Genomic DNA, 144,179 nt, shown 5'->3' on the forward strand with positions numbered 1-144,179 from the left:
CTAGCAAAACATATTAGTTTAAAATTATTTTTTCATGCTGTTTGAAACAAAAATGGCAAGATGAAGATGCAAGTAAGCCAATATAGTTAAGAGTACTTTAAAAGACTGAAATGCAACAGATGATCAAATCAGAGGCCTGACAAATAATAGCCTAATCTAGAAGAAGATGGCAATCAGAAAATAGCTAAATCTTGTGTTAAACTATCATATCTGGAATGATCTTTGAAGGTATATATATTGGAAGATAATTACAATTTGTATTTTATACTGTTTAAAAAATTTAGTGTGATGGATACTAAAGAGATTGCAATTCACCAGGGAAATAGAAGAAAATTTATAAATTTTCTAAACTCAACAATATGAGAATAAATAAACAAACATTCGATGTAACCAACAATAAAAATGACATCCGTTTTTAGTCATATCATCATCACTATCGTTTATTTAATCTCTCAATTTTAAGGAAGAAAAAATCCTATTCACAAAATATTTTCTTATACGGAATTACAATTACTGCTGATAAAAGCACAACAACAAGTCCTGAATGGATAGCTAATATTTCCCTCCCACCGCCATAAGGATAAACTAACACAAAGATCCTTAAATTCCCATACATTAAAAACATATATATGCAGAATTCAAAACACATTTTCTGAAATACAAATCAGAATAGTATTTACACCAGACAGGAAACTGCATAACTGAATCAGGAAGAAACAGCTTTTGTTTTCACAATCTGTAATAATGGCCAGCTGCAATGTGGTTACCTAAGCTTAAGAGGTAAGCACACTTTTTCCTAGTAAAAGAAAAACAAAAAACACCACAGAGAGCATAATGTATCACTGCACTTATGACAATGGGAAATCAAGAAATATCAAAAACCTGTAGAACAAAACCCCAGATAATGCTAATTACTGACCTTATCAGAAAAGCAACAAAACATTACTACTTTCTAACAAATTTGTTTTTAACAGCAGCATTCTCTTGTTAATGGTTCATTCCCGACAATAATGGACGAGACAACTGAACACATAGATAGCATTATAGCTAAACTTGTGTGTGTTTGTATGTCTATATATGCGTTCAGGAACATTGACTCGGTTGTTATGATACATTTTAATAAAAAGATTTAATGACTAAAACCCGAGAATAATAGTAAGGCTTTATTGAAATAAAAACACAACTAGTTTCGGCTTTTGACAGCCTTCTTCAGGTGTCTTCTAAGAATAGGAAACAGTAATAAAAACACTGAAGTTTAAAACTATGAAGCACAGGAAAATTGCACTACATAATTGACATGAAAAAACGTTGTATTTACATTTAAGTTGTTCTTACAAACATGGCATTGTTTGTTGAATGCGTGCTTGCAGACTCTCGCGAATGCCAGTACCGAACAACAGCAGAGTGGTTATCAGGAATGTTGTAGCTCAAATTGTTATTTAGATGTTCACAATTAAGGATGATTTCTCTGGACCCCACAATTTTTCTTTCAAACTCATCATGGCAACGAAAGATGTTTTCGGATCTATCCCAGCAGACTGAATGACCCTGGTGTTCATCATCAGGATTGTTCGAGAAAAGAACATGACTAGACAAGGCACTGGCATGTGTTCTTTTGTAAGAGATGTCTCTCTTGTGTTCCTCCATACATAATTCAATAGATTTATTGAATTACATATCGAAATTGAATTACAGTGGCACGTTTGTAAGAACAACTTAAATGTAAATACAGCGTTTTTTCATGTCAATTATGTAGTGCAATTTTCCTGTGCTTCACAGTTTTAAACTTCAGTGTTTTTATTACTGTTTCCTATTCTTAGACGACACCTGAAGAACTTGTGTTTTTATTTCAATAAAGCCTCACTATTATTCTCGGTTTTAGTCATTAAATCTTTTTATTAAAAAAAAAAAAAAAAATATATATATATATACATATACACAACAGGACTAGAGCCAGCGTTCTCTCTAGCCATGTTCTTTTTTTTTTCTGTTAAGTCAGATGAAGGCCGCCAACACATTGTGGACTGAACACAAACTTCTGATATCCATGTGTGCTATGATGAACTTGAAAGAAAGATTGTCGAATCTAGAGATATTACTTTCCCATATCAACAACAGCCCAAGTTTCAATCTCTGTGATGCACACATTGCCTCTGTTCAATACTGGTCCACTCATAACAGCACATACTCAACTTTTATTTGGAACTCAAGCTTGCATTACTGTTTTCAAAATGTACTACTGTCTTTTGTACTAGTACTGTTAATGCAATTTTTAAGTCTCTGTTATTTTTTGTATATTTCTTTGATTTTGATACCTGAAGAAGTTGATCCATTTAACGAAACTAGTAAACCAGTAGTATCTTTTTAAATAAACCATGTCACCTCTTTATCTCTCAGTATCAGTCATTTAAACTAATTTATAATATTTTCTACAGAGTAAAAATGAACAATCACATTATCAATTTTCCTGATGACGAGGAATTAAATTCACTTATCAAAGAATATCAAAAGAATCTCAGGACCATTAAATTATCCATTAACAGACTTGTGTTTCTCAAAAGATGTAAGTGCAATTCTATCATTCCACGCTTCATTAATTTTAAAGAATCCATAAAAACCACTAAAGCTGAAAGAATTTACCACAGAGCCAAACTGGAACTTTTATCGAAACGCATTTTTGAAACCAAACGTTGCCTTGCCGCTTATTTCTCAAAGAAGTCCTATCTTGAAATCCGTTTATCTCGTTCTCTAGACAGTTCATCTTGGAACTATTTAGCTTAGCACTCTTAAAGCTTCTAAAATCCAGAATTCAAATAAAATTAAGCTAATCAGAAATTTTGATTCTCTTAAATATATGCAAGATCGTCAAACTTCTCGTTTTGACTCTACCTTTTTGAAAAAAGTTATCAATAATTCTTCCCATCAACTGTCTTCGGCAGAAGAAAGTATACTTGCTAAAGGTCTCAATTTTGTCACTGCTCCTACCTCCATACCTAACGAACAACTCTTAACGAAGATAGAAAAGGCGGCATCTTTATTACCAAACAAAGAAGCTAACCTCCTTCGTATGGAAGCCATTTTCACCATAAATCATGCTGGACCACCTCCAAACAACATTTCTTACTCTGAAAGAGCAGCTATTAAGTCTTTAAAAAATAATAATGACATTGTTATTCTACCTGCTGACAAAGGGAATGCGACTGTCATCTTAGACAAATCTGATTACCATAATAAAATTTTGGAACTTTTAAGCAGTGATACTTACTCTGAACTAAATAGTGACCCTAGAATTGAATTGCACAACAGGACTAATAATTTATTAAAATCCACCTCGGAGTTACCAAGAAATATCCGTCTTTCACTTAGGTCACTTCATCCTTTAATCCCACGATTATATGGTCTCCCCAAGATACACAAGACAAATTGCCTGCTCAGACCAATAGTTGAAGGCATACACTCACCTACCTACAACCTTTCTAAATACCTCACAACTTTTTTAAGAAATCTTTCTGGAATTTCCTCATCTCATATTAAAAACTCTGCTGATTTTGTATCAAAAATCAATAACATCAAACTTAAAAAAACAGATTTAATGCTAGTTTCGATATTGTCTCTCTCTTCACAAATGTGCCTGCTCAAGAAGTCCTCAATCTTTTCAAGAATATATCCAAACAACGCTTTGCTTTACTCTCCCATTGCATAAAGTCAGGATACTTCAAATATGACAATAAGATCTACTTACAAAACCCACAGGTCGACCATGGGCAGCCCACTTTCTCCGATTCTCGCAGATATATTTCTTAACGATTTTGAAGAAAAAGCTATTAACTCCTTCCCCCTTAAACCAAAATTTTGGTATCGTTATATAGACGATATATTCCTCATCTGGGAAGACGGTGTCAACAACCTCAATTTATTTTTGGACCACCTAAACAAGTTTCATGAAAAAATCTCTTTTACCTTCGAACTGGAATCCAATGACTGCACCCCTTTCTAGATCTGAAGCTTACCAGATGTTCTAAAAGTATTAAAATCCCAATTTTTAGAAAACCTACTCATACTGACAGATACCTTCATGCTTCTTCCCATCACTACCCTCCGCAAAAATTTGGTATTATTTCCACCTTAGCACACCGGGCCAAATCTTTACTAACAGAAGAAACAGAAATTGAAAATGAACTCCTTTTTCTTAAAAAGACTTTTATTAATAATGGTTTCTCTCCTAATAAGATTGACAAATTTCTTTCTCTCCGTCACTCAACTGCTTCTGAAGATCCCTCTTCCCCCAGAGCCTTTATTTCTTTGCCTTACATCAGCTCTCTTTCACCAAAACTGGCTAAAATTCTCAAGAAATTTAACTTCAGAACTTGCTTCACTACGCTCCCAAAACTTCGCTCCATACTTAGTAAACCTAAAGAGAAACATCTTCCCACTCAGTTTCCAGGAGTCTACAAGATTTTATGTGATTGTGGAAAGCCATACTATGGCCAGACTGCTAAATCCATCCTTTTACGTATGGAAGAACACCATAGAGATATTTCCTACAACAGGACTAGAGCCAGCGCTCTCTCTAGCCACGTTCTTTTTTCTGTTAACTCAGATGAAGGCCACCAACACATTGTGGACTGGACACAAACTTCTAATATCCATATGTGCTATGATGAACTTGAAAGAAAGATAGTTGAATCTAGAGAAATTACCTTAGATTCTTCCCATATCAACAATAGCCTAAGTTTCAATCTCTCTGATGCACGCATTGCCTCTGTTCAATACTGGTCCACTCGTGACAGCACGTAGTCAACTTATTTGGAACTCAAGCTCGCATTACTGTTTTCAAAATGTACTACTGTCTTTTGTACTAGTACTGTTAATGCAATTTTTAAGTCTGTTATTTTTTGTATATTTCTTTCATTGTGATACCTGAAGAAGTTGATCCATTCAACGAAACCAGTAAACTAGTAGTATCTTTTTAAATAAACCATGTCACCTCTTTATCTCCCGGTATCAGTCATTTAAACTAATTTATAATATTTTCTACTGAGTAAAAATGAACAATCACAATATATATATATATATATAAAAGCAAATAACAACAAAAAAAAAAAAAAAAAAAAAACATGGGTTGCACCTTAAAATACACAGCTACCCTACTACAGATATTAAGACCATTATACTAAATAAACACATTCGACTCTCACCATAGCAAACACTGTTATAACAAACATGCTTACTATAACAAACTGCTGAAAAGTTCTGATCGCAGCCTCATTAGCACAATGCTATTCTAAAGAAAATTCATTATAGCAAACTCTTTCCGTGGTCCCTAGAGTTTGCTATAGCAAGCTCCAACTGTAATTACTCAATGAGTCTTTTGGGTCCACTGAGGTCTAACAATGACGATAATCACACTTCAACAGCATAATCTATACAATATTTCATGACTTTCAAAAACTCCTAAGTGACGGACAACTGATAAGGTAAAGTAACTTAAGTGTCAGAAAGGTCCATTCTTATTTTTTTTTCAGAAAAATAAGATTAAACAAGAAATACAAATTAATGAGCAAATATTTTTCATTTTCTGATCTGGATATGTGCATATATATCACATGGCAACATTTAGATTACTGTGGTGCCTAAACTACAGCCTCGTGTTTTTGTCATTTATTATTATATAAGTTATATAGCACATCCAGTATTAATAAAATTTAAAACTGTCTTCTAGAAAAAATTCTGTATATCACTAGTCTGCAATATAGTTCATGATAGTCATATTTTTCCAGTACTACCATTATAAAGTGGTACATAACTCATTTTCTCTGCTGTATGCATTGTATACTGAACAAGAATACTCGTAGTTGCAATATGTACAATAACTAATGTCCATTAATTGGTAATATCCACTGATCTGTTATGTATAATTATAACTATTTTTTTTATTCATAACTTATTTTAATGATATTACAACACACCAAACCAACTAAATTATAAAAAAAGATGTTTATTAATTGGCTTATATTTCATTGGATTTCAAACCAGCATCTTCAGAGCACATTACATGTTACAGTTAACACATGACAATAACTAAGTGAAACAATTCAAAATGTAATATGGATAAAAGATCTAGCCCTAATTTGGTGTCCTCTAATGTAAAAAAGAAGTATTACAGCTATGTAGAAGTTGATCTTAAGATAACAGTCTCCCAAATTTCTGGCAAATTAATGTGACCATCACTTGTTCAGGTTAGGAGAATGATTCATAGCCATGACTGACTCTAAAAATAATCTTTCTGACTTGTAATGACTGCTAAAAAGCAAATTACTTTTCTTTCATCTAATCCTATGTGAAGGGGTACCCAAAGCATAGTCTGCCAGTCCACAATTGCCATAATAATGGTAATGAATGTATTTTTTATGTTTTCTAAGGCAGATGTTATCATATCTTCCTATTTGTCCATAGAGACCAAATCACAGTCACATGGAACTTCAAACACTCCAGAATATGCTAGGGGGAATGGGGAGAGCAGATCAGAGTTGCTAATTTAACATGTGGTTTGAATGTGGTGCAAAGGTTATATTTCATTAGTACTTTGGCTATCTTTTCAGATATACCTTGGAAATAAGGAATAAGAGTTAATAAATATATTTTTTTATCATTTATTTGGTGTGGTGTTGTAATATTGTTAAAATAAGTTATGAATAACGTTTAACACCCAAGCTTGTCTATTAAATTTATTTTTTGTTTAGTTTTGCTATATCTAGCAGATGAAGACGACAAATATGGATAAAATGGCATATTTTTTTATTTAAAAAAAAAGTAATAACTTCTTCAACCATGGTACAGCACTAGTAATTATTCTGTGAAACTCCTAAGTGACTTATTGGAATATATCATTAAAAAAACAAGGGCCTTAGGCGAGTAAATTTTTTGTGTGACAAGTAGGGTTTTATATAATTTGTAAATCCCTGGTAATACAATAGCTGGGACATCCTACCTCAAGCACTGGTGATATTCTTAATTCCCTAAGAGGAAGATGCATCTTCTTCTTAGGGAATTTACTTCATCCTGTGTATCAAATCTCTTCTTAATGGTACTAAGCTGTCAAAATAAAGAAAAATAATTCACTGAGAGTAAGCATCAGCAATGTTATATGAAGAAAATGCAACTCTTAAATTATCATTTAAAACGAGGAGACAAGAAAGGAATGAAATGGTCTGGGATGTGGAGGGGTAGGAGTATTTGAATCTGGAGAGGATTCTGGAATAGGTAATGAGGAAGAGCGGAATGGCTGGGGGGAAAGGCATGGAGGAGTTATATCTAAGAAGTGGTATCAGTAAAACTTGTTATAGACACAGAAATGAACCATTATGTTTGTATACGAATTCTACAAGTATCAGAATAAGGAGAATGAAATCATTGCATTGATTGAGTCTGCTCAGTCAAAAACTGTTGGAATAAGGGAGATGTGGTTGGATGAGGGGGGGAGGGGAATAGAGATGAATGGAAGGGTACAATGTTAATGAAGATAAATGGCAAAAGGGGAGGTAGAGTGCCGTCCATGATAGAAATGGAGTCGTGTCCATGTTAAAGTAGAGATGCAAGGGATAAATAGTGGCAGTGGTTTTGAAGCAATATGGTATGAGGTAGTGGTGGATAGAATGAAATATTTAGTTGGATGTTGCTATAGGCCTGGTAATGTGAATGGCAGTGACAATTAAATGTATAAGCAAATTAGTCAAGCAAAGCAAAGAAAAGGGTGATCATTACGTGTGATTTTAATTATGGTATATAGATTGAGATGACAAGACAGCATCCAGAAGTAAAGAAAATGAATTTCTCAAGTTTTTGATGGATAACTACCTTAAGCAGTAGGTAAGAGAGCACGTGAGAATTGTGAGTCTTGGATTTCATCATCTCATCAGAGGATGTCATTATAAATGAGGTATCAAATCTCCCTCCACTCGGTGAGAATGCCCAAAGCGATTACCTGGGTGGTTGCCAGCCATGTGAGGACTTCTGTGAGGAAAGAATACATGTGGAACTACAAGGCTGGTAATTAAGAAAGTTCAGGAGACAGCTTGCTGCTGTATCATGGAATGAGGAGTTGGGTGAAAAGGAGATTAATGCTGTTTGGGTGCTAATCAAGAAATATCTAGCAGAAGCAATGTGTAAATGTATTTCAAGGATCAGAAGATGAAATAAGGTAGATGTAAAATGGATAAACAGAGAAATAGCATGTAATCTGGAGGAACAAAGCATTATGGAGACAGCAAAAGATGAGTAGTAATAATCAGTTGCATGAGAAGAACAAAGAACAGACAAGGAAGGTGAGTCAGTTTTAAGGTTGCAGTATGAACAGCAGATAATAAAGCTAAAAAAATACTCCTAGGGAGTTCAATATGTAATCAGCAGATGAAAGAATGATTATGGAAGGATAATAATAATTGGTGAAAATGGTAAAAGGATAACCAGGAGGATATAGTTGAGATATTAAATGAGCAGTTCATAAAGGCATTTCATCCTCATGTAGAGTTCGAGTGCAGTGGAAAGGGAGGAGAGACAGTGACTGTGTTCGAGAATGAAGCACTGGCCCTGTCAGATGGACAGATGCTTGACCGTATCTGCGATTAAACACATGACTGTGATATATTAGCTGAATGTGGTAGAATACAACTAGGTTAACATATGACTAAATATTTGCCTGACTGGTGATCCAGCACAAAATTTTTCAGGTCCCAAGTATATAATAAAATTAAACCCAAATAAAATTATGAATTTTTTCTCAGTCTCATTTCAATAGTGGATAATAATCAAATGCTGTTGGAAGATGTGAACTTGACATGCCACTGAAATTTAGTGAACTCTCAACAGAAACAACTTGTGCAATAAGTGTTCTTGAAAACTGTCAGTTTTGTCTTCTGAGACATTATTAATTTCAAAAATAAATGCACAACTTCAGTATTTAAGATGAAATATGGCAATCAAGCTACAATTTCTTCAGAAATAATTGAAAAACAGAAAAAAAAAGGGGGGGGGTGAGATTGCCCTTCTAAATTGAGAGAACTGCTGTTAGGATTATGCCAAAATAGCTAAAGTAGTTAGGTAAGTGTATTATGTTTCTCAACATGTATTCTCTGACTGGTTTGCATTCTGCAGGGAGCAAAAACTGTGGCATGTCACCTCTGCGTGAGACTGGCTAACTTATTTTCACTTAAAAAGTCCTTATAAATGTTCTTTGTATCTCAGTGGGATTCAAACTCAGGTATTTTCAAATTTCTGGTCATATCTCATCTGATGGGAAAACCAAGAAATCCTGAAAAGCCTCAAGTTCCAGGTTTCTAAAATGGTACATAAAAAAAGTCATTCTGTTTCTTAAGAACGTTCTTTTCATTTGAAAAAAAAAAAATTATTCCTCATAATTTTTTTGAAATATTAAAAAGAAAAACATTCATTATACTAGTGTAATATCATATAATATTTTAATATAAATGTCAACATTTTAGGATCTAATAACAATATATAATAACAATATAGTGTTATACTGAATTTCCTTTAGCACAACACTAATGATGAGGAGATAGCTGTGACTTTGTTATAGTGAGTAAATGAATTACACTGGAGTTTACTATAAAGAGAGAGTTGACAATTTCTTTTAAATACCAATATACAGTACATAATCTGCATGTAGATAATCTTTTAAAATATATAACATAACATTTATAATAACCTTAAACATAATGGTTTATCTCTTTTTCTGCTTCTCATAATTACTAAGAACAGTAAGAAAATTTTCATGGAAAGGACAAACCCATCTATGTATGTATGGAAAGAGGACGGGAGGGAAAGAACAAAAAGAAGAAATGTCACTTGAAATTTCTAAAAAAAAATGTTATTAAAGTTTTACATATATAAAACATTTGTTCACTAATAATGATACTAAAATTTAAACTGTTATATAATATTAAATAAAATATTTTGCATATATTATTTTTGCTTTCTCAAATTCAAGAAAAAGACAGATGCCTGCCTTTGCTTTTAAAGATGTGTATGATAATTTGAGATCAAGTTTTAATTTTTGGAGTTCTTTCCAGATAGCATAAAGATGACAAAATTCCATATTTATGAGAATAATTCACTAGGAAATGAAACAAACAAAATGGTTATAGTTTTGTGTATCTGATACTATGAAAGGTAAAGAGAGAGAGAGAGACTTAAGACAATGAATAATCTCAAGAAATCTTAACCCAAATGCAGAGAGTATACACATTATGCATAATGCACAAGAAGATAAACAAAATGATTTTTTTTTAATTTTTGAAAGATGAGAAAACCCAACAGGAACAGTGACCATGGTACACTACATTGTAAACACTATAAACATATCATCTATCCCAGTGAATTTTTATATTGAGCATGGGATGAGGAGATTAATGTCAAATGCTTATAAGATTTACTCTGAATGTATTTACTATTATACGAGATGCTGTCTTGATTAAATTACATGAATGTTCTCAATAGTATCTACATGCAATTACACACAAGCAAGCAAACTCACAAAAGAAAATAAACATAAGATATAGGTATAAAATTTGCTATGTTAGAGTAAGGTTTCTTTATATAGTATAGGACTTTAGTAGTTTGTTATAGTAATGAGGTTAGTAAAAGTTGACTTTGAATACTAGAAAATAAGTGATATTCTTTAGCTACTAATACAGTTCAAGCAGCTGACATAAAGCACAAAAGTATAGTGATCACTCAATTATCCAACCTTCAGATGAGCAAATCTGCAATTAACTCTTGAATATGTCAGTGTGTCAAGGGACTTCTGAGAGAGCACTATATATTCACAGTGTGATGTGGAGACATTGGAGAGGGTCCAGAGGTGAGTGACTAAGGCAATGTTAGGACTTCAGACTGCTGGCTATGGAGAGAATTTGAAGAAATGTGGATTGCAGAGTTTGATGGATAGGATGGAAAAGAAGTGATATGATAGAGACATTTAAGTTAGTGAGAGAATTTTATCAGATTAATCCAGATGATAATATAAAAAGCGTAGAAGGCAAGAGGAGAAAAACTGGAGGTCATCTCTGGAAGTTATGTAAGAGTGTGGCGAAGATGGGTGTGAGGAGTAGATTTTTTACATGGAGAATTGTCAGTGAATGGAATACATTACCAGAACGTGTTGTTAATGCAAGGAGTGTTAAGGATTTTTAAGATTCGATATGATAAATATGTTGTCAGTTGAATGAACCAACCACAATGAGTCTGTTGACTCCATGGAGGGTGCAACAATAATAATAATATATAATTATACCTTAAGTTATCCAACCCTTCAATTATCTGACTGGCAAACTACTTTCCTTCTGTGGTTGGATAACTAAGAAATTACTGTGTCTAAGCTGATTAAGTCTAAGAAGGGGGGGGGTAGAAAAACACTATCTTACAAATTACTCACAAGAAATAATTTAAACTGATTAATTTACCCATTTAACATTAGCATGCCACTTTTCATATTTTTGTTCATACTGTTTAGATGCACTTGACAAATGACTTCTTGAGCTCCATATATATTATGACAATCATGTACACTGCATCATAAAATGCAGCAGTATATTCAGAGGAGAATGCTAAAATGGAATCAAAAATATACACACACAAAAAATATTATTCAATATGTGAATTATCTGAATAAATGCTTCATTTTCACTGTGGAAAAAACTTCAAAATAACAGATAAAAACAACAAGCCATATTAATCTCATACAGAGTACACAATTTAAAAAGTCAGCTGTTAGTGCTCTAGATCAATTAAAAATTGCATCAGTAATTCAGTTGTTGGTGCATTAGATCAACTAAAAATTACATCACCGATTTAGAATTTAATAAAATTCATTATATACACATATATACTAGCAATTACAGCATACACACGATTGGTGAATGTCACCATGCAATATATAGTAACATCTAATAATAATCCAACACTTAAAAAGGAACAGGAGGATTTGTTTAGATTGTAAGGCACATAAAAGGTACATCAAAAACATCACACATACTGACTGATAAGAGAGGACACCAGGAAGACTTTACAACATGCAGTGCATGTGCATATATAAATTTTTTGAATCAAAGTAACTATATACTATGCTTCAGTTTTCATGTAAAAAAAAACAACTGAGTATTCAGTTATTATACTATTATATAGTACAATATAAATTAATAAGTCCTCTATTTATAATTATACATTTTGGTAAATAAAGTAACAAAAAAAGTATAATTTGAAACAACAAATTTCAATGTGCTATTATTTCTTTCACAGAAGTGGAGCAAAAACAAAGTCATATTTTTCAAAATTATGATGACACTTTTGCTAATATATTTAAGCAAACACACCAGTACTGTTAATATTTTACTCCATTACATCAATTTGGAGTGATGCTGTAGGATGTGCTTACATTTAGTATATTTAGCATTTATAAGATGAAATTCATTTCCACAATAAATTATCACTCACAGAAGAAGAAGAAGAATTAATAACTTGTTGACCCAGCTAAAATAAGCTAACTTAAGATGGATGACTGAAAGTTTCCTAATAGACTAGGTTCAAATGCTGACAGGATCTTTTGTTTGCTATACTAGAAACAGCAAAGTTATCTTTTTTTTAATCTTATATTTGATATCAAAACATATCCTCAAAAGGTTGAAAAATAAGTATTTTTTTTATCTGCACTGCAAAATCCAAGACATTTAATGCTAAGGATATAATTATCAAAATGCATTCAAGATTGTCAAACTGTTGAAAAATTAAAAATTACCTAGCACATAGAGATTAACTATTACATCCTATTTAACTACAATATATCAACAATAATTTTGTATAGAGAGCCCAGTTTTAATATAATTTTCTTTTTTCATTGTTCATTTAGAAAGCTTAAGTACAGTAAGTCTCCGATTTACACAGGTTTGAGTTACATGGATTCACACACACACACACACACACACACACACACACACACACACACACACACACACACACACACAGTTGCTGTACTTCTACTTAGACTAGCAACATCCTCTATCAAGCAACACTTTGAACATAACAGATGACTTTCCTAATAACCTGATGCAAGGCTCACAACATCATTGCCATATGTTTGTTTCTACCTTAAGTGTAAGTTCTGTCTTGTTAGTGACCCTACACAGTACTTACTGAAAACAAAATATAAACCATAAATATGTCTGAGAAATATAAAAGTGATGAAAATAAAAATACATATTCACAGTGGTAAGAAGAGGCATGTTATAATTATGGAGACTAAAGTAGATATTAATAAATAATGTGAAAAAAAAAAGGTAATAAGCTTATAGACATTGTGAGCTTATGAAATGAATGAATTGATTGTTAGAACTATTATAAAAGATAAAGTTTGCATTATGTAGCATACAAAAAGTTTATCCAATACAATACACAAGAAAGCCCCATGATACTATTGCATGCTATAAACTGATTTATAAGGTGGGGGAAAAATAAAAGAGCTGCAGTAGCATGAACTGTAAATGTTCACTAGTACCATGTATGTAATACATACAGTTTTACATGTTCATAACGAATATGTAATACTGTTTGTATTAGTTTTCTTACAATTACATATGCTTTTATATTCATATACTAATAGGACACCAAGTAGCATTTCATTTTCTCAAAGTTTTCTTTTCATAAGCAAAACCTGTTAGCTTTAATTATCCTTTGAAACAAACATATCTGTCAAAAATGTATCGTATTTAAGCAGCATTCAAGTTATGTGGATTTTCATCTTACACGAAAACCTTCAGAATGAATTAACTGTGTAAGTCGAGGACTTACTGTATATCATTCTATCTTTGATTTCTGGATCTACCCTTTAAAAGAATTCTCAAATACAAGGGAAATGCAATTTTTTCTTTTCGTTACTACAAGCATACTAAGAGAAATGGATATCAATGATTTTTTTTCAATGCAGAAGACTTTATCAAAAAAATAATCTTCCAACAAATTATAAGAAAACCTGCAGGAACAAACACCATGATATCATTTAGTACCTAATGACTAATGAAAACAATAGTCAGAATTCATTTGTGATATAACTATAACAGATGGATAAATCCTACTAGATCCAAATATGGAATTTTTACTTAGAAATTCAAAATAATATCTAAGCAATAAGGAGATGTTAATTATTAAGGTTACCACATATATAAAATTGCATGAAATCTGATCTAAAAATGAAATTAAAAAAATAGTTGAAGATTTGTAATGTAGGTCGTTTACCCATTCCATTGTCCTGCTATAACAAAAATAAGAAATTTGTCCTGAAAGGAAAATTTTTCTATATTTCCCATCTATATCTGAGCTTTCCCTACCAGATTTTTACTTATTCATCTGGCAAAGAAGGCACTTTTTGGTTATTTCTGCTATGAGCAGTAATAAGCAATGAACTCAAGAAATAAGTAGAAATAGTAGATAACTGAAATATTTAAAAAGAATACAGTTTAAACACACTTCTTATCTCTCTCTCGTTACACACACACATTTTTAAATGTCAGTAAATCAGATTATGTAAAAATAACAGTTGTTGAGATGGCTCATTTCATTTGATATGCAATTCCATTTTTATCACATATTTCAACAGGAGCAAACTGGCACAGAGGAAGTTAATTCAGCAAATTTTACAAATATGAACTTCAGATAAAATAACATTAATAAATGTTATAGATAGCAAACATTAATAAAGCAGCTTTAATAATTACTGACATTAACAGTTTTAAGACAGTATGCAAATTATTAAAAGGATGTCACACAAGTAAGGAAACATTAAATGAAAGGATAACTTGAATAGTGATGATAAGAACATCAGGTCTCAAAACTGAAGGGAAAATTTAAAAAAAAAATCTTTGATGTCAATGCAAAGTACAACAAACAACTGTAATGAAAAAAAATTAAAAAATTAACAGTGTTAGATAAGAGTGAAAGATATCTGCATGATAACTGCAATAAAAAATAATGTTGCTTTAATAGTGATATATAATAAAAGTAATAACTGCAAGCCAAGAAAAAACTAACAATGTTAGATAATACTTCGTCATATCTCACCATGATTTTTTTTTTCTTTCACAAAATGAGAAGGGCAAGAAAAGATAACTATCTCCTCACTTTGCTATACATTATGATAATCAGTTTCATGAATTACTGAATTAAGTGAAAATAGCAAAAACCAGCTGCTTATTAAACTTTATATTTCAGACATTTTCAAGCAATAGTTTCACATACCACATTAATTAGACAAAATTTCAGTATAAAATACAGCGCAAAAAAGTAATGGAATAAAATAAATTTTCATCCTATTAATTAATTACATTTAATCTCAAGTATTACAAATAAAACTTGCTCCATGCTTCTGTGACACCATTATACAATTTCAAATAAATTTATATCAAATGATTTTATGTGTGTGCCTTGTAAGTAATGTTCGAGAGTTTTACTAACCTTTAATAACTACAACTTCGCTAGTTTTTTTTGCATAACTTTTTACATTTTTTACATAAATTTGGCAATTTTTGACAAAAACATAATGGCAAAGACTGATGGCACTTTCATTCAACTTAAAACTTTTTTTTTCTGAGCCCTGTTTATTACCTGCATAAAAAACTGAACCAATATAGCTGCCATAAAGAATTATACTGGTCCCTTTTTTTTTGTCCCCCAGAAATTAAGTTTAAAAAATTGGAGCATTTAATTCTTGAATCGCTTTGTAAGTGATTGATGAATGAAGTCTCATTGCTCAATACTATCGTCATCATCATCATCTGATGAGTAGAATCCCATCAAAACCCCTTTTACGACTATATCAGACAAAGAGCCTGCAAAAATAAATAAAAATAAAAATTAGGCAAGAAGTTTATTTTTAAAAATGTGTTGGGAAAAAAAATAAAATAAAATAATTGATCGTGCCCATTTCCTATTTCTTTTGGATACATATATTAATCAACAGCTGCATGAATTAAAAATACAAACCAACAAACAACCACTGCATGCATGTACATATTGGAACACTCAAATCAGATGAATTATTAGTGAGATATGGATGACAGAAAATGTAGCCCATGCTACCCACCAACCTATTTGTTGGTGGATAGCATGGGCTGTTGAGTGGCCTTCTGTTTTGTGCTATTAGTTTGACTGTTTGGTAGTTTTGTATTGATTTTTGATGTCACTCATGTACTGGATTCTTGGTCTCCCTCTACCAGGTCTTCCCTCCATCATTTCCACAATCAAATTTGTAGTCCAGTCTGATTGTCTTAATAGGGGTCCTATCATATTATTTCATCTTTTTTCTAACATATGTAGTACGTGTCTTTTTTCTTCTGCCCAATAATACTTAATACTTCTTTATTTGTAACTCTTTCTGTTCATGCAATCTTCAGCATTTGGCACCAACATCACATCTCAAATGCTAGAAGTCTTGATTTGTCTTTTTTGGAGAGCCCATGTCTCTGATCCATAGGGGGGTCATACTCCAGAAAAAGCTTTTAATAAAGTGCTTCTTTGTTCTCAACAACATGTTAACATATAATGTTAATAGTATTCTTTTCTTATTAAATGTCTTTTTTGCTTGTGCTATTCTTATTTTCACATGTCTTCCACTTCTCCCATCTGATGTTATTAGGCTTCCTAGTTAGCTAGGTAAGTTCTTTTACTTGCAATAATCTTTTCCCATCTATTGTGACATGTATGATTTGCTTTCTATCCCTGATACATTTCATTACTTTTGTTTTTCGTCTTGCATCTTTTGTGCAAGTGATTCTTGTAGTTCTTTTTCATTTTCTGCTATCAACACTATATCATCTGCAATATCTTATTATATTATAAAGCCTGCAATTGATCTTTATTCCATTACTGGTTTTTTTCTTTGAATTCTTTCAGAACGTCTTCAATACAAGTATTAAAAAGTAATGGCAAGAAACCACACCCCTGTCTAATGCCCTTCCTTATTTTAGCTTCTTTCTCTTGTTTTCCTAAGACTGCAGTTTGATTTTCATATAGCTGATAAATTAGTCTTCTATCATGTAATCTATGTTCAGATTTTTTTTGAGAACTTTGAAACATTATATACCAGTCAATGTTGTCAAAAGCTTGTTCTATATCAATGAACGCTATGAGTATGAGTCTGTTTATTCTAAGTGCATTTTCTATGATCAGTCAGAGAGTTAGTATAGCTTCTCTTGTTCCTCCAATCCTTCTGAAACCAAACTGGTCATCAGGTAAGTGTTCTATTTTTCTTTCAATATGGCAATAGATAATTCCAGTTAGAATTTTAAGACTGTGGGGTAATAGGCTTAACATTCAGTGATCTTTGCATGCTTGTGCTCGGGCTTTATTTGGAATTACTAACATAATGCTTTCTCAAAAGCTATTGGGATTTCTCCAGTTGTGTACATTTGATTGATCATTTTATATAATTTGCATTTTGCTTTGTCACCTAGTGCTTATAAAATTTCTCCTGGGATTTGGTTCCTGGTGCTTTAGACTGTTTCAGTTCTTTAAGAGCCTTATCAAATTTGACTTTAAGAGAAGTAGTCCTTTCTCTACCTGCTTTTCTTCCTCTAAGAATGATTTATCTAATTTCTCTCCTCTATAAAGTTCTTCAGTGTATTGCACCCATCTTCACATTATTAAATCATCTTCAATTAGCACCTTCCATCCTTACTCTTGATCATGCTCAGTGACTTTATCTTTTCACTGAATTGTTTTTGTATATCGTTGTGTGTCCTTTAGTGTTACCTCTACTCATGTTCATATTGATTGCCTTGCATGTTCAATCTATTTTTCTTTGCTTTCTTGGCTTCTCTGTTCACCAAGTTTCTATATTTTCTATACTCCTCTTTGGTTTTTTGCATTTTTGTACTTTCTTCTTGGTGTCATTAGTTCTAATATTTCTCCAGTGATCCATGGCTTATATTGTATTTTTTCTTCTTTTTCAAAGTGTTTTGCTGCAGCTTTATTTCTCTGTTTATTAAAAATTCCCCCTTTTCAATAATTTCTTTGCCATGTGGTCATCTTTGAATTCATTAACTTGTCTGTCTCTTCTCTAAAGTCTTTGCAGGCATTTGTATCATTTTTTTTTTTTTTTAATTTTAGCTATATTCCATTTTTTGTATGGTTTGTTTAATTGTGATTTCTTCAATCATAAATGACTTGTCATGATGACTGAGATATGGTCAGTGTTCACATCTGCTCCAGGATAGCTTTTACATATTTTCAGTGTATTTTATATCGTTCTGTATTGCCTGGTGTAATCTATGTGTATCTTCTTCTTTTTGACTGTTCAAATAGTGTATTTGCTATGGTTAGGTTGTCGCTTTTACAGAATTCAATGATTCTTTCTCCTCTGCCATACTGCTTGCCTAATTCTAATTTGCCAATAATTTTCTCCTCTTCTCCCTCTCAAACAACTGCATTCAAATCTCCTATCAAGTTTTCGTGATCACTTATTTCCAGTAGTACTTCTTCAATCTGTTCGTATACTTCTTTTATTGCCTCATCACTGTATCTTGTTGTTGGCATGTATATCTGTATAAGGACTAGGTCTCTTGGTTCTGCTTGAATCTTAATAAAGATTATTCTTTCATTATATCACCAAATGGTTTGATATTATGTCTTAATTTCTTATTTACCAGGAATCCAACACCTGCTATGTCATTTGGTAAACCTAAGTAGATTATTCTGTAATCTCCACTCCAGAAATCTCCGCTGTTTGGACATCTTACCATCCTAACTCCAAGAATGTCAACGTTAAATTGTCTCATGACATAGTTAGCAGGATAGAATGTGAAGGGTATAGTATTTTCAGGGAGAATAGAGTGAAAAAGATGTGGTAGGGGTATTGTTGATGACAGCTGATGAACTGCAGTCAAAAAAAAAAAGAGTAGTTCAAACTGAAAGTCTGTGAAAATAATGCATTCAAAGCCAACTTAGTATGATATAGAGGCCAATAGGACAAAATATACAGTTGGCTGCTGCTGCTGCTACAGACCTGGAAATGCAAATGATATGACTGGTATATGCATTGGCAAATAAGTTCAATGATTGAACAGAAAGTAATTATTATGGGAACTCAACTAGGGGGAACATAGACTGGAAGGAGAAAAGGACACATGGGAGAAGGTAATGGAATTCATGCAGTTATTAAGGAATAATCACCTAACGCAGCATGTGATGTAAGGTGTTAGGGGTCTGAGAGTGCTAGATCTAGTAACTGCATTAGAGGATTTCTTTGTAACCAAAATGACCATATTACTGCTAACTAGTGAGAGTGATCATGCCGTCTTCACCAGGGACATGACTAAATGTATGGAATTTTCAGTTAAGAAGGGTTATATGTGGAATTACACAGCTGGTAAGTATAACAAACTCAAGAAACTGCTTGGAGGAATGCCATCACATGAGAAACTGCAAGTGTTAGATGTTGACATTGCATGGCAAAGGAGTATTTGAAGGGAGTAATAGCACTGTATACCTTGAGTCAGAAGGATAAATATCAAGTAGGAGTTAAATGGATGAATAGCATTATTAAGCGGGAGCAACCAAAAAAAAAAAAAAAGGTGATCAGACATCAGTAGTACAAAGCAGGTCAGAAGGGTGACCAGTGGGATAAAGAAGGCAAAAGAAAATTAGTTGTATAAGCCAAAAGGTATTCTCAAAGAGTTCTTTTGGTATGGGCAAATAAAATGAAGAATGTTGAAAGTTTATTTTTTACTTGGTTAGACTATAATAAATTTAGTTTAATCCTTTATCCAAGTGTAAGCAAACAAAGCTTGTGCCTGAAAATATCTTCAGGACTGAGGTAAGGTAGTGCAACACCAGGCAACTCCGAGCAAAGGTGGACCAGGCTCTCATCACTCCTTGTCTCAGTATCTCCCATAATGCAAAGCACATATCCTTGCAGACATGTATACTGCTATGCATTAAGGGAAGGGCCACTACCCAGACCGATTTCAACCTTTATTGAGGTCTTGTCAGTGGGAGGCAGACCCAAAAGTGGAGATACTAACATACAAACGTGGTGTTGCATTACCTTACATCAGTCCTGAAGATATTTTCAGGCGCAAACTTTGTTTGCTTACACTTGGATAAAGGATTAAACTAAATTTATTATAGTCTAACCAAGTGAAAAAAAAACTTTCAACATCTTTCTCTAAATCCAGAGTAATTCAATAATAAGGTGGTACATCTGTTGGCAACTCCTATAAGTAAATATGACCTCTCCTATTGCTTCTGCCTCAGTATCTCTGATTTTTGTTTTTTTTCCCCTCGGCAAGAGCATCATTATGGAGTTTGGGTTTGATTACGACGTTTCATGTTATGTTATACAATGTGGTGATAGAAATCATTAGTTTTATTCAATGTGTTGATAGTGAATTGATTATAGTTAATTTTAAATGAAGTTAACAAGTACTGCTGTTCAGTGTGTTGGGTTCGGGAAGGCTATTAATCTGAGAACAACGCAGGTAAGTGAACTGAAATTCACTAGGCCTAACAGCTGCTAGAATCGCCATCGTTGGCACATTTATTTCAGGTTCATAGAGTCGTAAGATTTTCTTGTGTTTACACGTAAATTAATAATGATGAACGTGTTAGATTTGGACGCCCTCACAGATTCTCTTGATGAAGAGTCGGCACTTATCCTTTTAAATAAGCTTTAAAGGAAGTTTAAGCTTAAATGGCCATCAAATATGATAGATCCTGACATCATCATAGATTCTCTAGATAAAGGGCTGGCATTCAGCTTTTTAAAGAAATTTCTTAAGAAGTTCGAGTTTGAATGGCCCGGTTTCCTAAATTTCTATTCTTTACCCGGGACTGACGATGATCAAAATGAAGACACTCCTCAAATGGAGGAAAAACTAAATCTAGTAATCTCTGACTCTACTCACCCAGATCAAGGACAGACGCACGCATGCAAAAAGCGCAAAACTCTTGCCTCGGAGTCAACAATTGATAATGGCATGGATGAAGATGCCCCCAACACAGATTCCTCTACTTCCACTAATGAAAAGGTGCCTCCAGTCATTCTAAGGGAGAAACAGAGATGGACAGCCTTAAGAACCACGTTGGCCAACCTGCAGATTAACTACTCCGCTGCCAAAAATATACAGGAAGACATCAGCCCACTACAGTGACTGATTATAGAAATTTAACCAAGGAGTTGGATGTAAGAGGCATCCAGTATCATACATTCACACTTACCTTGGAGAAAAATTTAAAAGTGGTACTCCGAGGAGTATCAGAAGACATCGAAACAGATGAAATAGCTGCTGACCTCAACATGCAAGATCTGCCTCCCATAAAGGTCAGCAGAATTTACAGATCAAATAAGACCCCTATGCCTCTGGTTTTGGTGGAGATACATAATATCTACAAAAACATATACAACTTGAAGACAATCTGTGGGCTTAAGGTCTCATCAGTCACTTAGGAAGAGAGCCTCTTCTGGGCAGTGTCATAGATGCCAAAAATTTGGCCATGCCCAGAAGTTGTGCAAAGCTCAATACAGATGCTTAAAATGTAGTGAGACCCATGAAACCACCCTGGCTAAGTGTGCTAATTGTGGTGGTCCTCACCCTGCTAATTTCAGAGGGTGCATTTGCCACCCCAAAAACAGGCAAACTGAGTTAATCAGTCAATCCACCTCATTATTAGAAATGAGAGCTCCAGAAACTCAAGTTCATCAGTCTCCCAACAGGATGACAGGTGTTCACCCATCATCAACTGAGCCGTCCAAGAAAATGAACCCTCAACACCAAACAAGAACATATGCCGACGTGGCCTGCCCAAAAAAGACAGTCCAGGACCAGAATATGCCAAACCCACATTCAAATATAACAGCCATCATCACCTCTTCTCTTGAAAATATGTCACAGGATTTCAGTAACTCAAATCCATCACTAAGCACTACAAAAAGATTCTTACAGCAAACAATCCATTTTATCTGCACTCTCCAATGCATAGGAAAAAATTCACACCAGATTCTTTAAAGATTATTGCTTGGAATGCTAACGGTCTCAAAAATAAAATACTAGAAATACAAGAATTCAATGACAGATATAATCCGGATATATTACTAATTAATGAAACTTATTTGAGACCTGCTGACAATCCCAAATTCAAAGGATACCAACTTTACATGAATGATAGGCTTGATTATAGAGGTGGTGGTACAGCTATCCTCATCAAAATTCATATCAACCATCACGCTGTAGCCATCCCTACAACCACTAATCTCGAAGTCACGGGTATCAATGCCATCACTAACTCTGTCGGAAATTTAAAAGTCTATGCTGCTTATAGCCCACCATCAAAAACATTGCTGACCACAGATCTGGATGCCATCCTCGGAGTTAAACTACCAGTTATTATTGCCGGTGATTTAAATGCAAAACATCACGCATGGAGCAGTAGGTCTATAAATAGGAACGGCCGCATTCCTCTTTAACTACTCAAGCTCAAATTGCACAGCTGTGGCTGGCCCCTCAGTGCCAACTCACCACAGTCCGACTAGTTCCTCCGACGTCTTGGATATAGTCGTCCTCCAGAATGTTAACCTGCAGTACACTCTGGAATCACTGAATGAATTATCATCTGACCACAACCCTATTCTGCTCCAAGGGGTTATCAGAGGGGACTTTCCCCATCGCCTCACACCTTCATACCTTGGGAAAAACTATCCAAAATGCTTCCAAACTACATTGACCCCGTTCCCCATATTAATTCCAAGGAAGAAATTGAATCTGCAGTCCATAAACTTACTGATCAAATCAATGCAGCCATAGCATCTATCTCCTCAAATTCAACTGTTTTTAAGCCTAAACGACTATAGTTCGCCCACCGTTTGTAGATCTCTCCTTGGCATTTTGCCAAGAATAGTCGAATCATGCTGAAGGGGAGAAAGAAATGAAGGATGTATGAATTGGTTGCCAACATGCGAAATCACGTGCTTTCTTGTCTGTCGCTATACTGGTACTAGCTTGATTTTTGTTGTTGCTTTTTTGCATTATTTGTTTATTATTAATTTGTATGATGGATCCAGTACAGTCAACAAGTTCTGTTGTTAAACATTTCAGTAACTCTTGCAAAAGAATATTGAATAATGTGCTGACATTCTGCAAAAAAGAATAGTCTCCTTGTTCCCCTTTCTCAAGTCATAAAACGTGCAAGTGCTATTGCAGGCATATCGGGGTCGACTGTTAAAAGAATTCGTAGGGAATCAAAAGGTGAAGGTAAGCCAAAATTTAAATCTCCTAAAAAAAAAGCGCCAGAGTAAAGAAAACCATTGAAACCATAGCTTTGAATGATTTTGATGTAGACGTTATAAGAAGAACTATTCACGAATTTTATGTGGTCAAGAAAAGAGTGCCAACTTTTTTTAAATTGATTCCTGTACTTAAAGAAAAAATTAATTTTCCTTGGAAAAGAGAAACTTTAAGGAAAATACTTCATGAAATCAGATTTTGTTTTAAAAAGTCCCAGAATAAAAGGAAACTTATCATGGAGCGAAGTGACATTGTTTTATCTAGAAAGCAGTATTTGAGAGCAATAAGACGTTTCAGGGAGGAGAAAAGACCGATTGTGTATCTAGATGAAACTTGGATTGATAGTAATTTAACTTCTCGTAGACAGGCTTATACGTTGGTTATGCATTATTAAAACACTTAAGGAATAGAACAACGTAGTTAAGGATATAAATTAAATTAAACTTTAATAAATATTTTCCGATATTTCGGCAATGTCACATTGCCATCTTCTAAAGGAACTTACAAAAAAAGCACGTGCACGTAGGCATTACAAACACAGTAACTGGGAATGAAGAGATGAAGCTATTGTTCTCCTAAAAGTCGTGATGGTGCCCTCTAGCAGGCTAAGTAGGTGTTCTTGGCCGTTGGTCTGCTGAAGGTCTGCTGATGTAAGCCTCCCAAATTTGGGGCAGTCGCATACAACCAAATTTGTTGAGGTTTGGAGAATTTCTTAGGGCTGAGGCTGATTCCATAAATAGTCTTTCGTATTTGTATTTGTTCCAGTGTATTACTGTAGTTTTCTTCCACCGTATTCTGTGGCGTGTATCCAGAGCATGGTCCGCAAGACCAGAATGGCTGTACTTGTGAAACCGGATGTAGTCCTTGTGTTCAGAAATTCTGATATTCGCTGTCCTGCCTGTTTGGCCAAAGTAAGACAGATTACAACTGCAAGGGACCTCATATACACCAGGTAGGTCTAGGGGAAGTGGTTGGTCTTTAGTGGAGTGGATAAGAGATGCCAATTTTCTGTAAGGTTTGTAACAGGAGGTCAGGTCATGCTTTTTTAAGATTTTGGTAATCTTTTCCGAGGTGCCTCGGATGTAGGGAATGGTGATGGATTTAGAGTAATCCTTGTTGTGGAGGGGGGGGGGAATCTGTGGTTTGTAGGTTCTAATATTTTTTGGACTTTTTTTGGGGGGTAGCCATTGGCTGAGAAAGTGTTGAGGATGTGATTTAGTTCAGTGTTTAGGGCCAAGTCGTTTGAACAGATTAGTTTAGCCCTGTTGTATAGTGTTTTCACTACTCCATATTGTTGTGTGTGTGTGGGGGGGGGGATTGTTGGTGAATGTATCTGCCTGTATGGGTGGGTTTTCTGTAAACTGAGAAAACCAAGGTTCCATTAGGCTGGCGGGTGACTAGTGTGTCTAGGAAAGGGAGGCTGTTTTTTTCCTCTTTTTCCAGGGTGAATTTGATTCTGGGGTGTTGGTTGTTTAAGTGTGTTAAGAAGGAGAGAAATGTTTCAGAGCCATGTGGCCAAATAGCAAACACATCATCAACGTAGCGAAGCCATATGGTTGGTTTTTGTGGGGCAGAGGCTAAGGCTTTTTCTTCAAAGGTCTCCATAAAGAAATTGGCCAAGGGTGGGGAGAGTGGTGAACCCATGGTTGTCCCCACTATTTGTTTGTAGAATTTTCCTTGTCAAACGAAATAGCCTGAGTTCATTGTGAACTGAAATAAGGCTGAGATATCAGGAGAAAATTTAGCTTGGATTAGCTCTAGAGTTTCCTTGAGTGAGACATTTGTGAATAAAGAGGAGACCTCAAAGCTGACCATTATGTCATTATGTTGGAGTGTAAGGTTTTCTATGCTGGCTTTGAAATGGGCTGAGTTTTTTATGTATGACGGTGTGTTGCCAGTATAGTGTGTGAGCTCTTTGGCCAAATGTTTAGCTAATTTGTATGTGGAGGAATCGATGCCATCCACTATGGGACGTAATGGCACATTTTCTTTATGTATTTTTGGGAGTCCGTAAATACGGGGGGGGGGGGGGGGTATAGAGTTAAATGGCTTTAATCTGTTGGTAACTTCTACAGGAGAAGTGACTCTCTTATGGAGCCTGTGAAGTTTTCTAATTTGAGAGTTGGTGGGATTGTAATTGATGGGGAGGTAAGTAGCCCGATCTAAGAGAAGAGCATTCAGCTTACCTGTGTAGTCCTTTTGGTTAAGGACTACAGTTGCGTTTCCCTTATCCGCTTTGGTGATAACTATTTCTTTATTATTCTTCATTTCCTGTAGAGCTTTATATTCCTTGTTGGATATGTTGGATTTTGGTGGGACTGCTTTGGAAAGGACACAAGCTACATCCAGTCTCACACTGTTGGCGACTTGATGTGGAAGGTGGCGGATTCCGTGTTCGATCTGGATCATAATATCCTCACTGGGTATTTTTTTGGGAGCAATCGCGAAGTTGTGGCCACGTGACAGCGCGTTGATTGCTTCAGGCTTCAGGGTGACTGAAGAAAGGTTGATTACGGTATTGGTAGCAAGTTTTGGAAGGACGGTAGAGTTCTTTTTTAATTTTTCCATCTGTCGGCCTCGTATTTTTTTAAATTCTTTGTCGGCAGCGGTACATGAGACGTCACGTAAAATCGACCAAAGTTCGCGGTTTAAAGTGCACGAAAGCTCATCTTTGACGGCACGAATAGCTTCGTTAATGTCCGCTAAGAGCGACCGCGTGGCGGTGATTTGTTCGCGTAGCTAGCACGGTTATATATTCGGAGAGCTTTTTGTGACAAGTTTCACAAGTACAGCCATTCTGGTCTTGCGGACCATGCTCTGGATACACGCCACAGAATACGGTGGGAGAAAGCTACAGTAATACACCGGAGCAAATACAAATACGAAAGACTATTTATGGAATCAGCCTCAGTCCTAAGAAATTCTCCAAACCTCAACAAATTTGGTTGTATGCGACTGCCTCAAATTTGGGAGGCTTACATCAGCAGACCTTCAGCCCAATGGCCAAGAACACCTACTTAGCCCGCTAGAGGGCACCATCACGACTTTTAGGAGAACAATAGCTTCATCTCTTCATTCCCAGTTACTGTGTTTGTAGTGCCTACGTGCACGTGCTTTTTTTGTAAGTTCCTTTAGAAGATGGCAATGTGACATTGCCGAAATATCGGAAAATATTTATTAAAGTTTAATTTAATTTATATCCTTAATTACGTTGTTCTATTCCTTAAGTGTTTTAATAAAGTAATTTAACTTATGGAAAATGTTGGCAGTCTAAAGAAGAATGTGGAGTGCTACAAATCGGAAATGCCTCGCGGTGCATAATAATTTTGTGTGCAGGTGGAGAAATGGGTTTTTTACCGAATTCAAACTTACTATACAAAGTCAATTACCATAGGCAAATGAATTCTACAATCTTCGAAAAGTGGGCAGAAGAAAAACTGATTCCAAACCTTCCTAAAAATGCTGTTGTTATAATTGATAACGCTTCACATCATCACTCTATTCGATTAAACAAAGTTCCAAATTGGTCTAATAAGAAGCAAGTTCTTATGGATTGGCTCTCTGTAAATAATATTTCTCATTCCCCAGATATGCAAAAAATTGAATTGCTTAATTTGGTCAAAAGAAACTCGCCCACAACTAAACTATTTAAATTCGACACGATGCTCAAAGAGCATGGATTTCTAGCTTTGAGGCTACCTCCATATCATTGAGATATTAATGCTATTGAGTATGTTTGGGCAGAAGTGAAAAGTTTCATTCGCCATCGCAATAACTGGGGATATTGACATGTCGAAACTTTTTAAGCTTTCAGAACAGGCGATTGAAAGTATTACAGTTCAAAACTGGCGAAAATATTGCTTTCATGTCACCTCATTGGAAAATATGTATTGGGACAGAGACGGAATTATCGAAGAATTATGCGAACCTTTGGTGATCAGTTTAAGTGAAAGTGATGGCGATTCGGACACTGATTCAGATGACTCTGAAGATTAAAAGGATTTGATAATGGTATTTTTTTCCAACCTTTTTTTGCATGGATTTGTTAAAAGAGTCACAACAAGTCATAAATAATTAATCAGTTTAGGACATTAAAGTGTCTCAGTTCTCTCAACTGTAAGTTTAGAATATCTAAGTTCATTTGAAAAAATTTCTGTTTTTCTGTATAATTATTTTTATTTTATAGAAAACTTTCTTAAAAATAAACTTAGTTAAATTTTTGTTTTATGCTATGCCTTTTTTAATTTTGTTAATACTCTACGTACATTTTTCCAACTGTTATACAAGCAAAATAGTTACACTTTAAAAACTACAATGTTCGTAAAAAAAAAGCTAAATTTTCCGACCTGTAATAATAAACAAACACATCCCAGAAGACAGATTGATTACCCTATTATCAGAATGGATTCTTCTTTTTCTGACATGCGCAGAAGTGTCGAGGAACCTCTAATCGGTGGGTGAACTATACCTGAAGATATAATGAACTTAATCAGGGAAAAAAATACCATAACACCAGGGCACTCCAAGACAAAAAATAGCTCAACAAAATGAACAGTGCAGTGAGAGATGCACTTAAAGCCCACAGAAAGAAACTATGGTAAGACAAATTAGCCTCCATATCATCCAGTGATCAAACCATCTGGAAGCTGCTGAGAAACATCAAAAACAAAAACAAATCTCTTCCCCCTCTCAAATCTAATCTGAACATTGTTTACACTGATGCAGAAAAAGCCGAAACTATAGCTAAAAATTTAGAAAAGCAGTGTAGCCCTTCGTACGATAATCTAAATTTCAATCATATTTACAAAGTCCCCCGCCACGTCAGACACGTATTAAAACTGTCTGATACCTGTACCAGCCAACTCACATCTACTTCTCCAGTTGAAATTTATGACATTATAAAGAATTTAAAGAATAAAAAAGCTCCTGGGCTTGATGGCATATCCAACAAAGTTATTAAACTGGTACCCAAAAGGCCATTGTATATCTTACAACAATAATAAATGCTATGTTCAGGTTCAAGTACTTTCCCTCTGCATGGAAGTTGGCAGACGTGGTTCCTATTTATAAGCCTATCAAGGATCCTCAGCAGCCTCAAAGTTATCGTCCCATAAGTCTGATTTCTAATTTGGGCAAAATAGCAGAAAAAGCTATCCTTTCCAGAATTCAACTTTCAGTAAAAAAGTTAAACATCATTCATGCAGAACAGTTTGGTTTTTGCCAGTTTCATAGTACCACTCAACAAATTCACAGACTAATTGAGTTCATTACCACAAGTTACAATTGGCACCAATACACCAGAGCAGTTTTTCTTGACTTAGAAAAGGCATTCGACAAATTATGGCACTTTGGACTACTATACAAGTTGATTTTAGCTGGCATTCCATTAGATCTAGTCCAAATTACAAAAACATTTCTTAGTGGCAGATGAATGCAAGTCAAACTAAATGATATATTATCTACCCAGCAACGAATCTTGGCAGGAGTGCCTGGCACCAATACTTTTCTCGATTTACATGGTGGACATACCGCACAATCCAATGTCATCTATCATTGCCCTATACGCAGACGACACAGCTATACTAGCCAGATCTATTAAGTCGCACCTTGTCACCAAGAAACTGCAAGAAAACCTGCTGAAATTAGAGCACTGGTTCTCTGAATGGAGATCGGAAGTAAACCCTCAGAAGAGTATCACCATTCTCTTCACTAAAAATTCAATATCGCCCAAAGATGACATCTTCCTATTTAATACCAAGATTCCCTGGAAAGCAGAAACCAAATATCTCGGTGTACTGCTAGACCGAAAACTAACCTGCAGTCCACACACAAAAGCCTCATGTACAAAGGCATCAAAAATTATTGCACAGCTTTACCCTCTTATCAATAGGAATAGCAAGCTGGATACCAAAATTAAACTGTTCCTTTATCAGCTAATGATTTGACCTATTATTACTTACGTGTCCCCAGCCTGGAGTCACACCTCAAGTACAAATATCCTCAAACTACATAGAGTGCAAAACAAATGTCTCCGCATGATCTTAAACGCACCACAGTATATCAGAAATGTCCAACTCCACCGGGATACAAATATCCCCTACATCTACTCTTACCTGCAACTTCAGCAGTAAAGTTCTTCTCGGCATCGTCTTCGCATCCAAATGTACTTGTACAGCAAGCAGCAAATTATGACGAAACAGATTTCTCCAAATATAGGAGACCTAAGGCCATCCTAATTCCTAACGAGGATCTATAACTCGCACCCACCTGGGCAGAGCACTTAGCTCATAAACTTTTCCCTACACAGCAACCTTATCAGATAGTAGGGATTATAAAAGCATTTTGCTTTGCCCTTACAGACAGCAACGTCTTGTGTCTTGCCTTAGTATCTCCACATTGGGTCTGCCTCTCACTGACGAGACCTCAATAAAGGTTGAAACCGGTCTGAGTAGTGCCCTTCCCTTAATGCATAGCAGTATACATGTCTGCAAGGAGATGTGCTTTGCATTATGGGAGATACTGAGACAAGGAGTGATAAGAGCTTGGTCCACCTTTGCTCAGAGTTGCCTGGTGTTGCACTACCTTACCTCAGTCCTGAAGATATTTTCAGACGAAAACTTTGTTTGCTTACACTTGGATAAAGGATTAAACTAAATTTATTATAGTCTAACCAAGTGAAAAATAAACTTTCAACATCTTTCTATAATCCACAGTAATTTAATAATAAGGTGGTACACCTGTTGGCAACTCCTATAGATAAATATGACCTCTCCTATTGCTTCTGCCTTAGTATCTCCACGTTTGGGTCTGCCTCCCGCTGACAAAAACTCAATAAAGGTTGAAACCAGTCTGAGTAATGGCCCTTCCCTTAATGCATAGCAGTATACATATCCGCAAGGAGATGTGCTTTGCATTATGGGAGATACTGAGAGAAGGAGTGATGAGATCTTGGTCCACCTTTGCTCGGAGTTGCCTGGTGTTACCTCAGTGCTGAAGATATTTTCAGGCACAAACTTTGTTTGCTTACTCTTGGATAAAGGATTAAACTAAATTTAATATAAAAAGAAGAATGATTATGGTAGAATAATTTTGACAAATGATGATGGCAGGAAGTAACCAAAGTAGACAAAATTGTCAAATTACTAAGTGGTCATTTTATAAAGGCATATCATCCAAACAGAGATATTGCAGAAACAAGACTGATGTGGAAATTGACAGATGAATATCTGTAATATCCTATTATGCATCTGCATAATAGGATATTACAGAACCTCAATGTGAATAGAGATATTGGATTAGATGATATATCAGCTGGAGTGTTACGAGAAGGTGCTAAGGAATTAGCAGTGTCTTTGACTGTATTGTTTAAGTCTCAGCTCTGGGTTGTTCCCAAGGGGTGGAAGGAGGGAGGAAAATAGTTCCATTCCATAAAGGAGGCGCCAAGACTGAAGTAACAAATTATCACTCGATCAGCTTCTCGGGAGTGGTGGTCAAGGTATTGGAGTTAGTTAAAGGAAATCCCAAGAATGAAAAGATAGGAATGAGATACTATATGGGGAAGAAGAGAGACAGAATGGTTTTATAAAGGGTAGGTCATGACTCAGTAAGTTACTTTTTATAATAAAGTGACATCCATTCCATTTAGATGTTCTAACCATTTTTGTTTATATTTACTTATATAGTAGTTAATTGGCTTTGTATTTAGAGATTGTAAAATTTCTTCATTTGTTTTATGGTCTCACTCACTTGGTATATCTGCTGTTTGAATCCATTTTTCATTATTCCTTTTTATGGTTCATGTTCACTTCCATATAATAAAGCTAGTTTAGACAGGATAATACAGCCTACTTCTGGCGTGTTTTTGTATCAATGATTTCTTAAATGTATTGTTTATTATGCCATTTACTTGAACAAAATTTGATATTTTAATGTCTCTATCTTTTTCATCTTCATGTGATGTGACATCCCAGGCATTTGAAAGTATTTACTAGTTCCAATATTTCATTATTGATCACGATTTTACTTAATAGACTTTCTCCTTTGAAAGCCATATTTTTATCTTTACTTCTGATAATCTTCTGATCTAATATAATTTGATCATCTGCAAATAATAGTGTATCTATCTTTATTTGTGTATTTATTTGTATACTGAATGAATTTATGCTGCTTCCAGATTGTTATAATTTTATTTATATATATGTATTAAAAAGTAGAGGTGATAGGGTATATCCTTGCCATACTTATTTTGATATGTCTTTCCATTCTGATATTTGTTCTAATTTGACTACTATTTTATTTCCATTTTCAAGTATTTCTTGAACAGACTATAAGAGCTGGTTTGGTATATTCAAAGTGGGTTAATATTTTAAACCATTTTTGTCTATTAATTTTATCAAAGGATTTTTCATAATTAATAAAGACCATGCGTGTTTCTTTTTGAAATTCTCTTCTCTTTTCAATTAATAATTTTAGAGTGAAAATTGAGTCTATGCAAGAGTGGCCTTTTCGGAATCCATTCTGTTTTTTCTAGTGGTTTGTCTTCTACAATACTGTTCAGTTTCTCTTTTAATATTCCTGCGCATATTTTGAAACCCTGCATTTAGCAGACTAATTTCCCAATAATTATTGCAATAATCTTTATTTCCTTTTTTTTTATAAATTGGGATAATCAGTGCTTTTTTTCCAAGAGAGTGCTTTTTTATCACAGAAACTCAGACCATGTTAAAAAAATTCAAGAAGTCTTTCATTAAATTTTCTCCCTGCATTTTGGTACAGTTCCATGTTTATATTGTCTTCTCCTGGTGTTTTTCGATTTTTCATCTTATTTATTGTATTTTCATCATCTTAATCAATTTCCTGAAAGGATATTCAGGCTACCATGACAACACTACATGATTAAGCTTACAATATTAATAATCTTCTATAACCAATTTTCCTCCAAACTAGTCTATTACTTATCCGTACTTCAATACTATCATATTGTTTATCATATCATTTTGTTCTTCTAAGGCACTTCTGTCTGAATCAAGCCACCTACACTTTGGTCTTCCTCTGAGTCTTTTTCCTGCCATCTTAGCATCAAACACCTGTTTTGTTAACCTTTCCTCTCCCATTCTATTTAAGTTACCATAACAATAATTTGTTATAGATTAGCCCTGCTCGCAAATCCTTGAACGCAAACAATGTCAAGTTCCTTCCTAACGTCTTAATTTTTTTTTTTATGGAAGTTTTTTCCCCATTTGGTTAGACTATAATAATTTAGTTTAATCCTTTATCCAAGTGTAAGCAAACAAAGTTTGCACCTGAAGTATCTTCAAGACTGAGGCAACTCGTGGTAAAGGTGGACAAGCTCTCATCATAGCTCTCATCAAGCTCTCATACTTGTCTTAGTATTTCCCATAATGCAAAGCACACCTCCTTGCAGACATGTATAATGCTATGCATTAAGGGAAGGGCCACTACCCAGACCAGTTTCGACCTTTATTGAAGTCTCGTCAGTGGGAGCCAGACCCAGAGGTGGTGATACTAAGGTGGAAGCAATGCAGAAGTCATATTTACCTATACGAGTTGCCAAAAGGTGTCTCACCTTATTATTAAATTACTCTGGATTTAGAGAAAGATGTTGGAAGTTTTTTTCCACTTCGTTAGACTATAATAAATTTAGCTTAATCTTTTGTGGAAAAAAACTTCTAACATCTTTCTCTAAATCTAAAGTAATTTAATAATAAGGTGGCATACCTTTTGGCAACTCATATAGGTAAATATGACTTCCCCATTATTTCTGCCTTAGTATTACCACCTCTGGGTCTGGCTCCCACTGATGACACTTCGATAAAGGGTCGAAATCGGTCTGGGTAGTGGCCCTTCTCTCAATGAATAGCATTATACATGTCCGCAAGGAGGTATGCTTTGCATTATGGGAGATGCTAAGACAAGTAGTGATGAGAGCTTGGGCCACCTTTACCATGAGTTGTCTCAGTCGCAAACTTTGTTTGCTTACACTTGGATAAAGGATTAAGCTAAATTTATTACTGTCTTCATTTTTAATATGATTCTGCCACTAATGCCATCTGTTCAGCCCCCAATTTTTTTCCAAGAACTCTGAATATCTGTGGTCTCTAATCTTTGATAAAGTGCTTTATTTCTAGGGGTTGCTTAAGAGTCAAAATCAAATAACTGGAAGGAGACCTCCACATCACCTTTAAGGAATGTGGAGATTTGACTGGGGCTTCTGACTTAATGTTCAATCCTCACCTTCATGTGGTGCACTATGTTAGTAGGAACCCACTGGGTACTGAACGAACGAGGATGGGTTGGCAATTTGGGAGCCGACCAAATTGTACTCTATTGGCTTAAACCATAAAATAATTGTATTTCCATGATACAGTAAGTATGTATCATGAAAACAGAGATTACAATGAAAAAGTATTGTATGACTGCTATATTTGTATATTATAATTAATACAGTTCATTAAGTGCTCAATTCAAACTCATACACTACAGTTTTTGACAACAAGATATTTCTAGAGTGCAGTTATGGAAACAAGCTTCTTATTCATTCCGCTGATTCCTTAAGATACACCAAAATTAAGTTTATGATTCCTGTGACAAAGATGAATATAGACAGACATATCCACAAGAAGGAGGTTTATTGATAACTTGAAATTATGTGATTGTTGTAAATTCCACCTTTTGAATTTTGTATCACTGATGATGGACTGTTATATTCATACAGTGCAAGTATTTGGTTGCACTAATCACAATTACAAGCTGCCTGTACTTTAAATTGTAATGTTAGTTTTGAAGTAATTATTCTGTGTGCATTTCTTTTGCATAATAGAAAATCAGTACATTTTTGCAAAAGAATTCCAATGCTCCAGGGAAAGAATTGAGAACAATTAAGCGATAACAATGCAACAAGGCTTTTTCCAGAAATGTGAAACCAGGTCTATGAGTATTCTGTTTTATTTGGTTAGCTGCTGAAACTTTATGAAGTGAGATCATAGCATTTCCAAAGAAACTACAAAAGGATTTTGATTTTTCCAATTTCAAATCTGTGAACTACATAAATTTTGAGTTATGGCTTAATTACCCCCCCCACACACACACACACACCACCACCACCTCTCAGTTCGTGATTTCAGTTGTGGCCACAGCTCATTCTGGGAAGTAATAGCACTACCTTGGCTCCTAGTTATATTGTATTTCAAACTATATGTTTAATTTTAAAGTTCTGGCACATTTGAGATTTATTGGTCTTACCAAAACCAAGCTAAGCAATTTAGTCTCATGTGGTTTATTCATTTTGTTCTTGCAGTTCTTTATTTTAATATCAGTATAATAGATTCTTTTATTATTTACTTCATCAAATTCCTGACATGTACCCTCAAGGGGTGTACAGTATTATTTACTTTAGAGATTTTATTGTTCTTTGGTATTTATAGAGTCCACTGTCAGTATAAGCAAATTCAGAGGAAACAAAGGAATAATTAGTTATAGTGAAAGGTTTACTATATACAGCAAATTTCCGTTAAGCACTGTTGCTGCAGTGCTTTTGAAGAAAACTTTTTTAGCTGTTTATTATAGGGAGCACGTCCACTGTAACAGTGTTTGCTATAGCGAGAGCTGACAGTATACTTTTAACGTGAACAAACTTTTATATTTTATCAATTCTCCATCTTTCACAGCCAACTTGAGAATAACAAGACACAATAATCTAGCATTACATAATCATCATTGCCACAACAATGCATGTCTTTGAGCTGTTCAATGGGCATTACTTATTGGAACTAAACCTAACATTAACAAAACAGCAATTGCAACCTTTTTTGCTAGTCATCAGTCTATTGTCTGTTAATCAAGCATTCTCAAATAGGCCTGTTTGTTTGCTCTGTAGGAAGAAAACTTGAGCTGATAGAAAAAAATCCTTCAGCTAAGATTGGCCCCCTGTCATTAGAGAACTTAAAAATTTCTTCAGACAGGAATTTTTAGATTATTTAATAAAGACTAATTTTAAATGGAACTGGCATGATTTTTTTTTTCTTTTAATCCTACCAAGAATTCCTCTTATAAAACAGAACAATCTACTTCCTTTTTTAATATAAATCTAACTTATGAAAGGTTGTAAACCTATCAGACATTTAGCACTATGGATGGGCTAAGGGTTAGATAGTTTGGTTACCCTGTTCTAGATAGACAGGAAGCCTGAGGTGGCTTGAACAAAAGCATCAATTACGATAATTTTCAAGCCACTTCAGATTTCCAATAGGTGGGATCATGGTTTCTCACTATTGTCTAGTGCCTACAAGAATATCACAAACATTCATAACACATTGTTACCCTACTTAGGTAGTTGGAACATGTAGAAAAAATAGAATTTATTAAAAACCCAATACATTTTGTCCAATGTTATATGACCATCATCAGAGAGAGAGAAAAGAAGATCAGTTAACTACATTCAAAACATGAATCACAATATATGAGTGATTTGTAGCATGTGCTCACTGGCTCATGTTTTGGTCAAAGCTAAGTTGACAGGAAAAAACACTATCAGAGTTAGATCTAGTAAGCACATACAACATGACTCATATACACCTTATGATTCATGTTTCTATGTAGTTAAATGATCTTCTTTATTCTCCCTGAATAAAGAAGACTATCCACTTGGTTACCCAAGTGGATAGTCGAAGTTGTTTGAGAATATAAAATGGATCAATAATAGACTGATGTCTGATGGCTAAAGCAAATTCTTAATCCTTGCTAACAAGTAAATTAAAGTAAGTCAAAGTAATTTGGTTGGCTACCATTACTCAGTTGCTATTACATTAATCAACCTCAAAAAAAAAACTAACTCGGTTTGTCTCAGGTTCGAATACTGTTTCCTACAAAGTTGCCAATATTGTAAAACATTCTTTCTTCTGACATTTCATGAGCTTCAGTAATCAAAAGATATACCAGGATGATGAGCAATCCTTTGCATCTCATTTCACATATCTTTAATGCCCCCCCCCCATCCATAACCGACCATCTTAAGTGAAGGAAGCCATTAAAGGGTAATGTTCCTGAAACCGGAATGCTTAGCAAAGAGAAAACAGCGGTAACAATGACTACACCAAGTTCTCTGTCACCAATTCCAATCTATCACAAATTTAGAGATGCATTCCAATCATGGAATGTGTCTCTAATGTGTTTTGTGGTAAAAAGAAAAGAGGGCTACATCATGAAAGACTATAATGGGAAACTGAAATAAAGTACATCATGAATGACTATAATGGGAAACTGGTAAAGCTACATGAACTTAAAAACACTCCAGTTGGTTAGTTTATGATAATGCCCCTCTGACCTGTTAATACTCATCTTATTGTAGCCAGATTTTATTACTATCAACACAATCTAATTCTCATTTGATGATCCATGTGATTAAATATACACAAACATTGGAAAATCTGAATTAAAATAACCACCCATTAAAGAAGGAATGTGTATATGTGTATATATATATATATATATATATATATATATAGTATTCATTCCTTACTAACTTGTACATGATAAGCTTTATAGTTAGTTTAGAATTTACCTTTTCCTACAGATTCCATATATGAATCAGAAGTAAATGTTAATACTGGCTGATGCACTGATCTGGTCTGTGCCCATGCTTCCCTCTCTATATCTGATGTATCTAATGACCTATAAAAAAATTCATATCATCATCATCATCATCTCCTATATCTCACAAATCACAAATTTAAAATCTTGCTATATGGGCTTGAAAAATATGCTTGTCTGCTTGTGCATGAAGAGTAAGAATTTTTAGTTGACAAGTAAAAAAAAATCAAAGGAGTTTCAGCTTAATTGTCTGTTTTATTTATGTCGATGTCAAGTTTATGGCACATTTTATGTCATAAATATTTTATATTTTACCTTACTTATGGTGCCTATTATGGCATGTTGGTCATTATAACAACTGCATTGTTGATTATTACTGATTCTGTCATAATGAAATACAATTAATATGAGGATAGGATATGCAAGAATCCTAAAGAGTGCTCAGGCATAATGCGAAGGAATCAGCTAACCATTGGTACCATCATAACATTTTTAAGAAATTTTTAAGACAAATTGGGTCATCCTAGGTTAGCAATCAGTGATACCATACTGAAATGGAAGTGCAGGGAGTCAACTTCAAGTGCTACCCACAGTGGATGAACCAAAACACTCACCAAATGTGATAGTAGAGTACTACAAAGGATAATATGTAAAAACTACCATTTGTTGGCCAACACATTGAATGTGGAGTTCCAGGCATCAACTTCCAAGCAGTGTATATACATATGAGGGGGGGAGATCTGGAAAGTTCTGATAAACACATCATCATCATCAAATTCCTGCCATGTACTCTCAAGGGGTGTACAGGATATGATAGTACTACATGACAAATTTACATCATTACTAACTTCCTATCTACAGTTTTCCTCCAGATCAGTCTGTTGATTTGGAGGAAAACTTGTTAAGACTCCAATATTATCAGATCTTATATTTCTGTAGTCTAAGGAACTTTGTACTCTATCAAACCACCTATATTTTGGTCTTCCTCTGGATCTTTTCCTGCCAACTTGGCAGAGAACACTTGTTTTGCCAATCTTTCCTCCCCCATTCTGTTTAAATGACCACCTGAGATTAGCTCTGCTAACGCATTCTTGGATGCTGACAATGTCAAGTTCTTTCCTAATATCCTTGTTTTTAATATGATATTGCCATTGATACCATTTGTTCACACCTCTAATCTTTCTCAGGACTCTCATATCTGCGGTCTCTAGTTTTTGGTCAAGTGTTTTACTTCTGACCCAGCTCTCAGATCCATAAGTTAAAACTGGTTTGAACACAGTCTTGTATACAGCTAATTTAGTGTTCTGATAAACACCTAGAACAAAAATTATATTAAAGCAACTGATGTAACCACAAGAAAGAACATATGAGGATATAAGAATATAACAGCATAAGTTATCTTCATAACTCTGCTACTAGTATCTTTTTTTATTGTGGTTATAGTTATCTCAGTTGCTTTAATATCATTTTGTTCTAAGTGTTCATCAGAACTTTCCAGACTTCCCCTCATATATACAGTATATATATAAAAACGCTGTGTAAAACTAGCTAAACAATGAAAGATGTCCTGAGGTATTCTGAACCAACAAGACAGAATAACGTCCAAGAGGTCAGCAAATGAGCAAAATATTGGTGTTGATTAATGAATGCTGATTCCAAATGATCCCATAAATATTTGATGAGATTCAAATCCAAAGAATTAGGAGGCCAGCAGACCATATGAAATGTTTGGATGTAGTCTTCAAACCATGCTTGTATAATGCACACATTGTGACATAGAGCGTCAACTTGATGGAAGAGTTCAGATCCATCAGGATGCTTAGTGACTGTGACACAAAAGTGTCACTGTTACATGTCCCAGTCAATATACACCTATCAGCTAAAATGACCACTCAACCTGTTTCCATGCCAATTGTGCAGCCTGGTTGGCTGGAAACAGGCTGAGTGGTCATTTTGGCTTATAAGTATATATTGACTAGAACAGTGCTTCCCAAACTTCTGGATGTCAAGGCCTCCCCCCCCCCTTTGCAAAAATTAAAATATTTCACGGTCCCCCCTCGAAAAAAAATCGTAATAGAGAGATATATTATTATAATATTTATTGTATTTATATTCAATACAAAACATACACAGCAAATATTGCAAAAATCAAATGCATGTATTACATTTTTTGCCTCTTACCATTTGGTTCTGAAGACAATGCGGGCTGTTTTGGTAAAATATGAAATACTGTCCTTTTTTTTTGAGTCAGCCACTTATCTATCCTAGGGTTAAAAATTTTTAACGTAGAATAGATCAAATAATATCACCACTTACCGATACTGGCACACCACAGACTGATAACATGAAATTAGTGAATATTACCTGAATAAGGGAATCCCCGGACCAGGAACATTTTTCTCTTTTGTGACTTTTCTCCCTTTACGGTAATTAAGCCTAACGCGAAACAGACAGCAAAGGCAGGTTATTAAAACGTGCATATGATTGGTGCGGTATTAACAAAAGATCGGGCAACCGAAAGGTAAAAGCATAGCTGACAATTGAGTTGAAATGCTAACTCTCTTCAACCAAATTCCATATATGAAACTGCCATAACATTCATTATATATATATATATATTACTTAGTTTTAACACTTTTACGAATTTTAACACGTTCAGTTGAATTTTATTGCTGCCTTGGGAAATCGAACTCACACACATCTAATGTTTGCCCATGCAACATATGGTTTTGTTTCAGTCTATACAGCATAGTTTCTGTATGAGGGGACATGTGATTCATTAATTAGTGTGTTTTTATCCCAGTTGTCTCTAATTGCACTATTTGTTGAGAAATATATTACACAGACTCCTCATACCTTATTCACTGGCATAATAAAAGTACTTGTTTTTATTGCCTCTGCAGTATAGTGGCTGTTAGGGAGGGCATGTTGTTTACCACTGCAAGCGAGTTACTATCTCCCCACATGAACTTGTTTAAGCTTTTTTCATGTGTGAAGTATATGTGAAACTTTTATTGGTAACAGAAAACTAGCTCGGATGACAGTGATAATATAAAACGAGTTTTGATATGTATATAAAGTCAATATCAACAGTCCCTGATTACGAACGCGTGAGGAAAGGAACAAGAAGATTTGGCGCTTCCCTGGAGAGCAATCGAAGTAAATACAATTAACTACTGCTTTGAAATGAAACGTATGAATAAGCAATATTTACTAATATTCATTAAGCACCGAAATACACAGGAAGCAAAGTTTGTGAACCAACACCAATGTGTGAATTTTTCCATTAAAATATAAAAAATAACAAAAAAGAAATAATAAATAATAAAAGTTAAAAACGTTTCTTTAAAAAAAAAAAAAAAAAATCTGCTTAGTCTTAACTAAGCAGAATTTTGGGAAGTGCTGGACTAGAACATGTAACAGTGACACCTTTGTGTCACAGTCACTAAACTTTCAGTATTATAATGACTGGTGATTTTGATCTTATTTTCATATACAATATTTATAACACTGTGCATGAAATATGTAACTTACATATTACACCAATGCTTGAAAATATGTACAGCAGCTAGTACCAGTGCAACATCATTCCTTGTCGTGAATTTAAGTATTCGGCTTTTTAATATATATATATAAAAATATATTTACTATCACAATTTTAAGGAATGCTCATATCAATTTATATCAATGTTAGAATTCTTTTTAACTTTTTTATAGGACTGAATTAAGTTTATTTGTGAAAGTTAATCTTAAGGCACATTTATGTTCAAAAATCATACTATAATAATGTATAACAGTATTTATATATGAACTTTTGTTTACTAATACTGTTCTTAAATTAAGAAATTAAATAAACTTAAAATATGTTGCAATATGCTGTTACAATGTATTTGAATTAGGTCACCTTAATCATACTAATGATTACAAGAAAAACTATTAATTTTTCAGGAAATAACAATGTATACTAAAATATTAATTATTATTATTATTATTTGACACCTCCAGGGAGTCCAAAGACTCATCGAGGGAGGGCACCTACTCTACAACTCTGTCTCCACCACTCAATCCACCAACTGACTTCAACTACACCAATGCCATCTACTGCCGACCACCACCACTGGTATTTCCACAGACAATCACAAACATCCATGCCCATGGTGGGATTCGAGCCCATAGCCTTTTGGCTGGAGAGCAGATACGCTAACCACTCAGTCAACCAGGCTGGCAGACTATAAGACTTTAATTAGAGTATTTTATAATTAATATTTTAGTATATGTTGTTATTTCCTGAAAAATTAATGGTGATAAGTAAGCAACACATAAGCCCATCTACAAGAATTACAAGAAAAACTGCTTTGATATTTATCATATTACTTGTATGTTCATCCTTGAGATGAGATGGGATCATGAAAGTATACGATGAGTAAAGTCAAAGTAAATGATACATATTATAAAAGTACTAAAATTTTTATTCCAATATATGAAACTTGAAACTACATACACTACACTAGAAGATGGAGAAGGACTGGGAAGAGCCAGGAATTTCTGAAGTTGTTTGGGTATTGGTTTCAGCCTTAAGAGTGCCTATCAAGCAATACAGCAACAAAAAAAGTTCTTTTACTTATTAATATATAAAAACATATTTTACTGCATGTATAAAATAAATTATTATTTATGGATTTTTAAAATAAATTAATGTGACTGAAAATTATTATATCTGCATTAAATTATACTGCATTAAATAATTCTTTATGATAATGTAATATACGAGATTATGCAACCGATAGTGCCCTAGTACCAGGAAGGTAGAAAGTTGTTAACCTTGGATATTTTAAGACCCATGGACTGTACTCTTTTGGAAATACATAAGAATGGAACACGGGTTCCACAGGTTTGGAGCTGAATTGTGAAAGGGTAGTGACTATTACCTGAGTCATAACAGATTTAGAGGAACATGGTGGAATTACATGTGAATTAAATTCTGATAAACAGTGACTGTAGAAATATCTGTGAAAAACAGATATGGCAGAAACTAAATATCTATGTGAAAGAGAGCAAGCCTGTGACAGAGAAAGATGGGTTGTTAATCATCATAGCTGCTTTTTCTCTCTCTCTCTCTCTGTACTGAGTCAAGAATTTATGCTGGATTGGTAATTTTCAACCAATCCAACACAACTCTGAAACAACTCATGGTCTAAGATGAATAAGGCTACAAGAACAGTGTATTATTGAATGTGTTCTTGCACCTGCACATGAGACTAACTCACCTTCAGCTGAAAAGTCCATATAAAAGTTCCTCATGTTCTAGGTAGGATTCAAACTCAGGTCTTTCCAACCAAATGGCAAATGTTAGTGTCCTCATGGGTGTAGTCACAAAAACACTAGTTTTTCAGAGGTAAAGTCAAAATAACTAGTTGTTTACATATAAAATGTATTAATTATTTCATGATACTGAGGTAGTGACACTTATGTTTATGCACACAAACAAAAATAGGAGGGAAGGGAGTTGCAAGTTTAGTTATTTAAAGAAAAGAGATCTTCTAGAGATTTGAATACTATCAAAATTTAGGCTGTTTTTTTTTTTTTTTTCAAGAAAATAAGACAGGATTTAGTTTTGTTGTTAGTTTTGAAGTTAAAAAAGTTCACTAAAGAAAGGTTAGCAATCACTAAGACCACATATACAGTATTTGTAAATTCATCTTATGTTTAACAGTATTAAACAACTCATCATAAGAACAAAATAACTAAGATATTTATTAAGATGTTGATATTTCTGCTGGAATTCAAACTAGCATCTTCAAAACAACAGAATACATAGGCATTAAATTAAGTAGTGATGAAAACAAATTAAAGAAAAAAAAATAATGTCTAATTTTTTGGCCTTCTATTAGATAAGGAGAAGAAATTCAGTTGGATTGGATTTGGTAAATTAATGCAGCCATACTTGTTGAGGTTTGGGATAATTCCCTGCTGTTACTGCTGACTTCAAAAAAAAAGTCTCTCCAACTTATGACTTTATTTAGCACTGTGGTTTCTTTCAATCTAATCATGTGCAATAGGGTGCCCAAGCCATGATCTGCAAGCCTTGGCCTGTTGTAATGATGAAAGAACATATTTCTTGTGTTCTGATTTTTTTTTTTTTTTTCAAAAAAATAAGACAGGACTGAGTTTTGTTGTTAGTTTTGAAGTTTAAAAAAGATTCACTAAAGAAAGGTTAGCAATCACTAAGACCATATATACAGTATTTGTGAATTCATCTTATGTTTAACAGTATTAAACACCTCATCATACGAACAAAGTAACTAAGATATTTATTAAGATGCTGATATTTTGCTAGAATTCAAACTAGCATCTTCAGAGCACCATAATACACAGGCACTAAATTAAGTAGTGATGAAAACAAATTAAAAGAAATTAACAGATCATTCTGTCTGTCCAGGCATTACATGCATCTTGGATGTGACAGGACATTTGGTACTGCTGTTTGATGATCAGATGGTTGCTAGTTTGATGTGTAGTTTGAATGTGATATAGAGATTATATTTATTTAGTACTAAATTGCTTTATATGCTAACATACTATATTTTCAGATGTACCTCAGAGGAGACAAAAAAAATACTTTTGCATTTGTCTTGTGTCTTGGGGAGGGAGGGAGGGAGAGAGAGAGAGAGAGAGGAAGAGATGGGACAGATGGAAAAAGTAGCTGAGTTCTGTAGTAAAAGCTGTGCCAGTGGATGTACAAACAGCCTTGGATCTATGAGTTAGTGCTTTGGGGATACTAAATTGTCAGACTAGAAAAATTAACCATGCAGCTTTTAAATGATGCTTTATTTTTCGTTTACAAAAAAAAAAAAAAAGTGGAAGATATAAACAATCAATTTCTTCTAGGAAAGGAAGATAGATGCTTGATTCCATTTCTGTTGCGTGAATCTTCTCTAAAAGAAATCAAAGTATTCCTTGATGACCAGAGTTGAATGTATAATTCAATATTGGTATAACAAGAGATATAGATGTGGATATCACATTTCCTCATACAAGTGAAGCTTCTTTTAATCTAAATAACAGTCTTCTATACTCTCCTAATAAAGCTTAGATATCTTCAATCTAAGATCCAATCCAATCTTCAATAACTCTCCAATTATTGAAGAGTGGCTTGAAAAAGTTCCATGTTTGGTCTCTAGAGTAGGGTTTCTGGACTATGTAAAAATAAATAAGAAATACAAAAAATATATAAAATTGATTTAAAAAAAAATCCTTAGTCCACCCATGGTACAAAATGTACTATAGGTTTGCAAGCAACCTTTCATGGTGGAAGCAACATAATATATATATAAATGGGCCCAGTAAAGTTTTCTTTTATAGGATTCTCACTCTGATAAGTGATTTATAACAGATATGGTTTTAGTTATTTCTTCAGATGTTTTCACATAGAAGGCAACGTTGTTTTCAAGTGACAAAACTGTTGATAAGGTTTTTAGTAGTTTATGCAGTGAAATTTGCTGTTTCTTGATTTCACAGGAAAGTGAATCAAGTTATTGAAGTGAAATGGATGAAGTCAAGATATGTTTTCTTTAGTGTTCCATGATTTGAGATGCAAGAAGAGCTTAACTTATGTTGCTGCCAAATAGGAAGCAAGTTTTGATTCGTATTTCTCCTATGTGAATTCAAGAAGGAATAAAGGTTTCTGTAAGAAACAAAAATTTCAGAAGTTTTGTCCATATAGGATATGGACAAAAATTTTGTCCATATCCTATATGGACAAAAGTTGGCTTATGTAACTGAAGGAAATTTGGTAGCTAGTGTTTTTCATGTCATTTGGAATTGTGATATGAAGAATATATTGGCACTTGCATAGTTAAGTAGTTGATTTGATATTGTATACATTTGTGTTGTTCTATTTGCAAATTAAAGATTTTTATTTTGGTTATAAAGTGTGTGAAGACTCAACCTTTTGATGGGTTTAATGAGTTAAATAAATACTGCTTGGAAAGAAGTCAACAGACATGGGCAAGGTATATCATGCCATGTAATGAGTCACGCATTTGTAGCCAGTATAAACTGAAGGAATACGATGCTCCCAATTCAGTGCAACTGTGTCCAGGTGAAATGGCTGTGAGAAGGGAACTGACACATTTTGAAAGAGATGCATTGTGATAGGATGCCATGTTGCAGGCCTATCTGTTCAGCAAACTGTTAACAGTTTGCTGAACAGATAGTTAACAAACTGATGATGACCTGTAATGGCACAGTTAACAAACTGGGCCATACAGGTCAACAATCAGTGATACCATACTGAGATAGAAGTGCAAGGAGTCAACTGCAAGAACTACCCGCAGTGGACAAACCACCACACTCACCAAATGTGACTGTAGGATGCTACAAAGAATAATATATAAAAACTGCCATTTGTCGACTGACATGTTGAATGCGGAGTTCCAGGCATTGACTGGAACATGAATCTAAATAAAAACATTCAGAACCAAGGCTCACAATATATTGCAGTACTACCATGGGTTTCCATGGTAGGACCATGATATGCAAGCCCCACATTACCCAAACCAACATACAGCGCTGTCTTCAGTGATCAAAACACTGAAGGGAGGAAAGCTGTGTTATGAAGCGATAAATCATACTACACCCTCTACCAAGCAGATGGAAGGTTGTGGATATGGTGGATGCCCGATGAACATCTCTTACCAGAGTGCATAACCCCAACTATGAAATTTGGAGGTGGCAGTGTGATGGTATGGTCCTGTTTTTCCTAGTTTGGCCTTGGACCTCTGTGGTGTATATACACTGAACAAACACTGAACTACAAGAGATGTCTGAACATTCTGGACAATCAGCTGCTGCTGTAACTGCATGATTTGTGGACACGAATGTCACACTGACTGGCCTCCACAAAGTCCTGATGATCTCAATCCTATTGAACATCTATAGGATGGAACTGGAGTGTCAGGTGAGATCAAGGGATGTCTGCCCCACAACAGTCCAGGACCTTATTACATGCCTACAGGCAGAATGGTCCAAAATTCCTGTTGATCACTATCATATGCTTGTGGAAAGTATGCTCCGTAGGATTGCTGCAGTCATCGCAGCAAAAGGAGGTCCTACATCTTATTAAGGCGGGTGCCATGGCTGTTTGTTCCTCACACTATGGTGTCCATTGACTTCTTTTCAAGCATTGTAGGTCAAGTTACATATGAGATATCCTAGGATACAAATCTGTGTGCAAGTTAGATTTGTAGTTTAGTTTCAGTTGTTTTCTTTTTATTTTAAAATTGAGAGTTTCACCACATGAAGTGTGATGGAGTAAAGTAATACATACCCCCCCCAACACACACACACAAAAGCATAAAGATGAATGATGTTGATGAAGTTAATGAGAAGAATGAAAATGAAAATCATTCTTCAAATTCATCCCAAGATGACCTCCAACAAACCCATAAAATTCATTCAACTAGTCAAAATTTGTAAACAATACATAAAACTGTATAAAATGTTTTCACTTGTCTGTAAAGTAAATTATACTTGCTAAGAAATTATATTCTTGTTTAATCCTTTGACTAAGTGTAAGCAAAATATTTGCATGTGAAGTATCTTCTTGACTAGGCTACTTTTATACAGAGAATGTTGACTTCACATCAGCATCCTTTGTATACAAGTGTTCCTAAATGCAAACCACACTTCTTTTTGGTCATGTATATTGCTAAATATTAAGGGAAGGTCACTGCTACACAGACCAATTTTGACCTTTAATGAGGTCTCATCATTGGGAGCTAGACCCAGAAAGATACAAGGTTGAATTAATGCAAAAGTCACATATTTTCCACATACTAGTAACAAAAAGGTGTACCATTTTATTATGAAGTCAATAGCCTCTCATAGGATTAAACATGAATATAAATTATCAAGTATAATTTAATTTAGTACATAAAGCTGTTTAAAACACTGGCATGAAAACAAATATTAAAAAGAGAAAATATCCTTAGTAACAGTGTATCATTTGTGGGAAAGTGCTTGCCAACAGTAGCAAAATGCAAAAATGAAATCCTGCCATGGAAATAGATATTTGTAATTATCTTTGGATGGAAGGTGAACTTCATGTGTTGGTGTAATGAAGACCAAACATAGGACTTTTTTCAAGCTACTTCAGGGATCCAGTAAGTGGGACAGTGGGCTTGAAAAAAGTCCCATGTTTAGTCTCTGGTGTAGAGTTTTCAGATATGTAAAAAGCAAATATCTGTCTTTAAAAATATTTAAAAATTTTTAAATATTTAAAAAAAAATTTTATTAAACATAATGAAAATTGAAAAAAAAAAAAAAAATTTCTATCCAACCCGTGGCATAATTATTCTATTTGTGGCTGTCACCCACAAGAGGTTTTTGTGGGTGGGAGCCACATAAAAAATAAATAATTATACAGAAAAGCCAGTTGATTATTTAAAGCAGAAATTACAAGAACCCAACGTAACTAATTCTGATTCTCATATATCACTTGGGGGGGGGGGGGACACTAAGTATCAAAGCCAGATAATCAACTGGAGCTTCTGACTTAATGTCCAATCCTCACCTTCACATGGTACATCCCATAAGTAGGTATCCACTGGGTACTGAGCAAACAAAGACAGACTGTCAACTGGGGACTTAGCCAACCAAATTGCTCTCTATTGATTTAAACCAGAAACAGGCATGAGATTTCATGCCAGCTGGAACATCATCTGGTTAAACAAAGCCTGAACTGTTTTCATCATGGAACCAAGGAGAACAGTGAAAAGTCAGTTACTGGAACAAACACAACTTCAGAAGAAATTAACAGAACTATCAACATAAGGGGTATTAATGGAAAGGAAACTGAACTTTCAAAACTGAAAAGTACCAAGTAGACATATTGGTGTTATTGAGACAAATGGACTAAAACAAGTGAGAATCTACTAAGTAATAAATACAGGATGTCATATTCAGGAAATAATGATCACTACCAAACACAAAGATAAACTTCTTGTTTAAGCAATTTTAAGTAGAGTTATGAGCAAATTCCAAAAGAAAAATTGGAAAATGAAATTTGTTCTTCCTATGGTCCAACAGAAGGTTCTCCAAAAGAAGAAATAGAAGAATTTTTTGCATCATTAAAGCAGGCAATAACATGGAAGAGGTGATCCTTGTTGAAGATTTAAACAGTAGAAAATAAATCCTACCAGACACAGAAAAATTTTGCAAAAATTTTGAGAAAAGGGCAAAGCTAATAATAATGGTAAGTACCTACTGTATGTCTACTAAAACCATGTTCCAACATAAAGATGTACAAGTTTATTTGGAGAGAAGACAAGAAATAAGAAAAGCCTCATTGACTATGTTATTATTGATAGTGATAATTTCATGATTGTTCAAGGATACAAGAGTTTAAAGAGGATTTGAAATTGGAAGCGATCACCCTTCACAGTATGTGAAGGGTGATCGCTTGTTTTAAAAAAAATTAATTTTTTTATTTTTTTTAAAATAAAAATCGCTTGTTTTAAAAAAAATTTAAAAAGAATGTTTTAAAAAAAATTAAAGTTCAGCAGCTTTTACAGGTGAAGCACAGATTCAACTATACAAACATTATTCAAGAAAAAATGAAATAGTTCAAAAACAAGAACCAAACCTTGGAATCTCAGTGGCAATCTCTGAAGAAAACATTGACTAACTCAGCTAAGGAGGAATGTGAAGAAGTTGTCTGCAAGGAACAGAGAAATAGGAAATCCATGGTGGAAACAAGAAGGTAGAGGCAATTCTGGAAAAAAAGAAAGCATACTGAAAGTTCCTAGTAAATAAGTTAGCAGAATACAGAGAAAAAATGTAAAAGGACAAAGCTATGTGTTAAAGTAGTTAAACAAAAGTTGTGGGATGATTTCATTAAGATAAATATCAGGAAGATGGTATAATGTCCTGGAAGCTATTTGAAAATGCTTAGAAATGGAGGAAAGAGTGTGGTAAAAGGAGTCAAAGATAAAGATATTCTTGATGGCTGAAGTAATTAGAGACAGTTAAATGAAACAAGCAGTGACAGAACAGTAGTAGAAAATATTCAAGAGGAATGCAAACTGGAGTACATATCAATACTTGAGATACAAAAAGCTATCAAAAACCTGAATGTGGAAAGGCAGCTGGAATAGGTGATCTTTGATCAGAAATGCTCAAACATGGAGATATAAAAGTTTTTCAGTGGCTATACTGCATAATTCAGAAGGATGAAATCCAGATGACTGGAGTAGAGCTTTCATAGTTTCCATGTGAAACTAAATGTGAAAATTACAGAGGATTTCTCTAATACATGTTTCAGGTAAGATTTATGTTGAGAAGAGGCCAAAAAAAATTGTGGAAGAGAAACTTGACAAAGAGCAAGCTGGGTTAGAGAAATAGAAGTCAAAATCAGATTTTCACTTAACAATAAATAGTTGAGAAATCGTGAGAATATAACAAGGTGTCATTTACATCATATAATTGTACTATAATTATATGATGTAAATAAGGTAGAACTTAAGGAAATACAGGAAGATGGTTTGATGTAAAATCAGGCATAAGACAAGGGTGCACAGTATCTCTGTTCTTGTTCATCATCTGTATGGATCATAATATGAAAGCAGTGGAATTAAAACCTGATATTTAAATAAGCAATATCAAGATAACTCTTTTCTTTATGTAGATGATGTTGTATTCTAAATAAATCCAGGGCTTCCAGGATTCTCTGACTAAATTAAATAATTGCTGTAATAACATTTTGGCATGAAAATCAGTAACAAAAAAGACCAAAACCATAAAAATAGATATGAACATAGAAAACTTCTAATCTCATCTCACTTTCCTTCTTTTACTTTGAGGTGTCAAGGGTTTATTAATCATCGGAACCTCAAACCGTTCACAGGATAAGGTGGTCAGCCCTACGTCTCAGTGTATCCTATGTCCATAATGTTGAGTTCAAGGCCAGTTTGCCTGCTTTGCGGGATGAAAAACCCCAGGATAAACTGGGGGAAAAAATCTTAACTGGCTAACTTGGCTATGGCTGAGGAAGATCCTTCAGCCTCCCCCATCACTGTGAATCGAACCTAGGACACTCCTTCCCCAGGCATATGGTTGCAAAGCGCACGGCCACTAGGCTAACCGCACAGACGAAAACTTCTAATATATTCTCAATATAGAACCAACAAAACAAGTAAAATATTCAGCTATTTAGGCAAAGTTTTTAGTAACAATGACAAATTAAATCTAAAAATAGACAGTAAAATAAAAAAGCTGGTATGCTGGGGAGCCAGTTGAATAAATTTATATGGAATAAGAGAGAAATTAGCCAAAATACTAAACTAGCTGTGTACAAGACAGTGTTCAAACTAGTTTTAAGTTATGGATCTGCAAGTTAGGGTTAGGTTACAAATAAAGCACTTAATCAAAGACTATCGACCTCAGATATGAGAGTGCTGAGAAAAATGAGGGGAGTAAACAGATGGCATCAATTTCAGAATCATATTAAAAATGAAGATATTAGGTTTACATTGTTAGAATTCAAGAATTTTCCTATATACAGGTTGACCAACCAACCAACCTCTTGAGTGTCAACAAATAATAAGACTATTTGGAGAAAAATTACTGATATGCAATTAGTAATGATATAAACTTATCATGCAGTATCATATATACCCCGTTGAGAGTACATATGAAGAAAGTTATGATGTTGATACATCACTCAAAAATTTGATTTTTCCCATGTGCAAAAGCTATTATCAGGTGAAAGTGTAAGGAATTTGTATTGTATTGATTATATCTTTCTCCAATAACAGTATCTTGTAAAATCTGTGATATATCTGACGATTCTGAATCCATTATGATGGAAAGGATGTTTAAAAAACAAGTGCATTTTATGCTTTGTAATTAATTAGATAAGACTGCAAATGTTTCTGATCTAGACATCATAATTGTATTTGCATGTTACTTGAATGAAGTGGAGGAAAATCTGTTTTGTCATCCTTTATCAGTGTACAGCTAGTAAAGACATTTTTAATTTCACTGAACATGGAAACATGGAACTTGAAGTTGGTTTCTAGAGCAGGGTTTCCAGACTATGTAAAAAATATATAAAATTAATTTTAAAAAATAATAGCAATAATCCTTAGACCACCCACAGTATAAATGTACTATAGGTTTACAAAAAACCTTTTGTGGATGGAAGCAACACATAAAAAAAAACAAACCAATTCATAATTTTGTGGATGGAAGCAACATATAAAAAAAAACAAACCAATTCATAAGAAAGATTCCGGTATTGCGACCACATGTTTATTAAGATAAATAAAAATAAACAAACCCGACAAGTTTCGTATGTTGTTTGACTTACATCTTCAGGGGTTAAAGGTAACTAAAAGTTTAAACACAAGAAATGAGATGGCAAAATAGTCCATTCTATGATGTTATGGCCTTCTAACTGTTCATTAAATTAAAAAATTCGAATTCAGAATCTATGCATGCTAAGTTTGAACAATGCTGGATGTTGTCACGTTCTGTTGTTCACGTTCACACTGTCCGAGGTTTGACTTAGGTATATTTTTTATCAATGCTGACCAAACTTGGTGTAGAATTAGGCCCTGGTTTTTGCTGCATTGTGTTGGAATTCAAGCATATTAGCAGCTTCTTTAAACTTCCTTGTGAAACAGTTTTTTTCAATATAAGGCGTTTGTTTTATGCCAGAGTACATTATGGCCGGTGGAAGTTGTGTGGGATGCTAGGCCTGATTTGTGTTCTCTCCTTTTTTGCACGTCTTTTTGGTGTTCATTCATACAACTTCCCCTGATCTTCCCGTCTGGCCTACATAGCAGATGCCACAGAAACAATGAATTTTATATACACCTGGTTTTTTAAAAGGGTGATGTAGAGGTTTTGGGGGATGTAGAAATCTTGATATTTTTTTTTTCCAGTGGAAGAAAAGCAACTTTAATGTTATGTTTGCTTCGTAATTTGGCCAATTTGTCTGTAACATTCTTGATGTATGGTAGCATGATTGCGTTCTTGAAATCTTGCTTTTGTGAGATTCTTGTAGGAGGTGTTGAGGATTTTCTTGATCATCTTAGGTTCAAAACCATTTTTTCTGAGGATCTGTGTTAAATAATGTAATTCTTCATTTCTCTTTTTTCTTGTGCTGGAAATATTGTAAGCTCAATCTCTCAAGGATTTTATTAAACTTATTTTTTGCCTCGGGTGGTGGTGTGAGGCCGCATTAAGAAATCTTCCTGTGTTGGTGGGTTTTCTATAAATGGAGAAAGATGATCTATTATCTTTTTCATTGATTTCTATTAGGATATTAAAAAGAGGAAGTTTTTTTATGTTCTTCTTGTTCCAAAGTGAATTTTATGTTGTTGTTGTTGTGTAGATTATTAAGATAATCTTTAAAAGCAGTGAGTTCCTCTGTTGTTCCTGGCCATATGATAAAAATATCATCTACATAACGAAGCCAAATTTTCGGTTTTTTATGATAGTGGTTTAATGCATTATTTTCAAAATTTTCCACATAGGTTAGCTAAAGCTGGAGAGAGGGGGGGGGAGCCACTGCCAGTTCTTTTTGTTCCAAAAAATTTGTTTTGATACATGAAAAACGTATTTTTTATGCAATGTTTATATAGTTCTACAATGTCTGGTGGAAAAAAGTCTTCAAGGAGATTCACTATTTCGTTTCTGGGAACATTTGTAAAGAGGCTACTACATTCAAACTTGCCAAGCTGTCTGAAGGTTCTATGTATATATCCTTTACCTTCTCAATAAAATGTGCACTGTTCTTAATGAATGATGTTGTTGTTCCTATCTGTTGTAAAATCATGTTAGTGAGGTGTTTTGCAAGATTTGAGGTCGGAGAGTCTCTTCCATGCAGTCTCTAGTCTTCGGTCAAGTGTTTTATTTCTAACCCAGCTCTCAGATCCATAAGTTAAAATTGGTTTGAAGACTCTTTTGTATATGGCTAATTTAGTGTTTTGACTAATTTCTCTTTTATTTCATATAAATTTATTCAGTTGACTTCCTACCATACCAGCTTTGTTGATTCTGTTGTCTATTTCCATATTTAATTTACCATTTTCACTAAAAATTGTGATTAAATAGCTGAAATGTTTTACTTGTTCTACAGGTTCTCCATTCACAATGCAGATGATGTTTTCAAGTTATGCCTATTTTAATTGTCTTTGTCTTGTTATTGCTGACCTTCAAACCAAATCTATTACAACAGTTATTCAATTTAGTCAGGGAATCTTGCAGACTTCTACCGGATTTATTTAGAAGTATACCATCATCCGCATAAAGTAAAGAAAAATGAAAATCTGATCCTGCCAACCTCTATTTGGCCTGAATCTAGCTTGTTTCTTTACCAAGCTTCCTTTCTACAATCCTTCTCAACTGTTTCTCACGTATACTTGCATAAACCTTACCAGGAACACTCAGTAGGGAAATACTTTCATACCTTTGTAATTCTCACATTCAATTTTATTTCCCTTATTATGTATGGATACTATGAGAGCTCTGCTCCAATCATCTGGAATTCATCCCACCATCCAGGCCTTCTGAACTATGCAGTGCAGCCACCGTAAGATTTTTTTAAAGATTTTTTACCTCCATACTTGAGTATTTCTGGTCGAATACCATCTACTCCTCTTGCCTTTCCACATTTCAGGCTTTTGAATGGCTTTTTCTACTTCAAGTATGGATATGTATTCTTGATTGCATGCCTGTTGAGTGTCACTGATTGTTTAATTTAGCAATTTTTCGAAGTAATTACTCCATACATCAAGGATATCTTTTTCTCCAGTTTTCATGTCATTTATCATCTCTAATTCCTTTTACAGCACTCTTTCCTCCATTTCTGAGTTTTTTCAATAACCTCCAAAATATCTTGCCACCATCCTAATATTTATTTTCTATGTTCTTACCAAAGTTTTCCCATTACTTTTGTTTAGTTAGCTTTGCACAGTGTTTAGCACCGTGTTAATATGACTTATTTGTCATCTTGTGCTCTTAGAGAATACAGAGACAAATGTACGAAAGTAAGAGACAAAATGTAAGGAACTTTTGATATGCTTTCTTCTTCTTTTCTTTCACTGCCTCTTTAACTTCTTGTGTCCACCATGGAGTTCTGATTTTACTATCCTTGCAGACAACCTCACCACATGCCTCTCTGGCTGAATCAATCAATGTTTTCTTCAGGATTTGCCACTGGATTTCCAAGGTTTGGCTCCTGTTTTCAAACTCTTTCATTTTTTGTTGAATAATGTATGTGTTAACAGTTCACATCTGAGAGTTGATCAACTATTATTTGCTTTAAAACTTTCTTACATGTTCTTTTTTCAATATGAAATTTAATTTTATCCTGCTCAAGACTAAATGGTGATCACTTCCAATTTCAAATCCTCTGTACACTCTAGTTTACTGCTAGGTGAGAAAACATCCCTATCAACAATAACATAGTGAATGAGACTTTTCTTATTCCTTGCCTCCTCTCTCCATGTGAATTTGTGCACAATTTTATGTGGAACATTTGTGTTGGTAATACCTAGTCCATGTCCTGAGCAGAAATCCAACAGGTATTTGTCATTATTAATAGCTTTGCTCTTTCCTCCAAATTTTCCCTTCGGAGTATTTCATAGGCACAAATAAGTATCATTATCCAGTTTCCCATTCTGATGTTTGCCCAAGCTTTTAGTGTTGAATACTATAGCTACTCCTCTTCCCTGATTGTTACTGCCTGAATATACCATTTCGTATTTATTACTCACAAAGATCTCACCAGTTTTTGTCTTTTTTGTTTCAGTCACTCCTATATGTCGATCGCACTTATCCAATTCCTCAGCTAGCCCCATTTCTTTACCAATCAAAATAACTAAATACTGTTCAAAATAGTTAAATTTATAAAATTCAGGCTAACAAATTCCAGACTGTTCACTTCTTTATGTAAAGAAATGGACAGCAGGTATGTATCCTATTCAACACAGATATCAGATGAAGTCACATGACAAAGCAACTGCACATATATATTAATTAAGATGAAAATTAATTGTTTTTTCAATCCTTTCCTTTAGTGTTACACAGTGATCAGCATTCATTTTGGTAAATTATGGAGACTACAATCATACTAGGAATAACTAATTTCCCAACGTTTCAACCTTCATATTAAAGTCATCAAGTGGAGTATATATATATATATATACACACACAAACAATAAAACCCCAAAGTTACGCAGTAGGTAGGACCAACAAAAAGTGCATAAGTCAAATTCGCGTAACTTGGGGTATAATTTTGCATGTAATTTATATATACAAAAATACAATTGGGACCAAAGGCTTACAAAAACACCTATATTTTTTAAGAAATATAATCATAATTGTAGTTCTTCGTACATAAAAAAAAGAAAGTTATTTCGATGTCGATGGTTTCATAAAATCTAATAGATTCGTCTGACGGCATAACGTCTTTTTCTTGTCACGCAAAATTTCTTCACAGCAAGCTAATGATTTTTTTATTCCTTGCCTTGTGGCTACAATTCGTTCCTCGTTAGAATCTATGTCCTCCAAAATCTGTAAACCTTTCTTTTATGATTGTTCTTACTGTGGATTCCTGTAGATCGAACTTCTTTGCTAGCTCACAAATTTTCATTCTGCCTTCAAAATCCTTAATAATGTTGAATTTTGTTTCCAAAGTCAATGTTTTTCTTTTCTTGTTAGCAGTAGAAGAATTGGACTTGCTTCTTTTGGATGACATTATTATTTTTTATGTGATAAAATTTTTATCAAGAACATAACATTAAACAATTGCAAGGTTTGTAGACTATAAAAATCGTGTATGAATGGAGACCGCGTGAAACACATCAGTGCTTGTTCACAGCATGTGCGACACTGGCGAATGCGGCCGGCGCCTGAAAGATATGACTAGTGGTGAGGCGTGAAGCGGGATGGGAATACATACATATAAGAAACCACGTAACTCTGGATTCACGTAAGTCTGGGTATGACTGTATATGAAGACCACATATATATATATATATACACAGTCGGGTCTCTTTTTATGCGGTAGATACGTTCCACAGAAAACCGCATATAAAAAAATCGTACAAAAAAGACCTAACTTACGTTTAAAAATTAGAGATACACATTCCATGCTTTTCTAAAACTGCATAAAACCGAAGCAATGAATTAAAATAAACCTAAAATCACATTAAAAAGTTTATAAAAATTCAGGAAAATAAGAATGCCTAAGTTTGTTTTAAAGCTTTATTCATTTAATTTTATTGAAAGGTAAAATTTTTTTTTACATTTTTTCATCAGAATTATCGTTGCTATTAGACAATATTCGGCAACGTTTGCGAACTGATGCAAAATCACATCACCAGAAAAGATAGTCAGCGCATCACATCTGTATGGTAAAGGCAATAGTTCTTCACAAACAGAATTAGCTTCACCCTCCTTCTGTGCTGATTTTTTTCTTCTGACAATGTAATCAGTGATTAAACTTTGCGATGATGATTTTACTAATTTTTTATACAGCTCGCGATATCCAGACATACAGTTCTTCAGCTCACATTGGAATTTAAAGGCTCATTCAGAATTTGTGTCATTAACAAGAAAATGATTTTCCAATTTACTGCACACTTCAAGATCTTCTCGAATTATATTTGCAGTGAAGGTTAGAGGTTTTTCTTCTGCTTCACTATCGTTTTCTGGATCTTTGAAGATATCTAAAGTTAATCGATATCCAATAATATCATTGTCACTTAAGGCATTATCCATAAGCGATTCGTCTACGTCATTCTAATTTCCTGTGCCAAAGTAATGATTTCAGCTGATAATGTAGATGTTTGCATGGTTGCGCTGTTTGCAACACATCCAGGCCAAGCTGCTTTCCAGCAGGCATTTAAAGTTTGTGATCTTATTTCAGTAATAGCAGATGCAACATGATTTAAGCAGTCCAAAACAGAAAATTTTTTCCAAATGTCAGTTACTGTTAATGATTCATTTTCTAGTTTATCCAATATAAATTGAAAAGTGTGCTTAACGTAACATTTTTTAAAAGTAGCAATTATGCCTTGATCTAATGGCTGAATAATGCTTGTTGTACTGAGTTGAAAAAACAATACCAGCACATTTGGATGTTCTAAATGCGGATGACTTGGTGCATTGTCAACAATTAATAAAACTTTAAAATCAAGAGCTTTTTGCTTCATATATGTTTCTACTTCTGGTACAAAGCAATTATTGAACCATTCAGTAAATACAGCAGTTGTTACCCAGGCCTTTGTATTAGCCATCCAATGTACCGGTAGCTGTTTTAGATCTTTGTCTTTTAGAGCACGTGGTCTTAGAGATCGATTTACTAGGATGGGTTTCAACATTCGATTTTCTGATGCATTGCTACAAAGTAACAATGCTACTCAATCATTGCTTGCTTTAAACCCACTTGCTTTTTTCTCAGACTTTGCGATGTAAGTTCGACTAGGCATTTCTTCCAAAACAATCCTGATTCGTCAGTGTTAAACACTTGATCGGGACAATATCCACCATCTTCAATAATTCTGGCTAACTTCTCTTGACAATATTTGGCTGCTTCTTCATCTGCTGCTGCAACCTCGCCTGTAATCTTCACGTTATGAAGTGAATTCCTTTTTAAAAACCAGGTTAACCATTCTTTGCTAGCCAAAAATTCTTTATCAGCCTGGGAAGCAGAAGTAGACAGCTCCAATTGCTTCATCTGTTCATAAAACCCGAAGAGTTTTTCGTTTAATTAAATAACCACTTATAGGATTCTTCTTTGAGTTAATTCTTCAATCCAAATTATGAGCGCTCATTCCGTTTTTTCTAATAAAGCATCTCTTGAGTACGATGATAATTTGGCACTTAGTTTTGTGCCAGAAATGACAGATTTTCTTATTGCGGCTTCATTCTTTTTAATTGCTCTTATAATAGATTCACCTAAATTAAAATGTTTACCAATCGCAATAGATCCTTCTCCTTTTCTAAGCGATCTAAAATTGCAATTTTCATTTCCAAAGAAATTGCTTTTCTTTGGTGCTTTTTTTTCTCCATTGAGCCAAATTAAATCTTTAAAATAAAAATGAGCAACATTTAGACTTTCGATAATGAAAAGACAAACACTTACTCACATACAAAATTAAACTTCACGGACACTCACTGCTTACACATAACTCACGTTACGCCAGAATGTGCTGCAAAGCATTGTTCATTATTTACAACGGTGGGCTTCATGCTGTTTATACCAAATGCAACCTTAGCCATTAGCATGGTGCAGCAGGAAATGGGACTCAACACTCCAGATGCCCATCTTCCATCATATATGTATATGTTTATAATTATTAACTGACTTAAACACCGAGAAAAAATACAAGAGATTTAATAAGGTTTCACTACTAGTTTCATCGGAAATGCAGACTTCGTCAGGTGAATACAGTATCATGGAGAAAACAACATCTTAAAAATATCAATATTCTACTTTAGACACAACTACTACTTGTTCTAAACTATTACGAGTTTAGAACAAGTAGTAGTTGAGTTTAAAATCGAGTCCGAGAGTTAGTTCTGGCATGAAGCACTGTGCGTGTGAATGATATCATGAGTGCGCCAAAACTGGATTACAGCGCTATGTGAATCTGAATCAGGCAGGCTGTAACTGAGATTGCTGTTTAGATAGGTAGGGTCGAGAGCTATTTCTTTGGATTCCAAGATACATCTTTCTAATTCATCGGAGCATTTATGGATGTTTGAAGTTGAGTTCCAGTCTATTTGATGATTGGCCAAGAATAAAACATGCTGGATAGGGCACTAGCACGGACTCTGTTATAAGAAATGTCACTTTGGTGTTCTTCTAGGCGGAGAGAGAGAGATGGACTTTTCTGTATGGCCATAATATGGTTTGCCGTAACTGCAAATGATTTTGTATACTCCTGGGAACTGAAGAAGGTTGTGTTTTACTTTAGGTTGACTGAGGTAAGATCAAAGTTTTGGAAAGGTGTAGAAATATGTTTTAACATTAGATTTCTTCAGGATTTTCGCAGTTTAGGAGAAAGAGAACTTATATACAGTAAGGAGATGTAGACTGTTGGGTTTGAGTTATCTTCATTACTACGTTTTTCCACACTAGCTCATCGGGCGAGATCCTTGTTGTCAGAAGATGAACTTCAACAAGAACTTAGTTACATCAAAAGGACTTTCTTAAATATCTATAATCATCTAAGTGTACGTAATCAACATAGCTCATCGTGTGACATTTCCCCATTACTGTCAAACGATTACGTACTCATCCTATGTACATAAGCTGATTACGTACATAGGATGAGTGTGCCCCTTTATAGTAGCTGCACACAATGTTGATATCGTGTGTTACTTTGTTATCACACCAAATAAAGTTACAAATTTCCAAAGGCCATAGTTAAGGAATTAACATACAATGCTTACAGAAAACTATGCAAAGAGATCTTTCAGTCCACCCTAAACTGCGATGCAACTCTCACAACATCATACCATGCTTAGCACCAAGAGATTCAGGAGTTCTTGAAACAAACTGGCTCACTCCTCCTCCAGAACAAGGATAAGGCCTTGTTTGTTTTCTAGAGGGGAACTGCTAGTAGCAACGCATCTCCCTATTGTGTCCCAAACATGTTTTACGGAGTTGAGATCTGGAGAGTGTAATGGCCACTTGATTTGATTAATATCCTCGGTCCCCAGAAGTATCTCCACTGCTCGTGTACAATGTGATGTGGCATTGTCATCCACAAAAATGAATTCTTTGCCTACAGCACCAAACAATCGAACATGACATTCAAGAACTTTGTTGCAATATCATTTGCCAGTCACAGTCCCTTTTTCTAGCATTTGTAGCTTAGTGTGTCCATTAAGCATAATGCATTCCCACACCATGATCCCTCATCACCGCTGTATTTATTCCTTTCAATAACATTCTCAAAATGATAAGTAGTAACCACTTTCAAGTTTAGAATCAGAGGAAAAACTAAAACTACACTTTCATCTGTAAAGAGCAAATTACAGCCCATTGGTGTCTTGTCCAAATTGCATAGATACAACACCACTGAAAACATGCTCTACAATGAGCTGTGGATAAAGGTTAGCAGACTACAGCCTTCAGGTGTATAGACCTACTTGTCACAGACGTCTTGCCACAGTTTGTCAAGATATCTGCAATCCTTTGCTTGAATGGAGCCGACTTGCAAGCAGACCTACCATGGTGCATCAATCACATTTTGCAATTATCATAATCATCATCATCATACGTATCAAGGATTTAGGCCTAGTATGGCCTGTTCCGGCCTTAGAAGTCATCGTTGAATCGTTTGAGAGGACGTCCTGGTTTTCTTTTTCCTAATGGCTTGTACTTTAAGGCTTGTTTTGGTAATCTTTCTGTTTTCAATCTTTGAACGTGTTCCATCCATTTATGTTTATATTTTTTAATTTTTTCAATTACTGGTTCTTGGTTTAATTCTTTCATAATATCTTCGTTTCTTTTGTGGTCAAATAGGGTATACTTTGCAGTTTTTCTCATAAATTTCATTTCTGCTGTTGTTAATCTTTGTTTGTCTTTTTGTTTTATTGTCCAGATTTCGCTTCCATACATTAAGACCGGTAGGGCTAATGTATTGTATACTTTTAGTCTGGTTTGTTTTTGAACTAGGTTTGGTTTAAATATAGAGTTAATTACTCCTGTTATTTTTAAATATTTTGCAATTTTTATGTTTATATCTTTTTCATTTTCATAAGTGATCATACATCCTAGGTAGTTAAATGAATTCACCTGTTCTGAGATCTTGTTATCTAATACTATTTTAGTTCTTGCTGGATCTTGTCCTTTAAAGGCCATTGTTTTTGATTTTTCCGTTGATATTATCATACCATAATCTTTGGATATCTCATTTAGATTTAAAATAGCTTTCTGTAAGTTATCTTCAGAATTTGTAATTATTATTTGGTCGTCTGCAAAGAGGAGAGTGTTTAAGTTAACTGTAGGTGAAAGTTTAATTCCTTGATGATTGATGATTTTTGGTTATAATTTTGCAATTATAACCAAAAATTTCTCTTCGTGCTCCATGGTACAGCAAGGGCAATCTCTTAGCAAATGTGTGGAACACATTTCATTGGTTTGAAATGCTGTACAGAGCCTGGATACAATGTTTTGTGAGATTCCAACCTCTCTGGCAATATCAGTAATTCTGTGGCCTTCAAGCTTTCCAATAATTCTTCCCTGTGTGAAATCATATGTGATCTCTTTGAGATGTTACAAGACATCCAAGTTTGAAACTTTATTCCTTTACAAAAAGAGCTTTCTTCAAACACAATTCGTTTTAGCACAGCCTTTTATCCTGTTGAGTGCTACCACGTGACCCCTTTGCAAGTAATTTGAAAATTTCAATGTGTATCTGATTTCTATTCAAAATCATCTGTTATAGAAATTGTCACAAGCTGATTCATCTGAATTTGCTATTGTAATCTTTGGGAATAGTGTTCGTCCTTAGGTTTTTGGACATCGGTGTACATATGCCATAGATTAATATGAAATTTTGATTACTTAAAAAAAAAGTTATATGCCAAATTTAAGCTCACATCTGAATTTAGTATGTCACTTGTGTGCTTCTGCTTCAATCCAAGACAAAAAGTTTCAATCTGTTGTTCTGTGTTTTCACCATACAGGCCTCTAAATCAGTACACACACACTATAAATATTCTATATATAAATGCATAACAAACTGGAAATAAAATAAAAAAAAAAATGCAATGTAAAACAAATATATACTGCTATCAGGCTCATAATTAAGAAATTATTAGTGATTTTACATTAAATGTATATAGAATAAGCATAGCATGCACATGCACACACACACAAAGTTACCTGGATGTAGTTTTCTAAAGCTTGACGTCTCTGTTCAAGGATTTTAGGATTTAAATTTCTGACCCGTTTTGGAGGAAAGTCGGGAGTGCATAGTTGTTTCTTAAGCTACAAAGGTAATTTTAATTTGAGGAATTATATGTTTTGTATAATTTTGCAACTTTTGATGTTATTACTTTTTTTTTTGAAACATTTTTATACACATTTTGAGAAATTTAGGATAAATAATAAATACTCCAATTTAATAAGGCATCATCATCACAAATGAATCATATCATGATAATCCTAAATGATCATCAGTAATTCTTAATTTTTTACAACATTTTAGGAATAATGAGTAAAAAATATATGTAAAACATATTTTAAAACAAATTATTATTATTATTATTAATTTTTTTAATAAATGGAACTAGAGTTTAGACATAGATGCTGGCTCTCTTCGGTAGAGTAAAAACAATACTGGCAGGTTGATGATGTTTATGTGTTTAATTATATAAGTTATTCTTTATTTACCAGCCTGGTTAGCACCTCCATTTCCAACCAGCTGGTTGGGATTAGAATGATTGGGTTACAACTGGGTATGCCATTATGTGTTGGATGAAATTCATTAGAACACAAGACTACCTCTCTACTTATTAGAGGCCTGAAGTGGATTGTTTGGTCTAACAAAGCAATTTACACATTATTTAATACTTAGCATATCGTCATACTAATGGACTACAGGTTTATAACCTTTCAGTGTCAAACTCATACAAAAAAAATTAGTATGATGGGTAGTCTACCTCTAATTAAGTAGTTGTACTTTTAAGCATTTAATGAAATTTATTTTCTGATTCAAATGCATTCTTACTTGTTGGTTTAATAATGTTTATTCAGAGTTATACTGTTAAGGTTCTACACATTTTACAATATTAATATTGTTATTATTACTATTGTACAAGCACCTCCATGGAGTCCAGAGACTTATAAGAGATCCAAACTATCCACACAGTATACTCCTGCATATACTAATTTTTGGCAACTGTCCATTAGCCATCTTCATATCCATATTACCAGTTTTATATCCATCCCTGTTTGTTCCAATATGCCTAAGAGAGTTCCATGAGTATCCTATCAAGCACTTGCAAAATTCAGCAGTATCATCGTGTAGCTATTCCCTTCATGCAACTCAGCTGTTACCTATTATAAAAAGTTAGTAAATTACTAAGGCATGATCGACCCTTCACAAAGCCATGCTGCCTCCCCACATAGATTCTTATCCACCCATTCCTGAATTCTGTCTTTGACTAACTTTTCCAATATATAATCCCAAACTAGTGACTGGTCTATAATTTTCTAGAACAGTCTTAGTCTCTGTTATGCAAAGGAATTATTTTGCCCTCCTTCCACTCCCTTGGGGCTTTATTGGAGCACAAAAGTTAAACAGTCTAGTCAGAGGCACTGCCAGTTCCTTTGCACAATCTTGTAAAAATTATGTTGATATTGTATCTAATTCCACAGCCATATTTACTTTAAGATTCTGCAATATCCTAAGTACATCCAATTAATCAATCTATTCTCATCCAACTAAGGATATGTCAAAGTAATATCCTTAGTTGGATGATAAACTCCTGCAAAGTGATGTTACCTTGCCACCATCAGCACTCATTTAAGTTATCCTTCCATAGCCATTTTTCTTTTAAATTGTCACATAGCAAAAGAAATTTTTTCTCTGGAATTTTTTTCTTTTCTACTAGCTTCTCATAATCTGAGTTTGCCTTTTTTGCCAATATCTACTTTAAGAAAACAATGTGTTTGCTTAAGACAAACATACATTTTTTTCTTAAATCTCAATACCTCAATCTATCACACACAGCCATAAAAAACAAAACCAAACAAAAAATTAAATTAACTAAATTGTTAACTAAAATTTGAAAAAATTAGTTGTCATGCTAGCGCCAAGTCCCTTCCAACACTATGGTGATGGAATGGGGTGTGAGACTGGTGATCTGGTCATAGGACCAGAAGACACCATAATGGCTAGATCTGAACTCATTGTACTAATTTTCTGATGCATGTTTTCAACATCATACCTGCCTATAGCAGCAAATAACATTATATTTTGTCCTTTTGGCCCTCTGTCTCATACCAGATTTCCTCAAATGAACAGTCACCTCTGCCACACACACATATTCCACTGTATTAATATTTTACTAATATAAATATTAAATATTAAAAAGTATTAGAGACAGAGGACATCACATCCCTGTCTTACTGCTTGGTTTATACACTGTTTTTCGTTTATTTTTTCATTTTTATTTCATTATTTTTATATATACAGTAAACCCTCGATTTAACGGACAAAATTTCCAGTCCGTATGTCACATGTGAAAATTAACACCCTGTTAATTTTATCATCATCATCATCAAATTCCTGACATGTACCCTCAAGAGGTGTACAGGATATGATAGTACTACATGAAAAATTTACATCATTACTAACTTCCTATCTACAATTTTCCTCCAAATCAATCTGTTACTTGTCAAGACATTATCAGATCTTATATTTCTATCGTCTAAGGCACTTCGTACCATATCAATCCACCTATATCTTGGTATTTCTCTGGGTCGCTTTCCTGCCAGCCTGGCAGAGAACACTTGTTTTGCTAATCTTTCCTCACCCATTCTATTTAAGTGACCATACCACCTGAGATTAGCTCTGCTAATGCATTCCTGGATGCTGACAATGTCAAATTCTTTCCTAATATCCTCGTTTTTAATATGATATTGCCATTGATGCCATCTGTTCACGGCTCTAATCTTTCTCAGGACTCTCATATCTGCAGTCTCTAGTCTTCGGTCAAGTGTTTTACTTCTGACCCAGCTCTCAGATTCATAAGTTAAAACTGGTTTGAACCCTGTCTTGTATACAGCTAATTTAGTGTTCCGACTAATTTCTCCTTTATTCCATATGAATTTATTCAATTGACTTCCTACCATACCAGCTTTGTTGATTCTGTTGTCTATTTATATATTTAATTTACCATCTTCACTAAAAATAGTGCCTAAGTAGTTAAAATGTTTTACTTGTTCAACAGTTCCCCGTTCACAACACAGTTGACATTTTCAACAATTCTACCTATTTTCATTGTCTTTGTCTTTTTAATGCTGACCTTCATACCATATCTATTACAACAGTTATTCAATTTAGTTAAGGAATCTTGCAAACTTGTAGCGGATTTATTTAGAAGTATAACATCGTTCGCATAAAGCAAAGAGCTGAAATTAACATCTCCAATTCTGATATAATGTTTAATACCACTTTCCTTCATAATGTAATCCAAATAGATAATGAATAACAGAGGGGATAATGTACATCCTTGTCTCACACCAGATTTAACATTAAACCATCTTCCTGTACTCCCTTCAATTCTAACTGCTGACTTACAACTCAAATAAAGACTAATTATTGCTTGATATAATGTCCCATTGACACCATATAACTATAGCGTATTGAATAGCTTCTCTCTCTTGGCACCTTGTCATATGCCTTTACCAGATCGACAAAACTTAAATATAGATCTATGTTATATTCCCATGCTTTCTCAACTATTTGTCGTAAAGTGAAGATCTGATCCTGACAGTCTCTATTTGGCCCGAATCTAGCTTGTTCTTCACCAAGCTTTTCTTCCACAATTCTTCTCAACCGTTTCTCAAGTATACTTGCATAGATCTTGTCAGGAACACTCAGTAGTTCTGTAATTCTTCTCATACCTCTGTAATACCTAATAATACCTCTGTAATTCTCACATTCAGTTTTATTTCACTTTATTTATATGGGTACTATGAGAGCTCTACTCCAATCATCGGGAATTCATCCCTCTGTCCAGGCTTTCTGAACTATGCAGTGCAGCTACTGTAAGACTTTTATACCACCATACTTCAGCATTTCTGGTCAAATATCATCTACTCCAGCTGCCTTTCCACATTTAAAGCCTTTGATGGCTTTTTCTACTTCAAGTATGGATATGTATTCCTGACTGTATGACTGTTAAGTGTTTTTTACCACTGTGCTATCACTGCATGTTTCATTTAGCAATTTTTCAAAGTACTTCCTCCATACTTCAAGGATATCTTTTTCTCCTGTTTTCATGTCACCTTTATCATCTCTAACTCCTTTTACAGCACTCTTTCCTCCATTTCTAAGCTTCAACAACCTCCAGAATATTTTACCACCTTCTTGATATTTATTTTCTATGTTCTTGCCAAAGTCCTCCCATGACTTTTGTTTAGTTAGTTTTACACAGTGTTTCGCTTTCTTACATTTGTCTCTGTATTCTCTAAGAGCAAAAGCTGACTTATTTGCCAGGAACTTTTGATATGCTTTCTTCTTTTCCTTCACTGCCTCTTTAACTTCCTGTGTCCACTATGGAGTTCTGATTTTTCTATCCTTGCAGACTACCTCACCACATGCCTCTCTGGCTGAATCAATCAAGGTTTCCTTCAAGGCTTGCCAATGAATCTCCAAGGTTTGGTTTCTGTTCTCAAACTCTTTCATTTTTTCTTCAACAGCATTGTGTATTTTAGTCTACAGTTCACATCTGAAAGCTGCTCAACTTTTATTCGCTTTAAAACTTTCTTACATGTTCTTTTTTCAATATGAAATTCAATTTTATCCTGCTCAAGACTAAATAGTGATCACTTCCAATTTCAAATCCTCTGTACACTCTGGTGTCCTGCATCAGGGAGAAAACATCACTATCAACACATAGTCATTGAGACTTTTCTTATTCCTTGCCTCTTCTCTCCATGTGAATTTGTGCACATTTTTATGTTGGAACAAGGTGTTAGTAATAACCAGTCCATGTCCTGAGCAGAAATTCAACAGGTGTTTGCCATTATTATTAGCTTTGCTCTTTTCACCAAATTTCCCAAAATGTATGTCTGACAATCATTTCCTACTTTAACTTTAACGATCTTTAACTCTGGTGATGTTGAGTTGGGGTGTGCTTTCAGATTAGTTCCAGTAGCTGACTTTTCGCTGTTCACACTGGTTCCCTGGCAAAAACAACGGGGGCCTTGTTTAACTGGGCGACGCCCCAGCCAGCATGAAATTTTGTCATGTTGTACCATCATTTTGTATATTGGTTTAACACAATAAGAATACAATTTGGTCGGCTAAATCCCAAATTGCCAGCCCATCATCGTTCGTTCAGTATCCAGGTAGATACCCAACAGGGTGCACCACGAGAAGATGAGGTTTGGACATTAGGTCAAAAGCCCTGGTCAGTTTTCCGCATTCCTTTAAAGCTATGTGGAGGTCTCTCAGTTATACAGCTTTGACCTTTATTTAAAATGCTTTTAATCAAAATTTGCTTATAATTAAATTAGCAGGTTATTTTTTGTTATTAATTTCCTGTTATTTTTAACAAATTTTGCCAAATAGGCCATCATATGTTGGAAAAATACTGTAGTAATTTAGCCGACATAAATGAGTCACCGCTCATAAAACATGTTCGGCGAATGATTAGGATGTGATCACATCAATCACACTGTAATTGATTCTTTTGTTGCATAGCATGACTTTCTACGACAGTTTTATTGCACATATTTTTGTAATTTTAGGAAGTTAATTATAAAAAACAGCAGAATTCAAAAGTTAAAAAAAAAACTTAATAGTTTTTTTCAAAGCAGAATTACCTAAACCAAGCGCCTTAACATTGAACATTCACTTCACGTTAATTTATCTAAAAGTGTATGTAAAACATTTTTTCTGTTATTACAGTGCTATTATTACTAATATTGATAAAATTGCAGTATAATGTTACAGCTATTTTAATTTTAAAAAATTTGCGATTTAACGGACACCCCTTAGCCCCTTTAGTCCGTTAAATCGTGGGTTTACTGTATTCAATATTGCATATACTAAATATTAGGTTTATTTATTCTTTGTAATATATCAAACAGCATATATTATCTTTTGACTTTGTCAAATGCTTTTTCATAATCTATAAAGAAAAAAGATGAGCTTCTAAATTAAATTCTCTTCTAAGTAGTTTTAAAGAAAAAGCTGCATCCATTGTAGAGTGTCCTTTTCTAAATCCATTTTGACATTCTAATAATATTTTCACTGTATATTTTCAATTTTTTATTAAGTATTCTTCTATATATTTTGTAGCATGTATTCAATAAACTAATACCTCTATAACTAGCAGGCTTTCTTTTATCCTCTTTTTTTAAAATATAGGCATTACTCTATACTTGTATTCCGTTCTATTGGTATCTGTCCATTTGTATATATTTTATTTAAAAATTTTAATCTCTGAGGAAATTTGTACAGTTTGAAGTTTATTCCATCTTCTCCTGCCGATTTACTATTTTTTATTTTACTTAGGTTATCCTTTAATTCTTTCATTGTTATTATATCATTTAAAGCATTTTGTAAGTTTTTGGTATAATTTTTTTTACTAGTATTATCTGTCTAAAGAACTGTAAAGTAATCCATGAATTTTTTAAAATCTATTGTGCAATTTACAATTCAGTTTCTTTTATTGAAAACTATGATGGCAAATTATTGAATATGAAGGCTGCATAAAAGGAATGGTTGTGAGATTTTAGATGTGAATCTGAGGAAAGAATGGATTTACATAACAGTAAATCCACAGTTTCGCCAAAATGCTGCACTTTAGCAGCAGTGGAAATTATTTATTGGAATGAGACTTAATGCAGAGTCGAAAAAACTAGATCACAATGGGAGGAATGGTGAGAATCTATGCCTAACACTGCAAATGTGTTAATGATATGAATGTGCTTAATCATGAAGATGATTATGATGAAAGGATGATTGTGTATGGTTCAGACTTATTTAGTATGTGCAAGGATGTCAGCATAAGAGATCTGCAAGTAGTCCACTGGGGTTATGCAGACTACAGACGTGAGTATCCCAAAAAAGTCTGGAGGTAACTTTTATGTCAATACACAAATGCCAAGAGTATTAGGAACAATGGGGGTAGAGTTTGTTGCTTTGATGAATATATTGTAGCCTCAGATAAGACCTGGCTCTCAGAGGCAGACATACATACTGTCATTGAGTGTAAAGGGAGCAGTACTTTTAGGAGAAACAAACAAAATAGGAGAGGAGGGGTGTGCTTCTAATGATACTGGATGATTTGAGCACAGTCAGGGCAGAGTGCAATGTTAATAACATAGCTGCAATATTAATAACAACTTCCATACAGCAATGAGTTTGAAGTTATCTAGTGTGAGGTGGAATCTAATAAGATGAAATAGATGAAGTGTTGTTACAGACCTAGTGGGTTGGTTGCTGGTGATGAAATGCATTGCCAAATAAACCTGCTAGGTACTAAAGAAGCAATCATCATGAGTGACTGTAATTATTTAAATATTGATTAACCAAGGAGGAAATAAAAATCTTTCTTACAAGAATGAAACTGAATTTGAGCTGTTGTGAGACAATTTCCTCAGGCAGTATGTGACATAGAAGAAACCTGAGGTCAAGGAGTGTGTAGATCTAACTATAGTATAATGAGAGGGGGACAAGGTTTCAATTAAAGAGGGAGGATCTTTTTCCTCTCTGATTAGTGTCAGTGATCATGATCCAATGACCTGGAAAGCAGCTAAGTTTATGGATGTTACATTCAGAAAACATTACATACCAAACTATAATGCAGGAATTAACAAAGTGAGGAGAATACTAGGTTCACTCCTATGGTATTAGTTAGTGAGTTACTAGATAGAAATTCATTTTAAAAATTTTATGGAATCTACAACCGTGTTAAAAAACTTTTTTTTTTTATCCCGATGTTTCGATCTTCACATCAAGATCATCATCTGGAGCGTACATAAGTATACAGAACAAGCTGAGTTACATCATTAACTGTAAGCTAGAAAAACGATGATTTGATCACATGTTATTCTACTGACGTGACCTCTGGTGGAAAAAAAAAATTATATATAAAAAAAAAATAAAAAAAAAATAATAAAAAAAAATAATAAATAAATAAATTTTTACATCAAGCTAAATTCTATTTTTACAATGACAGGGATAAACATTCTTTTAGATGGTTTTCTTTCAGAAACAATTGGTGTCCTATTTTTAGTATTACAATTCTTAATACAAAACCTCCTGCAAAATTAAAAAACTTACTCGACTCATCCAAAGACCCACTCCCTCCACTAGCTCACCCTGGAGTATACCGGATCTATTGTACTTGCAACATACCATATATAGGAGAAACAGGACGCACTATTCCTATTAGACAAAAAGAACATAAACGACACATTAAATATGGTGAAGCTGGCCTTTCTGATCATGCCCTGAATACCTTACACAGAATTGACTGGAAAACCACCAGCTGTCTACATCACACTAGAACATGGTATGAATGGAAATTAAAGGAAGCCTGTGAGATTATCAGCAACCACCCCAATCTGAACAACAATGATGGTTTAAAAATCCCAAACATTTGGAAGGTATATATTTGACCTTCCTCACCAAGAACCACTATAAACAGGACTGTAGAAAATCCAGTATTGTAAATCAAAAATAAGAATTGTAATAGTAAAAATAGGACACCAATTGTTTCTGAAAGAAAACCATCTAAAAGAATGTTTATCCCTGTCATTGTAAAAATAGAATTTAGCTTGATGTAAAAATTTATTTATTTATTATTTTTTTTTTTTTATATTTTATTTTTTTCACCAGAGGTCACGTCAGTAGAATAACATGTGATCAAATCATCGTTTCTCTAGCTTACAGTTAATGATGTAACTCAGCTTGTTCTGTATGCTTATGTATGCTCCAGATGATGATCTTGATGTGAAGATCGAAACGTCGGGATAATAAAAAAAGTTTTTTTAACACGGTTGTAAATTCCATAAAATTTTTAAAATGAATGCTGATCACTGTGTAACCCTAAAAGAAAGGAATACTAGATAGAAATATTATCAGCAGTACATGGGAAACATTAAACTTGGAAGAGTGGCACATGGGAAATGTGAGTCTCCAAGACTTATGGTCACCAGTGATGTAGCCAAGAGATCAGTCTTTGGTGTCTACTGTCATTCAATTTTTACATTAATAGCACTAGGAAGGATTTGACAGGAGACATACAGCTATTTGCTGATGATGCAAGGATAGAGTAATCAAGTATGCAACTGAATTATAAAAAATGATTTGAATAGGCTGGAATTGTAGGTATATGAAAATAGTTATCAGTTCAATGCTACTAAATGCTATGTAAAGTTATGCAATTTGGTGTGATGCAAGTAAATGCAGAAGACGAACATTACTATGTTAAGCAAGAAACTTTGAGTCAGAGGAGGTCAAAAGCAGGCAATTCTAAATTTGGAATTCTCTGGAAGGCAATGTCAGAGCACAGGCATAAGCAAAAAATCGTCAAGCATCTAATTTGGGGAATAATGGTGAACTATGGTTGATGTAGCTGTAATATGGGTTTCTGTTAAGAAAAGAAGGTCTGATTTAGATGAGTGTAAGCAGTGATGCATGCTGGCAATGTTGGAATTAATGCCACAGATGCATAAAGTGGATGTGGAAATGATTTTTTTTTTGGTAGAGATTCTGGTATGTTTGGAATATTGTGCTTGGTTTGATTTATTTAAGTGAACTGGTTGTCGGGGAAGATTTATTTTGATAGCAGTGTTGCATTCTTTGTCTCTTTCATTTTTGGTTTATTGTTAGATGAAAGGAAAGAGTAGGGACATGCAGTGGGAGGAAATAGACTCGTGAAAATGACACCCATACAGAGAGCAACCAGTCTCCTTGCCATTCTGTGACCTAGACAGTGCATTTCACTATTCTGACTCCCTCTCCAGGCATGACCTGGTAGAGTCTGTGGTAGCAGGATTATAACCAGTTGACCAAAGCCTCGCAACTTGTAACTGACAGGTTCAGGCATGTATAATATCTGGTGGCCAACCTACATTACCACCATTTTAACTAATGTACCCTAGAAATGGAAGAAGTTCTAGGTCTCTAAGTATGTTAGACATGCCCTTAAAGGGTATTACTCACAATGCATTGAGTAATGCATTGTGAGTAATGGGATGGAGGGACAGAGACCGGAACTCCTGCTCTGGAGGCCAAACATAGCCTTTGTCATTTCAGGCCCCCCAATAAGTAGAAATGGTTTGCATTTAGAGATGGCGAGCACAGTTAATGTGAATGAATTCAAGAAAATATATAATAGCTGGTGTGGATGATATGTGGCCTCCCGTGATGAATCCCTGACTCCCTGGAGGTCTCTGGTAATAATAATAATAATATTATCTACTCCCACTGCATCACATAACATCAGATTTCTGATGGCGTTTTATTTTATCTCAAGTATTGATATGTCCCTGGTGACTACATTTCTCTTGCATATTTTCTACAACTGTTCTGACAATCTCATTTAGCAATCTTTCAAAGTGATTAATTCAGACATCCACATATTTTATCTTCAGTTTTATATATATGTATATCACCTTTATCATCTTCAATTCATTTCTTGTTCAGTACTCTTTCCATCATTTCCAAACCTTCCACCCCCTCTGAGAAAATTTCTTTCAGCAACAGCTGCCAGCATATTCATATTTATCAAAAGAGATTTTTCAGAAGGCAGAATATTTATGAAGAAAACAGACTACTTCCAAAAATGCTGAAAAATTCCTTTTCCTACATCATAATTTATTGCAAATTCATTTTGATTATTTTTTTTTTTTTATTTTTTTTAAAATCAGCTAACGCCTTTTTATTCCCGTATATACGGGAGTAGGCGAGGCCATTTAGCCCTATCTAACTTTTGGAGACTGAGTGGGCAGTTCAATCTCCACTGGTACCCAATCAGAGACAGATGGCCCAAGGCTATCACTAATTAAGCGGTACGCAGTGAAGAGAGACGGCTCAAATGTGCCACCATCTCGTGGTCTCTAACCCTAACACAATATATTTAATGTCTGAAATAATGTGGGTTCTACGGTCGATTTTCTTGAGTTTACAGGACGAAAAACCCGAGTTTCCGGGAGGAAAAACCTGCTTGCCCGTGCCAGAGATCGACTAACTCGGGAACCGGTCGAAAAAAGGCTTAGAAAAATTTCCTCTAGTCTCCGACTAGACTCGAAACCAAAACTTCCTTCGTGCGGCCTAGCGCGGTGGTGTGCAAACGCCACATCCACTGAGCTACACAGGCTCCCATTTTGATTATTAAATCCATAATTATTTTTTTATATTTCATAATTTTAAATAAAAGTTCTGTTTATATTTTTATTTCATTATTTGAGGAAATAAGCGCAATATTTTTCAATATTTTTATGCAGTACTGTTTTTTAAATAAATGTTCCTATAAAATTAAATGGCAGTTTTATTGTATTGAAATGGAGGATATTATAGATTCATCTATATTATATATCCAAAATGTGGAAAGTAACTTAAAAGTTTTGGAAATTTACTAGAAAGCTTATGAGAACATAACCTCTGTTAGTGTACTGATTAAGTTTCACTTCCCCAACAACTGCTTTGAGCTGTTAGTTCCCATCAGAGACCAAACTTCAAATCGACCAAATTCAAAAACTTCGGAACTACAAGCAGAATTAAAGAGGGAAAAAAACTCTCATTTAATACCGTAGCAGAACTATGTAAGAAAGTTAAATTAATCATAAGTGAACTCTTGGCAGGTGCATAATAAAATATTAAAGTATAGAGCAGAGAGACTTAGATTTGTCATAAGCAAGATATTGAAACAGAGGCCAAATATTATATAAAACTTAATAAATTATTAAGTTAATAAAACTTAATAACTTTATAGCAAAAGATTTCTATATTTGGCTTTATAGTCAAATGTAGATAGAAAGTTAAGTTTCTTATTACATTTCTAAGTTTTGAAAATTTACTAAAGAGCTTATGAGAAGATTATATTCTCAAGCTCTCTATTAAATGCTCAACACTTTTAGGTTTCTTTCTATATCTGGCTAAAACATATGGATCCATATGTTATAGCCATATATTAGCATGGATCCATAACATCCTCCATTTCAATATCGCACTTATGCCAAATTGAAGCCCCTCGACTCTACACTTTAATATTTGACAATTATTACATTTAGGGAAAGCAAAAATTTTATTTTCTCTTATTATCAAAGAAGAGCCTAAAAAGATTCATTTTAGCAATGTAAAATAAACAGAAATAGGAGATGGAATGACTTTTAATGGGATTATATTGATCAAGTGCATATAATAAACAACTATGTTATACCAACTAGTTTCACCAACTAAGGCTGTTGGCATCTTCAGGGTACATAACTAATGTAAGGCACTAAAAAGTTTAATAGTTTGGCTTTTTTACATTTTATATATTTTAGTGCCTTACATTAGTTATGTACCCTGAAGATGCCAACAGCCTTAGTTGGTGAAACTAGTTAGTATAACATAGTTGTTTATTATATGCACTTGATCATACTAATTTCATAGCCAAATATATATATATATATAAAGAAACTTGGAAAGTTTCAAATAAAGACTACAAAGCTTATGAGAATACAATCCTCAGTATCAGAGTTGTATTAGCATGTACTTCCCAACTTGAACAGCACATAAACCTTTAATCTATCAGTAGTAAATCATTTGTAGCTTTCAGCACATACAAACCACATGTATAACGATGCTGGCATGCCGAACACCCAACAGAAATGCTGCCATTCCTCGCTCGAAATCCACCTTCAGGCTGGTGATGCTGAGGTGTCATTTCTTACAGGCTACTTTCAGGCTCCGACCACAATTTGAAGTCCAACAGATTCAGATCAGGATGACTTCCAGATGGCCAATCAGATGGTGATATGTGGTCAGGCACATTCGCTTCTAGCCACTGTTGTGTAGTCCTCGCCTTGTGTGCAGGAGAAGGCCTGTTGAAAGGTCCACTTCCCACTGTGAAACAAGATTGTTCAGGGGCCATACCACAGGTTCCAGCAGTGTCTTGAAGGGGTCAAAACCTCTGCCAAAGAAGTTTTGCCCTTCTTGAGTGTTCTCAAAGAAATAGAACTTGGATACCCCTAATATGTCACCCCCCCCCCAACACACACACCACAAACTATCACTGGTGCAGGGTGAAGACCTCTCTGAATCCTGGGGCTACAGCACTGGTCATGTGACCATTCAGGGCATATACTGAATCAATTTTGGCAGTTAAATGACTCTTCAATGGTGAAAATCTTCTCATCTGTGAAGAGGATATCTCTATGTCTGTTGTTTGCTTACCACGGGAGAAGTGCTTTTGATTTTACCACCCTCTGCCACATAAGTTGTGGTATTAGGAAGTGTCCAGTAGAATGACAATAGGCTCTCATCCCAGGTCATCAGTTAGTTAGTACACATGACATTGTTCTCTGCAAAACATTCATCTCTTGCAACATCACTTTCTGCATTCTCACAGGGGCAGAGGCATGCCTTCAAAGCCCTCACAAGCTGTTGTGCCCTAACATTGCATGGTTGACCTGTTCTTTGCGGTCAGATACATCTTCTGTAACGTTATAACTGAACTGCATAGCACTTATGAAGTGCTATACAGCTACATGGTTCTCATAATCTCTCCACTTCGTGTTAACCCGTACAGCTAGACAACTCTCTCGCTCTCTACTGATAAACATATGAATGTTGGCTGAGCACAGTGCCACTAACAGAACCAGGCATGTGCAATTCTGTGGGCAGTACTGGGGGTGTGTGTGGCAGTTGTAATAGTATTTATGGCAAGACTGTATATATATATATATATATATATATATATATATATATATATATATATATATATATATATATATATATATATATATATATATATATATATATATACAACTATGAAATATCAACTGAGCTGTTTATTTTACAATGCCGAAATGAAGACTTTTTGACTCTTCTTTGATAATTAGTCACATGCACTGACCACTGTTCACTTATGAAAAATACAACTCTCTGAAAGGATTGCTCTGGTAATGAATGAGAGCTTGCCATTTTAAAGCCTCTGCCTGATCTGATAAAACCAAGAGTTCATAACAGCTGTCAGACCAGCGAAACTATAATCAAAAGCACTAATAAAGGGTGAATATAAGGACACCTGGACAGTGTTCATGTCTTTTAAGTAGTGCAAGCTAAGGAAACTCCAAAGCCGAGGACTGTATTCTCATAAACTCTCTGGTCAATTTTCTCTTTCAATGAAATAATAATCACTTTTTTAATTCTTGCATTTTATTTGGCTATGTGGTTAGGTGAAGGTTTAATCTTTCTTCAGTCCACAGCTTAGCTAAATATTCAGCCAAAACATACCGAATAAAATTTTATAAATAAATATTTTAAACAAAAAAACATACACCCATTTTATTCATTTTTAATGAGTGTATTGCAAAGTGCATGACATTACATTGACCACATTAAACTGGCAGCCTGCTTTTTTCAAACTCTCAGTCTATTTAAATCATCCTGCAGGATCTCTAACATCACCTTCGTTTACTATCAATCTTCCCAGTTTTCCATCATCAGCAAACAACAGAATATTTCTCATCAGATCATTTCCTATATCACTGATGTACAAATTGAACAACAGAGGACCAAGCCAAGTACTGAGCCCTGAGGTACACCACTAGTCACTTGTCTTCTCCTGGACTCAACTACTCCACATAAACCATTCTTTGATATCTTGTCCATCAGCCACCCTCAAATCCAAATTGCTAGCTTCAGATCCATTTCCATTTGCTCTAATTTATGCAACAGAGTTCCATGTGGAATCCTGTCAAATGCCTCTGCAAAGTCCAGCAGTCTCATGAAGTAGGCATTTCCTTTATCCAACTCCACTGTTACTTTATTATAAAAAAGTAAATTACTAAAGCAAGAACTACCCTTCACAGAACCATGTCACCCTATATAAAGTATCATATTTCTGTCCATTCAGTCCTGAATTCTTTCTTTTGCCAACTTCTCCAATACCTTAACCACCACTCTTGAGATTACTGACTGACTTTTAATTTGCTGCTTCTGTCTTGGAGCCTCCTTTATGCAGAGAAGATACCAATTCCCTTGCACATTCTCGTAATACACAGCTGATATGCCATCTAAACCCATGGCCATATTCAGGTTCTGCAATATCATGAACACTTCCAATTCATCTGTCAATGTGACATTTGGCACTGCAATATTCCACCTAAATAGAACATTTTTGCAAAATTTTCATTCTTTTCTTTCAGGACTTCTGCTAAGTTCCTTGCTGGGAAATTTAGCTTTGATTTCTTCTTTTCCATGATTGAATCTTTTATTTCCTGAATCCATTCATGGAGTTCAATTTTTCTATCCATGCAGACAACTTCAACACATACCACACTGGCTGAATCAATCAATGTTTCCCGAGTCTCTGCCAATTTTTAAACATTTTTAAAAAATAATATTTGTATAGTAGAGTCTACAGTTCACCTCTAAAAGCCACTTAACTTTAATTCTTTTTTAAAACTTTTTTTGCATATTTTTCCTTTTTAATATACGTAATATTAATTTTTATCCTGCTCAAAACCAAATGGTGATTAGTTCCTGTTTCAAATCTATTAATGACCAGTCCATGTACCAAACAGGAAGCCAACAGAAAGTTACTTTTAATATTAGCTTTGCTCTTTTCTCTAAATTTTCCAAAACATTTCTATATGTCTGATAACCATTTCCTGTTCCTGCTCTTTAGATATCCAATAGGACCAACTTTTCCTTTGTCAAATGGCTTCTCAATTGACTCAAACTTTTTTCTATTTTTTTGTTAGTAGAACGTTCTGTGGGACCACAGACATTAATAAGTCTCATTGTTCATTTCCCAGTTTTGATGTTTTCCCACTACCCTTCAAGATTAGATATTATCTTTGTGCTAAGTTTCAAATATTATAGCTACTTCTTCCTTTCTCTGATCATTATTGCCTGAATATAAAGTCTTTTAATTATAATTTAGAATAATCTCACCTATTTTTTGTCTTCTTTGTTTTTGGTAACACTGATTATGCTGACATGCTTCTTTTCCAATTCTTCTGCCAAATCCACTTCTTTTTCTTACTTCTTACACTGATAGTGCCTATCTTGACTGCTGATGCTGGGTTGGTTTCTTCTAGTAGCTGACTTTTCACTACTATTTAATATGATTCTGCCCACAAAAGGTTTAATCGTAAGCCTATAGTACATTTACACCATGGATAAACTAAGATTATTTTATTAGATTGATTTTATATCACTTTTTGTATTTTTGACATAGTCAAGAAACCTTGCTTCAGAGACCAAACATGGAACTTTTCAAGCCACTTCAGGCCTCCAATAAGTGGTGTGGTGGTCTTACACCAGGTGATGAAATTCGTCTACTGCCTAAAGACAATCATAACATCCATGCCCACAGAATTTTGAATCCACAGCCTATTGGTTGGAGAGTGGATACACTTACCACTCAGCCAGCTAACCAGGTCAGCAATTGCCACTGTTCCCTGATGAAAACAGAATGGGCCTCCTTGTTTAACCAGGTTGTTGTTGTCTTGTCCTTTGAAGAGTCTTAGATGTTTCCGTGTGCTCCTCGAACTGCTTTGGCTATGTCGATGATTTTGTTTGTATAGAGCTGTTGTTCAGGATTAGGATCAATTTCTTGCAAGGCTGCTGTAATTGCTGGACAGGTAAAGATGTGAGTGGGTGTCAGTTCAGCATTGGGGCAGTTGTTGCAGTTTTTGTATATTCTCGTATCATCTGTATTGATCTTCATTCCTCTATAATGTCCTGTTCGTAGTCTTGTTATCGTAGTTTGTAGTAAGTTCATAGTCTTGCTATCATGGTGGTGGTCTTTCTGTCAGCATTGATTTCGGGAATTTGATGTTGTATCACTGATTTCAGGGGAATTAGTCTAACTTTTGCTAGTGCGTTAGCATCAGCAAGAGTTATCATGTGAGTTTCTTGTTCGAGTTCTCTGACTTCTTTTGCTAATTTATCAGCTGCTTCATTGTAATCAATGCCTACATGAGCAGGAATCCATTGTAAAATGCAACTTTTTCCTAAACACTTTAGTTGATTTACGAGTTTATGGGTGTCTTGTGTGAGCTTGGTATTGCCTCCATAGCTGATCTTGAGTCACTGTAAATTATAATTCCCTCGGATTGTTGAAATGGTCATCATTTTAAGTAGGCTTCGAGTGTGTTACTTATTGCGTAAAGTTAGCTGGTAAAATTGAAAGCGATTCTCCCAGATCCAACTTTTATTGAAAGTTTTCCACCTTTCGGGAGTAGAAGAACACTAGCACCCCCATTAATCATACTGGTGTCTGACGATCCATTTGGAGGATGAAAGAAGGTTGATAGTATTTAGGCCTTTTTCTTTGAGCATTTCTTTTGATTTTTTTTTTTTGTATAGAGTTTGGTAAGGTTTAGATTTATGGGAGGTATTTGAAGGTAAAGGATTGGAAAATAGGGATTCTTTGTTTATGAGGGCATTTAGCTGATCAAGACCTATTTCCTTCCTGAATGATATAATCACGTAATCACAAGAAAGATATTTATTTAACCAAATATTTCGGTCTGGAAATAGCAGACCATCGTCGGTGGTATTACAAGAACAGTTTAAAAAATATACAAGCTAGAATACTAACAATAGATCGTTGAAATTAGAACATGCCGCGTGATGTTATATCACTAAGTATGAAACGAAATATTTTGAAGTAGAAACATGATTGAATTTGCTATTAAAAAAAAAAAAAAAAAAAAAAAAAAAAAAAAAATTAATGAGTAATCTTGATTAGGCTTTCCCAGATTTTTGATATAGATATGCAGTCATTACGATTCAGGTTGGGATGATGCAGCAAGGCCTCCACGCTTTCCTTGAACAAACGTTCGAACCTATAACGGGATCTATGTAAGAGGCGCGTTTTGGACCAAAGGATGCTGTGGTCGGTTTCAATCCCGTGTTGAGCCAAACCAGACTTTTCAGGTTTATTGTGAAGAATGGATGATTGATGTTCTTGGATTCTTTTTTCAAGAGAACGTCCAGTCTGTCCAAAGTAAGAGAGATCACAGTTGCAAGGAATTTGATAAACTCCAGGAAGAGATAAAGTTGAGCGTTTGTCTTTAGGAGAAGGAAAATGAGAAGACAATTTGTTAATAGGAGAATACGTAGCTGTTAAATCATATTTCTTCAAAATTCTTGCGATAGGTTCTGAAATACCGGAGATATAAGGAATAGGTACTCGACGTATTGAATCTTTGTTGTTTTGTGGAGGATTATAAGATGTAAGAAGACGTTGAATACTTTTTTCAGAAAAGCCATTGAGTTTCATGTGTTGCTGGATAGTAGAAAGTTCTTTCTGTAGATAATCAAAAGTAGAACAATTAGTTTTGGCTCTTTTGATGAGACATTTTATAATTCCTGTTTTATGACATGGATGATGGGCTGATTCTTTCAGAATATAACGACCTGTGAATGTTGGTTTCCTGTATACTGTAGTTGTAAGAATATTTGAAGATGATCGGATGAGGAGAACGTCTAAAAAAGATAACTGGTTGTTTTCTTCTAATTTAGACGTTCTCCTCATCCGATCATCTTCAAATATTCTTACAACTACAGTATACAGGAAACCAACATTCACAGGTCGTTATATTCTGAAAGAATCAGCCCATCATCCATGTCATAAAACAGGAATTATAAAATGTCTCATCAAAAGAGCCAAAACTAATTGTTCTACTTTTGATTATCTACAGAAAGAACTTTCTACTATCCAGCAACACATGAAACTCAATGGCTTTTCTGAAAAAAGTATTCAACGTCTTCTTACATCTTATAATCCTCCACAAAACAACAAAGATTCAATACGTCGAGTACCTATTCCTTATATCTCCGGTATTTCAGAACCTATCGCAAGAATTTTGAAGAAATATGATTTAACAGCTACGTATTCTCCTATTAACAAATTGTCTTCTCATTTTCCTTCTCCTAAAGACAAACGCTCAACTTTATCTCTTCCTGGAGTTTATCAAATTCCTTGCAACTGTGATCTCTCTTACTTTGGACAGACTGGACGTTCTCTTGAAAAAAGAATCCAAGAACATCAATCATCCATTCTTCACAATAAACCTGAAAAGTCTGGTTTGGCTCAACACGGGATTGAAACTGACCACAGCATCCTTTGGTCCAAAACGCGCCTCTTACATAGATCCCGTTATAGGTTCGAACGTTTGTTCAAGGAAAGCGTGGAGGCCTTGCTGCATCATCCCAACCTGAATCGTAATGACTGCATATCTATATCAAAAATCTGGGAAAGCCTAATCAAGATTACTCATTAATTTTTTTTTTTTTTTTTTTTTTTTTTTTTTTTTTAATAGCAAATTCAATCATGTTTCTACTTCAAAATATTTCGTTTCATACTTAGTGATATAACATCACGTGGCATGTTCTAATTTCAACGATCTATTGTTAGTATTCTAGCTTGTATATTTTTTAAACTGTTCTTGTAATACCACCGACGATGGTCTGCTATTTCCAGACCGAAATATTTGGTTAAATAAATATCTTTCTTGTGATTACGTGATTATATCATTCAGTCTTATGTCGCAAGTATCCTTAAAACAACTATTTCCTTCCTGATAGTGTCATCATATTGTAAAGTTGATGATCTGTGAAGTCTGCATTTTTGATTCCAATGTTCATAAGTTTTTAGGGAGATATGATCGCTTTGGTAGCTTCTGATATTATTTATGAATTTTATGGTGGCAAATTTTCGTCTGTCCTCCAGCAGGTCAAGCCCACATTCCTGTTGGGCTCTGATGTTTTTAGTGGATGAGACTGCACCAATGATAATCTTGGATGCTTTTGCTTGTATTTTGTCTAATTTTTCCTTTACTGATGAGGCTGAAGGTGACCAGATAGGTGCTGCATATTCCATTATTGGTCTTATTAGTGTAGTGTAAATAGTTTTGAGGATTTTTGGCTTTGCACCCCAATTTGTTCCACAAAGCCTTTTCAGTATATTTAATTTTTTTAGAGCTCTGTTGGAAGTGTTAGAGATGTGTTGTGCAAAACATAATTCCTGATCAAGTGTAATACCAAGATATTTTGGATTTGTGACTTTTTCAATTACCTTGTTGTTGATCATGACTTTGGAATTGTAGGAATGTCTATTTTTCCAGTCTGTACTAAAGGTGCTTAGTTTTGTTTTGTCTGGGTTGATTTTGAGTTTAAGTTCATCTGACCATTTTTCTAATCCTCTCATGGATTTGTTTAGAATCTCCTCTGATTCTTTGATTTTAGCACTAGTGTGCCAGATGGCTATATCATCTGCATAGCAAGCTACTTTTGTGTCTTCTGTAAGGTAGGGATGAATGTTATTGACATAAAAGGAATAGTAAGGGACTGAGTACTGAGCCCTGGGGAACACCAGCCCAGGTTCTCTGCTCTCTTGATATTGCTGCATTGATTCTGACTTTGATCTTCCTTCCTCTAATGAAATCAGCAATCCAGATTAGAGCATTTCCTCTAATTCCAATATCATGTACTGTTAGTATTAATTTTTTGATCCAAACACGATCAAAAGCAGCAGTCATATCAAGGAATAACAGTTGTCTTTTTTGTTTGTTTTTCCTGAAATGAATCTATTATTGTTTGGCAGAAGTGGAATAATTGATCTGTTGTCGAATGACGGGCTCTATAGGCAGTTTGGTAGTAGTTAATTTTCTTATTTTTTGTCAGCCAGTGCATGAGCCTGGAGTGTATGATTCCTTCAGTAATTTTACAGTGTATGCTAGTTAATGCGATAGGTCTATAGCTTTGACATTCTACAGCATTTTTGTCATGTTTCAGGATGGGTACAATAACTGATCTTTTGGAAGTTTGCCTGTTCGCCAAGAGGTATTGAGAATGTCAAGAAGTTATTCTTTGGCATTTTTGCCAAGGTGTTTGACCATATGACCAAAGATAAGATCATTACCAGGAGATTTATTAGGTGCAGTTTTCTCAATTGATGAATTTAGTTCACTTAGTGTAAATTCTTCAGAGAAGATGTCATTAGTTTGGTATTTTCTTGATTGTTTTAGTATTTTACTTGTGAGTTTATTGAGGGTCTTATCCTCTCTGTTATACTGAAGTTTGGAGTTGTTTGAATAGGTTTTTCCAGTGTGTTTTCTGTTGGTTCTCTTTTTTGATATTGTTGTCTAGGATTCTAATAATGTTCCAGTGTTGGCTGTCTTTTCTTGGATCCAGATTACTGCAAAGCTCTGCCCATTTCATTTGTTTGCACTTCCAAATTTCTTGCTCTATTTTGTGTGTTATGTCCATTAATTTCTTTCTGTATTCATCAGTTTTATTAATTCTGAATTGTTTGTTGATATTGTCTCTTTCTGTAATCATTGAATCAATACTGTGATCTTTCCAGTATGGTATCCAGGTATTTTTCATTTGCCTCTTAGTATTGTTGCTTTGGCAGCTTCACTGATGTGTGAAGTAAGGATTTGTAATTTTCTGTCAAGGTTTCCAGAAACAGGTTCATCTTAACAGAGGCTCTCCAAGATTTGAGTAAATCCTGTCCAGTCGGCTTTTCTGAAGATCCATGTCCTTTTGATTTGCTGTTCTTGATCAATCTTGAAGTTTAGTGTTGTTATTATGGGTCTGTGGTCACTGATGGGATTTCCTAAAATTTTCCATTGTGTACATGATGCAATGCTATAATTAATAGCTGTGATGTCAATAGCAGATTCAGTTCCCGTAGTTTTAGAGAGATAGGTGCTCTGTCCATTATTAATTGTTGTGAGTTCCAAATCTGTAAAGAGGTCTTCCAATTGTTGACTTTTATGGTCTAAATTGGGGGAGCCCCACATTGGGCTTTTTGCATTTAGGTCACCAAGTATAATGGTTGTATTATCAGTTGAAGATTCGCTTAGCTTTTCAATGATGTCTATATCAATATTTGTATTACCACGGTGGTAGACGTTTGTGATTGAAATAAAATGGTTTGGTAGGTGTATTTCAACAGCTTGAGCTTCCGTCGAACTGTTATTATTTAAATATTGATTTAGAGTGATTTCTTTGAATTTGATTTCTGGGGTCTTCAAAAGGATAGCAAGCCTGCCACCTGCTCTTTCCAGGTGATGCCTTAGTTAGCACATGACATTTCATTTATTGTACCATATAGAATACAATTTAGTCAGCTAAATCCAAAATTGCTAGCTCATCCTTGTTTCTTCAATATCTAGGTTGTTAAGAATATGCTTACTAAAAGATTATTGAAGCATTTGATCTGTAAGATTATAATTACAAGAGTAAATACAATGAATTATCTGAAGTTTAATGGAGGTCTGGGGACTGAATCATTAAACTTTAATATTCTTAGTTCACTTGTTCCTAAAATTGCATGTGAATTATGTAGATCCTATTTCACATCATAGTAGAAAAATACTACAACATGTATATTCTCCACATATGCATGCAATTAGTAAGATGCTAGTGTTTCTACCCTAGGCACTTCGAAGTGTCCAGAATAAAAATACTTTGCTTGGAACTTTTTAGTAGTTTGTTACAGTGAATAGATCTGTTATGGTGTTTGCTATAGTAAAAGTAGACTCATGTGATTATGCTGACTGATAGTTTCCTTGTTTTATGTAGGTATTTCAGCCTTAAGCAAAATAGTTATTAGAGGCGCATGTGGAATATAACAATCTCTAAATGATTCATTTGTGCAATTTCTATTAAAACAGTATACATTTTCTAGCCACTTACCTGTTTGTGGAGATTGTGGAAGGCACGATAGCGCTTTTCAAGTTTATGACATTTTCCTGAAGACAAAAATACTTCAATTTGGTATACCTGCAAAAAATTACCAAATGTGCATATTTACATAAAAAACTGAATTAATATTATGCATTGCAAAAGATCTAATTTGACTGTCAGTCATATCATTCCCTAAATTCATTTAATGTCATGACTTCTCAAATCTCCTAACGTAAAAAAATCTATGTCTCATTTCCTTGAACAACACATATGTATTCAATTTACTATGGATAGTTCTTCATCATCCTCTTCTTATTATTCATCCTCATTCCTTCTAATTATTCTATGAAAAATTTCCTGTCTCTTCTATGTTAATCAGATCCCCTCTCTTCCCCTTCTTCTTGTAAGTTTCAATATACACATTTTTATGTAATTCCCACAATGAAAGGTTGTAAACCTATAGCATGTTAGTAGGCTAAGGTTTTATTTTTTAATATTTTTTATTAATTTATATTATTTTATATAATCTACAAACACTGCTCTAGAGATCAAAATGGTACTTTGAGCCATTCTGGCCTCCAGTAAGTAGAGTGGTGGTCTTACACTGGATGATGAAATCATTTCCCACTTGAAGACATTCACAAACACCCATGTTCAGAGCATATGAACCTGCAATATGCTGGCTAGTAGGAGAGCAGCTTCACTCTCTATTTAGCCAAGCAGGTCAAGCATATCATGCATATTCCATCAATTTATCCATGCTGCGAACACTTCATAATCTAGATATTGTTTAGTTACTCACTTCTGGATCTTCTTTGCTTTCCTCTCTTTCCTGCCCATCCCCATTAGAAAATTAGAAACCAACTTAGTACACAACAGCACAGAAGTATCTTTTTACAGTACACCACTCTACCGTATTAGAGTGTGTGTGTGTGAGAGAGACAATACAATTAAATGCTCTTCCCACTTCTTTCTTACTTACTAATTAACATAACTGAACTGACAGAAATCATATATGAATCACGTGTTAACCTGGATGGCCAAGTACATAGTGTCTCTGCTCACTAACCAACAGACTGTGGGTTTGAATCCCATTATAGACATGGAATATTGAATGCTTTAAGGTAAAAGCCTCAAGTTGGCTTGAAAACAGGTTCACATGCAGTCTTAAGAGCATGGTGCAATGCACCACAAGTTTAAAACTTTTAGTCTGTAATGATGCTGCAAAGAATTTGTTAATTATTGTATCTATTCCTATTCCATCTTCCCCTTCATGTTAGGCTCAATGGCCTATTATGACCAAACAAACTGGCTTCTCAGAAACATAATACTGCTTACTATAAGGCAGTTAATACCATTTGCATTATCTGCTATGGGAGCCTCTGTAGCTCAGTCGGTATAGACTTTTCGAACCCAGGTCGAATCGAACCCTTTGGTCGATTCGACCTGGGTTCGATTCCTGTCCAAGATGATCTTGGACAGGAATTGAACCAATTGAACCAAGATCATTGAGGAACCCTTATTTGCTCTCTTTCAACTAAAGGTGAGTTAGCCAGTCTCATACTGAGGTAGGCAGTTTTTTTGACCTGGAAACTTGGGTTGTTTTTGTCCCCTAAAACAGCCAAACCATCCCCTGAACACAAACATCTACAGACATTAAATAAAAATAAATAAAATTTAAAAAAATGCCAGGCTCAGCAACAAGCTGTTTGGGGTTGCTTAAAAAAAAAGTTGCATTATGTAATAGCGGCCCCTGCACCTGTGGGATAAAAGCACTGGAAAGAAGAAGAAGATTATCTACTATGGCTGTAAATTGCCTGTTAGGCTGGTGAATCTGTTTTACAGGATGAAAAACTGCGTTTCTGAGAGAAAATCCCTTCTACCTCCATATAAGACTAGCTCTAACTCGTGTTCAGTTGTAAAGCCCTGATAAAGGTTCTCCATATCCTGGATGGGATCTGAACCCAGATCTTTCCAATCAAAGGGCATTGTCTATACCGAATGAGCTAGAGGCTTTTTTTTATGGCAATCCCTGATTAGTGCACATTAGTGCAAGTAAGATAAAATGAGAACAATATGAATATTAATTTCCAGTAGGCAAGGCGGTGATCACAATCTGCTCCATTTGCAAAAATCCATTGTGCAGCAAGCAAGACTGGTAGGTCAAAGTGAAGACTTTATCCATCTGGTCACATGATAAAAATTATCTAGTGATAAGTTTTGTCTTCATTCATTTTTGGCTCTTTCATTTCAAGCATTACTTTTACCAAAGAATGACAAATTATTCTATATAAATCATAAATCTGCCTAAGCACAGATTGCCTGTTCTCACATATAGGCATTAAAATATCCTAATAATAATAGCTCCATAAAAATTCTTCATTCTATGAAAGAGAAATTAAACTGATCAGTGGCCTATTGCTCACTGGTTCACTTCACTATCTTTTGGTTGATAGCCAAATCAGCTAAAAGATAGCAAAGTTAATTTCTTACTCAACAAACTGATCGGTTGGAATGACAACAATATCAAAAAAGCTGAAGACCCATTTCAGAAGAACTCTACATTTCTATGGCCTACTAAAAATCCATAAAGGAGTCCCACTCAGATCCATAACTGACTGCATAGACACCTCCACCTATTGTCTAACCAAATTTCTAGCTCATCTTTTAAGTTCCTGTGCAAGCCACACATGAGCCTCTATGAAAAATTCATCAGAGTTTCTGCCAAAAAGAAAAACCCTAACCCTTCAGCCCACAGACATCCAGTCCTTATTCAGTGTTCCTCTGGCTGACACTCTCCAACTGTTATCAGAGGAGTTTCCTCTAGAAATATTCAAACCATTGGACTTTGTCATGCACTCAGACTATTTCATCTGCAGAAACCAATTCTACAAACAGATACAAGAACCATTATGGGAAGCACTTTGTCACCTGCACTTGTTAATTTCTACTTGGAGCATCTTGAAGATTCTTTCTCTTTAATACAACCTCAACCTTACTTCTGGGTGTGCTATGTGCATGATGTTCCCCACGGCCAGATTCAGAAGCATCTCTACCAACTTTCTTAACCATGCATCAACTTCACCATGGAAAAAGAAAAGGAAGAAAGATTAGCCTTCCTGGTCATCTTCCTTTTCCATGCCCCATCCGGAATATTACATATACCATCTAGAATACTGTTAACTGTAAACCTACCTTCACAGGCTGCTACATACAACAAGATTCAACCTATCATCCATTTCAAAAGATGGGCATCTACCAATCCTTGCTCAATACAGCACATGCTATCTGTTCCAATTCCCAAGCTCTCCAACATGAACTGAACACCATCAAATGCATCATACTACAGAATGGCTCCACCTCAAGGAAGTTTAAATGCATCTTGGATACATACAAGTCTAACCCCAAGAACCCTGAACTTGTATGCTGTCACTATCCCATACATTGCAGGCACCTTGGAGACAACCAAAGATCCTGAAAAGATGCAGTTTAGTTCCTACATTCTTCCTTATCAACAAAATCTTCTGGTTACTATCTATGAAAGATAAATGGCTCCCTTTCTTCCTCCCTGCTGTTTACTAGGTTTAGTGTGAATGTCTCTGCTTATACTTTGGACAAACAGGATGTTTGTTCAAAAAAAAAAAAAATGAGTGTAAGAATACCTATCTTATATCAACAGCAATAAAGCTGAAAAACTTGGCCTTGCTTTTGTTGTGTCGCTTTCTTACATTTACAACTATTTTCAACCTTTGTGCTATATCTCCGTAATAAACTCTATTGGGTAACACATGGTACCTCTGAGGGACAATGGAATTTCCTCGAGATCGAGGCAGTACCAGAGTATCAGAGTGTCCGAGATTTACCCCTCGTAAAACGCCAAGAAATTTATTTGTTTCGCTGTGCCACTTAGCATTATTAGATTATTAATATTAACAACCAAGAGGTAATCTCAGGACAGTACTTAATGATACCTATCAACTCTGCAGATGTGGCCAAAATATACCCTTTTCTAATATCCCGCATAGGTTCGCATTAATATTTTATAAGAGGTGCATTGGATTCCAGAAATTACAGAAAGTCTTTGTTAGAATCAAAAGCAAGGTTTATTAATTTTCAAAAGTAGATACACTTAATATCATTAATTCAAATCCCATCTTAAGGGAGATCCATACAAAGCATAAAAACATTCAAACACTACTATTATACTTATAGCATATTATGTAGCAGCTATCTAAAGTAAGAACTATATTAACACTCTCTAATGCATTATCTATGTATTATTATCACAGTTATTCCAAAACTCCATAGCTCTGTCAGACTACTCAAGATAACATTCATATCTTTCACAATCTCTTTATAATTTGTCAATTCTTCACTCTAAACATATCCTTAATTTCATTCAATATAAAAGCGAACTTTAACACATCGACAGACAATAAGAATAAATTCAATATCCTTCTAAAGTGATAGCAATACAACCTTATCCTATATCATTAATGTTCCCTTTTATAACATATTAACATGGCACAAATCTTTCATTCATATTCAGTGAAACACAAACAAAGTCTTCCCCTATGATTCTTTGTTACATCATAGGTTCACAGGAATCTGGCCTTCTGCGGACAGCCGGACTTGCTTTTTTCCGCGGAGATACTGCCACCGAGACCCACGACTGCCTTAATCGGAATCCCTCCGGTACGGAGGCACTGGCACCCTTCGCCACCACGAGAAGGGAACACACAGGAGATCCAAGAACAAAAAAAAACTTCTTTCAGGGTCGCATGACCCTTATATTTCCCTCTTTTCTTCTCGGCATTTCTCGCCCTATTCGATGTCCAGCGAACTCTCACGTGCTATTACGTCACAGCGTCCATTCTCTCCCCCGCTATCGCACGTACGCTGACGTCATGTTGTTTGCTTGGGGCAAACAACATGACATCGGTATTTTATGTCTGTAGAAGTGCGTGGGGTGCTTAAGGTTCAAAGCTATATAACTGAGAGGAGACCACCACATAGCCTTGAAAGGAATGCGGAGAATTGACCAGGGCTTCTGACCTAATGTTCAATCATCACCTTCTCGTGATGCACTCTGTTAGGTATCTACCTGGATACTGAATGGACGAGGATGGGCTAGCAATTTGGGATTTAGCTGACCAAATTGTATTCTTATTGGCTTAAACCAAAATTTCAAATGATGGTACAACATGACAGAATTTCATGCCGGCTAGGATGTCGCCCAGTTAAGTGAAGTTATATCTTATTAGGAAATCATTTTCCCCAGAATCAACTTTATGTGTGGGAAAGAACTTCTAGGCAGAACCAAAAACTCATGCCAAACACACAGATTGAATTCAGGTAAGTACACCTTTAAGTTTACTGACTTGGTCGCGTGAATTGTTGAGGCTGTAATTCCAGATATTCTCACAGACTTCCTGAGATACAAAACTTCTCCTTTTACATAAGGCTCCAATATTCTAAAATAATCCCCTGAAATGATGGAGGTCTGAGAACTATTGTCTATCAGAGCCTTACAATATTTCGCACAGACTCTTCCCTCTACTATCATTTCATATGATTGCCCTTTACGTCTTTGACCTCTGTTCCAAGTCCTATTCACGTATACATGGGACTTAGGTTCCTCCTTGTAACCTTTGTTGGAGTACCTCTTACTGCTGAAACAATTGCGGGCAAGGTGACCAATCTCGTCACAATTGTAACATCAGGGTGGTTCTCTTCTTTCATTCTGATCACTGGTCCTTCTTAGATTTGATGGATGTTCAGAGATGTCCTGTAAGGCCACTGTTGTCAGTTTCTGCATGACTGAGTCCAGTTGATCAAGCAGAGGCTTTTGTAACTTCTCAACCTCTTCGCGAATCAGCTTTGTAGTTCCTTCATTCGTGTTGCGGAATGGTTCTGGGGCTCTCATGGATATTGCTCCCAGTTATTTCATTACTTCGTCTAGTGTTTCTATAACAGGTTGCTGGAGACGTTCTACTTCCTGTTTAATCATAGATCTGACATTACATAATTCAGGAATGGTTTCTGTTAATCGATTGATTGCTTCAACACCATTTCCCTCACTTCCCCTTTTATTCTTGGACTTATCCTTCCTCTCCCTACTTTCTTTCTCCTGTTCTTGTTGTTTAATTGAGTTGCGATCTTCCTCAATGATGTTAACAAGGCCAGCAGTCCAAGTGGGGTCTTTCCTCATTCGAGACGTTCAGGGTACTTGCCACAGTTAACAATCTGTTCTGAAAATCAGACACACTTTCTCTGTCCTTTTGAGAACATCTCTGGAACTTCCACAAGTTAGGCCCCAAACTTCTCAATTTAGAGAATTGAGAGATTAGGACTTCCTTAAATTTAGAATATTCCAGAGTCTCTTTTAGAACAGGGGAGGAGTATAGGAAGGTTTTGGCCTTCCCTACCAGCTTACTGCAGAGTAGCACCAGTAGCTGAAAGTCTGTCCATCCTCCAGCCATTCTTAGCTCTTCAATATAGCAAAAGAACGCTATGATGTCGTCCGTTTCTTCCCCCAAAAATTGCGGGAACACCTGTTGTGGATTTATACACCTAAAGAACTCTGTATTGTTCATTCCTGAACTACTAGTAGGAGTGGACATGCTTATACCTGAGTTTACAATGTACTATACTAGGAAATATTCAAATTACTCAAATTTTAACCTCTGCTCTTCAAATGCCCGGTCAGAATCCGAAACCTATTCACTGTAAACTGTCTAAGATTTTCAATTCACATCCTATCGGCTGCGCATTTGTTATAACGTGTCGTAGTAGTAGTAGGTAATATTTTTACTTAATATGGCTTAACTCCTTTACTTAACTATCTCTTGAATAATTTTGTCCTATCTCAGCAGCGCCTATAATGTGTCTGTCTTTGTCTTACTATTATATACTTCAGTCCTTTAGATTATCATGTGCGCGAGTCTGATCTACAAAGGGATTGTCTGAAGGTTAAGCCAACGCCTTGGTAACAAAGCTTCTGAAGTTAACTTCTCTTAAGGTTCCGGGAAAATTTTTTTGTTCTGTTGCACCACCCAGAATCCTTAGATTGGAAAAACTTCTCAGTCAAGAAGTGAACCTTCAGATATGCACGTGGTTAATCTAATATATTTCTATACTAATTTATCAATACCTTCTATAATCAACCATGTTTGCAGTCGTGGTCTTAATTAACAATTATCTCCTGCTTAGATCCGAATTTATTAGAATAATTTATGAGTGGTGCATCGGATTCTTAGACACAGGCAACCATATTAATAAGAGCAAAAGGTTTATTTAACATAATGATCATCATACAGAATAAAGAACCTTCAAATATCAGTGTACTACTAGATTACAAAGTAAAATTAATGAATATACATCACACAGTAATTAATACTACAAAAACATTATGTTCAAAGATTCAAAGCTCGCATTCTTAGATTATAAAACCAATAATGATTTCTAGGTGTTAATCAAGCAGTCTGGATATCTCTACAGCTCTTAAACATGGCTAGCAATCAACACAAGTACAATTATAATACATAGTACATATTGCTCACTGACTATGATCAAAATATCACAGTTCTGTCTTAATTTTAGATAGTCTCAAAACTTTATGACGGTCTATGATCCTTAAGTTACAATTACCTTCCTCTCGCACATTACTTGATTAAAGGTTTACTATACCGAACTCGAGGATTCCTCATGCTTGTCCTTTCGATTCTTGGATTCCTGCCAAACATTTTCTTCCCTCTATGTTAAGGCTAAAATTCCTGTCAACTTAGGTTGGTCCTCATGGAGTCTGCATACCAATCATCTATGTCTAGAATATTCTTAGCACGAGGCAATTCTGCATCCATAAGGCATGCTACCTGGCCACTATCTTTTCCGGGAGTTGTCCATTTCTTCGAGAATCCTCTATTTATTCATTTTAGGGCTTGGAATCTGCGATCCCTCTAATCATGACCCGACACCTCCGACTTTTGCCATTGAGAGAGAAAAGAGACTCCAGACAAAAAGCTCCTTTTGGGGGGGGGGGTTCCAGCCCTTTTATATCAACTCCTACTGGAACTCCTTGTAACCCTAAATTTTCACCCAACACGTTATTCCTTTGCATTCATGGGTCTTGCCTTTTCATAGCGTCCTCCCCAAAAACTTAGGTCGCCACGTGCCGTATGCACGCATGACTGCTTGAGGCAACTTACTAATCTGGTATCTTGCCCACGTACTTTGACCTTATAATCTCAGTTGGTTATATGCAATTTACACAGTAATTCTTTTATATCAAATCTAACAGAAAATACGTATATACTAAATTCATTGTCTAACATACAATTTAGTAAGTATTTTACACGGGAATATTCACAAGTTTTACACTAATTACGGTATCCAATATTTGTCAGGCTATATACAACTTATACTAAAATACAAGCATATCCTTTTCAAGGGTTTTAACTTGTCAAATTATGAATGAAATATTGCTTAGTGAATTGTATTCATTCACAATTTAACAGTGATGTGGGCAAATATAAGAAGGGGGGAACTGGACAATGCGACTTATTTGTGTCTATGGTCCCATAGAAGGTTCTACTATGGTAGAAGTAGAGGAATTTTTTGAGACTTTAGAGAAAGCAACTGACACAATGAAAAAGGAAAAGTTGGTCCTTGTTGGGGATCTAAATAGCAAAGTAGGAAATGATCGTCAGACATACAAAAATATTTTGAGAAAATAGCAAAGCTAATAATAATAATGGCAAATACCTGTTGGATTTCTGCTCAGGACATGGAGTGGTTATTACTAACACAATTTTCCACATAAAAATGTGCATGAATTAACATGGAGAGAAGAGGCAAGGAATAAGAAAAGTCTCATTGACTAGGTTACTGTTGATAGTGATGTTTTCCCACTGGTGCAGGACATCAGAGTGTACAGAGGATTTGAAATTGGAAGTGATCACCATTTAGTCTTGAGCAGGATAAAATTGAATTTCATATTGCAAAGAAGAACATTCAAGAAATTTTTAAAGAGAATAAAAGTTGAGCAGCTCTCAGATGTGAACTGTAGTTTAAAATACACAAATATTATTGAAGAAAAAATGAAGGAGTTTGAGAACAGCAACCACACCTTGGAGATTCAGTGGCAAGCCCTGAAGAAAACACTGATTGATTCAGCCAGAGAGGCATGTGGTGAGGTTATGTGCAAGGATAGATAAATCAGAACTCCATGGTGGACAAGGAAGTTAAACAAGCAGTGAAGAAAAAGAATTAAGCATATCAAAAGTTCTTGGCAAATAAGTCAGCTTGTGCTCTTGGAGAACATCATCATCATCATCATCATCAAATTCCTGCCATGTACCCTCAAGGGGTGTACAGGATATGACAGTACTACATGAAAAAATTACATCATTACTAACTTCCTATCTACAATTTTCCTCCAAATCAGTCTGTTACTTGTCAAGACTCCAACATTATCAGATCTTATATTTCTATCGTCTAAGGCACTTTGTACCGTATCAATCCACCTATATCTTGGTCTTCCTCTGGGTCATTTTCCTGCCAACCTGGCAGAGAACACTTGTTTTGCTAATCTTTCCTCTCCCATTCTATTTAAGTGACCATACCATCTGAGATTAACTCTGCTAACGCATTCCTGGATGCTGACAATGTCAAGTTCTTTCCTAATATCCTCATTTTTAATATGATATTGCCATTGATGCCATCTGTTCATGCCTCTAATCTTTCTCAGGACTCTCATATCTGCGGTCTCTAGTCTTTGGTCAAGTGTTTTACTTCTGACCCAGCTCTCAGATCCATAAGTTAAAATTGGTTTGAACACAGTCTTGTATACAGCTAATTTAGTGTTCCGACTAATTTCTTTCTTATTCCATATGAATTTATTCAATTGACTTCCCACCATACCAGCTTTGCTGATTCTGTTGTCTATTTCTATATTTAGTTTACCATCTTCAGTAAAAATTGTGCCTAAGTAGCTGAAATGTTTTACTTGTTCCACAGGTTCTCCATTCACAACACAGTTGACATTTTCAATGATTCTGACTATTTTCATTGTCTTTGTCTTTTTATTGCTGACCTTCATACCATATCTATTACAACAGCTATTCAATTTAGTCAGAGAATCTTGCAGACTTGTAGCGGATTTATTTAGAAGTATAACATCATCCGCATAAAGCAAAGAGCTGACATTAACATTTCCAATTTTGATATCAGGTTTAATACCACATTCCTTCATAATGTGATCCATATAGATAATGAATAACAGAGGGGATAATGTACATCCTTGTCTCACACCAGATTTAACATTAAACCATCTTCCTGTACTTCCTTCAATTCTAACTGCTGACTCACAACTCAAATAAAGACTAAGTATTGCTTGATATAATGACCCATTGACACCATATAACTGCAGCGTATTGAATAGCTTCTCTCTTGGCACCTTGTCATATGCCTTTTCCAAATCGACAAAACTTAAATACAGATCTTTGTTATATTCCCAATGCTTTCTCGACTATTTGTCGTAAAGTGAAGATCTGATCCTGACAGCCTCTATTTGGCCTGAATCCAGCTTGTTCTTCACCAAGCTTTTCTTCCACAATTCTTCTCAACCGTTTCTCAAGTATACTTGCATAGATCTTGCCAGGAACACTCAGTAGGGAAATACCTCTGTAATTCTCACATTCAGTTTTATTTCCCTTTTTATATATGGGTACTATGAGAGCTCTACTCCAATCATCGGGAATTCGTCCCTCTGTCCAGGCTTTCTGAACTATGCAGTGCAGCCACTGTAAGACTCTTATACCACCATACTTCAGCATTTCTGGTCGAATATCATCTACTCCTGCTGCCTTTCCACATTTCAAGCCTTTGATGGCTTGAAATGTGGAAAGGCATTCTTGGAGAACATACAGAGTCAAATGTAAGAAAGTTAAACACTGTGTAAAACTGGCTAAACAAAAGTCACGGGAGGACTTTAGAAAACATAGAAAATAAATATCAAGAAGGTAGCAACATATTCTGAAAGTTGTTGAAGAAGCTCAGAAATGGAGGAAAGATGCTGTAAAAGGAATTAGAGATGATAAAGGTGAAATGAAAACAGGAGAAAAACATATCCTTTAAGTATGGAGTAATTACTTTAATAAACTGCTAAATGAAACAAGCAGTGATGACAGCACAGTGGTAAAAAACACTGACCAGGCATGCAGTCAGGAATACATATCCATACTTGAAGTAGAAAAAGTTATCAAAAGCCTGAAATGTGGAAAGGCAGCAGGAGTAGATGATATTCAACCAGAAATGCTCAAGTATGGAGGTATAAAAGTCATACAGTGGCTGCACTGCATAGTTCAGAGGGCCTGGACAGAGGGGACGAATTCCAGATGATTGGAGTAGAACTCTCATAGTACCCATATATATAAAAAGGGAAATAAAACTGAATGTGAGAATTACAGAGGCATTTCATTACTGAGTTTTCTGGTAAGATATATACAAGTACTTACTTGTATATATCTTACCAGACAGTGATACATACTTGAGATCCATCACCATCACTATACATACTTGAGAAATGGTAGAAGCTGCTCAACGTGAATTATTTTCAAAACTTTCTTAAATACTGTTCTTTTCATTGTGATATCCATTTTTATCCTGCATAGTACTAAGTAATGGTCACTTCCAATTTGAAATCCTCTGTACACTCTTGTATCCTGAAGGAGCCTTATGATATCACTATCAACAATGACGTAGTCAATGAGGCTTTTTTATTTCTTGTGTCTTCTCTCCATGTGAACGTTTGCACATCGTTATGTTCAAACATGGTGTTAGTAATGACTAGTCCATGTCCTGAGCAGAAGCCCAGCAAATACCTATCATCATTATTATTAGCTTAGCTCTTTTCTCCAAATTATCCCAAAATGTTCCTACATGCCTGCTCTACTGTTCAGGTCTCCAACGAGGACCACTTTTTCTACTTTATTTATGGCAGTTGCTATTCGATTATGCAAAAAACTCCTCCACATCTTCCTTAGAACCATCTGTGGGACAAGAGGTACAAATGAGTTTTATTGTCAATTTTCCCATTTTGACATTTGCCCACATAACTCTACTTGAAACTGCTTTCCAATCAAGAAGTTTATCTTCATGTTCAGCGTTGAATGCTATTGCTACTCCTACCTTTCCTTGATCATTATTGACTGAAAATAGCATCCTATATTTATTATTTAGTAATATCTCACCCGTTTTTTTGTCTTCTTTGTCTCAGTAATGCCAATTATGTCCAACTGGTACTTTTTTAATACATCTACAAGTTTGATATCCTTTCCATTAATACTCCTTATATTGAAGATTCCTACCTTCAGTTCTTCTGATGTTGGGTTTATTCTTCTTTTTCTAGATGTTGAGTTGGTGCTTATTCCAGAAGCTGACTTTTCACGGTTTGCCCTGGTTCCCTGAAAAAAACAGTGGGGCCTTTTTTAACCAAGTGCTGCCCCAGGCAGCATGAAATCTCATCATGTACCATCATATGCATTTGTGGTTTAAGTCAATAAAAAGTACAATTTGATCGGCTATGTCCCAAACTGCCAGTCCATCGTCTTTCTTTCAGTACCAAGCAGACACCTACTAATAACACATTTTTGTGGCAGAAGAAACCATGGTACTTCATGCACATAAAAAGCCTAGGAAATGCCATGTGCATGTCTTCAAACATCTCATGTGAAGAGAAGAAAAGGACAAAGTTGCACAGGTATCTATGCACACATAGGCATCATATCTGTGTACTTCCTATTTAAAAAAATATCATACAATGGCTAAATTTTGAAAATATGATGGAGGTAATGCAGAATGTGCTGTATTGTATAAAAATACAGTCATACCCCGAAGTTACACGGTAGGTGGGACCAACAAAAAGCGCATACGTTGAATTCGCATAACTAGTGGTATAATTTTGCTTTTTTTTTTTTTTTTTTTTTTTTTTTTTTTAATTATTTCGGGCAACTCCAGGGAGTCCTTAGACTCATCAAGGGAGGCCCTAAACATCATGTCCACACAACTGTACGACATTCTCACAGCATCTATCATGCCTTGCCTTGAACTTGCTCACCGTCATAGCACCCACAACAGACTCTGGCAGCTTATTCCACTCATTTACCATTCTAAAAGTAAAGAACCCAGCTCTAACACCCCTGCTAACCACACTCTTGCCCAGCTTCCATAGGTGTCCCCTAGTTCTCCCACCACCAGTCCTGATCTCAAAAATATCCTCTGAATTAATCCTATAGAATCCCTTTAGCAATTTGAATGTCTCAATCATATCTCCCCTTTTCCACCTATCAACTAGTTTCTGCAACCCACAAATCTTCAACCTGTTCTCATATGGTTCATTCCATAGACCTGCTATCATCTTAGTCACTCGCCTCTGGATCCTCTCCACCTCCTCACCATCAAGAAGGAACCGAGGTGAATAGTCGAGATGAGGTCTTATCAAGGCTCGGTACAGAGGTACAATAACTTGCTTGTCTCTGCTCGTCAAGGTATTTTTCAACAACCAAGTGAGTTGATGAGCTGATTTAGCTACTTTTGCAATGTGCCCTCTAAACTTCTTCTCCCTATCCACCAATGCTCCCAAGTCCCTGGCCTCATCAATCTCTTGGAGTACAGTTCCATCAATGTGGTATACTGCTGCTAATCTTTTCACCCCAAAATGCATAACCTTACATTTTGCCACATTAAATTGACATCCATTCTCCTTTGCCCAGAACTCCAATCTATCTAAATCATCCTGCAAGACTTTGACATCTTCTGCATTCACTATCGCCCTACCCAACTTTGAATCATCAGCGAACAAATGAACTGTTCCACTTAGATCCTTCCCTATATCGTTAATGAACAGATTAAACAGCAGTGGTCCAAGAATAGAACCCTGCGGCACACCACTAGTCACAGGCCATCTTTTGGACTCTACTCTTGAATAAACTACTCTTTGATATCTCTCCATCAACCACCCACCTATCCATCTCACCAACCCTATATCCATTCCCATATGTTGTAGTTTACGGATTAGAATTCCATGTGGTATCCTGTCAAACGGCTTTGCCAGGTCCAGCAGTATCAGTGTAAACCCATTTCCCTTATCCAGTTCAGCCGTCACCTTGTTATAAAACTTGAGCAAGTTACTGAGGCATGATCTACCCTTCACAAAGCCATGCTGTCCCCTGTACAGTATCTCATTTTCATCAATCCATTCTTGTATTTTTCCCTTGACTACTTTCTCCAAGACCTTGACAACGACTGCTGATATGCTGATCGGTCGGTAATTTGCAACCGTAGTCTTGGATCCTCCTTTATGCAGGGAAACTATTTTCCCCCTCTTTCCACACCTTCGGGACTAAACCAGACCCAAGACTCAGATTAAACAACATGGTCAAGAGCACTGATAATTCCTTAGCCGCTTCACGCAAGACCCGTGCCGGTATACCATCCAATCCCACAGATGTATTCACATTAAGGTTCTGTAATAGACTATTCACCTCCACTTCATTCATCACAATTCCCATATAAACTAATGGTTCCTTCATTTTTTCAATGTCACCACCTGGATGATATACTTTTGTATATCATAAAAGTGCGCACTCAGTAACTCCACTATATCGATTGATTCAGTGACCTCCTTACCTCGTCATTCCTTAAAATCATTTTGCCGTGTACAGTTTTTTCCTTGCTTTCAGCATATTGAAAGAATTGTTTGGGATTCTCTTTTGTTTGCATAGCTAGTTTCCTTTCATAATCTGCTTTTGCTTTTTTTTACCACACTCGTTACCCTTCAGGCCTGCACTTTATACCGTTCATGTGCCTGCAGGTCACCTCTTTCTTTAAATTCCCTCCACAGTTGTTTCTTTTTTTTGCAGCTCAAGTTTAATGGTGTTATTCATCTATTTAACCCCTACTTGTTTTACTATTTGGACCCTAGGTATACAATCAGTCATAACCTCCTGTAAATGCTCCTTGACCACTTCCCATGCTCTATCAACGTCCAGCCCTTGCAGTTGTACATGCCATGGCACTGATCCAAGCAATCTCCTAAGCTTGTCATACTTGCCAGCATGGTAATTCCACATATATCGTGTCTTAATCGAAAATTCCACACCTTTAACCACCTCCCAGGTCACGACCTTATGATCACTCTCACCAATAGGTGGCTGGTTGGTTTCTAGTTTATTTGGTACAAAAACTACAAAGGTCATACTGTACCATACTAAAGGTTATAAGCATTTACAGAAAAATAATTTCATAAAGCAGCATCTCTAGGTAAACAGAACTGCTGCAAAGGGCACAGCAACACACAAGATCAGAGGTTATTACAGTAGTGCAAAAATTGTTAACAATATAAGTTAATACATAAAATATGAAACACTAAGCCAAGGAACACAGTATCTACATATATGTAAAATTATAATAGATGCCTTTATAGCAGTACAAAAATAGGCAAAAAGGGATTATTATACAATATGCATGTATGAAAATTAAATTTAGTAATGCAGTAGAAACAGAATTTAGAATACATATAAACAGAATTACTAGAAAGTACACAAATACGTAAGATGTCCTACAGCATTACATGAGTATTCGAAAAATAAAGCAATAAATAAGATGCATACACAAAATGCATGTTAAGTGATACAATATCTACATATAAACAAAATTACTGCAGAGGTTTCAGCAGTACATAAATAGATAATTATAGGTTAACATATGTATATACAAAACAAGTCAAGGAAAGCAGTGTCTACATCTAGGAAGATTACAACAAACATTATTATACTAATAAAAGGAATTATTATATACAGCATTGATGCATAAAATTTAAGTTTAGCATTATGGTATTTACATATTAACAAAATTACAGCAGAGTGATACAAATATATAAGATCAAGGCCTATGATAATACATAATTGGTCAGATATATTACAAATAAAAGATAAAAGTTAAGTTAAGCAAAAACGTATTTACATATAAACAAATTTATGGTCAAATGTGTTTGTACAAATTAATTCTTTCTAAAAAATGAAAAACATCATACAATTTGCCTGCGTCTGCTAGCATTTCCCTGAGTGTATATGGCTTGGTTAGATAGGTGAAAATTTCATTCCTCTCTCGTGTAAATTTTTGACAATCTACCAGAATATGATGAATAGTAAGATGTGTGTTGCATTTTTCACATATGGGAGGGTCATCAGCTCTCAGTAAATGAGAATGCGTAAGGTGACTGTGACCTATGCGGAGCCTAGCAAGGACAACCTCCTCCCTTCTCTTTGTACGTTGACTAGAAAGCCAATGTTTAATTTCAGGTTTAATGTTATATAATTTGTTTGTTGATGTTTCTTGCCATGTTAACTCCCACTGAGCAATTAGCTTTGATCTTATAAGTTGTCTGTAGTCTGTATATGGAACTGTCAGATAGTATGTGGAGAAGGTATGAGCTGATTTAGCAGCTGCATCTGCAGCCTCATTTCCTTTGATTCCGATGTGGCTGGGAATCCAGCAGAACTGGATTCCCAGCCACATCGAAACTAAGGACATAGAAATTAAGGATTTTCATTTTGTGAAGCAGGTGTAGCACTTCATAAAGTACTGGATGAGGATCATACATAGGAGAAGAGATCTACTATGTATAATCTATGTATGAGCTCTTATGTATGAGCTCTTTACAAGCTAAGAGATAGGTTGTAAAGAGCTCAATGAGTCTGTATAAATTATACACCTTTGGTAGCAGTTTTCTTTTATATGCACAAGTGCAAGCTGAATGGCATGCAACTCATCTGTATAATTACTGCAGTCAGGTGGGATCCGATTTGAAATAATAATGTCAGGAAACACAGCAGCACAGCCAACAGAGATGTTAGTTCTTGAACCATCAGTATAGATGGGTAAGAAATCAACGTGTGCTGCTCTGTGTGCATTAAACGATTGCAGGTAGATGGATGATGGGTATAAGATTTCTGTAGCTGACAAAGTGAGAGGTTGCAAGATGGTGTGCAAACCTGCCATGGAGGGATGTTGTTATGTTTAGTGTAGCTAATGTTGTCAACATTTATACTAACAGCTTGCATAGTTTCTTTAATATGCATACCAAAAGGATGTATAGCAGTTTGATGTGTGTGATGTTGAGCTTCCCAACGCAGAGAGAAGATACTATTCCATGTAGGGTGATCGGGGAGAGATTTTATTTTTAGGGCGTAATTAAGAGACAACTGTTTTCTTCGAAGTGATAGAGCCGGTTCATTTGCTTCTACATAGAGACTTGGAGTGGGTGAGGTGCGAAAGGCACCAGTAGCTATCCGTATACCCTGATGACGGATGGAATCCAACCATCGTATGTTACTCTGTCTTGCCGAACCATAGACTTGGGACCCATAATCCAGCTTTGAACGTATAAGTGCACGATAAAGATGGAGCAATGAAGCTCGATCAGCATCCCACCCAGTAGAGGATAGAGTGCGAAGGAGGTTCAAAGTTCTTTTGCACTTTTCTCTTAATTGACGAATGTGTGCTAGAAATGCGAGTTTTCTGTCAAAAACGAGTTGCAAGAACTTGGTTTCTGTAGTTACTGGAATAACAGTAGGTCCCATTCTCAGTTCAGGATCTGGGTGATGAGTGCGTTTTCGACAGAAGTGTACACAGGCACTTTTTTCTGTTGAAAACTTAAACCCATTATTAAGAGCCCACAGAGAGACATGATCAATTGCTTGTTGAAGTTGTCTTTCAATTACTCTCATGTTACGTGAGTGACAGTATATTGTGAAGTCATGAACATACAGAGCATTGTCTACAGTGGGAGGAAGCTTTTCAATGATTGAGTTAATTTTAATAGCAAAAAGGGTTACACTTAAGACAGAGCCTTGGGGAACACCTTGTTCTTGAAGATATGGTTGAGATAGCATACTTCCCACTCTGACTTGGAAAGTTCGCCCGGACAGAAAGTTTTTAATAAATATAGGGAGGTGTCCTTTGAGACCTAAGTTATAGAGGTCTTTTAATATGCCATATCTCCAGGTTGTGTCATAAGCTTTTTCCATGTCAAAAAAGACAGAGACAAGATGTCTCGCTTCAGAAATGCATCTCTTATACATGTTTCTAACCAAAATAAATGATCTAAAGTTGATCAATGTCTACAGAAACCACATTGTGTATTGGAAAGAAGACTGTTGCTTTCTAAATACCAGAGAAGTCTGGCATTAACCATTTTCTCTAGTATCTTACAAAGACAGCTGGTCAGAGCAATGGGTCGATAATTATTTGCTTGTGTTGGATCTTTTCCTGGTTTTGGGATAGCAATGACAATTGACTTATGCCAAGAATTTGGAAACCCTTCCTCTGCAAGTATTCTATTGTATAATAAGAGAAGAAGATCCATAGAAGATGATGGTAGATGTTTTATCATTTCATAATGGATGTCATCAGGTCCTACTGCACTAGTGTGAGATTGTAGGAGAGTTCTTTTTAGTTCCTCCTTGACAAATGGCTGATTATATGGTTGAAGAATGTTGGTAGAAAAATTAAGCCTTTCTTTCTCTTGCTGCTCTTTCAGCATTAAAAATTCTGGAGAATATGAAGCTGTTGCTGAGATTTTAGCAAAAGTTTCTCCTAAAGTATCTGCAATAGCTTTGGGATCAGCAAGAACATTTCCATTATAGTCCAAGGTGGACAAACAATGTGTATTATATCTGCCTTTCATTTTCCGGATTTTATCCCATACAATTTTTGGACTGGTCATTTGATTAATTGATGTAGTAAATTGGATCCATGATTGTTTTTGACTCTGACGTCTTACAAAACGTGCTCTGGCTCGAGCATGCGTGAAAGTTATTAAATTTGATGTGGTGGGGTATCTACGAAATATGCTCCATGCTCTGTGTTGATCTTTTTTGGCTGCCTGACATTCTGGGTTCCACCAAAGCTTTGGATAGACTGGAAATCGAGATGATGTTTTTGGGATGGAGGTTGTTGCTGCCTGGACAATGCATTCTGTTATATATTTTACAGCTTCATTGATAGGTGTTTGACTGATGGCATCAGCATTAAATTTTGCAAGATGAGAGAAAGTGTTCCAGTCAGCCTGGTCCATTTTCCATATAGGTATCCGTGTGGGTGAACATGGTTCCTGTGAAGACATTGTACAAAGAACAGGAAAGTAATCACTTCCATATATGTTCTCTTCAACGTCCCACATGAGCAGTGGAAGAATGGAAGGGGAACAGATTGTAAGATCAATTGCAGAATATGAGCGGGTAGGCATATGGAAGAAAGTATTGAGTTTATTATTTAGAAGGGAAAGGTTATTATTATCAAGAATTTTTTCAATGCTTCGACCTCGTCTATTAGTGTTGGCACTACCCCATAGAGTATTGTGACCGTTAAAGTCACCCATCAAAAGTATGGGTTCAGGCAGTTGCGAGATAAGGTTATCAAGATCAATTTCATTTAGCTCAGCATTTGGTGGTAAATAAATTGAACATACTGTAATAAGGAATCCCACAGAGAAGTGAATCGCTACCACTTCTAGAGGAGTATTAAGTTGGACCTGATGGAAAGGAGTATGACTGCCCACTAGGATAGCTACTCCTCATTGAGCAGGACCATCTCCAGTTCTATCCTTACGTACAACAGTGAAATTCCTAAAGATACGGTCCTCATTGGGTCTTAAGTAAGTTTCCTGTAGACAGAAACAGAAAGGTTTGTGTTTCTGCAACAACATCTTGATATCATTAATATTCTGGCGGATCCCACGACAGTTCCATTGTAAAAATTTTCCTATTGTTTTGATTTTATTGACGTCTGGTTTTCGAGAGGTTGAGGGCTTACCTTTGTCAGATTTATCCACTGTTTTTGGGAAGTATGGACGGCCAGTGTCCATCTCTTCCTCTGGTAGAGTGTTCAAAACATCAAATTTGTTAGGGTCAGTTGGTATGCTTAATTTGCTTTCAGTGGGTATTGAGGTATCCATTTTTTCTGTGCAAGTGTCTGGTGGTTTATCTTTGAGTGAAGTCTCCACCATAATTTTTTTGACAGATGAGTTTTCAATGAATGGGATGATTTTTGAAGTTGTCTTTGGAGTAAGGCCATAGATCTTGTGATTAATGTGTTCAACAGAGAAGCACTTACGATCGTAAAGTTCAGATATGGTGAAATTATCAAATGGTGGAATAGACATACATGTTTGAGTTGCTGTTTGCACTTTTTTAATTGTTACTTTTTCCAGCATAAGAGGATTGTAGAACAGGTGTAATGGTGGCTAGCTTTCTTTTTGCATCTTGATATGTTATGTTTTGTTCTGTTTTTATTTTTTGTATCTCTTTTTCATCTTTCCATTTCTGACATGCACGAGAGTATGCTGGATGATCTCCCTGACAGTTGACACATTTAGCTTTTTTTTCACAGCAAGATTTATTTTCATGTTCTTTACTACCACATCAAGCACAGGTAATAGAACAACGACAGGCAGTTTGGGCATGTCCATATCTTTGACATTTAAAGCATCTCAGCAGGTTAGGGATATATATTCTAACAGGACAGCTGAGATACCCTGCTTTTACAGATGTTGGAGGTCTAGGTGTATCGAAAGTAAGGATGATGTTCTTGGTTGGGACCAGGCAACCATCCCTGCGTATCAGGATGAGTCTCACACCCATAACCCCTTGTTCTTTAAGCTCTGAACATATCTCCTCATTAGGAACCTCAAGGAGATCCCATTCTGATATCACTCCTCTACTGGAGTTGAGTGTTCTGTGAGGTGTTACTGCAATTTGTATTCCACCCATTGTTGTTGCTCTCAGTAGTTTCTCGGAATGTTGTTTGCACATTGTTTCCACGAGGATATCACCAGAACGTAATTTCTTGACAGTTTTGGGAGATCCTGCCAGTCCTTCTAAACCTTTTTGGATAAAGAAGGGTGACATTTTCCCAATTGGTTTTTCACCTGTTGCATGAATGATTAAAAAGGTTGGTACATTTTTGTTAGTATCCGATATCTTTTGTTTCTTACTTCTGTTTCCATAGGCTGTGTCTATATTATCAGTACTTGGTTGGGACTTTGTTAGGGGTCCCTGAAACATTTGAGGATGAAGAATTCATATTTTAAGGAATTTTAATTTGGCGCCAAAGCTCCCCACCCACCACGGAGCCACACATGGACGCCCACTACCCGGCAAGCAAAGAATGCGCTGAGGAGTGGAATGCCAGGGCTACCCTGGACGCTATACCGGCAAGCAGGTCTAGTATCCCGACCCCGGACCATGGGGTGAGAGACTTACTGCAACACCGTTGACCCTTGCAGGCAAGCCCACTAGCCGATTGATCCTGGCTGGGCCATCCAGGACCACCTGTCTTGCCGAAGTAGGGGCCAAAGTAATGCAAGACTACCAGGATCCCTCTTTCCGGATGTCCACGGGTCGCACTGCACGGCAAACACGGCAGCAGGGCGTTGGATCCCAGTGATGGTGGTCTGGAAAAAGGATAGTGAAAAAGACTCAGGAGAAGTAGAGCAAAGAATATGGGAAGAAAAGCAAAGAAAAAGAGGAAGAATGAAAAGGGCCAGTACCATCACTGGGAGGTCTCCTCCACCACGAACAGGTGCCCCACATGGAGGGGCCTATAGGTGGCAACATGGTCATATTTATTACAGTCAAATTCTGAGATGCTATTACCAGGTCAAGCACTCTCACACCCCTAGTATTTTCAATTACATGCTGTCTCAGATAGTTATCCCTTAATAATTGAATAAAATCCATTTTTTCCTTCCTCACATGTGTCCTCTCCTCCTTCCAATCAATGTTACCATAGTTGAAATCCCCCATAATAATTACCGTCCTTCCACATATTTCATCAATTTGTTTATGCATACTATCTCCACCATCTATTCCATCACCTGGTCTATAGCAGCACCCAACTGTATATTTTATTCTGCCAGTCTCAATCTCACACCAAATAGCCTCAAATGAGCTCCTTTCACTATCCTGCGATACAACTTCAATTCTCATTGGCTGCAGTTCATCAGCTTTCATCAATAACACCCTCCCCCCCATTTTATTCTCTCTGTCCCTCCTAAACACACTATAACCTACACATTCTATCCCACTAAATATATCATCTTCCGTCAGCCATGTTTCACTAATGCCAATAACCTGTGGCCAAGAAGAGCCAATCAAGGCCAAAAATTCTTCCTTCTTGTTCTTAATACTCCTAGCATTAGTATACATGAAATGCGGTGATCCCTTTGTCCCACCCCTATCTTGATGCGTTATTCAAAATGTCCCATTCTCATTTTTTGTCCTTAGTGCTGGCTCAGGTATATATATTCTTACACTCAACTGTCTCACTGATGTCTGCATATCCACTCCCCCACCTCCTTGGTAGTTCTAGTTTCCCTGGTTCTGCACATCCATTTTCACTTCATTCAGCAACACTTTTTCCAGTTTCCGCACACCAAGTCCATTCAAATGCAGGCCATCTATCTTGTATAAGTCCTTTCGCCCATCAAACTCATTCCACACGTCCACGAATTCCACACCACACCGTCTGCATAACCTGCGCATAATGTCATTTGCGATTATGGCCCTCCTTCTAAACTCCTCTCTGTCATACCGCGGCAACAGACTCACCATTCTAACTCTGTCACTCTTTTCTTTCGCTACCTTTAACAATACTTTCAAGTCCTCTCTCATAAAAAATTTATCACCTTTCAATTCATTCGTACCCGCCACAATTATTAATTCTTTCACCCTCTGTTTTTGCACTCTAATACTCTCACTTACATCCTTAAATTTCGCACCCGGTAAGTACGATTTAGTTACACTCCCATCTATCACTCCTTTTAATAACGAGTCACCATACAACACTCTTTCCTTCATTTCAGAAACTCTCCCACTCTTACGCAGTTTATTTACGTTAGCCGAATCACTCTGGAAAGAGCTTTGCAGGTGCTCTAATTGCAGCTGCGCATTTTGTATCACTGCGCACAACCTAGCGATCTCACTTCCTACAAATAATTCCTCATTTTTTTTATCATTCAAACCATTTTCTCTTTTTGTATAGTTGCTTTCACTCTTTCTTAGATCACTGCTCTCATTGCCATCTTGTACATCGCAATTCTCTATCAAGCCACTATTTTCACTCACATTCTGGCTTTCTTCAACCATAACTGTCTCACAACCTGACACATACTTCAACTCCTCACTTTGCTTACACTTTCTGCACATTCTCCCACCACTACCACTTTCAATCCAAACTTCAGCCTCATTCGGGAATGCATACATCCCACACACATCACATTGGACAAACTCTCTCACATTATAGTTTTTGGACACCATTATCTTACGTCGCATTGGTGCTATATTCAAATCTATGAAACGTATCGTTAAATACTAAATTAAATAACGGAATTCACACCAAAATCACACAGACACAACAATCTACCAAAATTAGACAATTTTGTTATGATTTTAACCTATATTCTAATTTTCACTCAAAATTATACTTAGCTTTCGGGAGCTCTCTGCTTTGTATATATAAATTACATGCATGTAATTTATATATATATATAAATATATATATATATAAATTTGTATATATAAATTACATGCATGTAATTTATATATACAAATATACAAAATATTAGTTAATTGGGACCAAAGGTTTACAAAAACACCTATATTTTTTAATAAATATAATCATAATTGTAGTTTTTCGTACATAAAAAAAGAAAGTTATTTCGATGTCGATGGTTTCATAAATCTAATAGATTCGTCTGACGGCATAATGTTTTTTTTCTTCTCACGCAAAATTTCTTCATAGCAAGCTAATGATTTTTTTATTCCTTGCCTTGTGGCTACAATTCGTTCCTCGTTAGAATCTATGTCCTCCAAAATCTGTAACCCTTTCTTTTATGATTGTTATTACTGTGGACTCCTGTAGATCGAACTTCTTTGCTAACTCACAAATTTTCATTCTGCCTTCAAAATCCTTAATAATGTTGAGTTTTGTTTCCAAAGTCAATGTTTTTCTTTTCTTGCTAGCTGTAGAAGAATCGGACTTGCTTATTTTGGATGACATTATTATTTTTTATGTGATAAAATTTTTATCAAGAACATCACATTAAACAATCGCAAGGTTTGTAGACTATAAAAATCGTGTATGAATGGAGACCGCACGAAACATGTCAGTGCTTGTTCACAACATATGTGCACTGCCGAATGCAGTAGGTGCAGGAAAGATACGACTAGTGGTGAGGCGTGAAGCGGGACGGGAATACATACATATAAGAAACCGCATAACTTCGGATTCGCATAAGTCGGGGTATGACTGTAACGAGCAACATTTTAAATAAAATGCCACAATTTTGCTGATTAACTTTGAATTGAAAACAAACAGCCTAAATTTTTGCATGTTATTTTTTAATTTAAATTATAAAACAAAATCTAAAAATAAGTCAACAAAGAGAGTTTGGCTGAATTCTGTTTTTTCAGAAATGAAAACTTAAGAATAAAGTTGCATTATTGTCAACAAATATATAAGAAAAATACTCACAGTATACTGTCTGCTATGATCATTTTGTACTTGACGATAACTTGGTATAAAGGCACGATACATTGCGATTATTGGAAGAAATTTTTAAAATAATTCATAGCCATGTAAGTGTCAAGCTTCCTATAATATAAAAATTCTTCAATAAAAATTTTGATAATAATTATAATTTCTTTTGAAATTTAAAATAAAACAAAATTACAAAGTTAAATCAATTCCCAAATGGAATGTCTAAAATGCTTTCTTTGTTTATTTTTAAATGATTTCCTTTCCAATGGAATCCTAATTCAAAACAATGAGTGGTAGTAATGACTGTTTGAAGCAAAAATGTTCATAACAATCCATACATCCATGTGGATGAAATATATCAATCATCTTAAATTTCATATCCATGTTATTTCAATGGGGTATCAATAGTGTTGCAATTTTAATGCACTGAAAATTGCAACTGCAATTTTTCAACCTTGACATGTATTCAAACCAAGACTAGTTGGATGGTTGAAGCAAACGAATATTTAGGCTGCTGGTTTTAAAACTCATCTTTAAATTTAATGGAATACAATCAGTACAATAAAATAATTAAACTGGGCTTAATAGTTCCTATAGTTCCCAAACAATGTTTGTGATAAAGACATCATCTTGGATACAATATAAAAATTGTGTGTTATAAAAATAACACACACACAAACAGTAAGTGGAAGATGTTACACTAGAGGCCTAAACAGGGGCACCTTCTATGGATGATGATAGCTAGCCTTGACTGTTTGGGTGGGAAGTCTATGAGTTACTGTTTCCCAAACCTTGGGAAGTTTCATACAACCATATTTACTTAGATTTTATTGTTTCGAGTCTGTGTTTGCTGCAAATGAAGCAGAGTAGTGTTTACCATTTGATTCTGTGTCCAAGACATGGTCAGCTAGATTTGATTGACCACAATTGTGGAAGCAGATATATGTGTTCTTCAAGGTGAACATTAACAGGCCTCTCAGTTTGTCCATAATGCAACAAGTTGCAAGAACAAGGACTTTGTACATGTCTAGAACAGAGAGAGAGGAAGGAAGAGCAGATTATGGCAGCTAGTTTTCACATCAGGTTTGAAAGAAGTACAGAGATAAGATTTCTTTAAAATTCTGCCTTTTTTTCTGAGCTACTCCTACATATAAGGAATAGTAATACTATTGCACTACTGCAATCTGTATATTGAAAGAGGTGAGAGATGCAGGGAGGAGCAAATATGATGTTAATTTTTTTGACACTGCAGGCATTGGATAGGAAAGTGTGATAAATAATGGAGAGTTCATCTGTGAGAGAAGTCTGGTTGGAACAGAGATTGATGGCTGTGTTAACTAATGTTTGTTTTAAAATACTACACTAGTGTCCAAAAAGCTAGGACGAACTACATTTTTAAACGTATATGAAAAAAAATTTCATGACTACAGCCAATTGTAGACATAAATTTATTGCCAGCATACTAATAAATTATATTACACAAAAAATGTGTTATAAATTTCATACAAACAAAATTGCAATACGTTTTTGGCAAAAGTTACAAATTTCCTAAGGACGTAGTTAATGAATTATTCCATACTTGAAATGTCTCTCCACATAGTTTTCTGCGAGCTATGTGGAGAGACATTTCAAGTATGGAATACGTCCCACCCAAACTGCAATGCAGCTCTCACAACATCATACTATGCTTAGCACCAAGTGATTCAAGCGTTCTTGAGGCAAACTGGCCTACTCCATCTTCAGAGCAAGGATAAGGCCTTGTTTGTTTTCTGGAGGGGGCTTTCAAACAGCAATGCGTCTCCCTATTGCATCTTAATGTTCTATGGGGTTGAGATTTGGGGAGTTTGCTGGCCACTCAATTCGATAAATATCCCTGGTCTCCAGAAATATCTTCACTGCTCATGGCAATATGGTGTGGCATTGTCATCCATAAAAATGAATTCTTTGCCTACAGCACCATGGAACAATCGAATATGATGTTGAAGAACTTCGTTGCAATATTGTTCACCGCTCTTAGTCCCTTCTTCCAGCATCTGTAGCTCGGTGCATCCATTAAGCATAATGCTTCCCAATACCGTGACCTCAGCACTATTATATCTATCCCGTTCAAGATTATACTCACGATGGTAAGCAGTACCACTTTCACACCAGATCAAATGTCCTCTAGAATCGGAAGAAAACACTAAAATGACTCTCATCTATAAAGAGCATTAACCCATTGGTGTCTTATCCAATTTTTCTGGATACAACACTATTGGAGACATGATCTATGATGAGCTGTGGATAAAGGGATGCATACTACATGCCTTCAGACGTATAGGCCTACTTGCTGCAGACATCTTGCCACTTTGTTAAGCTATTTGCATAACTGTGCTTGCATGGAGCCATCTTGCAAACTGCCTGCCATGGTGCATCAATTGAGTTTTGCTGTTATAACCAAAAATCTGTCTTCATGCTCCAAGGTTGAATGACCTCTTAACAAGCATCTGGAACACATTCCATTTGTTTGAACGTTGTCCAGAGCCTGGATACAACGCTAGTCAGATTCCAAACTCTCTTTCAATTGCAGTAATTCTGCAGCCTTTTTCAAGCTTTTCAACAATTCTTCTCCACATTAAATCATCTAGATGATGTGTTTGAGACATTACAAGACATTCAAATTTGCAAGACATTCCTTTAAGAAAATAACTTTCTTCAAACACAATTTGCTTGGTGCAGCCTTTTGTCTTTTATCCTGTGGCGTGTTACCGCATGATCCTTTTGCATGCAATTTGAAAATTTGAATGTGTACCTACTTTCTATTCAAAATTATCAGTTATACAAATTGGCACAAGCTGATTCAGATGAATCAGCTTGTGCTAATTAAAGTTATTCCAACTAATTAAAATTATTCCTAATTGTAGTGAGTCTATATAGATTAATGGAATCCTGCCATTAATGTATACATTGATAGGCTATAACCTGACGGCTCATTTTTTGGCAAAGCCATGTTATGTCTTTATTTTCTAGCTGATGATAACATATTTTGATACATGCATTATGTGTGCTTGAAAATGTTTGTATACTAACAAAACTGATTAATCTTTAAACATAATATTGTAATATACATTTCCCCTTCAACAAATCACTATGTTAATTTATATAAAATTAGACCTAAACCACTGACAACAATGGTAATGCAAAACTTGTATATTTCATTTATGCCTTTCTTAAGGACAGTCAAAACTCCTTTTTCCAGACCTTAAAATTTCTTCCTGGGACACTTGCAACTAATTCTTATTATAATAGGGATTAAATGGTTTGAGATTAAGCCAACAAAGGTGATTTTAACCTCATAACATCGATGATGTTGTATGCAAAAATTATTAGGTTTGATATTACTTTATCATCATCATCATCAAATCCCTGATATGTACCCTTAAGAGGACGTATAAGATGCTATGAAAATACTACACAATTAAAGATCTTGCTAATCTTCAAGTATATCACTTGCCAGTACTCCAATGTCATCAGATCTTAGATTTCAGTCTTCTAGAACACTTCTAAAACTATTCAAATACTATCCATCAGTCATATATAAGTCCTTCCACTTAGGTCAATCCACTCAGATCTTGGGATTCCTGCCATCAAACATCTTGTTTTGTAAATCTTCTTTGATTGTTTAAATGACCATACAACCTTAGATCAGTTCTGCTCACATTCCTGAATGCTAACAATGTCAAGTTACTTCCTGTCTTCATTTTTAATATGATTTTTCCATTAATGGCAACTGTTTACTCCTGGCACAGCATGGGGGGAGAATGAAAGCAAAAATGAATGGGAAAAGTATAGAGAGAGAGAGAAAATGGCAGTAAAAAAAAATAATAAAATAAAAAAGGTATTGTGTGGACAGTCCATGATTAGAGGTGTACTTAATGAGAATGTAAAGAAAAGCATGTTTCCTACATGTAAAGAACAGGATGTAAGTAAAGATGTGAGTTTGCAGAAGGGAGAAATGAAAGAGTTGATTATGCAGTAAGGATTTCATGCAGTTTATAAAAGCATGGAGTGAAATGAATGGATAAAAGGACTTGTATATGACTGATGGACTGTATATTTGAATGCTTTTAAAGTTAGGTTAGAGAAAACACTGTTCAGTGAGAGATTGGAAGTGCAATTCAGGAAACTACAGATGTTTGAAGATAGTAAAGCATGTGTCTAGTTGCCACACTGGAACAAATAAGTGTGAGTACAGAAGGAGATGACTTTTGAGGCAATCTGGCATGAGAGAGAGGCCAATAGCAATCCAATTGTTGGCTTGCTATTGGCTGCAGGCCAGAGGAAGATGTGGATACCATGCATTGGCAGATTAGCACGAGTGCAGGCTGAGCATTATCATGGGGGACTTCAATTATGCCAATATAGACTGAAAGGAGGAAAAAGGCACATAGTAAGATATAAATGGAATTTATACAGTTACTAAGGGGATAAATTACCTCAAACAGTGAGACAGAGGGGACCAGGGGGTTTGAGAGTGTTGGATTTGACAATAGTGTCAGAACATCTATCCATAACCACAGTAGCAACTCTATCTCTGAATGGGGTAAAGTGACCATGCAGTCTTGTTCTGGGAGGTTACTCACTCAACATGTGAAATTCTCAGTTGAAAAAGGGTTTATGTGGAACTACAAAGCTAATGATTATGACAAATTTAGGAGGCGGCTTGAAGTAGATGCAGTGACATAAAAAAACTACAAGAAAGGAATGTCAGCAGTGCGTGGGAAGTCATCAGGATTGTTTGAGAGAGGCAGTATCAGACCACATACTCAGGATCAGGAGGAAAACCAAGCAGGGATTAAATGGATGAGTAGAAATATAAAGCAGGACCTGCAAAAAAAAGAAATGAAACAGTTGATTTGATTTAATGTTCACACTGATGGAGGAATATAAAGCAAAAAAGATGATCAAGCATGTGCTCATGAGTGTTAAAGAGTGCATGCAAGAAGGGTTACTAGTATGGTAAGGAAGGCTAGATCAGATTATGAGAAAAAATTAGCTAAGCAGGCCAAATTAAATTCAAGAGTTTTTTTTTTTCTATGTAGAAAGTTGAATACAGAGGCTAATGACTACACATCACTTGCCTTAGTATCCCACAATGCAAAGCACATATGCTTATGGACATTTATAATGCTATGCATTATGGGAAGGAGTACCTCTCCAAAAACTCGTGCAATCCCTCAGATTACCCAAAGGATCATTTAACTCAGCAGTAGTTCCATTCAGTGGCAGGCTCACCCTGCCACCGAGAAGAACCCCCACCAGTGGCTCTGCCCAATGGCAGGCTCACTCCACCACTGAGCAGAGCCACTGATATCTCAGGGAAAGCAACCACTTTAGCAGAAAGGCACATCAGTGAGAGCTAGACCCAGAAGTAATACCAAGGTTGAAGTATGCAGAAGACATATTTCCATATACAAGTTGCCAAACAATATCTTACCATATTACTAAAATACTCTGGATTAGAGATGTATGCTGAAAGTTTTTCCACTTGGTTATAGCATAAATTAAAGATACCAAGAAATATATTGTGATGTGAAGTCATTAGCTTCTATATATGAGTTGCCCAGTCCTGAAATTACTTCAGGTGCAAACTTTGTTTGCTTACACTTGGACAAAGGATTAATCCAAGCATATAACTTCTTAGTATCTTTAATTTATAGTATAACCAAGTGGAAAAACTTTCAACGTCTTTAATCCAGAATATTTTGGTAATAAGATGTGACACCTTTTGGCTACTCATATATGGAAATATGACTTCTGCATTACTTCAACCTTGGTGTCATTTCTAGGTGTGGCTCCCACTGATGAGACCTCAATAAAGGCTGAAACTGATCTGAGAGTGACCCTTCCCATAATGTATAGCATTATACATGTCCATAAGGATGATATGTGCTTTGCATTATGGGATACTAAGGCAAATGATGTGAAATCATTAGCTTCTATATACGAGTTGCCCCAGTCCTGAAATTATGAGATACTAAGGCAAGTGATGTGGAGTCATTAGCTTCTATATACAATTATTGTTATTAATTGTGTTTGCTTACACTTGGATAAAGGATTAAACCAAGAATATAATTTCTTGGTATCTTTAATTTATAGTATAACCAAGTGGAAAAACTTCAAACATCTATCTATAATCCAGAGTATTTTCAGAATACAACCATTGGCATCCCCATGTTGCCTTAGCATGCACTACTTAAAAGACATGGGTGCTATCCAAGCATCCATATATTTGCCTTTTATTAGTGCATTTTGATTATTGTGGTTCCCTGTAAGTTCTGCGTGTACACACACTGGCCAAAATGGGAATGCACATGTCTAGTAATTGCATGCACAAAATTTTTGCTTTCAGAATTTCTAATTTATAGTCGATAATTTCTGAATGTATTATAAAATTTATGAATTATACAATAAATCATACCTGGAAGTTATTTTATTTAGTAATTTCTCTAATCTAATATTATGCTAGGATGCTTAAGGGTCAAAGCTGTATAACTGAGAGGAGATCTCCATGTTCCACATAGCCTTTAAGGGAATGCGGACAACCAACTAATGCTTCTGACCTAATGTCTAATCTTCACATTCTCGTGGTGTACCCTGTTAGGTATCTACTGGATATTGAACGAACGATGATGGGCTGGCAATTTGGGATTTAGCCGACCAAACTGTATTCTTTTTGGCTTAAATCACAAATAAAATGATGGTACAACAGAACAGAATTTCATGCTGGCTGGGCCATCGCCCGGTTAAACAAGGGCCTCTGTTGTTTCCGCCAGGGAACCGAAAAGTCACCTACTGGAACAAATCCTGAAGCACACCCCAACTCAACATCACCAGAGTTCAAGATCAGTACTATCAATATAAGAAGCCTGAATGGCAAGGAAATGGAGCTAGCTGAGGAATTAGATAAGTACCAGATCGACATAATAGGGGTGACTGAAACAAAAAAGACAAAAACTCGTGAGATCTTTCTGAGCAATAAATACAAAATGTTATATTCAGGCAATGACGATCAAGGAAAAGGATTAGCATTCAACACTAAATACAAGGCTAGTCTTCTTGAATGGCAAGCAATATCAAGTAGAGTGATATGAGCAATATAAGAATGGGGAACTGAACAATGAGACTTATCTGTGCCTATGCTCCCACAGAAGGTTCAACTATGGTAGAAGTGGAGGAATTTTTTGAGGCTTTAGAGAAAAGCAACTGACACAATGAAAAAGGATATAAATTGTTGGGGATCTAAATAGCAGAGTAGAAAATGATTGTCTGACATACAAAAATATTTTCCACAAATTTGAAGAAAAGAGCAAAGCTAACAATAATCGTAAATGCCTGTTGGATTTCTGCTCAGGACATGGACTGGTTATTATTAACACTATGTTCCAACATAAAAATGTACACAAATTCACATGGAGAGAAGAGACAAGGAATAAGAAAAGTCATTAACTGTTATTGTTGATAGTGACGTTTTCTCACGGGTGCAGGACACTACACTGTACAGAGGATTTGAAATTGGAAGTGATCACCATTTAGTCTTGAGCAGGATAAAATTGAATTTCATATTGAAAATAATAACATGTAAGAAAGTTTTAAAATGAATAAAACTTGAGCAGCTCTCAGATGTGAACTGTAGACAAAAATGCACAAACATTGTTCATTGAAAGAGTTTGAGAACAGGAACCAAACCTTGGAGGTTCAGTGGCAAATCCAGAAGAAAATATTGATTCAGCCAGAGAGGTATGTGGTGACGTCTGCAAGGACAGAAAAATCGGAACTCCATAGTGGACACAGGCAGTTAAAGAGTCAGCGAAAGAAAAGAAGAAAGCATATCAAAAGTTCCTGGCAAATAAGTCAGCTTGTGCTCTTAGAGAATACAGAGACAAATGTAAGAAAGCTACACACTGTGTAAAACTAGCTAAACAAAAGTTTGGCTAGAACCAAAGATGTTCTTAGCAAAGATGACTTTGGTAAGAACATACAAAATAAATATCAAAGAGGTGCCAAAATATTCTAGAGGCTGTTAGAAAAAAAACAGAAATGAAGGAAAGAGTGCTGTAAAAGGAATTAGAGATGATAAAGGTGTCATGAAAACTGGTGAAAAAGATATCCTTGATGTATTAAGTAATTACTTCGAAAAATTGCTAAACAAAACAATCAGTGGCAACACAGTAGTAAAAAAACACTCAACAGGCATGCAATCAGGAATACATATCCATACATGAAGTAGAAAAAGCCATCAAAAGCCTGACATGTGGAAAGGCAGCAGGAGTAGATGATATTCAACCAGAAATGCTCAAGTATGGAGGTATAAAAGTCTTACACTGGCTGCACTGCATAGTTCAGAAAGTCTGGACAGAGGAACAAATTTCAGATGATTGGAACAGAGCTCTCATAGCACCTATATATAAAAAGGGAAATAAAACTGAATGTGAGAATTATAGAGGTATTTCCCCACTGAGTGTTCCTGGAAAGATTTATGCAAGTATACTTAAGAAACAGTTGAGAAGTGTTGTGGAAGGGAAGCTTGGTGAGGAACAAGCTGGATTCAGGCCAAATAGAGGCTGCGAGGATCAAATTTTCACTTTACAACAAATAGTTGAGAAGTCATGGGAATATAACAGGGATCTGTATTTAAGTTTTGTAGATCTGGAAAATGCATATGACAAGATGACAAGTAGTGTTCTATTCAAAACACTACAGTTGTATGGTATCAATGGAGCATTGTTAGATTGTGATAGAGTGGAAATTTATGAATTCCTATCTTATCACAGTCTAACATGCTTTTCCAAACAAGAGAATGAGATAAATACAGTAAATTGCCTCTAAGTGTAGAATAAGTATTATGTATATGTAAATCAAGTGTGTTCTGTTATGAAAAGATTAAATAAGTATGTATTTTGTGCCATTCACGAATGTGGTTAATTCAATATTGAAAGTGTAAAACATTAGCAGAGCATTATGAAATATGTATAAAAGAATTATAAAATGTAAGCACAAATTCAACAGTTGGGGGGGGGGGGGGGGGGAGTCAAGTCCAAAGGTTACAGAGTCGTAACGCGAGGAAGAGGCTCGCCCCAAGCAAACAACGTGACATCAGCGTATGTGCAATAGCGGGAGAGAGATATGGATGCTGTGACGTAGCAACACGTGTGAGTTGGCTGGACATCGAAAAGGGCGAGAATCGCCGAGAAGAATAGCGGAAATATAAGGGTCATGCGACCCTGTAACAAGGCTTTTTTTCCCTGGATTTCCTGTGTGTTCGTCCCTCGAGGTGGCGGAGGGTGACGGTGCCTCGATGTCGGACGGCTCCCGATAGGCAGCTACGGTCTTGGCGGCCGTATTCGCCGCGAAAAGAAACAAGTCTGGCTGTCCACAGAAGGCCAGTTTCCTGTGAACCTATAAAGCACTAAAGAACCGAAAAGGGAAGATAAGTAGACTTTGTTTGTGTTACTCTGAATAGGAATGAAAGATTTGTGTCACGTTAATATGTTATAGAGGAAGAACATTAATGATCTAGGATAGGATTGTATTGCTAGGACTTTAGAAGAATACTGATTTTACCTTACTATCTGTCGTTGTGTTTAAGTTTCGCTTTTATATTGAATGAAGTTAAGGATATGTTAGAGTAAAGAATTGGCATAATATAAAGAGATTGTGAAAGATATGAATGTTATCTTGCATAGTCTGACAGAGCTACGGAGTTTTAGATTGATTGTGATAATAGTACATGATTAATGCATTAGCGAAGGTTAATATAATTCTTACTTTAGGAAGCTACTGTATAATATTTTATAAGTGTAATAGTAGTGTTTGAATTTTATATACCTTGTCTGAAACTCCCTTAAGATGGGATTTAATTTAGTGTTATTATGTGTAACAACCTTTGAGTATAATAAACCTTGCTTTTGATTCTAACAATGATTTCTGGAATCCGATGCACCGCTTATAAAATATTAATGCGAACCTATGCGGGATATTTGAAAAGGGTATATTTTGGCCACGTCTGCAGAGTTGATAGGTATCATTAAGTACTGTCCAGAGATTACCTCTTGGTTGTTAATGTTTAATAATCTAATAGCGCTAAGTGGCACAGCGAAACAAATAAATTTCTTGGCGTCTTACGAGAGGTAAATCTTAGACACTCTGATACTCTGGTACTGCCTCTATCTCGAGGAAATTCCATTGTCCCTCAGAGGTACCACGTGCTGCCTGATAGTGTATTACGGAGATAAAGCAACAAAGGTTTAAAAGGTTTAAAATAAGTGTGAAATAAAATAAATAAAATAAATGCCGCAGCCGGTAGGATAGTTATAATAAGGAAGAAAAAATTACAACATAAATGGCGCAGCCGATAAGGTTAATATAGAAGAAGGTTTAGGTTAGAAAGGAAGAATAAAATACAACCATTGTACAATAAAAAAAACCAAGAATTGGATACAACAGCATTATATCAATCAATACTTAGTCTTTATAGCAATACTTAGTCTTTATTTGAGTTATAAATCACCAGTTAGAATTGAAAGGTGATTAGCCCCTCTGTTATTTATTATCTATATGGATCACATTATGAAGGAAAGTGTATTAAACTGGATATCAAAATTGGAGATGTTAATCTGTGCTGTTTACTTTATGCAGGTGATTTATACTTCTAAATAAATCCGGTACAAGTCTGCAAGATTCCCTGGTTAAATTGAATAACTGTTGTAACAGATTTGGTATGAAGGTCAGCAATAACAAGACAATGTAAATAGGCAGAAGCATTGAAAATATCAACTGCATTGTGAATTGAGAACTTATGTAGAACAAGTAAAACATTTGCTACTTAGGCACGATTTTTAGTGAAAATGGTAAATTAAATATGGAAATATACAACAGAATCAATAAAATGGTATGGTAAGAAGTCAATTGAATAAATTTATATGGAATAAAAGCGAAATTTATATGGAATAAAAGTGTTCAAACCAATTTTAACTTATTAATCCGAGAGCTGGGCTAGAAATAAAACACTTGACCAAAGACTACACCACAGATATCAGAGTCCTGAGAAAAATTAGAGGCATGAATAGATGGCATCAGTCACAATATCACAGTAAAAATGAGGATATTAGGAAAGAACTTCTTAACTTTGTTATCATCCAGGAATGTGTCAGCAGAGCTAATCTCAGGTGGTATGTCATTTAAACAGAATGGGAGAGGAAAGATTAGTAAGTGTTCTCTGCCAGGTTGGCAGGAAAAAGACCAAGAGAAAACACCAAGTATAGGTGAATTGATACAGTAAAAAGTGCCTTAGAAGATAAAATTTATAAGATCTGATAATGTTGGAGTCTTGACATGTAACAGATTGATTTGGAGGAAAATTGTAGATAGGAAGTTAGTAATGATATAAGTTTTTCATGTAGTACCATCATATCGTGTACACCACTTGAGGATACATATCAGGAATTTGTTGATAATGATGATATTACTCTAACCAATTCCAACTTAATATACCCTAATTAGTTACTTTTAGTGTGCCCTGCAGCTAAACTGACACTGATGTTAGCAAGTTGCAGCAGCTTATTTGTTGAGAGTGTATACTATCTAGTAGTACAGTCACTTGAACTCTTGTCAACAGTGATAAATTTTTATAGGTACAGAGATTAAAGTAAATTAATTTAGGGTTTGTGGCTTCTGACTTTTGGTATTGTCAGCAAAAGCTACCACACATATTGGGTTTGTGTGGTAGCACAAATAAATTTCATTCACCAATTCCTAATTTTGAAATCTGCCCACATAACTCTACTTAAAATTGCCTACCAATCAAGAAGTTTATTTTCGTGTCTGATGTTGAATACTGTACCTATTCCTTCCTTTCCCTGATCATTATTTCCCAAATATAACATCCTATATTTATTTTTTAAGAATCTCAACTGTTTTAGCTGTCTTTGTCTCGGTAACACTAATTATGTCCATGTGGTAGTTGTCCTGTCCTTCTGTCATTCAACTTCTTTACTATTGGTAGATTATGTTGAAGGTGCCTATCTTCATTTCTGCTGAAGTTGGGTTTGTGCCAGTAGCTGACTTTTCACTACTCACTCATTTCTCAAGGTTCTCTGATGAATATTGGTTTAACTGAGTGACACACAAGTCAGTATGAGAATTCACTGCATGTATCATTGTGCTTGTTTCTGGTTTAAGTCAATAGAGCATAATTTGATCAGCAAAGTCACAAATTTCTGGTCTTTGGGTACCTATTAATGGGGCACACTACATGAAGGTGAGGACTGGACAATATGTCAGAAACACCAATCAGTTCTCTGCCTTAAAGGTTATATGCAAGTTTCCTCCTAGTTATCTAACTTTGACCCTTAACTGACCCCCAAGATTATGTTATTATGGGGGGGTTTGAAAAGTTCTGATAAACACCTAGAACACAAACGATATTAAAGCAGCTGATATAACCACAAGAAAGAACATATCTTGAAACCCTTTAACCCCATGCTTTATCAAATTGTAATAATTTGTTCTTTTTCTTTTAGGATATATAAGAAGAAATGCTTTAATATCATTTTTGTTCCAGGTGTTTATCAAAACTTTTCATCCCACACCTTGTATAATAATGATATAATAATAATATAATATAATAAATATAATAATAATAATAATGATACAGTAATATACAAATAATTAACAGTAAAAAGTCCTTTTTCAAGTCCTAATTTTTTTTTTGGGGGGGGGTTGCTATTATTCCTTATAAGAGAATCCATATAATGCTGTGTTACTCACATATGCACCTCCTGTAAGCCATTCTTGCAGGAGTGATGCACCTCCTGCAAGTGTGTTACTGTGGGTGTGATTAAAATCTTAATTGCGCTCTCGGACTGGTGACAATTTCTTTGAAATCAGAATATAGGATAAGTAAGTCATCTAAATACCTTAACCAAAACACATCTCCATTTAATGACATTAAAATAACAAAAAATGTAATTTAATTTGTTTCAAAAGTTTGGCTTATAATGAAACCATTCTGTAATATACATTCATATATATCAATTAACAAAGGTTGCTGGTGTTATAAACAATTGGCAAGTAACATACTTTTTCATACTTTCTCTGCTGTTCTCATACTTTGTTTTTTGGTTTTTTTTTAAGGAATACACATGGTTGTTGTACACTATACCCTCACCCAAGTTACAAAATTTGTACTTGTCTATTAACTAAGAAAATTACATTAAGGGAGAAAAAAAAACATGTAAACCTATTTTTAAAGAAATTTTTACGAAACCAATATACTACAGACGAGTCTCCACTGAAATCGAAACAAAAATTGATGCAAATACAAAAGTCTAGGGCACTACGCCTACTCCCTTTAGGAATAAAAGCGTTAACAAATTTATTTTAATTTTTTATATAAAAAACTGGAGCGAAAAAAGTTCAAGGGATTTTTTAAAATCTCAATTCCCTTATTCATATCTTTCTGTCACACGACATCGACTGTTTTCATTGGATAAACACGCTGAAAATTAATCAGCTCATATATTTCCTAATGACTGCCTGTATATCAAATTTGGTATACATGCTAATCTCTCTTTTTTGTGTGTGTATTATTCGTCTGCTTTAATTATTACTTCGAAGTTTTCAAAAGTAAAGTTATTCAAATAATCATAATACCAAATATTCCCACATTGATATCATACCTGTGTAAATGCTATTTAGAGACACAAGTGACATCTCTCGGTACGTTGCAATACTGCGATTTTTTAAAGCAATTCCGATGTTAGTAAAAATCAAAAAAAAAAAAAAAAATCAGCTAACGCCTTTTTATTCCCATATACGGGAGTAGGCGAGGCCATTTCTTCTAAACGGCTTTTATCCTCAAATGGAGCAGGCAGTGTTCATATAGACCATCAACCTTTCAGACAGTGCGGGCCGCATTCAAAATTTCAATGAAGCCCGCGGGCCACTAAACTATACTGTGGTATTTAGAATTGTAAGATGCTTTCCAGATTCACAAGGAACGCTGTGCATTTGATACTTTACATAAAATCCTATAAAAATAAACAAACTCAGTTTTAAGACCATAGGTAGGAGTCGAGTTCATAATAAGTAAATACAATCAATACTTGAAAAAATATAATTTAATGAAGAAATCATTCATTTTTTACAATGTCAATGGGAAACTTGAAAGTGCTTTTTCTTGACCAGCTTGTCGATGTTGGCATCAATGTTAGAATCCGCTATGCGCAGAGTATTCTCGAGATGTTGCTCCGTAATCTGAGTTCTTCTCTTGGGCTTCACATGCTTCATTCTGGAGAACTGCTCACTTAAATATGTGCTTCCTAACAAAGCGCACATCTTCAAAGCATGCCGGCGAAGATTACGTAATGTGTCCTCAGAAATGTAGTCTTTGTAAAATGTAAGCAAGGGCACATTGAATAATATTTTTTTCTCAAATAAGAGTTGTTTTGAAGTTCAAGCAGCTCCATTCGTATTGAGTCTGGCATTTCGGCAGCATTGACACTGAATGGCATTGAAAATAAATCTAAAGAAAACTATTGGTTATGAAAATCACTAAATCTCTCTTCGAACTCACTTCGCAACACGGCTAATTTTGTAGCGTATTCAAAAGAGATGAACAGTTGGACTCAGCGAGAAACTGAAAATGAGTTAACTCTTTTTTTGCAAATTGTGCCTCCCAAAGTTTGAGCTTGGCCACAAAAGCTTTGATGTGATCAAACAGAGTGTGCACCAGTTGATCTTTGGATTGTAGCCGCGTATTTAGGTCATTCATATGCAACGAGATGACGGTCACAAAGGCAAAGTCTGTCATCTACTTCGGATCGTTAAATTTCGCAATCAGATTCTCCTTGGTTTGCATGAACTGCTGTATTTCGCTCCTTAAGTCAAAGACTCTTTTAAGAACCTTCCCTCTGCTCAACCAATGCACATCACTATAATAAACCACATCGCCGTGATCCGCTTCGCACTCCTGGGTAAAAACTCTTGGAATTGACGATGATTCAATCCTCTTGCCCTAATAATATTGACGACAGTCACAATAACTTTCATGACATTCTCAAATCCAATAGTTTTCGCGCACAAATTCTCCTGGTGAATTAAACAGTGGTAATGGACAAAATCTAGTCCATTTTAGTCAATTTCCTTCTAGTTCCGGTTCTTTCCGTAGCAACGCAACAAACCCTTCATTCTTTCCGACCATAGCAGGGGCACCATCAGTTACCACATCCTCGAGGTTGGTTAAGCTGAGATCGAAACGCTGGAGAGTTTTCTTGTCAGCTTCAAGAATATCAATGCTTTTCGTCGTTCCCTTCATAGGTACGAGTGCTAGTAGTTCTTCTGTCATTCAATTTTTGATCAACAATTGCGGACAAAGATAGCCAGTTGTGCTGTATCCTTCACATCTGTGCTCTCATCTAAAGCAAGTAAATATGACGTAAATTCGGACGACCGTTTTTTTAAAGTTCCTTCAATGTCATTGGCAAGTTCTTCGACATGTCGTGCTACAGTTACCCCTAGAGAAACTCCGTTTTTTAAACACTTCCTTATTATTTTGGCACAGAATATCCCCAGCTGCGATGAGGCATTCTTTCACAAACTCGTTGTCCAAGAAGGCTTTTGATTTTTTAGCAATTTTTTCAGCTATTACATAACTTACTTTGACGCAAGCTTCGCTCTCATCCCGCTGCCTTTTAAACATACCCTGCTGGCATTTTAAATGAATTTGGAGACAGTTCACTTCCTTTGTCCACACAAAGCCATCCTTGAAGGTGATCGAAATTGGACGAATGTTTTGTTTCATAGCGCCGTTTTATATTGTATTCTTTTGATATTGACACTGAATCACGACAAATTAAACACACTGGTTTATCGTCGATCACCACAAAAAAGTACAAATTGATCCACTTTTCATTAAAAACACGACAAGAATCACTTGATTTATGCTTTTTACTAGTAGACGGCATAGTGATGGAAGGTGAACCCAAAAAATTATCCAAAATGGCCGTGTAACAGTTATTATCCTCTAAATATGTCTCACACTAATGAAAGAAGCCTGGCAATATAAAACCGCAATAGGCTATGGCTGACATGACGAACTTGCGTGCGCATATACACGAATATCACACTGTTCACGACTGATTGACTGACTGTAGATGAGATCCTCCTGTATTTATATGAAAATAACGAAGTATCGAGAACCTTCGAGATATATCTAGAAGGCACTAGACAGCGCACTCGAACCAACTATTGCTTCAGTCATCTACCTGCGAAGTTAGTACTAGGTACTTAAGTACTGCTTGGCGCTGGTAGATGGCTGAAGAAGAATGTCTATTTAATATTTATTTTTATAGGATTTTATGTAAAGTATCAAATGTATCACCTAACACCTTTTTATTCCCATGTAGGGAGTAGGCGAGGCCGTTTAGTTCTATCTGACTTTTGGAGACTGAGTAGGCAGTTCAGTCTCCCCTGGCAGCCAATCAGAGATAGCTCACCCAAGGCTATCACTAATTAAACGGCACGCAATTAAGAGAGACCATTCAACAAGTGCCGCCATCTTGTGGTCCTAACCTTAACACGATATTTCCTAACATAATATATTTAATGTCTGAAATAATGTGGGTTTTACGGTCGATTTTCTTGAGTTTACAGGACGAAAAATCCGAGTTTCCTGAAGAAAAAAACCCGCTTGCTCGTGCCAGAGAACGACTAACTCGGGAACCAGTAGAAAAAAGGCTTGAAAAAATTTCCTCTAGTCGACGACTAGGTTCGAAACAAAGTCTTCCATCGTGCGATCAAGTGCCGTGGTGTGCAAACCCCATATCCATTGAGCTACACAGGCTCTTGCTGATCAAATGCACCGCTCTCCTTGTGAATCTGGAAAGCATCTTACAATTTTAATACCGCAGTATAGCTTAGTGGCCCGGGGGCTTCATTGAAATTTCTAATGCGGCTCGCACTGTCTGAAAGGGTGAAGACCCCTGGCATAGAGGAAGCTTTGGCAGAAACACGAGTCTATGCACTACACTGGTTTCTAAAACTGAAGGAACAATAGAAAAATCACGATGCTCGAAAGAAAAAGGGAAAATATCTGAAAGGCAGGTACATTAAGTGAAAAGTGACACTGAGTTTGGTTATCAAATATACAAATGAGTGACGTTTTCGACGATAAATGCAAATGAGGCACGTTATAAAAGTTGGCGTTTTGGGATAGTTTTTCATTTGGTATCTGAAGTGAGAAAAAGGCATTTCGTGATAGCAAAATTCTTGCCTATGTCTGCCAGTCTTGCGCAAGTATCCAGATGGTCGCATGCGAATCGTTCCGTAGTTCTCAGAGTATAGAACAAATCCCAGCAGGCATAATTATCCCGGAGATACAGCAAAGGAAGGCCAGACGATACAACCTTAGTGGGTGACCGACATCTCCGAACGTCAGTTGGATAAAAGAAGAGCGCTACTCTGAAACAGGTATAATCTGACTAGGGTTGGGTACAGGAACTTTGGTATCAGCTATAAATGTGAGCAGAAGGCTTCAAAGATGGTCTGTATGCAAGACGCCTGCATGCCCCTATTCCCACATCACAGGGGAGAACGCGTTTGAAATGTGCCAAGCTCCATGTCAACTAAACTTATGACCAATTGAGATCAGTATTCTATCTAATGATAAATCCAGATCTACAAAACGATTACAGGGGAGCTCTGATCAAAAAAAAACCAGGGACACGTTATTATCTCTAATATCAGTGAAAGAGACATTATGGTGTAGATAGTGTGTTGGTCTGGGGAGGAATCTGAAAACCAGCCTGTATGCGCTTCTTGGCAGATCCATGAACACTGCAACTTATAAAGACGAGGTCTTGAAACCCAACGTTCATCCGTATGCGGGTGTACATATGATAATGCTCGTTCTTACCGAGCCAAGTTCGTATACCAATGTCTTCAAGAAGAGGCTGTAAGTTATATGGACTGGCCAGTCAGGTCTCCTGACCTTAATTCTATTGAGCATATCCGGGATGCTCTAAGTTGATACGTTGCTCTTTAAACTTCGTCCTTTCCAAAACCCTCAGAGATTTAGGAGAGAGCTTTGAAGGAGTAATGGTTGTTATTACCACCTGAACTCCTGGACATCATTATATATAGTATGTAGCATCGTTGTGATGCTATATAGCTGTGAAGGGTAATCACATTCCTTATTGAAACACTTTGACAATTGCATGTTGAATTCTTGTTTTTGACCATTGTCTTCATGCAGACATTTGTTACTCCATCAAAGTATTTCTTTGTGTTTTTGGGCATTTCCTTCACAACTCGTATCATACCTTTTCATAGAATGAAAGATTCATCTTACAGTTTTTGAGTTATAGTGATTTTCTCTTTGTTCCTTTTATAATATTTGATTGGACAATGTATATCCATTATTAATAAATGATTTTTCTCTGCTTTTCAGAGTTTTCTTTTAATGTTGTTGTTGTTGTTGTGGTATAACTCCTCAAAGTGGAAACGTCTATTAATAAGCTACTTTCTGTTGTATTATTTCAGACTACTTGGTCGGTTTATTTGCAATCCATACAATTAAGGCAAAGAAAATTTTTTTCTATTTTAATTGTAACTTTTGTAATATATTACTAGTATCAATTTTTATAATTGTGATTTTTTTCATAATAAGAGTTAATTTCTTCTAGTACGAAGATGACATATTTATAACACCTTGACATCGGGGAAATTTGATCGTAATTGAATCCAGTGTTGTTTAAGAACTGATAAATAGTACCACATCAAACCCTCTTAAGCAATTCTTCTGTGTGATTTGATTGTTGCAAATCTATAAAATGTTTATTTTCTGATAGCTGATTTGTGTGCCTGGACCGTAATTTAGTCAAATATTTGTGGGGACATTATAGTTGTCTTTATGTACTAATCAATAACATTGTGGTCATCTAATCAGAATTGTTGCTCTTCCATAACTGTTGTTGGAAAAGAAATGAGAAATAACCATATGAGATTTTGAATCCAGCTTGCATTGCCTGATTCAATTTGGTAGTGGTCTTTGGAAGGACAGTCCGTTCTGTAGTTCTTCTTCTCGAGTATTCTGCAATTGAGCACGTTCTTCTTTTAACGGCAGAAACTTTCCTTCCACTCTCTTCTGTTCTGAGCCTTCTCTTTCAAGGTTGTGTACCTGTCTCCATTCATTATGTCATCTAGCATTGTTTTCCTTACTCTTCCTCTGGGTCTTTTTCCTTCTATTTTTCCTTCGATGGTATCTCTGATGATTCCATTCCCTCTCAGAACATGTCTGATACAGTTTCCCTTGTTTCTTTTTATCCTCCTTAACAGATTTATTTCTTATTCTACTCTTTTTAAAACCTCTTCATTCGTTATCTCTCCATTTGATTTTTTCCATCCTTCTCCAAATCCACATCTCAAAGCTTTCCAAAATCTTAATCTCTTCTTTCTTCAATATCCAAGTTTCAGCTGCATAGAAGGACACTCCACACATAACATTTTATTAGTCTTTTCTTTAGGTTTCTATACTTTTTACTTCTGAATAAATTCCATTTTCTATTAAAGGCATGTCTTCCCATCGCTATTCTTGCTTTTATGTCACTTTTACATCTTCCATCACTGCTAATAACACTTCCTAAATATTTAAATGTCTTTACTTGATTCAATTTTTCCCCATTTATTCTGATATCCATATTTGCCTCTTTCCTTGCTATTTTCATTACCTTTGTTTTTCTGATGTTAATTTTCATTCCATAATTGATGCAGGATTCCAGTAATCTGTTCAATAGATGTTGTAGTGCTGTTTCAGTATTTGATAGTAATGCCTTGTCATCTGTGTATCTTATTGCAAATATCTGTCTACCTCTAATCTTTATTCCTTCTTCCGAATTCTCCGGTGCTTCTTTTAACATTGCTTCGGAATACATGTTATACAAAATTGGTGATATCCAATTTTGATATCACCAAGAGAACAGCCTTGTCTTACTCCTCATTCAATGATACCTGATTCTGTTGTACCATATATGTTTCTCACAATGGCAGTTTGTCCCATATATAGTGAAATAATTAGTCTTCTGTATTTTCAATCTATATCAATCTTTTCCATTACTTCCGCCATGTTATCCCATTTTACAAAGTCAAAAGCTTTTTTTCAAAATCTATATAACAGATATTAACTTCTTTATTCACTTCCAGACTTCTTTCACTTACTATTCTTAACAGTCCAATCGCATCTCTTGTTTCTCTACCCTTCTTGAAACCAAACTGATCTTCTCCAAGAAAATCTTCCACTTTAGATGCAATGCTTCGTGTTAAGATTCTCATAAGTATTTTTGATATATGGGAAATGAGGCTTATTGTTCTAAAATCCTTGCAGCTCACTGTATTACTTTTCTTTGGTATAGGTATAAATATTAAGGTCATAAAATCTTTTGGTAATTCTCCTTTGTTATAAATTAAATCTATTATTTTGGTTATTTCTTCAGTTCCTTTCTTCTGAAGTTATTTCAGGAATTCTGCAGGTATTTCATCTATTCCTTCTGCCTTTTCACATTTTAGTTCCTTAATGGCCATTTCTACTTCTGTCTTCAAAATCTCTGGGCCTAGATCATCTTCATTTACCATCTTTATATGTTCTAATGGCAACTCATTTGGTCTATTTTCCTTGTCATATAGGATCTTCAATGTATTCCTTCCATCTCATTAGGATTTTATCTTCTTCAGTTATGATTTCTCCATTCTTATTTTCTATGCCTCTAGCTCGAATCCCATTTCTCTTGTGATTCTTGCTTTTTCATATAAAAGATCATACCTTCCCACTCTCTCATAATTTTCCATTTCTGTAGTTCTATTGTTGTGCATATGCGAGCGTATGAAATCACGCGTACGTCAGTACCTAATGGCAGAACTATGCGAGTCAGGTAGACTATAACTAAGATTGCTGTTGATATGAGACGTGTCTAGGGAAATTTCTTTGGATTCAACTATGCGCCGTTCCACTTCATGGTAAAAATATAAACGTTCGATGTTGCATCCAAATCTACTCCGTGTTGGCGGCCTTCATCGTTCGTGTTCACTGAAAATAAGACTTGACTTGACAGTGCGCTTACTCTGACTCTATTATATCAAATGTCTCTCTGATGTTCCTCTAGCCATAAGAGGAGGATTGACTTCTCAGTCTGGCCATAGTATGGCCTCCCACAATCACATATTGTGGGAGGCCATACTATGTATACGTCCATCTATATAAGATGATGGATACTTCGTATCCATCTTCTTATATACGCCAGGGAACTGAAGATGGTTATGAGCCTGTTTTGGATGGCTTAGAACTGACCTTAGTTTTGGAAGAGTTGAAAAATACGTTTTTATATTAAATTTCTTCAAAATTCTTCCTAGTTTCCGGGAGAGCGAGCTGATGTAAGGTAAAGAAATATACCCCTTGGGGTTGTTAGGGATCTCTATATTGTTTCGAGGGCGCTAGTATAGTTACCTCTTAATGTTTTTGGAAGAGTATCCATTATTTAAGAAAGTTCTTTCTAGATATGTTAGTTCGTATTTTAGAACTTTTAACCACCTTACCGGCCATTATGGATCAAATACGCATCATAGGATGCGTATTTGATCCATAATGGCCGGTAAGGTGGTTAAAAGTATCCATCATTCATAGGATGTAGGAAAGTATCCTATGAATGAATACTTTCCTACATCCTATGAATGGATCAAAGTATCCATCATAGGATGCATATCCATCATAGGATACGCTTCGTATCCATCATATATTTCAATGTAATGTCAATGGTATTACAATTTTAATATGCACTTCGCATCCATGGTAACTTGGACGTATATATACGTCCGGGCCGGTAGCGTTTAAGAAAGAAATTTCTTAAATAATGACTGTTCCAGAAACATTAAGTGATCAGACCTTAGTCCACCTTTACCACGAGTTGCCTCAGATCTGAAAATATTTCAGGCGCAAACTTAGCACACTTGCTTGTTTGCTTACTTAGGAAAATATGATTAAAACCAAGTTTATGAAATTTCTTGGTATCTTTAACGTATAGTATACCCAAGGTAAAAAACTTCCTACATACCCAAAGTAAAAACTTTCTACATATATACATAATGTTAGACGGATCGTTATATTCAAATCCAGACGGCGCAACTAATCCAGGCGAACCACAAGTATGTTTATCGCCTTTTTTAATGTGTAAACTACAATTTTCACTTGACTATAAACCAGTGGCGGCCCGTACATAAGCACTGCGACACTGCAGCACCCTCAAGGTAAAAATGAAAATTTTAAATTTTGTTTGTGTTTATAAATAATAACAATGCTTACAACATTATATAAATGCAATACAACATATTAAAGGTTATAGCTATGTTTCGACAGTGATTGAATAGAATATATGCTTCCGCGCGTATATTTTGTATACAAAACTTTTATTATTGGTGCGTGGTGAGGGTGAACTATTTTTTGCAAATCTTATTTTATTCTGTTAAAATAACATATAATTATTTATTTATTATAGATACAAGGCAAATTATGACGAATGTCACTGTTGAAAATATGAAAAGAATTATATATTTTTTCAATTATCGTTACACGAAACAAATACACTGCGATCTAACGCAGTGTGAGAATTATTGCGTTTGGTGAAATGCAGCCATTCCCGCCGATAATCTTTTGCGCTTGTGATTGCATGTTACAATTATTGTATTATTCCGACACTGCTTGGTTGGGCAGTGTATCATATGCTTCCGCGTTATTTTTTTGAGATACGAAACTTTTATTATTGGTGTTTGTTTGTGGTGAGGGTGAAATATTTTTAATAAAGCAATTTTTTAATATGTAAATTTATTTATCAATAAATTGGTTATTAATAAATAGATTAGGAAAAAATAATTTTTTAGTTTTTTATTTTAATTTTGTATATGCAGCAATTAAAATTTTCACCGGCCGCCACTGCTATAAACCGAATACTGGTTTGTTTGATGACTGTACTTTGCACATCTGTTTCTCATTTGATAAGCATTACACTATATATTTCGACAAAACTTCTAGAAATTGTACTCCTACAACTCTAAAATCTGACCTCCAAACTCTTATTTAGTGGAATTCTTCTTGTTATCCAATCCTATCTTATCTCTAGAGAATTAAGATTATCACTCGGTCCCTGCGTCCCCTCCTTCCTCGCATGTATGGGATTCTAAAAATAAGCCAAGCAAACACCTCACTAAGACCTATTGAAGATGGAATTGACTTCCCTATTTATAGGTTATCCAGATATCTGGCAAAATTATTAAAAGCTTTTACAGGTTTTTTTCTAATTCCTACATTAAGAATTCCGAACACTATGCTTTATTTCTATGATTAAAGATATACCGGATGATTACAAAATAGCGTCAAGTGTTCAGAGCCCTCTAGCGACTAATGTATTGGACGAAACACACCAATATTTGGTAGACGTACACAGTGGAACATGGGGATTCGATTTAACGGAAAAAAAATATCAAAAGTCGCCAATAGGGGAAATTTTGGCGCTTCCAAATTAATTTTAGTAGGTGTCACTAATGAATGACTAAATGGCAAATGAAAGACAGCACACATCAATTTCATGCCGTTTATTGTTAATTACAAATGAGGTTCAATAATACCACCATTTTGATGTTCCAGGAACTTCATACGGTGACGACATTTTCCACAGTGGCTCGCAACATAACAGAATTGATTTGTCTCACGTGTAACGTTATTCGATCTTTCAAAGTTGGAAATATCGGGTACATGTTCTTGATACACAATGCTTTTTAAGAAATCCCCACAGCCAAAAGTCACAAGGATTGAGATCAGGCGATCTCCGTGGCCATGGCGTGGGAAATCCACGACTAATGATTCTTCTGTCAGAGAAATGTTGTCGCAAAACACGCTGTACCTGAAGTTCGATGTGGGGTGGTGCACCGTCCTGCATGAAGATGGTCGAATCGAGACATCTTCTTTGCTGCAGTTGTGGAACCACAAAGTTCTGTAGCATATTGACATACCTATTAGTATTGATGGAACAGGTCACTGGTCCATTTTGGCGATTTTCCTCGTAAAAGTATGGACCGATGATAAAAGATGCCGTAAATCCGCACCACACTGACTTTGGGAAAGTAGATAGGCATCTCTAGACACATGTGCGGATTAGTTGCAGCCCAAATGCGACAGTTGCGTGTGTTAATATCGCCGTTCAAATAAAAGTGCGCTTCGTCACTCCATAAAATCTGCCACGGCCATGCATCATCCACTTCCATGCGCGCTAAGAATCTCAAAGATAAGTCGATTCGTGTGGTCGCATCATCAGGGTGCAATTCTTGAACATGACTGATTTTATAGGGGTAAAACTTCAACATCTGATGTAGGATTTTCCACACCGTTGTGTATGCGATATCCGTTTGCCGGGATATTGCTCGTGCACTGCTGGTACCCTGCACATTCATCATCTCCTGTTCCACAATAACAGTTGCAACTTGTTCAACTTGTTGGTGATTGATTGGTTTGCGTCCCCTGCCTACCTGCACTGCTAGAGTTCCAGTAGTTTCAAATCGCCGAATCAGTTTTCGTAAGTTTGTTACGCTAATCGGTGCTTTTCGTAAATTTTTCATAAGCCGAAAATCACGAAGACAAGCACTGGCATTATTGTTCCGCTGATAATAGAGTTTGACTAACAAAGCATGCTCACGTAAGGTAAGAGGCATCGAAAAGCAGTTCGTTTACGAATGATGAGAAATCTTTTATTGCATGATCGCTCACAAAAAACGCGATAATGCAAATTAACGCATTTTACTCGGTAAACAGCGCCAAAATTTCTCCTGTTGGCGACTTTTGGTACTTTTTTTTTTTCCCGTTAAATCAAATCCTCATATTCCACTGTGTACGTCTACCGAATATTGGTGTGTTTCGTCCAATACATTACTCGCTAGTGGGCTCTGAACACTTGAACACCTGAACACTTGACGTTATTTTATAATCACCCGGTACATTTACAAAAAGACGAAATCTTAGGCAAAACTGACGTACTTCTCTATTTATTAATGTACCCACAGAAGAAGTATTAGTTCTTTTATAAGACAAATTATCTAAAAAAAACTGTTGACAATGTTATAAAAAAAAACAGACAAAAAAAAACAGAATATTTCAATAACTTCCGATAGGCATGCTCCTTATAGATGAAAATTGTTATCTCGCTGATATTATTCCGACCTGGTTGACCAAAGGGATAGAGTCTAGATTCTCCAATCCCACTTGGCCATGAATTCAAATCTCACTGTAGCATTAATGTTTGCGAATATCTTGAGATAGAAAATGATTTTTATAGCCTGATATGAGACCATCATTCTGTTCACTGATTGGAAGCATGTAATCCCTTAAAAATTGTCTTAGGAGCTATATCTCGAAATATTTAATTCGTAGCTTCACGATACTAATGTGCTATAGATTTACAACTATTCGTGGACGTGATTCACATAAAAAAAAAATAATAATAAATAAATAAAACAAATTAAAGACCAATGTATTGATCTGGGTAACATTGCCCTGGAGCTCAACAGGAATAATGTACATAGAATTTTATTATCATTTTAACAATAGAAAAATTGTTCGAGGTGGCAACACCTAATGCGCACTTGCTTACTGTTGAGAAATGCCTACTTTGCACAACACAAGATGCTCGTTAAACACACCAGTCTTACTATTATTAAACCAACTTTAGCCCATCTAGGGTGATAACGATATAAATTAGACGAATTATAATATTTTGTTTACTGTCAGCTGAAATTAATGCAATGTTACATAAAAGTTGGCCGAGATTTTAAAATTCATCTATTATATATAAACGAATCGATTTTGATGCTTTGCTATTAGCAGACGAACTAAACCCAATTTGTTTCTGCGATATTAATTTATCGTACAGTAATTCACAAAATACATAATTTAAACTATTGTATTTTGTAGTTCTTCACTGAATAATAGTAAGGGACATAAACATTTAGTATTGAGGACAATTCAGGCTCTAATGCAAGGATTGTGATTAGTGAAACGGAATTTCGTTTCTCTCTCTCTCTCTTTATAAGTGTGTTTCGTCATGTACGGATGCCTACTTCAGCCCCTCCCGTTCTCTGTTCTCGACCTTTCTAATGATGTAGTCAAGTCTTTGTGACTGATCGCTTACGATGAATGACTTAAGTTTACCAGAGGAACATAGTTGCTCTCAATCTATGGCTCACTATCTAATGCCAGGTTTCTATTGTGAAGTTTCAGTTCAATTCATTTTGCGTTCAGCTATGATTTTTAAAGCATGTATGTTCGTGTGGTAGTCCTGTACTGGTTTTCATTTAAAAAAAGCAAAAAAAAAAAACAGTGAGGATTATATAGTTTTCTGAAGACGTACTATCCTCCAACGTAACAAAGATGTGGATAGGAAAGAAAATTTTATACAAATACACCGAGTTTATTTTAAAATATTCTTAGCTAAATTTATTTCTGTTTTTGTAATGTCCATAATACAGAATTCGTTGAGTAAAGTAATTATATGCTGATAATTATATAACGGTAATTATAATCAGTGGCGGCTCATGGCTTGAAATCGTGGGGGTACTGCAACTTTCGAAATATACATACACACTGTAAGTATAAGGTATACGTGTTTGTATAAGGTATACGTGTTTGGATAAAATATCAAAATTATGGTAAAAATTAAAAAAAAAAAATTAAACATGAATAAATATTGTTTATTATCGACAAAATTATACAGTTTAGTATAATTCAAAATTACTTAAAATTACTATAACAAATGTTATGTCTTTAATTGTAATGTCCAAATACTTAAAGAGACAGAGTAAACACGATAAACACTACGAACTACTACTGGCGCAAGCTGCATATAAACACAGTGGAACTGCGCCACGGACAGTGCCGCATTACGCTAATAGCTCGCATCTCACTATGACGTTCATATGCTTGCGCGCGTAGCAATATGACACTGTGGTAAACACAGTGCCGCTAGCGTCCTTCACCCTCCTAAGTGCTACAAGATGGATTTTTATTATATATATATATATATATATATATATATATTAATCCGTGCTGTGTTGAAGTGTATATATATATATATATATATATATATATATATATATATATATATATATATATATATATATATATATATATATATATATATATATATATATATATATATATATATATATATACTTCGACACAGCACGGATATCTTTGATCTATATTTATTTTCTATGATGTGATTATAATGTGCATCAAACTAATATGCTTCGAATGGATTTTTATAATATGCTAGTTCGGTGTATCGTCATCATTCAGCTCTATATAAGAAGGAGCTACGTGTTCAATCAGATTTATATTACATTGAGATGGCAAATCCATTATAGTCACATTTTTCTCTAGCCCAGTTGTTCCTAAACGTAGGGTACGCGTACCCCCAAGGGCACATGAAAGTCTTAAGGAGTACGCAACGAGGCATTTTTTTTTTTTATTTTGATTACCTTTTATTAACTTTTATATATTTGTCCATATTTTCATAGATAGTTTGCATGTCTACTGTATAATTAATTAATTTTTCAATAAATTAAACGTCTAAAGGATGTTTTTAGACAAAATTGTCTCTTGGCATGTATGGACTGACTTCCGTTAGTGTTTTTTTTTTTTTTTTTTTTTTTTCCCCGCCGATGAACACTATGAAAACCATGCATTTGAAACGTAGTGCTTGCATTAAAAGCTTAAATTCAAATAGTTCGAACCAAGGCGGTAAATTTCATTCGAATTATTTCATTAGAAACTTCTTTTCTAATTTTGAAATTTTAAATTTCATAATTTTTGTTTATATTGTATGTATATTGAATTATTATACCGAAATGTATTTATTATTACTACGATAAAGAGCCAAGAGGCTATTTTTCCAGCGGCGTAAATTAAGTTAAGGGGATAATAAATCCCCCATTAATTTAAAGCCGGATACGAAACTCGAAGATCGAAATCTATCGAAGTCTAATCTAAGAGTTTCATGCCGTAGAACTATCGGCGAGTTCAAGTGTAAGTCAACACCTGGGTAGTACAACACCTAGGGAGGGGGGGGGGGATGTTGTAATGGGGGATTTATTATCCCCTTAACTTAAAATCGAAATGTATTTAATAATTAAAAATGCTTCACGCGTTTGCAAATAATAACGTAAATGTTATAAAATAAATACCTTTATAACTGTAGCCATGTACTGAAAATTTTCTTCTCTATTAATCCCATAAACCTCTTTAAGTAAGATATGATATGTCTCCATCATATCCCCTCCTGCTTTTTTGCCTATGGGCTAATTTCTTAAACCTACAAATCACCTTCAATCTGCATAGCATAGACGCCACCATTCTTGGTCATTGTCCTCTGGATACGGTTGACCTCTTTCACATCTCCAAGAAACCCAGGTGACCAGATCTGTGCACAATAGTCCAGATGGACCATATTAATGCCCTATAAGAAAACATAATTAGCTCTGCTTGTCGGTATGTTTTTCAATAACTAGGTAATCCTGTGAGCTATTTTAACCAAGGACACATTCCTCCTGTACTCCAAAATTCCTAGCTTCATTAATTTCTTGCAGCCCGGTGTTCAATGTAGTTCACAATTGGAGTACAAAATGTAGTTTCGATCAATGTAGTACACAGTTGGTAAACTTTTCATCCCGAAATGCATAACGTTACACTTTACTAGCAGATGTTCTTCTTTTCCAATCCTGTCAGTCTATACAAATGATCCTGTAAGATCTCTACATCATCCTTATTATTGCTAAAATTGAATATTTTTCCTCAGCTCATTTCCTATACACTAATGTACAAATTAAATAGCAGCGGCCCGAGTACAGAACCATGTAGCACACAGCTAGTTACTCCTTTTCCTGGACTCTACTCCTCCATAACTACTCTCTGATGTCAATCCTTTAGCCATTTTCTTATCTGCGTCACCAGCTTCATATCCAAACCTATTTGCTCTAATTTATATAACAAATTTCTTATGAAATTTGTTATATAAATAGACATAATTTGTTATATATAAATCTGTTACAGAATAGACAGGATATTGCACTGAAACCATCTTATAGCCATTCCCTCCTATTAAATAACAACGTAGCTGTTATTTAATTAATTAATTAATTTTTTTTTTTAAGTAGTGAATTACTGAGGCATGACCTAAACTTTACAAAACCATAGATTGAAAGCCAAACGGCTATCATTAAGGTTGAAACCGGTCTGGGTAGTGACCTCTCCTCATAATGTAATTACAGTATTACATCCCCTAGGGGCCGTGTTTTTACATTATGAGAAAATATCAAGGATAGCGAGGAAGCTTGCTCCACCTTTGATTCGAGTTGCCTTGATGTTGCACTACCAAGTGGTACTTACACTTGGGATTTGCCGATAGTTTGTCGGTATGAAACTCATAGATCTTAGTCCGAGTTCTTAGAGTTTCGCTTACTGACAGTTAAACATCAAAAGATTTATATCTCCTTCATTATTTTTATAAAACCATGTTTCCCCATACAGTATCCTATTTTCATTTACCAATTCCTAAATTTTGTCTTTAACCAACTCCTCCAACACCTTGACCACAACTCCTGAGATGCTGACCGGTCGATAATTTATTACCTCTTGGAGCCCAATTATGCAACGGAGCTATTTCACCCTCTCTCCAACCTTTGGACTCTGTCAGAGCTGATACTCAAATCAAACAATCAGCTCAAAGGCACCACTAAGTTCTTAGCACAATTTCATAAGAAGTGAGCTGATACTTCACCTAATCCCATAGCTGTATTCACATCAAGATTCTGTAATATCCTATACACCTCTACTACATCTACCTGTTTCCACATAGGAAATTTCTCCATTCGGATGATATATTCTTGCAAAGGGATCACTTAGTAAGTCAATTATTTCGTCTGCTTAGGTTACCTCCTCATCAGCATTCATCAAAATTATTCCATCATAGTCATTCTTGTGATATTTCTGAGTTAAATCGAAATAAATAAATAAATTTATCTATTTATTTTAATTAAAAAATCGAACTAAATTCTGAAGTGTGCGGCTCGCGAACCACTGGTTGCCGACCTTTGTTCTAGCCAAACTATAGTACACACTTTGCTGTATGACAAGGATATGGCTACAGTTATAAAGGTATGTATTTTATAACATTTACGTTATTATTTGCAAACTCGTGAAGCATTTTTAATTATTAAATACATTTCGGTATAATAATTCAATATACATACAATAGAAACAAAAATTATGAAATTTAAATTTTCAGAATTAAAAAAAAAAGTTTAATGATTCGAATGAATCCTGCTGGAGCAGTTGTGGCCTTTCACCATAGAATTCCATAAGCGCTGGAAATGTAGCGCATATAGCGTATACGGAATATAGAGTTTAATATGGAAAATGAATTCTATATTCCAGATAACGAACCCAAAATTCAGTAGTGCATTTATCGTTTTTAAATAAGTGGAAGGTATTTATTATTTTTTATTGATAAAAATATATGGACCAATTTCCATATCACAGAAGATACCATATACTATCTTCATGCTTTACAGATGAGATAATGGAGTCCGCTGAGCTCTCGCCAGATCCAGATTATTACTAATGAATTATATTATTTCAATTATATAAATTACTTCAATTAATAAATTAATTGAAGATTCGTCGCTCAAGAGTACCCGTTTCCATTAGTCCACGTTTTGTAGATTAAGCACGCTGCAGCCTAATGTTCAGCTGTGTTGAGGATCTCCAAGAACAATTCCTCGTAGTTCTACTTTATCACGCCTTGTGTTTAATCCGGTTTACTAAATGCAACATTCTGTCAGTGCTTGCACTCTGACTCACTTCTGTATCTTCCAAATTATCATTGAATATGTTGCTGCAGTTCTCAGACTCTCTCTGAAAATTCGTATTCTTCCTGACCAAAGTTTTACTTTGACATTTCCAATCAATTTCCATTATTTTGTGCCATTCCACAACCTACCATTTTGATTCAAATAGAATGTGACTTCTCTTGTATTTTCTAGAACGTTTATCTATCATTTTATATCCCTATTTGCATGTTATTTTGTATTTGCTCTTCTGCTAGAGATATTCCGATACTTTTTGGCAGCATAATTTGTTTTGGGCTATGTCTTCATCCACGATGGCATGATAATATTCCGTCACATCCACCTTAATCCATTCCAGTGAAGACGATCACCGAAAGTAAGGAGATAAATCGCCAGGTAGATGCTATTCACCAGCGATCATAACTTAACTTCATTATGAAACATTGATAATACTTGAATAATGCTATGTCGTTTGTCATCACTTTCAGTTTCCCTTTATTGATGCTGTCTTGAAATATAGAAGACCTTGCGACCTTAATATCATATTCAAAAGTTTCCTAATCTTCTTCGAAATGCTTAAGTTACTTGAAAACAAATGCGCCTAGAGTGACATTCCCATATGTCTTTTTCTCATTTCGAATCATTGCATTGGTAATTTCGAGAATTTTTCAATTTATGACATTACGACGACTATAATACATATCAATCACGAAAATGCGTAATAAAATATTATTATTATTATTATATGGGTATCTCCATGGAGTCAGAAGACTCATCGCGGGAGACCCAAGCTATCAAAACAATATCTATCATATACCTCTTCTTGAACTCGTTTACAGACGAAGCACGCACAATTGAGTCAGGCAATGTATTCCATTCATTCACCACTCTCCAAGCAAAAAATCTAGTTCTCACACCCTTGTTAACCATACTTTTCCTTAATTTCCAGGGATGACCTTTTGTTCTTCCATCACTATCACACAGCTGAAATATTTCCCTTGCATCAATCTTATAAAAATCTTTAAGTAATTTAAATGTTTCTATCATATCTCCTCTTCTCCTATCAACCGACCTCTGTAATCCACAAGCTCTCAATCTATCAATGTAGGGAGCATTTTTTATACCACTCACCAACTTAGTCACTCTCCTCTGAGCCCTCTCCACCAATTCCTCATCTCCAAGGAATCCAGGTAACCAGACTTGAGCACAGTAATCCAAATGTGGAAATATCAACACCTTATAAAGAGGAATAATGACCTCTTTATCTCTGGATGTTAGTGTGTTCTTCAATAACAAAGTAATCCTATGTGCAATCTTGGACACCTTAACAATGTGTCCTCTGAACTTCAATTCCCTATCCACTAATACCCCCAAGTCCCTAACCCCAACAATCTCTTGGAGTACCGTTCCATCAATGTGGTACACAGCTGGAAATCTTTTAAACCCAAAATGCATAACTTTACACTTTTCCAGATTGAACTAACATCCATTACCCTTTGTCCAATTTGCCAGCTTATTTAAATCATCCTGCAAACTCTCAACATCGGCTTGATTTCTTATTGCGCTTCCCAACTTTGCATCGTCAGTAAACAACTGAACATCTCCCTTCAAGTCATTTCCTATATCATTTATGTACAAATTAAACAATAACGGCCTAAGCACAGAGCCCTGAGACCCACCACTGGTCACTGTTTCATCCTGGACTCTGCTCTTCCATACACTACTTTCTGGTATCTCTCCATAAGCCAATCTCGTATCCATAACACCAGTTTAGTATCCATCCCCATTTGTTCTAATTTGCGCAACAGTATTCCATGGGGTATCCTGTCAAAAGCCTTTGCAAAATCCAGAAGTATCACTGTGTAGCCATTCCCCTTGTCCAACTCAGATGTCACTCTATTATAAAAAGTTAATAAATTGCTAAGGCAAGACCGACGTTTAACAAAACCATGTTGGCCCTTATAGAGTATCATATTCTGATCCCACCCAATCCTGAATTCTGACCTTAACCAACTTTTCCAGTACTTTTACCACCACTCCCGAGATGGTAATTGGTCTGTAATTTACAACCGCAGTCTTGGATCCTCCTTTATGCAAAGGAACAATTTTGCCTTCCTTCCACTCCCTAGGGACCATACCAGAGTTCAAACTCAAGTTAAATAACCAAGTAAGAGGAGTTGACAATTCTCTTGCACATTCGCGTAACACCCGAGTTGATATTCCATCTAAACCAAGAGCATTGTTTGCGTTTAAATTCTGCAATATTCTAAGTACCCCTATTTCATTAACTTGAATTCTCACATCAGTTATTGCTACAGATACCCTCACTTGGGTGATAGACTTTTGTAAAGTGCTCACTCACTAACTCTACTATTACATCTGATTTGGTCATCTCAATACCATCGGCACCCACTAAGGTTATCCTTCACAAGTCATTCTTCCTTTTACTTGCCACGTAGCGAAAGAACTCTTTAGAATTATCCCTGATCCCCTTAGCTAGGGTCTTCTCATAATCGGATTTTGCTTTTCTTACTATGCTGGTAACCTTTCTAGCCTGAACTTTGTACTGCTCATGAAAATATGTTAAGCTAAGAAGAAGTAAAGATTAATATCTTAATATTTATAAGAAGGGATCATTCTGTATAACAAGTTTTCGATATACTTCCGTGGAATATGCCTTTTGATATTTTTTTAAATTAAAATTGCCCAAATGCAAAACGGTCCAAAAACTGTAATGAATTCTGAATTTGCAGTTTCATAACTGCAAATATTACGCTTATTTTTTTATTTATATATTTTATTTTATTTATTTATTTACAGTTCGTGCCATTTTCACTGCTATAAATCAATACATCTGGATTTATATCGAATATAAATTGAATGCAACGGTGAAAGCTGAAGGGAAATATTTTAATTACATAAAATATTATGGGAAGAAATTCTTAAACCCTACACAGCTTTTAGGCATTAAGTCTCGCTTGATTCACTTAATGAAAAACAATTTTTTGACATACGAACTCATTGTAATTCCACGATGGCATATAGAATAAACTATGTTATTTACTTCTAAAGAAAAGAGGGCGGCCCGAAAGCTAACCTGGCAGTGAATTACTTCATGAATGATCTGTGGTATGACAGAGGAAAGGCTTATAAGGCATCTTTCATTTGGGCGTACACCTTAGAAGCTTGAAAGGTGCAAGAGTGGATTTGAACCTGAACGCTATGGCATCTATGGTATGCAAGTAAAATGTATTCAGAAGTTAGCCTGCAGCGTGAATGGAATAGGAAAGCATCCTGAAAACTGTAAAGGCAGTAGGATTTAATAGATTTCACTCATGGGTGAAAATATTTTCTGGTTCCTATTATTATGTTCAGTAATTTCCCGTATTTATGGGCCAAGCACTATAAATTAGTATATAATGATCCCCGACCATCTTTCACTTGTTAAGGAGGTTGGATGATGTACTTTCACTTCAGAATATATTATTATTTTATCTTCCGCTTAGACCGGTGAGCTCTTTCATTTGAATTCCCACCTCTTCTCTCCTTTCTTCCCTCCACTAGTGTTCCTTAATTTGCCTCATTATTATTATCGAAAAAAAAAAAAATCATAAATAAGTTCTGATCCATAACTGAATGTTATGACCCTTACTAAGTTTTTTTTTTTTTTTGCGGAGGAGTATTCTAAACACAGTACGACATGATATGAACTAATACGCTTCTTCTACAAGGGCTACCAGCGATATAAATAAACCCTTTTTGAGAATAATAGAAGATAACTGCAAAAATAACGAAAATTGATTTGTTTTTATTATGAAAATCCGCTTATGAAACAGTAAAGAAGAAAAATATATTATCATGTATCAACTCATTTAATAAAGTGAGATAATACTTGATCTTTCACCGAACTTTCTAGCCGATTTAGCTACTTTCACATTAATTACAGATAAACCTGTCAAATTCTTTCTTCTTCTTTTTCTTCAGCTTTTCCCACTTAAGTAGGGTCGCTGTTTGT

At 35.4% G+C, this 144,179-nt stretch overlaps 1 protein-coding gene across 1 annotated transcript; it reads right to left on the bottom strand.

Annotated features, from left to right (window-relative positions):
• Positions 1–15,748: 15,748 nt before the first annotated feature.
• LOC150092976 (sorting nexin-24-like) lies at positions 15,749–109,306 on the bottom strand. The gene is made up of 6 exons (XM_090413267.1): positions 109,187–109,306; positions 84,602–84,688; positions 61,864–61,968; positions 41,452–41,534; positions 36,922–37,031; positions 15,749–15,893 (listed from the first exon to the last, which is right to left on the bottom strand). Exons 1-6 carry the CDS (start codon positions 109,247–109,249, stop codon positions 15,808–15,810), a joined length of 534 nt encoding a protein of 177 aa, XP_090269393.1. The 5' UTR covers positions 109,250–109,306; the 3' UTR covers positions 15,749–15,807.
• Between the last annotated feature and the right edge of the window lie 34,873 nt (positions 109,307–144,179).

Source organism: Typopeltis vanoorti, chromosome 24 (genome assembly GCF_054136105.1).
Source record: "Typopeltis vanoorti isolate ZY-2024b chromosome 24, IOZ_Tvanoo_1.0, whole genome shotgun sequence".
Taxonomy (NCBI): domain Eukaryota; kingdom Metazoa; phylum Arthropoda; class Arachnida; order Uropygi; family Thelyphonidae; genus Typopeltis; species Typopeltis vanoorti.

Coding starts and splice junctions, on each gene's coding strand:
- LOC150092976 (XM_090413267.1), bottom strand. CDS start 109,249: ATGTATCGTGCCTTTATACCAAGTTATCGTCAAGTACAAAATGATCAT. Junction 84,689..109,186: donor ATCATAGCAGACAGTATACT/GTGAGTATTTTT, acceptor AATTTTTTGCAG/GTATACCAAATTGAAGTATT. Junction 37,032..41,451: donor TCTCCATCTTCTAGTGTAGT/GTATGTAGTTTC, acceptor ATTTTTTTATAG/GTCATTAGATACATCAGATA.